Genomic DNA, 136,813 nt, shown 5'->3' on the forward strand with positions numbered 1-136,813 from the left:
TATAAACATGTCTTAGGCTTTGTTGTACACATGGGACTGAGTTAAGTTCATCAGAAAACTTTTTTTTTACAGAATTGTACTGTGCTTAAATATGGCTAAAATATAAATGACTTGGTTTCAGACTCCAGAAGTTTGAACCAATGATGGCTAAGTCAAGCTGAACTAAATTTCATTGTTTTTTCTTCTTCTTTGTTTTTCAAGACAGGGTTTCTACATGTAGATTTAGAACCTGTCCTAGAACTTACTCTGTGATGTGGGATGTCCTTTTGTATATGTGTTGCTTTTATTGGTTATTAAATAAAAACTGTTCTGGCCTGGCTTGGCAGAGAAAAGCCAGGTGGAAAATCTGAACAGAGATAGAGAGAGTAGACAGAGTTACGGAGATACCATGTAGCTGCCTAAAGAGAAGGATGCTGGAACCTTACCCGGTAAGCCTTGTGGCAATGCACAGATTAATAGAAATGGGCTAATTTAAGATATAAGAGCTAGATAGAAATATGCCTAAGCTACTGGCCAAACAATGTAATTAATATGGTTTCTGTGTGATTATTTGAATCTGCGTGGCTGGGAAACTAAAACAGAGCCTCCATCTACAAAATAGCACCCAACGTGGGGCAAGAATATCCACATAAAAACTAGCTAGAAATTCGCCCGAGCCATCGGCCAAACAGTGTTGTAATTAATATATTTTTGTGTATCATTTTTTGGGTCTGGGTATCCGGGAAACTAAAGCACACTCTCCATCTACAGCTATGTAGAACTTGAGTTTACAGAGATCCATCTGTCTCTGCCTTCCAAATGCTGGGATTTAAGGTGTGTGCCACCACCACCTGACCCAGAGTTTCTTTCTTACTTCACTGATTATGTCCATGCCAACCTGACATGTATTTATTTTTAAAATGTGTGTGTTTCTGTGTGTTTCTGTGTATGGGTTTGTCCATGCAAGTACAGTGCCTGTGGAGGTGTGGATCTGAAGCTGCAGGCGGCTGTGAACTGCTCAGTGTGGGTGCAGCTGTGAACTGCTCAGTGTAGGAACCAGGAACTGAACTTGGGTCTTTGGAGAGAAGAGCATACACTCTTAACTCATGAGTTCTCTCTCCAGCCTCAATCAAAATTTCTTAAATGTAAATTTTCTATTACCATTTGTTGAAATTTCATAAGAAATTTAGTCTTATTGCTGCCAGAGACTTTTTAATTCTTCTCCTAACTTCCTTCTTATGGTATAGTCATTGCATTGATAATACCATTAGGCTGATCTCCTAAATTTCCCTTATATCATTTGTAATAATCACCTAATAATCACCTAGTAATACACCTCTTCCTGTGTCCATGCTAGTATAATCTCCTCCAACACTGATCCTGGGCGTCTTCTGTGTCTGTGCTTGTACGTGTGTTTTAACTTTTGTTTTAACCATATGACTCACTCTGGCCATTGGAACCTTGGAAATTGTTAAACAAAGTAATTAATTGACTTTTGGTGATTACTTTTTTTGCCCCTTACCAAGAGGTGTTCTGGCTTAGTGCATTCATGTACACGGTCCAGCTGATAGGTAGACCAGCTGTTGGTCATTGTGTAGGGACATTGTAGATTACCTAGCCTCAGCAGCAGTGTTGACTGAGCTCAGGAAAGAGCCGTAGAAGATTCATCCTGAACGGGAAGTGAATTAAATGGTTGTTGTTTCATATTAAAAGTTTGGGGAAGGTTTTTAATGGAGACGTAACAGATAATTGGTCACTCCAGGCCTTTTACTTTGTGTTTTCTCTGACTAATGAGGCAAAGTCAATTCATTGCATCACCTCTTGAGTATGCTTGTAGAACTGATTTAAGGGAGACAGCAAAGTCAGGATTGGACAATCCAGGCAATAATCGGTCCTGATAGGAGCAGCAGGATGCTGGCATATTCTGTGGAAGGAGAGGCTTGAAGATGCATGCCTGGCTTTTTTTTTTTTGGTTGTTGTTACTTTTGCTGCTCTGACTTTGCAGTGAGAAAGGTTAGCTTGCTGCAGCAAAGACGAAGCTCTGAGTGGCTCTGGTTCCAGCTGAGGCCATCCAAGGTCTGCTGACTTGCAGTTGATTGTCAGACACATGACTGAGCTCAGTTTAGACCAAAATTGCCAAGTCAACAATTTGCATGCTAGCCCACAGACTTGCACCCTAACTAAGCATCCTATTTAGCTGTAAGTTTTGGAGTGAACGCTTTCATATGGTTGCCATGGAAATAGATAAGCAACACCACACATCTCTGCTACCTAAATGGAATGCACTTGCAGTAGCTGCTAAAACATTCTCACCCACCCAGAGCATCTCACAGGACTTGCCCTGCTACATCTTTCTCTGTGTGGACATCGACCACTTTGGTGACTCCAGGTTTAAACATTATTAGGTTTTGTTCCCAAAGGACGCTACCATTATGTCCATTCTTAGGGACTTCTTAAGTTCTATATCTATGCTGACTTCCATTGTTATGATGACACCGGGGATATCTGAATAATTGACAGGTAAGGATCTCTTGTTGGGACTGACCCAATCAATTCTAATGCTCCTGACTGGATGGCTCACTGTATCATTCCCTCTAACATGTGTTCCTATTGCAACTGTTGTACCTGAATTCCTTATGCAAACTTTCACCAACAAGCTGATACATTGGGTTTTCAGGGTAAAGAAACTATCTATCAGGGACTTTAAGAGTAAATCTGATGATTTTGATTTTGGAAATAAACCCAATAAAAGGGCCTTTGCTCCTAATTAAATTGCTTCTACAATCAGATATTAATATTTACCACCTTTTAGCATTTCCATGGGGTGCACCAACATGGCTCAAGTCACTCCTGCTTCTGGTCTATCTAGAAATTTCTCCCTAGTGTTGAGGCTATTTGAACCTAATGAATGTAGCAGATACCCAGTTTCCAATTGGTAAAACCTAAATGTGAATCCCACTAAGCTGGTCACAGGTCTGATCTTTGTCTTGTTAAAAATAATTCAAAGTTCTGAAAATAGCAACACATTGAGGCTGGATTAAAAATAAATATTCACAGCTGGGAGATGGTGGCACAAACCTTTAATGCCAGCACTGGGGAGGCAGAGGCAGGAGGATTCTGAGTTTGAGGCAAGCCTGGTTTACAGAGTGAGTTTGAGGAGAGCCAAGGCTACACAGAGAAAACATGTTTTGAAAAATCAAAAAATAATCCACAGTGCAGGTTTGAGAGACTGATCTCTCCTTACTTTAGTAGGCTCACGTGTTGCATGAGTTTGCTTTCTGCTTGAGTCATCCACTCTCACAGGGTTCGCCCTTTAGTCATGCTTCCAACTCAGTGCTATTCTAAGAACTTACATGAAGTCACCCTGTAAGCGGATCAGCGACATGAAAGAAAAAGGGTCCATTTCAGAAACATCTCCTTCCCTGAAATTCAGGATATAGTATGTTCATGTGCTAGGTGTACTGTTTAACTATTTATGTTTGTATGCTTTTCTAATACATATTGTTACCCTGTTGTTTATAAGCAGAGCTTCGTTCTCTGTGATAAACAATACATTTTAAAACTCTGTTATAGTTATCATTTACTTTGTGGAGCAATATTCTAGGACAGTTGTTTCAGTAGATCCTGAGGTATGCTGGACAATTAGCAATACCAAAAGAACTACAGCGCTTGGCGAGATGGATCATTAGGAAAACACACTTATGTGATAAACTGAATTCCAATTCTCTGAATCCACCTTGTGGAAAGAGAACCGACTCCCCCACATTGTCCCTTATATTCCCAAGCACACTGTGGCATGGGTACACACTGCATTCACATGCGCGCGCGCACACACACGCACACACACACCACACCACACCACACAACTAGAAATAATTTTAAAAAGTAAGAAAATCTACATGCTTAATGCATAAAAAGCACACTGTAGTGTCCTATAGTGTTTTAAAAATATTTGTTTGCCTGCGTAGTGTGCACGTCTGAGTGTGAGTACGTTCAAATGTGTATGTGTGTGTGCATGTGTGGATGCCAGAACAGGCTGTTGGGTATCCACATGTCTCTATGGCTTTGAGGCAGGGTGTCTCTCTGAACCTGCGCTTTACATTTCTGGCTGGACTGGACACCACCAAGCCTCAGAGAGCTAACTGGTGTGCATGGGAGCTGCGGAGATCTGAACTCTAGTCCTCACAACTTCACTGTGAGCGCTCTTAACTGATGAGCCCGTTGTTTAGCTCCTCCCAAAGCTGTTTAATGGCTCTTTGTCTGATTCTTCCTTAATTTCGAAAGATTCTTTGACAATTTCATACATGCATATGTATGCATTTTGGTCATTTTCAGCCCTGTCCTCCTCATTTCTCTCCCACTCTTTGCTGAACTTCTTTCTATTAAGTCCCCTCCCTATTTCTGTGTCCTTTTGGTTAGTATTTTTGTTGGTAATATTTTTTTCACCCATTGAGTTTAATTAAAGTTGTTTTTTCTAATTCTTTGCAACAATTAAATTGTATTTTAATGGATATTGCTTAATTAATCATAAATAGGAGGCTTACTTTATAACTGTAACTGGTGGGGCCTTCGTCAGTTCCAATGCTCCTGCCTCTGCTATCTCTTTGCAAGGATGTTTTGCTTTGTCTAGATTACGAGGTGAACACTAATGGCAATGTAATGGCATTTTCCTGATGATTACCCTGATTGTCCTGGTGGGCATTTCTCTGAGGACTGACCTTTATTTCTCAGTGGCTGCTCATCCACTTTTCTTATAAGAGGCCCGGGAGTCGAGTAAATAGACACTTAAACACACCAAGGGAGTCACTTTTAAAGAAGTCTTTTGTAGCTCAAATAATCACCCCCTGATGTTTGCTAAGCTTGCTGTTAGACAGCAGACTGTTCCATGAGAAGCTGATCACTTTTCTGAAAAGATAATGTGCACATGTGTTATTAAGTACATGGCATGGCTTGAAGAAAGGAGTATGAACCGGGGTGAAGCTAGGGGAGAAAGTCCGAATAACCAAACACATGAACCTCAATAGTTATGAAAGGACTCTAAGGAGCTTGATTGGGGAAGGGTTTTGTAGCAGGGTTTAGCAGAAGGAAGCATAAATCTAGGAGGAAATAATTAAAGTGATATCAATAAAACAGGACAAGGGGGTTTCTAGCTAGAACGAGTTAAATAACAAGAAATGAAAGAAAAAGTGAGGAAATAGAGCTTTCTGTCTGCCTTCTCAATAATTCCTCTCCCAGGAGGCCCGCGTCTCTCCCAGCCACACCAAATGTCAAGAGCCACACCAAAGACGGAAGGCGTTGCCCCTCTCCGCGCTGTTTATGCGACACACGTGGGAAGGCGTCTTTGATTACGACTCCTCCACACAGACACTCAGCATGGTTCCTTCTGCACGCTCCTAAGTAGTGGGAGACTCAAAGTATACATAAAATTCAAATTCCTCGTTGTTTCCAAGCAGAGAAAATGTCGTCTTCTGGAAGATAAAAATATACTTGGCTAGATGTGTAAATATACCAGACATCCAGATCTTGAGCAATCAGACCAAACTCTCTTTTACTTAATACTTCATTTAATCTGCAAGAACATTGAATTAGATTCTCAGGGCACTAAATGTCCTCTCCCATTCTCTGGAGATTTCATTGCTTTCAGGCTATTTGGGAAAGACCACATCATTATTAGACATCTCACAACTGGAAGAGGTTTAGTTCGGTTGCTTTGTCTAAGGTAGCAGCCACACACCTACTACCAGGCCTTGCTGCTGGCTAGTAATTCCACACATTTTTTCCTTGTAAATCACTCCCTTGTACATAAGGACAATTTGAATACAAGTATCCTCCAATAGAGACTGTTATTTACTACCATTGAAATTAAAAAATTAAAATATTTTTGTTACTGTTCACTTTGAGACAGGGTCTTATGTGTCCTACGGTGGCCTCAGACTCACTACACAGTTGAGAATGATATTGAATTTATAATCTGTAGTAGGTGCAGCGGGGCTGAGTCCCTCCACCTGGCTAGCTTTACACCTGAAATAATTACATGGAAACTGTATTCATTTAAACACTGCTTGGCCCATTAGTTTCAGCCTCTTATTGGCTAATTTCTCACATCTTGCTTTAACCCATATTTAGTAATCTGTGTAGCACCACAAAGTGGTGGTTTAACAGGAGAGATCTTAACCTGCATCCGACTCAGAGAGGAGAGGCATGGAGACTGCCTATGGCAACTGCCTGAAGTGTCTGCCTGACTCAGCTTTTTTTCTCCCACAATTCTGTTCTGTCTACTCCGCCTACCTAATTTTCTGTCCTATTAAAGGGCCAAGGCAGTTTTTTTTTATTAACCAGTGAAAGTAACACATAGATAGATGACTCTCCTCCATCAATAATCCCCCTGCCTCCACTTCAGGAGTGCTTCCATTGCACGTTCACACAACCATGCTTAGGTTACAGGTACTGGGGATTGAACCCAAAACTTAATTTCTGCTAGGCACTCTACTAGCTGAAATATGGGCGTGGCTAATTGTTTCCCCCTCCCACCTCCCTTTGGGGACAGGATTTCACGTTGTAGTTTAGGCTGGCCTTGAACTTGCAACAATTTTTCTGCCTTAGTTTACCAAGTGCTGAAATCACAGGCATGAGCCACTACTCCTGGCTCATTATTTTCTAAATAGACATCAGATTTGAGTCTTTAGAGATGTTAAAAATTTTTTATTAGTATTTTCTTACAGCTGTGGAAATCAATCAAGTTACTAAGTTTCTCTAGGGTTCAAACATTCCTAGCTGGGCATAAAATCAAGCATACCCACCCAAACTGGCATTAACTAAGTCTATAAATAGTCTCTCTCTGCTATAGGTCACATTTTGCAACCAAATGACTCAGGTTAGTTCTGTTTTGTTGCAAAAACCTTTTGGGCATGAGGTCTTTTGGGTTACTGGGGCTTAGCATTTAAGAACTCGGCGTGTGCTTGTCATGCCCATCTAGTGGGTGAGTTTTGAGAGGGCCTTGGCCGGAATTCTCTCACTGCTGTGGAGAAAACCCAGCAAGAAGTAAGTTAAGGGACAGAGGACTCATATTTGGCTCATAATTTGAGGGATACATGAGGGCCATCCCATCAGTCCATCATGGCCCAGATTCTGGTGGCAGGAGCCTGCAGCTGGGATTCCTCACCACCTCTCATAGTTGTGGGGAGGACATGGACCCAGCTGGGGTATAAACTTCAAGGTGATGGACTTCCTCCAGGAAGCCTCTACCTTCTGAAAGTTCCACAGTCTTTCAAAACAGGTCCACCCACTGGGGTTGGCAGTGGTGGGTTCAAACACATGCATACTGAGATATTTGGTATACAAACCAAAACAGGCCTGGAGGTGCTGAAGCTGCCTCTTATGACTCAAGGAGCTGTCTCTCTCTCGGGTCTCTCCCCTGCTATCCGGGCACTTTCCTAACTGGTGCAGAACTTCCATTCTGAAGCTCCTGCTCAAGCTGATGGCAGAACAAGCCACAGGGGTTTCTATCCAAATGGAGGTGGGGATGCCCTGTGGTCCAGCCAACCCTTCCTCTCTTACCTCTTGTGCCAAAAGTTTATGGAGAGAACTTTTCAGTGTTATCACTTTTTCTATTATATTTGAGAAGTCACTGAAAAAAATATAGAACTCAGTCTGTATAAATTCACGGTGCGGCCAAACTCAATGAAGCATATCTAATTTGAAAAGTGATGGATATCTATAGTTAATGAGCTAAAGCTGTGTTATGCTAAGGTTATTTGAAAATACAGAGAGATTAGAAGTGGAAATGACAGTGTATTTTTCCCCACAGATCAGGCTACTGACACAGGGAGAAATTACTGTGTTCTTAAAATATACTAAAATCTAATGTTTAATCTTTTTCTTTCATATAGTATTTAAAATGTCACCAAGTGATGTCCTTTTGTACTGTTGCATGGCTCCTGTTGGTTCTGCATATTAGCCCAGTATAAGCATGGACACTCAACTGTCACTGAATATAAACTTACTTCTATGGGGGAGTTGTTTCCAAAATAAACTTGACCTTGGTGCTTCACGTGAATTAATTACTTTGTCTTAGGCATCATTGCAGAACACCAATGGGGTATGAATAATGGTTGCAAATTTTTATATTAATTTTGGGCTCTTTACTCATCGTATGAACACTGGAAGAGGTTAAATTAGTATCCTGCCTCTGTATCAGGTGTCCAAATTGTCAGATGTTTGTAATTTCATTGGCTTAGAGGTTTTTCTCCAGCACTAGCTAAAATGATTGTACAATAAACATAAGGGTGGAAGGACTTACACAGTAGTATCCTGTGGGGTTGTCGAGTTTCTCTTATCCCTATGGTTTAATTCGTATCTGTCATCCGGACCTCAGCAAAGCACAAAAGATAAAACAGTAAAATCTGAAAGACAAGTGACAGTAAATCACAGAAGTAAGAATCATCAAAGACATAGCTGAAGATGGAATTTATCTGATTACAGCATTTTAACATAAAATAAGATTAATTCTATACCACTTGCAGATAAAGACCAGGCCTTTGTGCCCCAGGATTTAGGCATGAATTTGAGTTTAATTTCTTTGATGTGGTTGATTAAGATTACTAGATTTGTTTTGCCTAATAAACTGTCTCAAAAACTGGATCTAAGACTCCTTCACTTTGTGGGACGATGTAGAGTGTTGTCATTCACTGCTTTGTTTCTTTGTAGAATGATGGAAACATAGATGAATCACACACACACACACACACACACACACACACACACACACACACCCCAAATGACTTTCTATAACAGAAAAATAGCATTTTGTATTTGGAGCAACAATGTCTATCTGTATCAGAGCATTAATTTTCCAGTTAAAGACAAATTTGGCATTACAGATATGTATGTGATTGGGGAAAGGGAAAGAGAGAGAGATTGAGAGAAAGAGATAGATAGATAGGTAGAGAGAGAGAGAGAGAGAGAGAGAGAGAGAGAGAGAGAGAGAGAGATCTATGCAGCATAGGCTGGCCTTGAACTCAGTTCTGTGTGGTTCTGAGGATGGAACCAAGAACGCTAGGTGAATGCTAGGTAAACACTCTATCACTGAACTGTATCTGCATCCCTAGACTTTGTAGATATTTATAACAAATGTGTATTTATGAGTTATATTCCCCCTTTTATTGCCAAGGCATCTATTTTCAAACATAAGGTTCTCTCTGGCTATGCTTTCATTCCTTTTGAGGATTATTTCTGTTAAATTCACATGAGATAACTCTTCAACCATACGTGAGTTAGTGTGTGTTAGGGAGTGAGAACTACCAACTCGATAAAGTCTAGAATTACCTGGGAGACTGGCCTCTGATCACGCTAATGGCTGATTGATTATCTTGATTGCTTTTTAACTGGGGTGGGAGGAACTGTCCCCTGAGGGTGAAACCATTCCCTGGATGTGTGTGTCCGGGGTTTGGGGGGTTGGTATTTTGAAGTGTATGATGAAGAAAGTGAGCTGAGATTTGGTGTGTATTCACCAATTGCTCCCTGCTTCTTTACTTTGAGTGTGGCATGACCAGCTCCTGCCTCGGGGCTCCTGCTCCCTCATCTTCCCTGCCGTAAAGGACTGTGCACTGAACTATGAGATGGAATGGATCTTTTCTCTCGTAAGTTTCTTTTTTTTTTTTTTTTGGAACTGTCTCTCTACTTTCATATAGCAGCTTTACAGTTTGAGGTTTCACATTTTAAGTTTGGATTAATTTTGAATTGACTGTATACTATGTAAAATAGTGGTCTGTTTTCATTTTTTATTCTTTCATTTTTATTTATTTATTTTTTATTAAAAATTTCCGCCTTCTCCCCCCTCCCATTTACCCCCCTCCCCCCTCCATTCCCCCTCCCTCTTCTGTCCAGAGAGCAGTAAGGGTTCCCTGCCCTGTGGGAAGTCCAAGTTCCTCCCCCTTCCATCCAGGTCTAGGAAGGTGAGCATCCAAACAGGCCAGGCCCCCCCCAAAGCCAGTATGCATAGTAGGATCCAAATCCAGTGTCATTGTCCTTGGCTTCTCAGCAGCCCTCATTGTCTGCCATGTTCAGGGAGACCGGTTTGTCAGAGTATTTTATTAGAATATTAGGAAAGGAAACTTATGACTGTGACTGACTAAATTGGAATTTTGTATTAAAATTGGGTGTAGGGCTAGCAGAGGACAGTGTGGTGATGAGGTGAGTTTTCTCAAAGTCCCTTCTTCCTGAAGGGAGGCTAGAAATGACCCCATTAGGATGGTTTTGGTTGTCTGCCTGCTTTTACTGCTTACAGTAGATGTCTCAATAGAAACCTTTTTGTATATCTCTGTGGGATGAGGGTGGCATTCACTGTTGATTTCAGTTTAGGACCAAATGTTCTGACTATCAAGACATATTGAATTATACACAGCCAATTAAACACTAATCTTTCCTAATCCAACTGCAAAATAACACAAGCAACCATGTAGTACATGCCATGGTTTCTGGTGAACACATAACCTTCCTGGAAGTGAGCAGTCATGACTTAGGATGCATTTGATTGATGTCATCAGTATATGAGATAAAAGGCACAATCCTTTCTGCGGGATGATGTACCATGTTCCCTGAAAAAGTGAATCCAGGCTCAGGGGCTGCCAATCAAAGTCAATTAGTAAATGAATGTTTAAAAGAAAGTTGCTTCTTTGTTTGCTTTGGTTTGAAACAGGTTTTCATATATAGCTCAGGCTATCTTTAAATTTATGATTCTTCTGTCCCCACCTCCTGCATGCAGAGGTCATAGGTGTGAAGGACCATGTCTGGTTCATATAAAATTCCAAGTGAGAATATGTAGTATAATTTCAACAAATGCAGTGATTATTAAATTTTGTTTGAAGAATTGGCTTTAAAAACCACTGGAACTTAACCCTACTAATATGTAGAGATGAGACGAGCAGGCCTGTTTTTCATCCCACCTGGATTCTACATGGCTAGCTTTACACCCGAAATAACAACACACAAACTGTATTCATTCAAACACTGCTTGGCCCATTAGCTCCAGCCTCTCACTAGCCAACTCTCACATCCTGATTAACCCATATTTAGTAATCTGTAGTACCACGAGGTGGTGGCTTACCAGGAAGATTCTAGCCTACGTCCATCTTGGGTCGGAGCTTCATTGCATCTGACTCACTTCCCTTCTTCCCAGCATTCTGTTCTGTCTATTCCACCCACCTATGTTCTAATCTATCAGGCCAAGCAGTTTTCTTTATTAATTAACCAATGAAATCAACAGATTGATAGAAGACCCTCCTCCATCATTTCCCCCTTTTCTGTTTAAACACAAAAGAAAGGCTTTCACTTTAACATAGTAAAATTACATATAACAAAACAGTTATAAAGAAAGAATTACAGTTACAATATTTATATCTATTTTATCTTTTATCATATCTAAGGAAAACCATAACTATCTATTTATCCTTCAACTCCATCAAAGACTCCAGAAGGATATAATGTTACTTAAGTAAACAAGAAATAAGCAACTTCCAAACTCTAGAAATGACAGAGACATCTCCTTGTCTGGACAGTCACCCAAAGTTCTTTTGTACTGTTGGTGCATCACTAGTATTAGAAGCATAACCATGGATTCCTGTAGGTAACTTTCTAATGGAAATAACTCATCATTTCAATTTATTTAAATGACTCTGCATCTTGGCAGCATGTCATATTTCTTCAAGCTCCTGAGATTTACTATAAATTTGCATGTATTGAAATAAAAATAGATGCCCTGTTTTCTGAGGTTTTGTTCAGAATATTCCACTTACTGCATGTTATGTTGTGTGAACACTAACTCTCAAGATGTGGCTTTGATAGTAAGATCCTGTAAATGATGTTTTTTCTTGCCAGGAAAAAAGGAGGAAGGGCAATTTTATCAAAGGAAAAGGCTGCTTTAATTTTCTGGTTAGTTAATCTCTTTTGCATGTCATTGTAATAATCAGAAAGTGTTAGTAACTTGCATTCAATGTTTAAATTCTGTCAGTGTAAGAACGCTTTGCACATTCATTCCCACAATGAATTTATATCACATGTAATTTCAGAACAATAAAGACAGACCCAGTGTCTAAGATAGAGGTCCCTCCCGCACCGGGTGTGGTGCTCTCTGTCCTCGTTGTCTAGAACGGTCGCTTTTCTATTGCTGTGGCAACACCATGACTAAGGAAGCTCACGGAAGATGGCGCTCATCTGCGCTTATGGTTCCTCAGGATCAGAGATCTGATGCAGAGTGAAGAAGTGGCAGGAGCAGGGAGCTGAGGGCTCATGTCTTGAATGGCAAACACAGAATAGAAAAAGAAAACTAGAAACGTGTGAGTTTTTAAAGTCTCAAAGCCTGCCTCCAGTGACATGCTTCCTCCAGCAAAGCCATACTTACAAAGCCTTCCCAAGCAGCCTTGGCAACTGGGGCTGAGCATTCAAGTGCCAGAGACTATGGGGGTTGGGCACCTCACGCACACCACCCCTTCCTCTTTGCTTCCATAGAAGACAGATTCCACTTTAATACACACAGATCTTTCTAAGTCTAATATTATGTCTTCTGTTTCCAGGGCTTTGTATTATGCATATATGTATTCCAAGACTTTGTATATGTCAGACAGTCACCTTTCTGTCCCTTTGACCAAACCCCTGAGATAATTTAAAATGAAGGGAAGTGTTTGCTTTTGTGAACAGTTTCAAATGTTTCATCCCATGGTCAGTTGACCCTGTTGCCTCCGGGTCTGTGCTGAGGCACAATGCCATGGTAGAAAGCTCATGGTGGAGGCAGGAAAAGTGCTCACCTCATGGCAGTGAGGAAACAAAAGTCAAGAAAAAGGGGATTGAATCTACGACACACTCCCAGAGCCTACCCTGTCCCACCACTAGCCTCCTAACAATGCTGCCGGCTTGGGCGAGCCTTGCACATAGGTCCTTGGGGTGCATTAAGATCCAGAGCACAGCATCTTGTCAAACTCTCTACAAACCAGACACAGCTCACAAGTCTCCCAACCAAGTAACAACCCAGGACTGTTATAGCAATACCTGATATTTTCTCAAGTTTTTGTTTTTATTTGTGTGTGTGTGTGTGTGTGTGTGTGTGTGTGTGTGTGTGTGTGTGTGTGTGTGTGTGTGTGTGTGTGTGTGTGGTCACATGCGTTAGTATGTTCAGGTCAGAGGTCAATTTCAGGAGTTTTCCTCTATCACATGCCGCCTTATTTTTGAGACAGAGATTTCCCATGGACCTGCAGCTCACCAGTTTGGCTAGACTGACTGGCCAGTAAGTCCCTGGGTTCTACTTCCATGGTGCTAGGATTACAAGTGGGAGCCCCCACACTTTGTTGCAGCCAGGTGTCCCCATAGTTGGTAGGCATTCAAACTCAGGTCCTCATGCCTGCATGGCAGACACTAACTACTAAGCCATTTTCCTAGCCCTGCAGGCAAAAGCCTTTAGTAGAAACTTTTCAATCAGCTTTGCTTGAATTAAAAAACAGTCACTGTCAGCGGCCAACTAGAAAAAGATCTACGGCTGACAAACTGCACATCAGTATTTCTCGAGTTTCTAGAGAAAAATGCTTTTCAAGATGACTTCCTTGGGTGTAGTGCTAATAATCATAGTAATTATATTCATCCCAGAATCAGGTGTTATCTCAAATTTTAATTGCCAACCCCAGATCTTTGGACTAGGATTTTAGGCAGGTTGTGATATAATGTAAGTCACCCAACATTTCTAAAGTGTCTGCCTTCGAGAATCTTAGATAATTGCAGGACATTTGAATGTCTAAGGAACAGGGCCAAACAGATGGCTCAGCAGTTCAGACCACTTGCTGCTCTTCAGTTCCCTGAGCCTGAGTTCAGTTCCCGGAACCCATGTTAGGTAACACACAATTACCTGTAACTCCAGTTACAGGACACCCTCTCTGGCTTCTGCAGGTAGCTGCCCACATATGGCAAGGCATAGAAACACCACCACCATCACCACACACACACACACACACACACACACACAGAGAGAGAGAGAGAGAGAGAGAGAGAGAGAGAGAGAGAGAGAGAGAGAGAGAAATAGACAGACAGACAGAGAGAATAATAAAAGATGTGTATACCATTTTAGATGATCATAAGTCAAAGAAAAGTCAGGCAGGAGAAAGGAGCAGAGAGCAATTAAGTGAGGGAGGGGCGTTTCTTTTCTCTAAGGGGCCAGAAAAGGCCTCTCAGTCCTACGGTGAAATTTAAGCAAAGACCAGAGAAGGGGGCCTTCTTGCTCTGGCATGGCACTCCAGGCCGTAGAGACAAATACAAATGTGTGCATGCTGAGGTCAGGGAATTACTGTCATTTCTGAACTCCAAACACCAGCACAGCCTTCTGATGATGGGGAGGAGCCATGTCAACCCGGAGTGACAGCAGAAGCCAGGCAGTGCAGACCACGTTTAGAATCATATGTTCAGCGTTTTAGTGCTAAGCAGAGATGTGTCTCGTTAACTGGGTATGGACAGGCACAGTAAACATCATCTGTAACTGTGAAGGACTGGGCGCCTCCCTAATAGGACCAGGAGCAAGGCAGGGATGTCTGCTCGGTTATTTATACTCCGCACTGTGCTGCAAGGCCTCTCAAAGCAATAAGGCAAGGTGAAGCACTAGGAGGGTAAGGCTGGAAAGAATCAAAGTTATTTACTCTCAGATGACTTTATTTTTAACATAGAAACCCCTAAGTGGTGCCTAGAGGGACTAATACAGCGAAGAAGGAAATGAGTGAAGCTCTAGTTTATCAGGCTGGTATGTCTGCGTGCTAGCAAAAATAACTGGAAGGTGAAATAAAGAAACATACTTCACAATAACACCAAAAGCCATAAAATTCTTAGGGACAAGGTTATCAAGAAATTTGCAAAATACACACAGAGAACACTACAAAACAATGCTGAGGGAAAATTTAAAATATCTGAAGCTAGAAATGTTTATAGACTAGTATGCTCCTATACAAAACACACTGTGCATACTAAATGCATAAAATTTTAAGGTGTTAAATTATTTGTATGTGTGTGTGTGTGTAGCATATGCATGTATGCATGTGGAGGTCAGAGGTCAACATGGCAGTCTTCTATCAGTTCTCCACCTTATTTTTGGAGACAGGGTCCCTCGCTGACCTGGAACACACTGATTAGACCCCAGGCCAGTGGGGTCTGCTAGTTTTGCCCTGAAGTATTGGGGTTACAGGCCTGTGCTGACACATGTGGCGTTTATGTGGGTGCTGGGAATTCAAACTCAAATCCTCAGGTTTGCGGGTTTGCCCTTTGCCTTGGTGACACTTCTCCACACAGTCTTTTGGTCAATCCACACGTGAACAAAAAAAAAATTGAAGGAGACTATTAGCAGGACAGGTCTCCAAAGAGAGACAGTCAACCACTCAGGGAAAGGAAGCTGGACTCCTTTGTATGTTTAGGAGGAAGTATACAACCTCCAGGAAGCCACATACTTGGGGAGCTTTTCTTGAAGTTTGTAGATTATCTGCAGGATGATTCCTTAAATGAAAGAAGTTTTCTTCATGGAAAGGAAACTTTTATAAAGCTTACAGTGGTTTATACAGATGATGAGGTTCAGAGAATTATAGTCTTTAGCGTACATGCAGCAGTTAGCCCACACCAAATGCCAGTGTCAGGAGGACTAATTGTCAGGTCTCAAGTTAGAAAAGTTGCCCTTTCCGAAGCTCCATATTTTATATCTTTGGTTGTGAGCCTAGCTTTTAATGACTGAGCCATCTCCCCAGCCCCAAAGTCCCATATTTTAAAAGGCTTACTTTATTAGCTTCTCAAAAGGAACACATGAATTTATAGTGTTTTACATTCAAAGTGGCTACTTGGTTACAGTGTGTCCCTCACTCGCAGGGTTTTATACAAGAAACATTCAGGTTTTGCATGTGGCTACTCCACACCTGCTAAACAATTGCGGGTTATATGTTCAGAAGCACGTAGCTTCTGTGGGGTTTGTAATGATTAATATGTTCTAGATAAAGGAGTTAGGAATTGCCCATACTTGGTTAGATTCTGCTTGTCACTCATTCTTCACAGTCTCCTTTTCCTTCTCCTCCTCACCATCATCTCCTCCTCCTCTTCTTTTTCTTCCTCTTCTTCCTCCTTCCCCTTTCTTTTCGTTCTCCTTTTTTCTTTTTTTTTTTCGCCAGGGAGATGGCTTGGCAGGTAAAGGGGCTTATTGTTAGGTGTGAATTCGATATCTGGATTCTTATGCTGGGAGGAGAGAATGGACCCTTGCAGGTGTTCTCTGACCTCCACACATGCAGTGTGGCATATGTATGCCCTTCCCAGCCTTAGTTAAAAATAAACAAAATAAAGATGAAAAGTGAAAAAAAATTACCTTCACTGAAAGGTCTTGGATATGGTTAAGACACGTTGCTAGGAGAAGGAGTCTATTAGAAACATTACCAACACCATGGATAACAGAAAACTGCATGGTGGGGGCTCTGAGACCAGGCCACAGCAACACACACTGACAGTGTTGGCAGCTGTGTGAAGGGGGATCGTGCCGAAGAGGGATCAGGCCCATGCCACTGAGCTGAGTCCCTCCTGTAGGTCTCTGAGAAAATGTAAGATTTCAGTAAAGTCTGCATTCAGACTTTTTTGTTTCCCAGGATGCAGCAGGGAAGTGGGTGGGTGAGGGGAGGTGCCGCGATCAGTAACCACATGTGGCCCTTTGATGTGGCTTGAACCTTCAGGCTCACAGAGTCTGTTGGCTAAAGATTCACAGGTAGGGCTTTCAGTGCGGCTCCTGCCAGAGTCTCTGGGGCAGAGGAGAGGGGAGAAGCTGCTGCTGGCACTGTGACCGAAGCATAGTCTGCTCTGGACTGAAACATTCAGAGAGCTAGCAGCTTCAGTGTAGGCTAGAGGCACACAGTTGGGATCGAAGACAAAAGACTCAGACTTTGAATGTGCACACAGCACAGCCTTGCTAGTTCAGTTTTTGGGGAAAAAAGTAATCCACTCCTTTAGTCTGAAACTAGAGGTGTTTTAAAGCATATTTCCTAATTTTTATTGGGGCAATGAACAGCCACCACATGGAAAATGACTTATGAATCTGTTGACTGCTTTATCCTGGAGAAATGCTGGGCAATGGGGTGCGCCTGGTTGAGAGAGATTTTGCCCCCAAGGCGGGATTTTTGCTTATCTGCCTTCAAAGTTTTTAAAGGGCTAAAACTATTTTCATCATGCTCTTAGACAAGAACTTTTAAACTTCTCCTGTTCATTTATCTTTGTCCTGGAGGAGATTAAAAACAAATTTCTGGGCAGAATCCTGGTTCTTGTGGGGTGTCCCTCTGCTCAGAGCTCAGGCAGTGAAAGTCGGAAGCTTGCATTCCTGTTATGATTGCTTTTCAGGGAACCCACTTAGATGAGCTCGCATGGACGTGGGGTTAGATTAGCTTCCAAGACTGCTGTCACAGGCCGAGCAGCATAAACAGCAAGAATTGATTACCTCAGTGTTCTGGAGGATTCAGGGTTGGTCTGTCTGAAGTCTGAGTGGAAGAGGTCTCTCACCCAGTTCTGATGGTTCTCTGGTTTGCTGTAGCATTTGTTGGTTGCAGACACATCACACTGTTTCTGCCTTGGCATAGCTTCCTCACAGGTTGCGTATCTGTCCCCACACTCTCCAAGAACACCAATGTATTGAACCAGGAGTCCACTCTATTTTTGTATTACCTCATTTGCATGGATTACATCCACAAAGGCCTCATTTCCAATTGTGATCACATTCTGAGGTCCTTGAAGCTAAGATTTCAATGTTTACAAAGGGGGCGGGCAGAATTTAAGCTGTGTAACACCTTGCACATCACGGTTGAACCTCTAGAGACAGGAATCTGGCAGCTCTGGAACATGTATCACTTTGCCCCTAGGCTTGCGTCACTCTTTGTCACTGCCCTTTTCTTCTCTCCAATTCCATCTTTTCTTGTCCCCAATAACTCTGGTTTGTTGTGATGTTGGTTCCTATTTCTGGGGCTGTTTTGGCAGTACTGCTTTATATAGCTCGTTTCCCAGGGTTTCTGTCTTTGAATTAAGAGTAAAAGACATCATAGAGTTGGAGATATATATGACTCAGTGGTTAAGAGGTTTGCTTTTGTAGAGGACCCAAGTTCAGTTCTCAGCACCACCTAAACCAAGGGGTTCACAACCTCCTCATCTCCAGGGAATCTGATACCTATGGATTCCACAGACATCTGTACTTGCATGCACACACTTCCTCCACATACACACATGCATGCCCACATACGTACCTACATACATATAATAAGAGGCATCATGATTTTTCCACCCTGCTTGTGGGCTACTTGAATTTGAGTATTCACTTATCTTTAGCTGCAAGGGAGGCAGAGATACTGCAGGTAAAGTTAGCTACTTAGGGGAGGCTCAATGGCAGGGCATAGAATAAGCAAAACAAGATAAAAATAGCCACACACCCTTCGACTCTCCTTGAAATGACAGAAATTTTATATTCATGTGAGTTCTTTGCAAACTAGATGGCTCAATAGAATCAAATATGCAGTTTTTGTTAGAGGCAATGCCTCTGTGGAAACAAAGAATCCAAAAAGCCTGGAAATCAGACAGATAGCAAAGCCTGGCTGATCCAGAGTGAAGGATAGTGGGCAGGATGATTCTTCTCAAACTGTTGTGTATCTCAGGAAGGTTGGGAAAGAATGCTGTGGTGTCCTTGGGTGAAAGTAGCTGAAAGAGTTCTATGTTTTCTATAGTGGGTCCCCAATACAGTCAGTTACCTGTAGGACAAGATGGAGTTTGAGTTGTAGTACCTGGGCCCTGTTGTAGAAGCCCATTCATTTGTTCCTGGCTTCCCAGACTGGAAATAATCACTCAGAAACTATATTATTTAAATCACTGCTTGGCCTATTAGCTCTAGCTTCTTATTGGTTAGCTCTTTTTATTATTTTTTTATACATTTTTATTGATATTTATTAAGCTCTCCATTTTTCTCTGCTCCCCCCATCTCTCCTCTCCGCCTTCGGCCCTCCGCCGAGGTCCCCATGCTCCCAATTTACTCAGGAGATCTTGTCTTTTTCTACTTTCTACTTCCCATGTAGATTAGATCTATATAAGTCTCTCTTAATGTCCTCAATGTTGTCTGAGTTCTCTGAGACTGTGTTTTGTAGGCTGGCTTTCCTTGCTTTATGTTTAAAAACCACCTATGAGTGAGTACATGTGATAATTGTCTTTCTCTGTCTGGGTTACATCACTCAAAATAATGTTTTCTAACTCCATCCATTGGTTAGCTCTTACATCTTAATTTAACCCATTTCTATTAATCTGTGTATTGCCACATGACTATAATTTACCAGGTAAAGTTCTGTCTAACATCCATTTCTGGTGGGGCTACATGGCTTTTCCTGACTCCACTTTCTTTCTCCTGAATTCAGTTTAGTTTTCCCCACCTAGCTCTGTTCCCCTATAGCTATGCTATAGGCCCAAAGCAGTTCCTTTATTAACTAATGATATTCACTTTATCATTAAAAAAAGAGGGGAATCCCACATCATCTACCATTTTTTGTTTAAATCAAAAGGAAGGTTTTAACTTTAACATAGTAATCACATAAAACAAAACAGGTATCAAACAAGAATTACAGTTACATTATTTATATCTACTTTATCTTTTATCATAACTAAGGAAACCTATAACTATTTATTATTCAACTCCATCAAAGACTCCAGAAGGATATAATATTACCTAAGTTAACTGGAAGTACATTGTAAACAACTTCCTAAACTCTAGAATTGACAGAGACATTTTGCTGCCTGGACAGTCATCCAAAGTTCTTTTGTACATTACGGGCATCCATCTTCAGCCTATAGGTGCATAGTATCCAGCAGACTTTTCTAAGAAGCAGGAAATTTGAAGATATGTTCTGTCTTGTAATGGCTAAGTCAATCAGTTGCTTTTTTATGTATCCTGTAGAAAGCCTGGCAGACCTTTTTCATGAAGCAGGATCCCCGAAGGACCATCTCACCTTTAAGCAAATTCAGCAGTCATTTCTCTGTGAGGTCTGCATGTCCAGTTCATACAGCATAAAATCAAGCAGTCTAGGCAAGAGCAGTCTCTTACCCAAGTGGCAAACAAACTCCATAAGTAGCCTCTTCATCAGCAGGTCTGTGTTGCCATTAAGCAAGTTGTAGCACTCTGCTCACAAACCCCATTTAAATGCTCCTGCTGAATCGGGAAAACATCTCTTAAAGGAGCCGCAGCTTTAAGCTATGCTTCACTTTTTTCCCCCTAAGGTTCAGGATCCTTGATTGGCTGACATATGCCTAGGAGTGTCTTGTTGAAAAGCAATGGTTGTGTGCTGGCAGGTGATCCTGTCAACATTGGATGGAATGTTAGGAATTTCCTTTGGAAGGTCTGTTCATGGGTGGTGCCTGGGTGGTCTCAGTTTGTAGTCTTTCTTGGAACCAGGTATTGCCTTAGGGTAAACTATTGAGACTTGGGCCTCTATTGAGCTTGTCATAGCTGGGTTCTACACTGACAAAGCAACTTAATAATCTTTGCTGTGATAAAATTCCCTGACAAAGGCAACTTAAGGGAGAGAGGTTTGTCTTTGCCTTATAGTTATAGAGGGAAAGACATACAACTGGCATAGAAGGTATAGAGGCAGAAAATAGGAGGTTGGCTGGTCTCATTGCAAACATACTCAGAATTTGAGAAACTAACAGGAAGTGGGTAAGGTTATAAAGCCCCAAAGTGACCCACTTCCTCCAAATAGTGACAAACTTCCTGTCAGTTCTGCAAACTTCTCCAAACAGTGCCATCACTAGGGATAAAGTGCTCAAACACGTGAGCCTACGAGGAACATTTTATTCCCAAGCCGCAACAGTGTTTCCTCTTTCTCATCCTCAATTTCCTTGTTTATAAAGTGGGATTTAGAATTGAATTTGCCTCCTAAGATTAATGATTAAGCAGAAAACAGAGTTAAAGTACATTCTGTAAAAATGTCACATACTTAGTCATAAATACAATTCATTATTACCATAACTTATTTATAGAATCACTATGGATATTGATGTTCTCTACACTTCATATTACCAACCAGGATTACATTATGTAGGGACAACTTCTGAAGTACTTTTTTGTTTTAAAATAAAGTATTTTAAAACAAAATAACAAAAACCTTAAACCCAATGACCTAAATTAAACAAACATTTTATCATTCTAATATGTTGACATCTATTATCAGTGGAATTCATTCTGTGTTCCAGTTATGCTAATCAGGTATCACTTCATAAAGAGATGCAATTGAATTTGTGACTCGGAATTTGTGGGTTATTGCCTCTGGTAATAGTTTCATCACTTGAATTTTGCTTATGTCCTTCAAAGTACTTATCACTCTAGCTAAAGATCTCATTCATTTATTTCTTCATATTTTGTTTGTTTTTAGAGATAGGGTTTCTTTGTGCAATCCTGGCTGTCTTGGAACTCTCTCTAATACCATGCTGTTCTCTATCTCAGAGATCCACCTAACTTTGCCCCGTAAGGGCTGGGATTAAAGGCATGTGCTCCTATATCTTCATTATTATGGTTGTTCCCCTATTTTCCCCTGTTTAAGTAATATAGTCAATATTAGTAGAGGGGGACTGGAGAGATTGCTTGATGGTTAGGAGCATTTCTATTCTTATAGAGAACCTAGGCTTGGTTCCTAGCATCCACATGGCAGTCCATAACCATTTGTAACACCAGCACCAGGGGTTCTGATGCCCTGTTCTGGCCTCTGTGGGCACTGTATGCCTGTGGTGCATATACATACATACAAACACTCATATACATAAAATAAAAATAAAAATGATACAGTCATAAAATATTAATACATGATATGTCAATAATTCCTAATATATAAGTAGAAAGGTTAAATGGTCTCTATCCATTGATAGTTTTAAAGGAATGACTCACATAGATCTGTATTGAGTGCATAAAACTTGAACTGTGTGTGTGTGTGTGTGTGTTTGTGGGGTGGGGGGTGGTATGTGTTACTGAGATTAAATCCATAGCCTTGTGTGTGTTAAGCTATCAACATATAACTTGAAATAGCAATGCCCTTTGAAGGTCAGTTAAAAATTATTCCTGAAAGTTTTCATTTAGACAGCATTGGAACTGGATTTTGTCAGCTCTGTCCTGTGTTAATATGATGAGTCATGCTGATTAATTTCCTTGTGATACATCGATTTGAAGTCCCTGCAGGACCACTGCAATTTTTATACTGAGATTAGTCTAAGAAACTTTTCTCTGACATTTCCTTTTTAGATTTAGCAATCAAAGCAGTTCTTGCTTCCCATGATAGCTTGTGCTTTTTTGTTTTGAATAATTCTAGAATGTTATTATCGTGGATCTATTATTTTTGAAAAATTAGCAAAGCTTAGCAATGAATCTGCGGCCATGCTGTACTCTGTAGCAACTACTTACATTCCGTCTCATTAATTTCATTTATGTGGTCATTTCTGTAACTTTGTTAGAAATTTCTGTTTTTGTAAATAGTTACCAATGCTACTTGGTCCTCCAGTTTGAATCAGTGTTATAGTTGAGAATATTTGGCACTATTTACATGACTTTTAAAATGTATTATATTATTTATTTATAGTATATGTGTACGCATGTATGAACACACATGTGGGTAACTGTAGAGGTCAGAAGAGGGACTCTGATCCCCTGAACTTATAAGTGGTTATGAGCAGCCAGATGTAGCTGTTGGGAATTGAACTTGAGCCCTCTGGAAGGGCAGTAAGGGCTCTTAACCACTCAGTTGTTTTCCAGTCCCACTTCTATTATTATTATTGTTATTATTTGAGACAAGTTCTCACTGTGTAGTCCAGGTTAAGATTGGATTCACTATGTAGTCCAGGCTAGTCTTGAATTCACTATGTAGCCTAGGTTGGTTTCAAGCTCGTGGTCCTCCTGCCTTGGCCTCTTATCTATTGAGGTTGCCATGTACTGCTCTGAATGACCTTTTAAATGATGACTTATTTCATTTGACCTAGGATTTTTCAATGGTATGAGGGGTTTCCTCTGGGAAATAGATACCAATGCTTAAGACTGAACTGGGAAAGCACACCTACACTGACCAGAGCCTTGTCTAGCCTCTAGCTTTACTAAAGAAGGTCCCAGCCATATGCCGTCAGCATGGTCAGAGACAGCAAAGAGTAGCCCTTCCTTCTTGTGCTGTATGCATACCCTTCCCCCTGGCTCAGGAGAGAGGTCAGCTGGTGAGGTGGTAGGGGTGCAGGTGGTGAGTACTACAACTGTAAACAGACCCCACATCCCTTTTAAAAATTAAAAATAAATTCTTTTCTCATACAATACATCCTAACCATATTTTTTCTTCCTTCTACTCCTCCCAGTTCCACACTACCTCCACTTCCCCTCAGATCCACTCCCTCTCTGTTTCCTCTTCAGAAAAGATTAGGCCTCCAAGAGCCAAACAGGACAAAACAAGATATAATAAGACAAGGCAAAAGCCCCTCCTTTCAAGGCTGGATAAGGCAAACCAGTAGGAAAAAAAGAGTCTTAAGAGCAAGTAAGAGTCAGAGAAATACCTATTCTCACTAAACTGAAAAACTTCTGTAAGGCAAAGGATACCATCAATTGGACAAAAAGGCAGCCTCCAGAATGTGAAAAGATTATTTTTTTTAACCAGCTTCACATATGATAGACGTCTAATATTCAAAATATACAAAGACCTCAAGAAATTAGATATCATTAATAATAATGACAACAACAACAACAACAAAAACAACAAACAGTCCTATTAAAAACGAGCTAAAAATCTAAATAGAGAATTCTCCATAGAGGAATCTCAAATGGTTGAGAAATACTTAAAGAAATGTTCGACATCCTTGGCTGTTAGGGAAATGCAAATGAAAACTACTTTGAGATTTTATATTACACCTCTCAGAATGGGGATGGCTAATACTAATACTAATACAAGAGACAGCTCATGCTGGCAAGGATGTAAAACAAGGGGAACGAACACTCCCCCACTGCTGGTGGGAGTGCAAACTTGTGGAGTCACTATGCAAATCAATATGATGGTTCCTCAGAAAATTGGAAATTGATTTATCTTGGGACCCAGGTATACCGCACTTGATCCAGGTATGCCACACTTGATCCAGGTATGCCAGACTTGGACATATACCCGAAGGATATTCCATCCTATCACAAAGACACTTGCTCAGCCATGTTTATTGTGACTTTATTCATAACAGAAACTGGGAGCAAGCTAAACAATTATTCTCTTTGAACATTCCTGAGAATTCAGTGTTGACAATTCCATTCTTCCAGAAGTCATGTTCCATTGACCCAGTTGCTATTTACTGTAGAAGTCCATAGCCAGAGACTTTCTGCTAAAGGCTGTCTAGAAGACTCATCTTTTCTGATGCAGAGGTTCAACTGACAAGGAAGAAGTCCCTGCCTTCTGCGGGTGAGAACTGAGGTTTGATCCTCTCACCCCAGGACTGGAGTGAATGAACTGAGCTTGTGTGCTCTGAGCCATCCTCTCAGTGTATTTATGCTGATCAATTCCTACTGGAGTTTTCTTTTCTCCACGTGTGCTTTTGTCTTTTCTTCACTGTGTTATTTCCTCCAACTTGATTTGATTTCATTCTTTAGTTCTAAGCTGGTGTCATACTCAAAAAGGTATTTTTTAAATATTACTTTTGGCAATATCTTATGAATTTTAGTGTCTTTAGATTTTTGCCATTCTGAGATTGAACCCCCCTCCTATCTAAATTTCGTTAAAAAGTCATATCTTTATGTAGCCCAGGTTGGCCTTAAAGTCACTGTGAACTGAGGATCACCATGGATTCTCATTGTAGGAGGCTGCTTATTCATTTCCCAGCCACCCAGACTTCCATCATAACCACACAGAAACTATTAATTAAATCACTGCTTGGCCCATTAGCTCTAGCTTCTTATTGGCTGACTCTTACATCATAAATTAACCCATTTCTATTAATCTGTATATTGTCACAAGGCTGTGGCTTACCAGCTAAAGTTTCAGCATCTGTCTCCAGTGGAGCTATATGGCCTCTCATTGATTCCGCCTTCTTTCTCCCAGCATTCAGTTTTCCCTGCCTAGCTCTCCTCTGTTCTATCAACAGCCAAGGCAGTGTCTTTGTTCACCAATGCTATTCACAGCATACAGAGGGGAATCCCACATCAGATTGTTTTAAAAAATTTTATGTGTATGAGCATTGTGCCTGTATGTATATCTGTGTACCACATTGTGTGTCTGGTGCCTATAGTGGCCAGAAGACAGCATTATCCCCTGGAGCTGGAGATACAGAAGTTTGTGAGCTTCACTGTAGGTGTTGGGAACCACATCCAGGTCCTGTGGCAGAACAGTCAGTGCCCTCAATCATCAAGCCATCACTTCAGCCTCGAATCTGTGATCCTCTTGTCTTTGCTTCATACGTGCCTACATTGTGGTGTGCAGTCCTTCTTTTTCTCTTAAATACTATGTCATAGCAATAGTTTCAAATCATTATAATTGCATAACTTCATTACCATCTAACTTTAGTGAGGGTGAGGCAAATAAAACAACGAAGGTTTGGTTTCTTGATATTGTCTCAGTAAATGCTTGTCCTTCTGAATATTGGCGGTGTTTTCAGATACTTGTCTAGTCCCTAAAATGAGCATGTGCTTGCCCAGGAAGGAGTTACAGAGCTGTGGAAGCTCCTCCAGCTCCTTCAGCCAGTAACCTTTAAGTTACCTGCCCACTTGGGCGTGGTCTCTTATAATATAAAGGCAGCTGGAAAGTGTGCATGCTCCCTCTCTTGCTTCCAGTATGCTTCCACTGGGTCACTCTGCTCCTGTTCCCCATTTGTGCAGAGGACTGTGATCTAGGACAGTGATCTGTGAGTCTTCCCTAAATAAATAACCCTTTATTATATGTAATTCTAAACTAATGTGGGATTATTTTGTATCTTCTGCCCTCAGTACAGCTTTGGATCTCCTTCTCCTTAAGAATTTGCTGTTATATCATCTCCAGTCCCTCCCCCTTTAAGAAAAAACACCCTTTCTGCTCTAATGAATTATTAGTGTTAACATGCTCCTGTCCTTTCCGTAATATATAGGACAGTAGGAATTTGGGGAAATTGTATATCCTAATACCCCACGCCTGTAGATCTGACAGCTTACATGCCAATGGGGGACATTACAGATGTGATTCAATTAAGGGTCTTTTCATGTGTGTGCCTGTGTGTTTTTTGAGGATCCATGTTTGTATGCAGATTGTCCACAGGCCATCTCTGCCTTTGTTTGTTTGTTTTGAGACAGGTTCTCTTACTGGCCTGTAGTTCATGCAGCCATCTAAGCTGAGTAGCTAAGGAGCCCCAGGGACCACTGTGCCTCTTTCTCCAAAGAGCTGGTGTTACATGTGTATTCCATGCCTGTTTTTTTAATATGGTTTCTGGGGATTGAACTAAAGACTTAATGCTTGTTTAGCACACACTTTACTGAGCTGCTTCTCCAGTCCTTGAACTGCAGATTTCAAAAGAGAGAAATTATTATGGATTATCCTGCTCGAACTGATGACTCATAAGTCTCCTGATAGGGGTAGGTGAGGGTACTCAGTCTGAGAAGGAGATTGAATCATAGAATCAGTCAGAGGTGAGATGCCAAGGAAATCAGGTCACATTTACAAGGATATATATTCTTCCTGATTCTTTATAAAAAACACAGCCCTGCCAACCCTTAGACAGTCTGACCTTCAGAAGTAAAAGGCAATACATGTATGTTATTGTAAGATCTGGGCTGATAGAATTTTGCTTGCACAGCGACGGTCATCTCAGCAACCAGGCCTCCTCTCAGTTCTACTTTTAGCCATCTCTGTGCAGTTAAAGTTCAATATCTTTGCCTCTGTAGGTACCTGGTATGACGTTACCTGTGTCTTTTGGTGTCTTCTTGTCAAACACTGGTCCACTGTAACATTCATGCTAATAAAATGGTAACAGCTTCGACTGTGCAGACACCTACAGACAACAAACCCTGTCTTGTAGTTGCTAATGTTTTTAATGTTAAGGAAATGGTGACAAGTAATTGCATCTTAAAATTATTCTTAAGTATTTAAGGACAATTTCTTTTTATAGAAAAATTTAGCCTCTTATTTTAGTTACTTTTTTGGCTTAATTGGTTGACATTTTTATTTGTTTATAAATCAAGATTTAACATTTTATTTTTGCTTTCTTATATCATTTTCATGATATCTCAGTGGATGAACCTTTCAAACAGCACTTGGTTTTACATCGTGGTGGGAGATCCTGAGGTAGCATATATATTCCTTTTTCAAAAATCCTTTTCTACTAAAATGACTTTTAAAATTACATATAAGGAGATAAAAATGGAATTATCCAGGGAATTAGGTTCTGTGTCAGGAACTATTATAAGATAATGGCTAAAAGACACATAGTTCCAAGGGAAAGTAAAAAGTATTGTTATAAGTAGACATTTTCATCATGGACTCGAAGTCCTTTGCTATGAAATAAGGAAGGAAAAGTGAATCAAAGACACAAGCTCAGGAATGATGAAGTTAGCAGCTCAAAGGCCTTGAGGTGGTCACAGTCATTACTCTGTTTGCTCCATCACTTGGTGTTTGTGTGTGAGCACTGTGTCTTGGGCACTGTTTGAGGTGCTTGAGATGTGGCTGTGAGCACACTTCCCCATGAGGCTTGCATTCTAGTAGGGAAGGTGAAGAGGGAAGATGAATAAGGGAAATTTATGCAGGGGCTGGTGATGATAACTTTGACAGAATGAATTAAGTCTGAAAGGGGAAGATGGGGTACACGAAGCATCATATTTTATTTTATATTATAAATACATACAATTATCTGTTGTTTTAGATGTGAAAGTAAAGGGTGAGAAGGTGGTGGTAGCATTTGACTAGGAACATGAATGAGGTGTTTGACTAAGGTAGTTTTAATAGCTATTTAAATAAATTAAATTAAATGCAGAATTTTCTCCAACCATCTAGACAATAAAATAGAACAATAGGTTATCAACTCACAAGGACTCATTTCTATATAGTATAAACGTGTGTGGGGTCCGATTCCAAAGTTACTGCTTCCTAGGCCGGCTCTGAGATGCAGCAGCTTTTAGAGCAAGGCAAATTAGCTCTCTGCAGAACAGCTTCCCCAGTTTATTTGGGAACAAGAATGATACTTATTCACAGGACTGTAATATAGGTAAAATGAGCCAATGTATAAAGTACTTCACAGTGAGTGGAACGAGTTAGGTATTCAATAAACAATGACCATTTTATTGGTATTATTATTGTCTCAGTAATTTGTAGAGGTATTAGAAAGACAGGCACTCAGAGTCTGAGTTCCTACTTTTCAAAAGGGAAAGTAAAATTATTTTCTATGTTGATGAGTATGGATGTTAATTTAATACAGGTCATCACAAATGTTTTATCAGACTCACGAGTAGGAACAAACCTAAATTTTAAAATAATTTCTGCAGAGAATAATAAGGGGAACCAAGGAAAGAATGCATAGAATAACCTTGTTGCAGCCTAAGCACAGGAAGCAATTATGATATTTAATATAAATGGACTAAATCTCCATATTAATAAGGCTCCATCTAATGGAGAGTTTTTTTTTCTTTAGCTAAGAGATCTGCTTCATGCGGGAGTACATCATTATGAAATTAAACAGAGGCAAGGAGATCCAGCAGGTAAATTAAAACAGAATTTGAAGGATGATAAGTTGGTAACAATAAAGCCCATAACAAAATGGTTGGTTCCCAATGTCAATAAACACATGCAAGTTGAAACAAAATGCCTTAATGTAACACAATATACCTTGTAACTGCAGATTTTGTTAGAAGCATAAAGTAGAACGCACAAAAATAGTAGCAGGGACCCTGGGCAAGCAAGATGGCTGAATTGGTAAAGCACTTGCTGCCCAGCCTGAAGGCCTGGGATCCGCATGGTGGAAGGGGAGAGCCATATCCCACAAGTTGCTTTCCATGTGTGTATCGTGCCATATATATATACAAACACACACATACACACACACACACACACACACACACACACACACACACGCACCTCACTACTACTGCTTCTACTACTAAAAGAATATAGTAAGGAACCTAACACTCTCCCAAACTTCCATGTTAGAGTAAGACATAAACCATACATCATTTTGAATAACCTGATCAATAATCTTGAGTTCATAGTTTGGTATATGATTTTGTCGCTCATGAAGAGAAAGTACTATTTTCAGAGGAGTACTTGCTCAAATCAAATCTAGATGTGGTCAAACGCCAAGAAAACCTTGAGTATATTTTAAAAGCAGAGGGCCTGCAGATTGTAATAGTCAGTTTGGAATGCAATTTGTTGTTATGTTAATGTGAGGATGTACTTTGCCTGTCATTGTTCAGCCATAGGTGTCTTATGGCCACTCTTCCTCTCCTGCAGAAAGGGAGGCACCCCTGAGTGCTACGGCATCATGTGGGTACCTAGTATCCTCCTGTCTGTAGAATGACTGCTGCATGGCTGGTGGATTATACAAGACCACTCCAAAAATGTTTAAATAAATTGCCTCTGATTATAAGCAGCCGTGGATGGATCTTAAAATGTGATTTAGCCAAAACTCAAACTTGTAAAATAAAGAATATGGTATTCATACAAATCTCAAAGCACATGGCAGTATGTTTTGTTAATAGAATAATAATAAAATATAAAAATTAGGGACTGGATTTTGTGGGCATGAAGGGGTACCTTGGCTGATACAAGATCTCTGTAACACTTATTGGCTATGGCCTAGTGGAAAACTGAATATATGCATGTAACAGAAGGTGAGAATGAAACATGAAACATCAACAGGAGACCATGACAAGGTATTGCTGCTCACAGTTACAGTCCAGTTTCCAGGGCATGTGGCTTTGCTTCTACAAGGACCCAGTGTCTCAGTATATGAAAAGCATTTGACTGATAGAAGGACTTCTGTATGCCTGTGATGCTGGCTGAGGGAATCTGGCCCGTGCTGTCTACTAGTCTGCAGATGCTATCTACTAGTCTGAACACAAGAAAAATGGGTAAGGGCTATACATTCTCAGCAAACCTGGAAAGAATATTCCAGAAACATCTGATCTTATAGTATTGGCTCACCCAGGGAAAGCAACTAAGTAAGACCATACAGACAATGTCAGCACTTTTGGAGATGGTCCTATGGTGATCTTAAAACCAGAAGGCTTTGGCTTTGTTCCATTTATGGGATATTAATCCCAAGTCAAAGTAATATCATAACATCATGTGGTAGATAGCCAATGGTGTGACTGTAAGCTTCTGATTCTTAGCCCAGCCCCGATGAGCCTCTGAGAAGCAGGCAGTTCATTGGGTGTCATACTGAGGACAAGACTGCTGAAGAACTTGAGCAGTTTTCCTGTCAGCATGGGGAAGTGGTGGGTGTCTCATTCACAGACCAGTTTGGCCTTTTGCCTTTGTTGCTTTACAATGATAAGGTTGTATAATCTTTGTGGAAGGGATTTGACCGTTAAAGGAATCAGTGGCATGTATCCAATGCTGAACCTAAGCACAATAGTGTTAGATAGCTAGAAAACGGCAGTGGATTTGGTGGTATTCCAGGTGACTTCTGGAATCAGGGTGAGTTTGGCAACAGTAGAGGTGTTGGATCTGGCTTAGTAAATAACCAGAGTGATAATATAGGTGGAGTGATACACTTTGGAGCTTTCAGCCTTAATCCAGTGAAGACAGCTACAGCAGAGACTCCTGCAGGGAAACTGAGGTATGATGGGGATGCTGGCCAGCCAGCAGAGCCAGTCAAGTCCATCTGGTAATAGCAAAGCCAGGGCAGCATGCAGTGGGAGCCGCATCAGGCTTTTGGTTCCGGAAGCAGCTCCTACAGTGAATAATTTTGATGCCCCTCATGGTTTGGGCCAGGATCAAATACAGGGTCAGACAGTGGTCATAATGTAGGCTTTGGCATGAATTCTAAATCCTCTGGCTGAGGAATGTATAAGCAGTGGGTTTTGGTTGACTGGTTGGTATAGAAAGGTGGGAATTCAAAAATTTCAAAACTCATAGTAAGTATATTATAAAATACCTGTGTATTAAAATTTTCAATTTGTTTTGTTCAGATTGAAATACTTTCGTGGTATTTTTTGATATTTTTATTCAGAAAAAAGAAGAAAAGCCAAATGAATTGGATGTTTTGTTACATAAAGAATTAAAATATTGGGTGCCTGAAAGTGAGCTTGTTTGTTCTACTGGTAAACCAGCCCATGGCAGTTCATCTCAGAAGGTGTCTTTGTAGAATTTTGTCATTGGACTTCTCAAGTTAATGTCTTGCATGCTCAAAGTAGAAACCATTGGTTAGGATTATACTCTTTTCTCTTTATTTTAATTTGGATCATACCATACAGATTTTTTTCCCATAGGAACAACTCCCATTGGGAGATCATAATATCATGGTGTTTGGTTCTTTTGGTTTTGTTTTTAATACTTGTTTTCGTTCATAGATGAAAGCATAATATGAATTCTTCTTTTAGTCTCTGCAGCTCATCTCATTGCAAATGTGCATGGAAGAAGCACATCACTGCAAGAGCTGCTACAAACAGAAATGCTTCTGTCTACGTGTTTTCTCATCCGGGAGCTCATCATCACATCACACAGGCTGGCTCTTTGATGGTAGGTTTCTATTTTTATTTGTTACCCATTATTTGATGGAGTTGCATCAATGCTATGAAAGGAAGGTTATGATATGGAACCGGAAGACTTTGAACTTTTGAAGCCTTGCATGGGATTGATGGTGGTAGAGAAGCATGCAAGGCTGATATGAGTGAGAAAGAGGGAGGGGATGTGGAGAGTTGATGGGAAAATGGATATATTTAACGTGGTGAGATGTGTCACTCAATCCTGTGGCTTTGGTAAAAGATTATGCAGAGAGAAATGTAGCAAGGAATGCATGAATGTTTTTGCATCAATGGACATCATCCATTGAAAGAATTTATACTTTGTTCTTTGAAAATCCACTCTAGTTAAATGTGCTTAGTGAAATGATGCTTGTATTTCCCTCTTCATCTGTCATCTGCTGTGAATGCTGTATGCTATGTGTTCTCCTCTATTGCTGATCTGGAAGTGTGGGCACATGAACTGAAGCTGATGGACTGCCAAGCACGGACTGAGCTTGTCCTATGCTTTGCGGGAGGACTTGGAAGCCGAATTCACCAAAGAGCTCAGGTATCTATCTCAAAGAAGGGTGGATGTTCTCATGGATGTTAGCGGCTGTAGGAATGCTGCTTGCAAACAAAGCTGCTATGAACATAGTTGAGCACATGTCCTTGTGGCACGATTGAGCATCTTTTGGATATATGCCCAAAAGTGGTATTGCTGGGTCTTGAGGTAGCTTGTTTCCTAATTTTCTGAGAAATCTCCACAGACATTCAAAGGGGCTGTACCAGCTTGCATTCCCACCAGCAATTCAGAAGTGTTCCCTTTTCCCCACAACCTCTCCAGCATAAGTTGTCATCAGTGTTTTTGATCTTAGCCATTCTTACAGGTGTAAGATGGAATCTCAGAATTGTTTTGATTTTCACTTCTGTGAAGGCTAAGGATGTTGATCATTTCCTTAAGTGTCATTCAGCCATTTTAGATTCCTCTGTTGAAAGTTCTCTGTTTAGGTCTGTACTCAATTTTTTGTATTGGATTATTTGTTCTTTTGATGACCATTTTTTTGAATTCTTTGTATATTTTGTAGATCAGCCCTCGGTCCAATGTGGGGTTGGTGAAGATGTTTTCCCACTCTGTAGGTTGTTGTTTTGTCTTGTTGACCATGTCCTTTGCTTTACAGAAGCTTTTCAGTTTCAGGAGGTCCCATTTATTAATTGTTTCTCTCAGTGTCTGTGCTGCTGGGGTTATATTTAGGAAGTGGTCTCCTAAGGCAATGCATTCAAGTGTGCATCCCACATTCTCTTCTATGAGGTTCAGTGTGGCTAGCTTTATGTTGAGGTCTTTGATCCCACTGGACTTGGTGATAGATATGGATCTATTTCCATTCTTCTACATGTTGATATCTATTTATGCCAGCACCATTTATTGAATATGCTTTCTTTTTTCCATTTTATATTTTTTGCATTTTTGACAAAAATCATGTGCATGTAGGTGTGTCAATTGATATCCGGTCTTTGATTCAGTTGTGCCAATACCAGGCTGTTCTCAGCACTGTAGCTCTGTAGTAGAGTTTGACGTCAGGGACTGTTTATGCCTGTTATTGTAAAGGATTGTTTTGACTATTTTTTTTGTCATAGCCAGAACTTGGAGACAACCTAAATGCCCTTCAACTGAAGAACAGACAAGGAAAATGTGGTACATTTACACAACGGAGTACTACACAGCAGAAAAAAATGACATCTTTAAATTTGCGGGCAAATGGATGGATCTAGAAAACATCATATTGAGTGAGGTAACTCAGACCTAGAAAGACAAATATAATATGTGCTCACTCATAAGTGGCTTTTAGACGCAAAGCAAAGAAAAACCAGCCTATAATTCACAATTTCAGAGAACCTAGAGAACAAAGAGGACACTAAGAGAGACATGCATGGATCTAATCTACATGGGAAGTAGAAAAAGACAAGATTTCCTGAGTAAATTGGTAGCATGGAGATCATGGGAGAGGGAAGAAGGAAAGGGGAGAGGAAGGGAGGGGAGCATAGAAAAATATACTGCTCAATAAAAACACTTAAAAAAAGAATGCTGCTTGCTGCAGTTCTCTGTCCTGTGCTTGGATGCTTTTTAAAGCACTTGTCATTGTTGAAAATTCTTAAATAAAACCTATTTAAATAACAAAAAGAAAGAGGGACTGGAGAAATAGCTCAGTGGCTAAAAGTTTGTGCTGCTCTTGCAGGGAGACCCAGCTGGGTTCCTAGCAGCCATAACAGGTAACTCGCAGCTGTATGTTACTCCAGCTTCAGGACTTCCGGCTTCATCTTCCTTCATTCATGGACACTGTACTTATGTGCACATACCCTTGGTCAGACATGCACAGACTTAAAAGTAAAAATAATAAAAATGAGAAAATCATTGCTACTAAATGCAGGATAACAATTGTCTCCAGAAAGACAGAGACCGTAGAGGAGAAACTCTTTGGTTCTTGAAAGCAAAATTGATATTAATATTATGATTTTAATAAGACTTCTTCAATCACTTAAATATATTAAAGAAAAAACACAGTGTCACACACATCTATGTTATTTGACCCAAGGTAGTCTTATCCAAGGGCATATGTGTGGACATGGTAAATATTTAACCAAGAGAAATGAAATGAATAAAATGCTCAGATGGGAGTAAAACAGACAACAACAACAATAACAAAAGCCTTAAAAAATACCAGGGGAAGGAGGCATATATACACGACTCTATAAATTAAAAATAAGAAAATTGAGAAATGGAATCCTGATCAAAGTGATAAATGTTCAGAAGAACTGGTCTGTAAAATAAATGAAAGAGAAACGTGAGAAAAGGGTGTGCAAGCCCTTGGAGATAAGAAAGAGAAACGAACAATAAATGGATAGGAGAGAGAAATCCCACGAGATTCCAACACATTGAAGTAGACAACATGAATGTTTCAATGACACAGATAACTTTCTGAAGGCAAAAGTATTAAAATTCACTCAAGATGTAGAAAACCTCTCTCACGCAATCATTAAGAAAGAAATTAAAAAAGATGTCAGTTATCTAAAAATACAGGCTCCAAAGTCATGGAGTCTTTGAAAGTTGTTCATTTAAATGTTCTAGGAGCAGTACGGCACACCCTCTGCTGGGAGCTGGAAACCTGTGTGCGTGTGTGTGTGTGTGTGTGTGTGTGTGTCCTCTTCTGTGGTCGCCTTCTACACATAGACGCATCTGTGGACGGATGCTGCACCTTGGGTTCACATGTGGGGAAATCCAGCCAGGGAGGGCAGGACAGGAAGAAAGGGATCACACATGTTTTACTCTCGGCTTCCACGCTGAGTGGTGATGGGGTGGGAGTGGGGGTCGGGTCAGTGAGAGAGAGCAGGATGAAGATCAGGTTTTCCTAAAGTGACTCTTTCCCTGTTGCTAAGTCTTTAGTGTTTCTGGTGCTTTCTCCTCTCTTCACTCTCTTAGGTCTTGTGAAAGCAGAGTTGGGACTGCAGGGGACCTTTCCATCCTCATCTGAACCTGCAGCTTCGCTAACTTTTTCAGAAGCACCTTAACTTGATGACAGCGTTTGCTTCTTGCCCTTATTGTCATGGATGCAGGTGGCAAGCATGGAACACACCATCAAATATGACACACAAACCTGTAAAGGTTGGAGCACCAAGGAAACACAAGCAAAGCTTACCTTGCTTTAGGAAGAAAATGCTAAACAAAATGCTTATAAGTGAATATCCTCTGCAGTAAAATCAACTTCAGAAATGTAAAGAAACACAAACATAATGTTTTACGCTTGTACAGTTGATGGAAGGTAATACTAAGGTTTAGATCATTTAACAAGTTTCACGCTATAGCCCAGCTGACCTCAAACACACAATTCTGCCCATTATCTCTCTCCCTACCTCTTATCACCATCCTTACTACCTCTCCAGTGCTTGGATCACAGGTATGAGTCACCACACCCATGCTGTGCCTCAAAGGCCATGTGCTAAAGTGCTGGTTCTCAGTCTGTGGTGCTGTTAGGAGTTGGTGGGACCTTTGGAAGGTGGCCTGATGGAAGGAAGTGAGGTCATTGGAGGTATGTCTGTGAAAAGGATGTGGAGACTCCAAGCCTTCCTCTTGCTCTTTGTACCCTGGTGAGCTTGAACTGAGTAGTTTTGTTTCAGGGCACAATCCTATCCTAAAGTACTGCAACATCTCCTTCCTTCCTTCCTTCCTTCCTTCCTTCCTTCCTTCCTTCCTTCCTTCCTTCCTTCTTTCCTTCCTCCCTCCCTCCCTCCCTCCCTCCCTCCCTCCCTCCCTCCCTCCCTCTCTCCCTCTCTCCCTCCCTCCCTCCCTCTCTCCGTTCTTTCCTTCCTTCCTTTTTTATCCCACAATGAGTTAAAATCATGAATTAGCACCTATCAGACTCAGGCTGAGTTTCTAGTTCTTCCACTGACTAGCTCTTAAGAATGACCAAAACTCAACAGTGAGCACATAGCTCAGCTCGTAGAGTTTGTGCCTATCATACATGAAGCCTCAGTGCAATCCCTGCACACCTGTAGTTCTAGTGCTTGAGAGGGGGAGGTAGGGCAATCAAATGTTTGGGGATGTGTTCCACTACATAACAAGTTCAAACCTGACCTGGGCTACATGAGCAGCTTTCTAAAAATTTGTAAAATGAAAAATAAATATAAGTAAAATAAGAAAGAGAAAACATTCCTTAAACTGACTTTTACTATTTATGCTAGTGACAACAATGACCCTTCCTAGGGTTTCTGTGAATAAATTGAGTTACAGAAGTTTTTAATAATTTTAACACAGTGTTTTGAAAACCTCAATAATTAAAAAATTCTGGAAAGGCTGTCAATTTCCCCAAACTTGATGATAATCTAACATAACCCCAGCTGAACTTAAAAAAATAATTTTGACAAAGTTCTGAAGTTAATTGAGTAGAAAATAGCAACATTGAGACAGTCAAAACCTTTTCTTAAGGGACAGTGACAAAATCCTAACGCTACATTTGTGAAAGTGTGTGAGGACGACTTCAGGGAAGGGACAGGACTTGAAGGATATCAGGAAGAGGATAAAAACAGACGCAAACATTTGTGTGTCACAAAGGGGGCTGTACACGCCAGCATTGGAGGTGAGGATTTTAACCTCGTTAGCATGGCTGCTATAGGTTGACAAAAAAAAAAAAAAATGATTCCATTTTCACAGAGACTAACAAGGTGAAGTCGAGATGAAACTTTAAACATACCGGCACAGAGATCTCAGAAAAAAAGTGCATTTTATTTTAGATTCTGTATGTCCCTTGATCTTACTGATAAATTGGTCTCTGGGCCTCTATACATCTCTCTATGATGTTTTTTTATTTTTCATATTTTGCTTGCCTGAACACTTGTGATTGCTGTGTTATTGTTGCTGTTTTAGATTTTGGTACGTGCTGCTCCTACGTGCAATGCCCACACGGCAAGGTGTAACGGCATGAATTTTGCATTTTTGAACATCCCCCTCTGTTCTTGGTGGGTGAAAAAACCACACCCTTGGGGTTGCCATTCAAAACTCTCTCAGGAGGATTCACACAGCATGGTCTCAAGGAAGAGGCAAGCTTCACAGGCAGAGGTGGTCGCTATCATCCCTCTGAGGCACAGGCTTTACCCTGGATTCTCTCACCGCCCTCTTTGAGAGCGGTCTACTTAGGAAAAGATGGGGCTTTATTTCCACCAAGATGCCCTTGCAAGTGCTATGTGAGAGAGGTTTGCGTCTATTAGGGGAATGAGCTGCAGTTTCCATCTTTCAAGCCCTTGGATTAGCTCTGCTTTGAGGGAGGTTGGCTGTGATTTTCTTGGTGATGACTACGCAGTCCATTTCTGTACCCAGAATGCTCCACTTCACTCTCATTATGGAAAACGCTCCAATTCCTTTTTCGTTTCCTCTGATTCTGAAGTGACGTTTTTGTAGATTTGATCCTATTTGGAAACTGGCAGACTTATGGAGGCAGCCCTGAAAAATGACAGCTGATGTTTGTACTTCTTCTGGTAGGCTGAGACTAAAATACCAGTGTGGAGAAGAAACGGAAATAAGAACTCTCTCCGCCCCTCCCTCTTCTGTCTCTCTCAGCACTCTTGCTTCGCCATACCTCTGACAACAAAGGAGGAAACGTGGGAATATTGACTGTTTAGAGAAGAAGTCTCTAGAGACCACAGAACATGGGCATGCGTGAAGAGTCCTGAGGCGTGGCTTAGCAAGTGGACAGCTTGGGTCTTATATTTGTGAAGCAATAATACTATTTAATGGTAAGGTGAAGGGAGGTTGGGGCCCGAACCCATCAGGCTGAGTTGTATTATGGCTTTCCTGAAAAGGTGGCTGCTTCCCTGGAGACAGCATTTCTCTTCTCTTGGGTCCTCAGCAACTGCTCTGATGTCAGGCTACTGGTTGAAGTCATTGCATTTTGTTATACTGTGATTTCAGTATCTTTTTGTGACATTGTGATGTATCTCTGAGTTTGGGATGAATTTTACATTTTTCTTTTGTGGGTGAATGTGCACATATGTGTGGGTGGGTGTTGTACATATATGTGCATGCAGAGGCTAGCAGTTGATATTTGGGTGTCTTGCTCAATTATTTTCCACCTTATGTTTTTCAGACAGGGTCTCTCGCTGAACTCACTAATTTGACTAAGCAGGCTGTTCAGAGATATCCAGGGGGTCCCCTATCTCTACCTTACCAGTGCTCTGTTTAGAGGCATGCACCCTCACAACAAGCTTTTTATGTGGGTGCTGGGATTTGAACTCAAGTCCTCATGCTTGAGCAGCGATCACATCAGATGAGTGTCATATACTTGTCATATATTCACTGTGCATGTTTCATGTATGTACTCTGAACATATTTACCTCATAGTCTGCTTTCTCCTTCCCATGTATCTATGATTTTTCAAAAGTTACTCTTGAAAGACTAATTCTCCTTTTTAAAAAAGTGTTTTACTAGGTGCAGATATTGTTAAAGAGAGCAAGACAGAGATCATCCGATCAGACAGTGACAGATTCCTAGAGCCCTCCACAAGATCCTCTCACGTGACATCACTTCCTGCCACTCACTCCTCAGGAGCAGTGCTCCAAAACCAGGCAGGAAATAGATGAAAATGGAACGACGTGCCTGGGATTATAGTTCAACGGAAGAGCCTGATCCTAGCACATTCAAGGCAATGAGTTCAATTTCAGCCCAAAACAGAAATGAAAAGAAACCCACACCAACCTTGCAGGCTGAACCATAAGAAACTTCCAGTCTTGCAGTTCGGTTAACAATCAAATATCAGCAATTTCCTGGGAGTCAGTCTCAAGACAGGAAGAGGAGGGCTGTAGCTGCCATCTTCCCCCACCCATATTGCTCTTAAAGGAATCTAAGATTTGAGGTTCTAGTGTGTGTGTGTGTGTCTATGCATCTCTATGTCTGCGTGTAAATAGAGTAGTCCAAAAGCTACCTATGCCCTCACTACAATGTCTAGCTTCCACTTCAGGTGGGAAAAAATTTGCTTCCTATATTTAGCTTAGTAAGCCTGCTCTAATGCTCATAATTACAACAGTTTTTTCAAATTGACTTTTAATAGCAGTGAGATGTGTTCACAACAGGAAATGTTTTAAGCCCTTAAGGAATGTTTCCCATGGTTTTCTGAATAGAGACAGACCTGAATAAAACTCACCACTAATATAAGCATTAGCATCTCTCCCTTACCTGCTCTTGCTTTGTAGTTGATTGAATTCATTTTTAATAGGGCAAGTGTTATTAAGAAATATATGAAATAATACATTAGTCAGTTTTTTTTTGTCACTTGAAGAAATACTCTAGAGAATCAACAGAAAAGAGAAGTTTCTTTCTTTGGCTTGTGTTTCAGTCCATGGTCCCTTAGTTCTGTGGTTTCTGGGAACTGTGAGGAGGAGGAACTGTGTGATAGAGTAAAAGTGATGAGAGAGATAGGGGAAGGAGAGAGAGATAGGCAGACTCAGACAGAGAAAGAAGGAAGGAAGGGAGAGAGAGGGGGGGGGGGGGGGGGGGGGGGGGGGGGGGGGGGGGGGGGGAGAGGGAGAGGGGGAGAGAGAGAGAGAGAGAGAGAGAGTCAGTCTGTTAAGGACCTATCCTCAGTGGCCTGCTGACCCAGCTAAGACCACCAAACTCCAAAAGTTGCTGCCACCTCCCAATAATCCATTAAAAATGTCCCTGCTGATGGACCAACAATGACTTCAGAACCTTATGATCTGAGCACCCCTAGCCCTCACCTCAGCATACTGCTGCATGGGGAGCCAAAGCTTCGGTGTAGGGCCTCTGGGGATATGTGTGTGTGTGTGGGGGCATCTCAGACCCAAACTATTATGCTAAGTGTCCTCAGCAGTACAGAGGTTTCTACTGATGATGGGTCTTTAGAAACGTTTTAAAGCAGATGATGGCATGCAACCCAAACTCCAGACACAGACCGAGCACCCCATTCCATGGAGAACCTAAAGCCAAAAAAGTTGATGCCGCTGATCCAAATTCACATAGGCCTTTGGGCAAGGAAGAAAATGTTGACAGAAGCTTTAATATGCTTAAATGAAAATGAAATTCAAATAGAATCTTAATCACCGAAGTGACTGGAGTGGAGCGAATGATGGTAGCAGAAGTAGTAGTTAATTTTTCAGACGGTACCACGGAATTAATTTGCATTTTTAATTTGGTTATGAAAAACAATACTACCAAATATATGGGACCTTTTTGGCTTTAACTTATTACTCTCTGGGAGTAGATGAATGAGTAGGGTGGCTACTTTCAAACAGAGGCACTTGAGGCTTTAATTCATTAGCCATCCAAGAAAAAATAATAAATACTTCAAATAAGCAATGCTTTTCATATCTGCTCACTAATGAAATTTTAATTAACTATAGAACCAATTATAAGATTCAGTAGGAAATGTTGCAAGATTAATTTTTCAAAATGGAAATTAAAGCACTCACATAATTTTTCTGCTTGGTTTTCTGTAGAAGGCCTTCTTGTTCTTTCTCTTTAATGTTTTATCATCATCAGTGTGAAGTATACACAGTCTCCTGCAATAGTTTTCACAGTTGAATTCCTTTTTATTACTTGTTTCATGGAACCAAAGTTTCATACACATGTGCAGGAGAGCTTGGGAAGTACAAAATTACGTATTACCCAACTTAGATGAATTGTTAGCCCCCAAAGAGGCCCTTTTCTATTTTACATACACTAAAAGTCTTCTGGGAGTCTCTTTATATGCCTGTTACTTGAACAGGTAGGACTCTGAAACACAGGCATTTGCCTGAAAATTTTCCATTATAATCTCTTTTATCTTCTTGTCATAAAGGTTAGGGAATAAACAAGCATTACTTATAATGCTTTAAAAATTAATTGTTAAGGTCAGCCTGCAGTTTCATTGTGACATTTCCATACATATGTGTCAGTATACTCTGTTCTAATGTGTTCCCAGCCTCTCTCTTGCTGGTGTCAACTGTCCTGCCTTCAATTTTTATGCTGTGTGTGTGTGTGTGTGTGTGTGTGTGTGTTTCCGCATACGCACGTATGAGTATGAGGAGACCCGATGACAATCCTGAGTGTTGTTTCTCATGTACCGTCCCCTCTGCTTCTTTTTTGAGATAGGCTCTCTCACTAACCTTTAACTCACCAAGTAGGGCAGTGAACGCCAGGGATTCACCCTCTGCCTCCTCAGTGCTGGGGTTACAAGCATGCTGCTACTACAACACTTTTGCTGTTCAATAGGAGGGATGCATTCTTTCCTGCAGTTACTTCATGTGCTTGGACAGTGGCGTCCCTGCTGCTGTCACTAGTAAACTTCTTCCACACTCTCCCTTCCTATCACACCCCATCCCACTCCATCTATCCTTCCACTCCTCCTCTGCTTTCCTCTCCCCTTCTGTTTTCTCTCTTCTCCATCCCTCCCCTCCCATCCCACCCTTTTCTATCCTCACATCCCTGTATTAGAAGACTAGCTTTGGGGGACAGCTTGCTCACTGGTAACTTGGAGAGATGCAGAAGGGATCAGTGTTCAGATGGGATGAGAATTACGATTGGGTTTTTACAAGGAAAAGTAAGAGATGCATTCTAGAGGCCTAATTTCCATACACTGTATTTTTCCTATAGTGCATCTGAAGAGAACAGCTCATACTGTTCAAGAAAATCCATAGAATTCAAGGAAAGTTCATAGTTTTTCCTTCCACCACCTCATCTTACTAAGGTGCATTTCCCCAGGGTATGAAAAGTTTTAGATCCTAAGAGGAGGACATCTGATGCTCTGAACTTGGCTAGTGCAGTCCAGTAGTGAGCCTCTTCCACTACTTAGAGTATTGTTGAAGATTGCCACCTTCTAAAGAGAGTGTGCTGGGTGTGGTGGCACACGCTTTTAATCCCAGAATTGGGGAGGCAGAGGCAAGTGGATCTCTGGGAATTCAAAATCAGGCTGGTGTCTACATAGTAAGTCCCAGGACAGTCAAAGCTCCACAATGAGACCCTGTCTCAACAACAATAACAACAAAGACAAACAAAAGAAGGTGTTAGAAAGAAAGCCTTAAGGACAAAGATTTCCAGTAAAGGCTAGGACTTCTTCCCACTAATTTCTGACCCATCACAAGTGTGTTCAAAGCTCAAGATGAAATGTCAGCAATAGTGAAGCCCACAGCCAGGGCCTCACTAGCTGTGCATTAAATGCTTCTTTTCCATGGCACTGAAAATGAGGACTATTAAACTTTTGAAGGTTGCTGTATGTAAATTGTAAGTGAACATTTTGTTTCTTTCAGACGGTAATTCATCATTTGCTCAAGTAAACTTATTTCTAAGGCATATCATAAGGTACTTATTCCTTTTGTTTGTTTTGAGACAAAATCTCACTCTGCACCCTGGGGACTCATGGTGATCCTCCTGCTTCAGCCTCTCCAGTACTGGGATTATAGGCTGTACATTCCATGTCATGGGATTATAGACTGTAGATTCCATGTCCTGGGATGATAGACTGTACATTCCATGTCCTGGGATTATAGACTGTAGATTCCATTCCTGGGTTTATGGACTATAGATTCCATGTCATGGGATTATAGACTGCAGATTCCATGTCCTGGGATTATAGACTGTACATTCCATGTCCTGGGATTATAGACTGCAGATTCCAGTCCTGGGATTATAGACTGTAGATTCCATGTCCAGCCTCAGAAAATATTTGCTCTGTTTTCATTCATTTATAAAATATTTAATATCTTCTACTTTCTGCTAGCAAAAATATGCTGATGGATGAAGTAATTTTTAGCAGTACATATAATTTCTGTAATATGTACAAGGGAACTTTGGTTCTGGGTTTATTATATATATATATATATATATATAAATATATATATATATATATAAATATATATATATATATCTTGTTGAATTATACAAGAAAACAGAACTCTTGAGTTGAATGTATACAAACATTCACACACACCACACACCAAAGGACTATAACCCAACTGAGACCTCTATTTCCACTTCATCAATTGCTCTTAAACCTAGCTGTCTACCAAAATGCATACATGGCATTTTATCACATTTCTAATTTGCAGGACTGAGGATAAATTATGTTTTATTAGATATGAAAATGTTTTGTCTTAATGGCTTTTAGTAAATATGAAAGAATCTGACTGTTTTGTAGTGATTTTTATATCTCTTGTCTTATTGAGACAGTCTCATGTATCTCAGGCTATCCCTGTATTCACTCTGTATTGAAAAAATGACCTTGGGCTTTTAATTCTCCTGTAAAATTTTAATTCTTCTATAAAACTTAAATGGAACTTTTATATTGCACCCACAGGGAGTTGTGCATGCTCAGCAAGCACTCTAGTGCCTGAGCCATGATCCCAGCCCTGGATTTTACATTTCTAAAAATATGTGTAAACAAGCACTTACTGGATGAAAACTTAAGCCTTGCCAACCTATTTAGCTAATGGTTTAACAACATGGTTTGCCTTTGCACGGCTAAGGTACATAGTATATTTTCCCCACTCATTGAACAATTTGACCCTGATGTACCTGAATTTTTGACCTGTTTCAAAGACGCATTAAATGTAATATTACATTTAATGATTGTATTGGACTAAATAAGACAAAGTGAGTGAGTTCCAGGCATGAAGCAGGGTTTGGAAGGGTCCTGGTCCTCTTCCTACTCTAAACTGATAATATTGACTTTAGGGATGGGATAACCGCACCTTGTACAGTGATACAGCTTCAAATTATCTGTGGTCAGCACAATAGAATAACCTTAACACATTGCCATTTAACATTATTTTAGAAATAATTTTTGGTGCATGTGTGTATAAAATTCAAAAGGGGGCTGGAAAGATGGCTCGATGGGTAAAAAGGTGCTTGCTGCTGACCCTGGCAACCACATTTGACTCCTGGATCTGCACAGTGAAGGAAAGAATCAGCTCCTCCAAGTTGTCCTTTGACGTCCGCTCATCCGCGGCTGCTTGGTATGAATGTACCCCTCACACACACTAAATGACTATAATGAATTTTTAAAAAGTTTAATAGGATTTAAAGAGCTGAGTGATGTTATCACACACAAAACGTCCTCATTTCCATTCCCTTAAGTGTGTGCTTTCTTTAATATTCAGTGTCCTCGTTCTGGCCATCTTCAAAATCCACCAATTCTACAGAACTCTTTAAGCTTTGACAGACACATCATGTAGGCAGGCACAGTGCTCCATGTCTGTAATCCCAGCAACCCAGAAAAAGAAACTTCAGTATCAATATTGAGTTAAAAATGTGCTAGTGGACACACAGTTTTCCTTTTTTTTTTTTTTTTTTTTGAGGATTTTAAGGATTTGTCAGTCAAAGGTTTCCACTGCAGGGTACAGTGTTCTTTTTGGTGACAGCTTTAATATCCATTTTTCTTTCTCCCTTGTAGGACCTGTTCTCTGCTAGTGGTCAAGTCACCTTGTCTTCAAGAGGAGCCAGTACAAAGGCAGGAACACCACAGCTTTAAAGATCAAAAGCTTGCTTTAATATACCGCATCCTCAGTTTGCTATCCACTGAATGTCCCTTGAGCTCTGCTCTCAACCAGAGCTCCGTGTACCCAACATCAAACCGCTCAGTGTTTTTGACCAAACAGGCCATGTATTTGTGGTGTCTTGGTACACTATGTTTCTCCCCTTATGTCTTCATTATCAAAGGAACAAGCCAGAACAAGCTACTAATGGGAAATTTCCAGAATATTGTAATAGAGAGAGCTGCCCAGAGTTGAGGGTCAGAGTGTCCTGGCATGGTGGGAAGGACAGACAAGCAACAACTAGGATGGTTTGCCAGCTGTAATTGTTTATGTCATCAGAAGGGCTTCTTAGAAAGATGACTAAGTAAAGTTCATTCCTGTGTCATGCTGGTTTTCTTTGGGGTATGGGGATACACAATTCAGTTTGTCATGTAGGAGATAAAGAATGGAAATTCTAGGGTCAGTGTCTGGTCTTGTGACCCATAAAGGAAGGAGTCAACTGTGTCTTATGAGAGTGAGGAGAAAAAGCTGAACTGTGCTGTGCATCTCAGTAAACTGAAAGCATCTATAACTGTGGGTTATGACCCCATCTGGGGTTGTGCGACTGGACGTGGTAGCTATAAAAATTTGGCAGATGTGAAAGTTTTCTGGATGCACAAAGCCCCCAGATTAATTCAAAATAAAACATGCAATGAATTAAGGAGTCTTTGGTAGCTATCATCTATATTGTATGATCGGAAATTATTGCAGCCTCAGGTCTGAACACACACACACACACACACACACACACTTTGATACTTCACACCATCACACTGTGTAGATGGAACGGTGGAGGGTCGCTTCCTGCCACCTGGCTAGCTTTACCCAAAATAATTACATGGAAACTGTATTCATTTAAACACTGCCTGGCCCATTAGTTTCAGCCTCTTATTGGTTAATTCTCACATCTTGCTTTAACCCATATTTGGTCATTTGTGTAGCATCATGAGGGGTGGTTTACCAGGAGAGATCTTAACCTGTGTCTGTCTCGGAGAGGAGAGGCCTGACTCTTCTTTTTTTCTCCCAGAATTCTGTTTGGTCTACTCCACCTCCCTAATTTTCTGTTCTATTAAAGGGCTAAGGCAATTTCTTTATTAACCAATGAAAGTAACACATAGACAGATGACCCTGCTCCATCAACACTGCACACCATCATACTATACAGCACCAATAAAAGCTGCCTGAAATGCAGCTCAGAATAGAGTCTGTCATATGTTTGGGATTTCAGGGCATTTACTGTACACACAAAGCTCTCTGTACTTACATAAAATGGTTTACTTATAGAAGACCAAGATTTTTTTAAATATTTTGCTACTAGTCCTTGGCATGCAAATATCAAATTAACATATCTTTGTATTGTTCTGTGTTTGCCAAACAATCACATTCATCTCATCAATATGTAAATTTGTTTTAATCTTTAATAAGTGGTAGAATCATAAAAATACTGAAGAATTGCTTTAAAATAAATTTGCGATTGACTACCAGTAAGTGTTTTATATGTTATGTACCTATCTGCCTAGGGTCATGTACAAGTTTCTCAGGTGAGGAGAAGCCATGAATGGATAAATTTTATGAAGCATTTGTTGATGTTACCTGGGGAAGGTTTCATTTCAGGAAGAAGGGTTTTGGGAAACAATGGGTAAAGACACTAACTTTTTTCCTAGGGTGGCAGGGTTCAGGTCAAGTTTAACATTATCCCCACTACTGCTGGCTAACATCATACTGGCATTAAGATTGCCTGTCTCCACAACTAGCCTTTCTCACAGTCGAGCTCCCAGAAGCGGCCTCCAGACTGAGCAGCTTACAGCGTTTATTGGCTGTTTCTAAGATGAGCAGCTGGAGGATATTTGGAGCAGCCTGCAGCAGGCCAGTTCTGGTCTCTGGCTTGTTTGTGTGCGATTTTGAACTAAGAGAGAACCATTTTTTTGCACTTTTTTTTTAAAAAGAAGAAAATTGAGAAAAGAAAAAGATATTGCTGAGGTTTACTTTTTGTGGTTTTGCAAAGGCTGAATTTATTACCTAGCTCCTTTAGAAAGGTTTGTCTATTCCTGGGTTAGAAGTGGGTGGAGGAATGTCGAGATGGTCATAGCAAAGGCCCAGCCAGTCCTGCAGATGCTTGGGAGCTGAAGTGTGTTACACATATACACAGGGGTGTGTATATGTGCATGTGTGTGTGTCCCCATTTATGTACCCCATTGTGTCCCTGTCTGTTCGTCCTTGCATCTGTCTGTCTTTCTCTCTTTGTGTGTTTGTGTATGTGTGAGAAGACATCATGGGTTTTCCCAGTGTGGTTCAGACTGCGACTGTGAAGGGACAGTGATCATGTGTTTGACCCTAGTGGGACAGCAAGAGAAATGACCACTCTAGTACTGAAGGCAGGGTAGAGGTTCTGGCAGCAGCCACTGCACCAGCCTTCCCTGACATCCTCAGAGAGAGTTTGGCATCCTCTTCTGCTCTCCCACAGGGCAAGGTTTGTTGCTACTTATTATGTGATTAGCTTTTCACCTGCCACTGTCCCCTGCTTAGCGGAGGCATACAAACAGGAATTACATCTTATTTCTTTTTGTGTTCCTGGTGCTGGATACAGGGGCTGGCACACAGAATGGGCTCAGTAAATATTAACTGAATACATAACTGTCCTTGCTTATGTGAGAAATAGGTCGGAAGCTATCTGGGAGCTCACTGTATAAGGCACTAGAAGCATGCCTTACAAGTCAGAACTTGGTTTATTTCCATGAAATGTTTATGACTGAATTTGACATTTGAATACAAGAAGAGCAGAATGTGCAAGGACAATCCCACACTGGAGTTGGAAATGATGCTGTATGTGGTGGGGGCAGTAAGATGGCTCAGTGGGTAGTGTCACTTGTCACAAAGCCTGACAGGCTGAGACCAGTCCCTGAGAAATACACAGTGGAAGGAAGACTGATGCCTGCAGCTTGCCCTTTGGTCTCACACGTGCACCGTAGCACACATGCATGAAACCACACACACACACACACACACACACACACACACACACATACAATTAAAACGATCATTGAAAAATGAGGTGGCGGAGAATGATGGAGGAAGAATGACAGAGGAAGAAACTTGACATTGACCTTTGGCCTCCAAACACACATGCACACCTGACATACATGTGCATATACACATACTCCATACACACACACGCACACACGCATGCACACATACACACATGCACACACAGATTATAACAGGAATTACTCTCTGTGAAGACATCCATCTATCATATAAATGTCTCTTCAGTGTGTTAGCACTGAACTATCAAGATACAAACACGGACCATTGCCTGGATTACTTTCCAAGACCTACAATTCCTGGTACAGGAGCATTTTCCAGACCATAACTTATAGGAAAATTGATAGAAAACAAATTCTATATTCTCTTAGTCCAGCGATGTAGAATATTGTGGGCCAGGATTTTATACTCTGCTCTACTGATGGTAGATGAACTCAGCTTCAGATGTCCACAGGAAATGTAGACCTTTGGGAAGTGTTTATTGTAAGCATTATTTTAGGATTTCCATCACTGCATTCCCAATAAGATGGATGGAATTTTCTACTGTGCTTTTTCTTTGGTCAAATTTGACTCTAACTAGGATTATCTGGGAAGAGAGAATCTCAGTGGACAAAATGTCCCCACTAGATTAGTCTATGTGTAAGACAGTGGAATATTTGATTGATTAATAACTAGTGTGCAATAACCCAGTCTACTACAGGTGGTGCCACTGTTGTGCATGTGGTCCTGAGTTGTTTAAGAAAGTAGATTGAGTGAGCTATGGGGAGCACACAACATTCCTCCATGGCCTTTGCTTCAGTTACTGCCTCAACCTCCTGCTTGACTCAACCTTTCTGCCCTGACTCCACTCAGTGAAAGATTGTGGCCTATAAGATGAAATGAACCCTCTCTTCCTCAAGCTTGCTGTTGGTCATGGCATTTGCCACAACCATAGAACCATAACTAGGTCACCAGCTAGTTTTCTAAGTCTGGATTTAGGAATTAACTTTAGACTCTGGAAGGGAATCTCTTATGCTTTGCCGACTTCCAAAAATCTCTTCTCTGCTTTGTGATTCCAAATGCCCTTTGGCTCAGTGCAGCACGACTGCATTTTAGTTATACCCTTAAAATATTCATGTATGTTTTGTGTTTGGCTATTGTAATGCCTGTAGTATTTTCCTGCTGCTATGAAATGGACTGCAGAGGAGTGTGATATTCCGAAGAATCACATTCTTGGGTTGGATGTAAACTGGTTATCTAATACTCATTCTCACATGTCTGCTCTTTGTGCCAGAAACATCCAGGGAGTGCGTGTGGTTTTTAGTCAAGGGCACCACATCATCTCCCATACCCATGTGAAAAACGCCAACTCTTTTTCCCTTCACTGCAATCCCCCCCCCAAAGAAATCTAATAATTTTACAGCTAATTTCTTCCAGTGCAGCACTCGGTTGAAACAAGAAATGGATTTTATCTTTGTAACTCCACTGCTCCTGACATAGTCATTGAACTATCCTAAATAGAAATTAAAAAAAAAAGAATCGTTCAGCCACTTCTTTCAGTTAATTTTCTTTGTCATTTAGGAGGGAGGAGCAGCGTGCGGATAGGCATGAATGGAGATGAAGGTGATGGGGTGGGAAACTGGACATGTAGGAAATGGATGTGTGCCTCTGAGAAGGAGTTCTGAAAGAAGGAAGCTTGTTATAACTTTGAGTGAGCCTTTGATGAAGCTTTGCTGGATCTTCATGACCAGGCTTTCAGAAACTCTGGGCCTGCTGTGAGATACCTGAGTTTGGAAGTTTACCTGTTAGAACTCCAACTCCTTACAGGCCTGGTTTCTATTAGTATCTCCTAATCAGTGGACTGGAACAGTGCTAGTACCGTAAACCAAATCCACTTCATGCCGGAACAGTGGTAGGCCAATTCCTTCTTTCAGTTTGTCCTTATTTTGGAGACTTCAGTGTCAGACATATTAGTGGAGCTTTGTCAAAGCCCCAGGTGACCTCACCTTGCCCACATTCTCAGCTCTGTTGTTGCAGCCCTGTCACTTACAGTGTGGGGTGACTTGAGAGGGAAGAGCAGGAACAATGTGTGTGGTAGGAAGGGCAGTTCAGGTCATCTTGAGTTCCTGTTGCTTCTGAATAGGCAAAACTGTTTTCACTTCTTAGTTTTCCCTCCATGTTCATTCTGGTGTGTGTGTGTGTGTGTGTGTGTGTGTGTGTGTGTGTGTGTGTGGTGTGTATTCTGGGGATCTACCTCAGGTTTTTCCCATTGGACCATCTTGCAAGCCCTCTACCTCATTATTTTTATTTTTATTTGAGACTTGCTGAACTACTGAACCAGTAGTTTGCTGATTTGGGTAGACCAGCAGGCCAGCAGATTTAGGTAGACCAGCAAGCCAGCAATGCCCAGTGATCCTCCTATCTCTGCTTTGTCAGGATTGAGATTATTAGAAACTATCACATGCAGCTTTTACTCAGGATTAGGGATGGAAGGTCTTGCTTGTGGACTCTCACAGACTTAGCTATTTCCTACCTCTATTTCCCTTCCTATGGTTTCAGGATCTTAGTTTTGGGTTGTCTCCTTGTTTCTCTTCTTTTGGCTATTAATTTACCCACTTATTTATGATTGGGATTCCCCTTTGTATGCTGTGAATATGTTTTATGCCATTGGTTAATAAAGATGCCGTTTTTGGCCAATGAATTAACAGAGTTAAGCCAGGTGGAAAATCTGAACAGAGATGTACAGAGAGAACAGGTGGAGTCAAGGAGTCACCATGTAGTTGCCTAAAGAGACAGATGCCCCAGAACCTTACTGGTAATATTCTAATATGAAGTCTTAGTCTTTAAGTTATATGGGCATTAAAGATTATAGATCAATAGTCATTTGTGTTTGTCATATTTATAGTTAGACTAATCAGGTTCTTTAGATATATAGATTATATCTATATATCTTAATATATATATTAAGATATATATATATTAATATATATATATATATATATATTAATACCACTTCAAAGAGCTGTAGAAATGGCATTTAAATAACTCTGAGTTCTGTTGAAGTGAGACACAATTGCTCCTGACAGCACTGATCTATTTCTGAGAGAATGCTGAGCACCAAAGACACTCCACATGGAGCTTGTTTTCTTCTTGACAAAACTGGACTTTGAGCAAAGAACTGCCCATGCCTCAACCACTGACAAGATACATGATATCTGGAAATGGATAAGCAGGACTGTCAAATCTTTCCAGTACAGGATAAGACGGTTTTGAAAAATTTTTCCTGCCTCTGAAAATGGTACATCAGTTATTCTAGACTTTAGCCAAAGTTGGTTATTTCAACATTGCAAATGAGACTTTGGGTGATTGCCCAGGTAGCCAGTTCTCTCTGTCATTTGTTGAACATTTTGAAAGTTACTTGATTGCACTTCCTGTTTATGCAAGTAATATTATTTCCTTTCAATGGGGTTGAAGACTAGATAGTTGTAGTTACTTTCCTCCCATGACTTGACCAAGTTATTTATTATACAAGACTTAAACTAGTTAGGATAGGAAAATTTTTAATATATTTGTTCTTATTGCATATAATTTTGTATTAGGCTTAGAACTCTCTTATTTAAACAAAAAGGGGAGGTGCTGTAGGAAGTCTTACAGCTAGTGGTTACCCACCCACTGGGGCGTTGCCTCATACTATATATGCCGATGTAGAGCATGCATCCAGCCTCTTTTCAGGCCTCTCTGTTCTGGTTGTGGTATTTGTTTTCTGATCTCCATTCAAACAGAGGATACTGATTTGTGAGTCTACCCCTAAATAAATATGCATCTATTTCTCAATTCTGATCTAGTGTAGGATTTTTTAGCATCCATCCACATTGAGCCTTGTGGTAAAATACAAAATAATAGGGAATGGGTAAATTTAAAATGTAAGAGCTAGTTAATAAGAAGTCTGAGCTAATAGGCTGAGTAGTATTTTAATTAATTTAGTTTCTGGGTGATTATTTCAGGTCTGGGTGACTGGGGACGAACAAGCAGCTTCCACCTGCATATCTATTTCCTTCCCAGTGTCCATAGCTCATTTATTTTTTCCTCACTTGCAGTATACTTAAAAAATTAAGGATAAGATGTGAAAACAATAGGTGAAGTGAATGTGGAAAATATTTACTAAGAAATATAGGGGACTGGAGATGGGGCTTGGGCATTTAGGGGACTTGTTGCCTTTAGAGAGGACTGGAGTTCAGTTCCCAGCACCCATAACTGCCTGGAACTCCAAATCTGGTATCCTCTTCTGGCTCTTATGGAGGCATCTGCACACATCGATGGACATGAACACATATACACACATTCACAGATACACACACACAAAAGAAATAAATATTTTAAAAATAGAAGTGCTGGGATACTGTTTGAGAGTGTTTGCTAAGAGCAGATAATGGCTGCAGTATTATCCTCAGCAATATTTCCCGACCTTCTACACTCACCATGGCTCGCCACTTGCAGTGCTCACATATGTCTTCTGGTTGAGGGGTTCAGGTCCCAGGTCCTCCCACTCTGATTACAACACAATTACCAACCAACCAGTAACGACACTCTCTGCCACCATTGTCCCTGAAGGGTGGGGCACCTGAGTGCTGCTGGAGTTGTAGATCACCTTTCAGTGTGGAAAACACCAATTTGTCCAACTAGCAGATTCTGTCCACACTATAAATTCTTTCTTCAAAAGGTGAAAGTGCTTTACAGCTTCTAAAATAAGTCTGAAAAGTGGCTATGAAGATAAGAAGAGTATGCTAAAAGTTGAATTTATGTAACAAAATTAATTCAGGGAAAGCAAGAAGAGAAGATAGTCTTTTTGAGTTGAGATAAAATGACCATAATGTATTAAAAATTACTCAAAAAGCTTCCAGTGTATATGCCTGTGTGTTTCTAATGACTTTATTAAATGAACTGAGATAAAATATACTGAGTGAATGTCAGATACTCAGGTAAGTTCTTTAAAGTATCAAAACCCACTTTTGGGTAAAAGATGTTCTATCCTTCATTTGTTCCTAAAGTACTCTCCTGCATTCCTCTGCCAGCATGGGTGGGCTTGTGTGGATGGCTTCCCCTGCCCTCTGTGTTCTGATTGGGTTTGCTATTGAGGAATCTGACAGAGTGAATGAGGAAGAAGGACCATATTGATTCTTCCACAATGACCAATGTTCTTCCTTGGGAACTTAATACATTTTTTTTTTTGTAACAGTTCTTAAAACAAAAGTAGGCAGACCTCACAGCCTGAAGAGATCAGGCCACACCTCCCTGCAGCTCTTTCTGCTGCAGCACAATAAGGGCTCCTAATTTAAGGTCCTAGCTAGTATTTGGTTCCTCCATGTTCTTTGACACATAATACGTTGAAACAAATCACGTGATATGTAACTTCCAGCCAGCTTCCCCAAAATTTTAATAGAAAGAAGTCTGTCATTTTCTTTGCTCTTGAGATTACTCAGGGGATCAGAGCATCTTTAGGGAAAAGGCTCTTCTGCCTCTCTCCTGCATTCCCTCCAATGGCAACATTCTCTCTCCCTGTCTGTCTGGTCTCTCATGCTATCCCTCCCATGGAGGCTTTCTTTCTCCCTGTACCTCTTTATCTCACTGTCAATGCAGCCCTTTAACATCCTGTTTTGTGCTTTTTAATATATTATACATCTCTCTCAATGACCTTTTCTCTCAACAAGCATCATTTCTGAAGGAGTTATTTGTCAGCTTCCTTTTCCAGGCTCACTGCTGCTGAGTTTGCCATTGTTTCTTTGTTGTTATATTTAGCACCTTCACGGTGACCTCTGTAGAGACTTGGCTCATTAGTGTCTGGTAGCCACCCCTTCATCCAGACCTGAGACCTGAATTTTTCATGTTGCCTCTCCTCTTTTCATGATCCCACATGATTTTTCCTAAGCTGATTTTAAATTAAAATTTCCAATTTGCCATATTTGTGTTGAGGTCCATAGTTATTAGAGAGACCTCTTGTCATTGGAATCTTCTTAAGGAATCAAAGTCATCTTGATGTTAATAAAGGTTCCAGGAGTGCACTGTCAGGAGAATATCCTAGGCATAAAAGGCCTTAAAATCCTAGGCTATGCTTGGAATAAGGATGTCTGTAAGTTAGAATCCTGAAATGTGAGTAAAGTCTGAGAAGTTTTTTGTTTTGTTTTGTTTTTGACATTTATTCAGTCATCACACATTTACTGCTCACACAAAACAGGTAAAATATCACCTAGGTGCTACGAGCTTACAACTGGAGAAGTGTCTCATTTTAGTGTTGAAACAGAAGGAAAAACTGGGAATCAGTGAGTCGTGCATTTTCACTTCTGCCAATCTTGTAGAAGTAGTAATAGTTAGAATAAGGACTTAAGCTCAGGTGTCCTAACATAAAGCCTTGTAATCAGAGATTGCTAACTCATTTCCCAGCTACCCAGACCTGAATAATCACACAGAAACTATATTAACTACAATACTACTTGTCTAATAGCTTAGTCACCTTTCTAGCTAGGTTTTAGTCTTAAACTAGCCCATTTCTATTATTCTGTGTATCACCACGAGGCTGTGGCTTACTAGGTAATGTTACAGTGTGTGTCTCCTTCAGCAGCTACATGGCATCTCTCTGACTCCACTTACTCTCTCTTTCTCTCTCTATCTCTGTTCTGATTTCCCACCTGGCTTTACTCTGCTATGCCATTGGCCCAAACAGTTTTATTCATCAATTAATAAAAACAACACATATACAGAGGGACATCCCACATTATCTACCCTTTTCCATCTAAATAAAAAGGAAGGTTTTACATTTAGCACAATGAAATTACATATGCAAAACAGTTATCAAGCAAGAATTATAGGCACAATATTCAGTCCATTTCCATTTGGCAAATTAAGGAAAATACTCTATTATCTATCCTATCTTTGTGAATCTAAAGTTTTATATCTAATTAATCCTTTATCATAACTAATTAAAATTATAACTATAAATTCTTCAACTTCTTCAAAGACTCCAGAAGGATATAATATTCCCTAAATTGACAGGAAGTACATTGTAGGCAAGTTCCAAAACTCTAGAATTGACAGAGATATCTTACTGCCTGGACAGTCACCCAAAATTCTTCTATAACATTGGGGCATTCATCTTCAGGCTACAGGCCCATAGTATCTGGAAGACTTTTCCATGAAGCCGGAAATTTGAAAGACTGTTTTACCTATATTGGCAGTTTGCCAGTCACATTCTTCTGTGTCCTGCAGAATGTCTGGTAGACTCTTTCATGAAGCAGGAACCCTGAAGGACCATTTTACCATTAGGCAAGTTCAGCAGTCATTTCTGTGGATCCTGTATGTCTAGTATATACAGCATAGCATCAAGCAGTCCAGGTAAAAGCAGTTTCTTGCCCAAATGACTAGCAAGTTCCATAAGGAGCCTCTTCAATGCCCACCTTCCTCTTGAAGTAATTGGTGCCACAAAGAGCAGACATATCTCACTGTTGAGCAAAGTCAAAGTTCTTAAAACATTTTAAATGCCATATTGATGTGGGATTCCTCTCTATATGCTGTGAATACTATTGGTTAATAAATAAACTGTCTTGAGCCTGTGCAGGAAATAGAGGTGTGTGGGGGGAACCAAACTGAATGCTGGGAGAAAGGAGGAGGAGTTAGGGAGAAGCCATGTAGCCCCACCAGAGACAGATGCAGGACAGAACTTTACCCAGTAAACCACAGCCACATGGTGATACACAGATTAATACAAATGGGTTAGTTTAGAATATGAGTTAGCCAGAAATATGGTTAAGCTATTGACCAAACAGTATTGAAAAGAATATAATTTCTGTGTGATTATTTTGGGTCTGAGCTGCCAGGCAGCCAGGAAAAAAACAAGCAGCCTCCTCACAACACCATATTCTGTAGATTGTTGAAGTATTGAAGATTATCTAACTGAAAGATATCTCTGTATATCTGGAAAACCTAACTAACATGACTATAAGTTTGATGATAATAAATGACTATTAATCTGTAATTTTAAATTATATATTACATGTTAAAATGAACTGTATAAACACAATACCTTAAACAAGAGTAGAAATATACATATAACAAATTAACCTTGACCTTAAATTTTTATCAATAAAACAAAGTTCATACCAATACAAAATATTCATTTCTGTATCATATCTCACCCACTTTTTAAAGAAAGAGATTGACAGTGACCATTTAACCAGCTATAATCAATACCCATTAAATGAAAACAAACATAAACAATCATTTTGGGAATTTGGGTATAGTTTTCTATAACCTACTTCCTGCTGTTTTTTGGGCAAAGTATTTTTAGGGTTCATGGAGACCTTTCAGGGAGCATTGTTCCCTCAAACCACATTAGCCTGGAAGGAATTTACAGGTTCTTATCCTCTGTGAAAACAAAATCAGAACTTCTTTTCCAGAGTAACACATCCTTAGACCCATATTTTGAAGTCAAGATACATTTATGCTGGTTTAACTTAGCAGCCACCAGAATCAACTGTCTCTCTGTAGTCAAAACATTAAAAAAACACTATAATATACATAATCCAGACTTTCTTTGTAGATTCCATTTTTATGTGACTTATTTTTTTACTCTATTACTTTTTGATATATATATTATTATTTTTACTCCTTTAATCTGTGGCTGTCTGTGTGCTTGTCTATACTCTTTTGCTTCTCTTCCCCAAGCCTACATACATTTTTTTGAAGACACTATCATTTAGAGATTTATTTCTGTCTGAATCTGTCTTTATTGCATATCTGTAATCATTTTCTGACCAGGAGTGCCTTTTAAAATGCTAAACTGTGTGGCTAAAACTAAGGCTGCTTTGCCTTTTGGATCTACCCAATCAAACATGGCAGAGGTATGTTCACCTCCTCTGCTAGGTATGCTTACCACCCAAGCTCCAGGGATTCAGTGGGCCTTTGTCACCATTAATTAACTAGTAGCATGCTGCTCACAAACCCCACTTAAGTGCAAGACCTCCCGAAAGAGCCAGAGCAGTTCATATTGCCAGCACAAACTAGGAATCTGTATCTCAAAGAACCTGCACAGTTTCTGCTGCTAATGCTGAGTCAAGAAACCTTCTCTTAAAGAAGCTGTGTCTCTGCTCACAACCAGTAAACAAAGCCTATCTGAAAAAAATATGGCTATCAAAAAATTGCACTTGGCTCTCATTTTTGTGGGTCTAGAGGCCCTCTTTTTTCTTACATTTAAAAAAAATGTTATATGGATCCATGCCCCAGACCATGGGTGCCATTTTGTAAATGAAGGCTGCTTGTTCATTTCCTGGCCACCCAGACCTGAATATAATCACACAGAAATTATATAAATTACAGCTTATGTATCTTTCTAGTTAGCTCTTGTATTTTAAATTAACCCATTTCTCTTATTCTGTGTATCACCATGAGACTGTGATTTACCAGGTAAGGTTCCAATGAGTGTTTCCTTTGACAGCTACATGTTGTCTCTCTGACTCCACCAACTTTCTCTCTCTCCATCTCTGTTCTGATTTTCTGCCTGGCTTTACCTTGCTAAGCCATTGGTCCAAAAGCTTTATTCATCAGCCAATAAAAGTAACACATATATAGAAGGACATCCTACATTAAAGTCTCATAGATTTCTGCTCCATTGCTGATAAATGAAAGAGACTTTCTTCTTTCTTAAGGGAAGCAGAAAAATATGTACGCCTACATTAAGGTGAACAAGTTCCATTCTTAATCAGAAATACATTTTGCTCTAATCTAGGGGTAGAGAAAGTATATTTGGAATGGTGATCAGTCCTGCCTTTGGGAAAAGATGCTGAAAACCCAGAGGTACCAGAGTGGTCCATAATGAGTAATAAATTTGCTCATTTCTCAGCCTCTGGAAGGTTAGGGAATTTGAAATATACTCTCTAGTCAGTTGGTGATACCGAGAGGTGTTTGATCAAGATTGTGAGTGACATCAGCAGGTAATCAGTAAAGGGTTATGAAAGTTAATTGAAAAGAGCTTCATAGAATAAGAAATGAAGGTAGGCCAATTAGAAAATGTTACGTGGGGAGTAGCGAAGTTTATTAGTGCATTGGGAAAGAAAAGAAACAAGAAAAAGCACTTGCAGAGATAGAAATACAAAAGCTAATGGTTTTTAGGAAAGGGGAGATAAATGTACCTATAGTTTTCACCTTGAGTGACTGACAAGACAATGCTTCCAAGAGGTGCTTGAAGGAGAGAGAGGGAGGGAATGAGAGAGGAGAAAAGTTAGTAACCACATTTTCCTGGCTATGCCAATCAGCATATAGGGAAAATTTCCTTCAGGAAATACACTTGGTATTGATACTGCTCAACTAACAAAAATGCATTTCAAGGATTTATATCATATTGTTTTAAATACTAAATTGATATTGGTTTTCAAGACCTCTGTGGTTGTTTAGACCCTCTCTCCCTCCCTTCCTCTTGTGTTTTTGTGAGATAGAAGTCCTGTAGCCCAGGCTGGTCTCAAACTCATATAGTTGAAAATGGCCTTGAACACCTGATTCTCTTGCTTCCAGCTCCCCAGAGCTAGGAATAGCTGTGTGCCATCATGCCCAGCTAAATACTTTCCCAGTGTTACTGAGGGATTATAATTTTGTTAAAAGTATGTCTGCAGAGCACTTGGAAATACTCAGTATTAGCATTAATGTCTTTGTGTCTTTTTAGTATGAAACTTTGGGTAATTTGTCTTGAGGGAAATAACCCAAATTGTTGGAAAATATATGCTCATTGTGGAACAACTCGTAGCAGGAGAAATCCTAAAAACTTAAATTATATATGAAGAAAGAAATGACTGCCTTGTTATGGTACATTTATAGAATGAATACCATGTAAATAATTAAATTTATATGCTCAAAAATGTTTGAATGATATGGGGCAATGTTTTTGATATATGCATTACGTAAAAGATTATCAAATATACATTTTTATTATGCATCCCTAATGTTGAGAACTCCACAAAGTTAGATGGAGAAAAATAGGTAAATTCCTTGCATTTTAAGAATGTTTCATAATTTGCAAATGTGACAGATATCCAGAAATATCAACAGTATTTTTATATTGAATAGTTTTTTTTCTCTTAGAAACATGACATCTTTTAGGCCAGTCTCGACTTGAATTTATGATCCTCCTGTCTTTGCCTTCTGAACACTGGGATTACAAGCACAACTAGTGATATTATTGTCAAGGCTGAATGTTGAGTGTGTGATGAATGTTACTGATCACCAACTTGACAAAGTCTAGGCTCAACAAGGAAAGAAGCCCTTGCTCTTACCAGTAAGGAATAATCTAGGCTGGGTTAACGTCTGGGAATGCCCGTGAGAGATTTGCATGACTGAGTTACTAGAAATGTGGAGACACACCCTGAATGTGGGTGGTATCATTCTTTGGGAGTAGGTCCTGGATGGTGTGTAAAGAGAAAAATGAGCTAAGCATCAGGCTTCACTGCTCTCTACTTTCTGACTGTTGATGAAGTGTGACCTTGCTCCCACCACCAGCAGTTCCCTGCCAAGGTGGATCATATTCTAAAATCGTTAGACAAAATAAACCCTCCATGCCTTTAACTTGCTTTTGTCAGGTATTTTATTATAGTAGCATGGAAAGCAATAATATAGATGGGGAGCTAAATATTTCCATAATTTTCCCCAGAAACTCTTGGGATCATTCCTGTTCTGGAATGATCTAGAAAATCACTTACACCTGTGACCACAAACTATTTCATGTTTTTGTTAAAAAGTTTATCTGATTGTTTCATTTTAGTTCAGGAGAGCCATTTTCTTTTCTGCTTTATTTTAGGACTTTGTTTTTCTTTTCTTTTCTTTTTTTACACAACAGACGAAATCCTGGCTTTGTTCCATATACAGTGAGTAGTTGAAATGGCTTCCATTGGACCATACATTTCTGGAAAATGATTTCAAGTAAACAGAAATCGGGCATGCTGTTTTAAGTCACAGCACTATTCCTGAAGTGTGGTCCTACCTCATAGCTTTTGTACCAGAGACAACACCTCCGATGCTTGTTATAAGATGTAAATATCCTAGGGGGAGTTGTAGTTCATTAATAGAGGGCAAGTGGTCTTAGGTTCAATCTGGAGAAAGAGAGAGAGAGAAAGAGAGAGAGAGAGAGAGAGAGAGAGAGAGAGAGAGAGAGAGAGAAATGTTTCAGAATAGGCCTCCCAAGAATTTGTATTTTTGAAGACATACCCAGAGAATTCACTAATAAAACTAAAGATCCAGGGGTGAGAAGATGGCTTGGCAGGTAGGGTGCTTGCTGTGTAAGCATGAGGACCAGAGTTCTTATCCTCAACACCCGAGTAAAAGAGGCTGTCGTGGTCACCCATCTGTAAGTGCAGTAAGGAGATAGGAGGATTGCAGAGATTGATTGGCCAACCAGTCTATCCATAATGGTAGACCTAAGGTTCAATGAGAGGCAGAAAATAAGATGATCTAAGAAGACACCCAACACAGACATGCAGCTTTCATAGGCATGTGCACACACACCCTGATATAGATATGAATAATTTGCATTGGTATGGATTTTAAGGTCAATTTTGTTATATGTATATGTATTTCTAATCTTGATTAAGGTATTGTGATTGTGTAGTTCATTTTAAGAATATAATGTATAATTAGGAAATATAGGTTGCTAATGGATAATCATTGATAATAGTAAAGCTTATAGTCATGTTAGATTTTCTAGATATATAGAGATATATTTAAGTTAAAAAGGCATTCTTCATATCATTCAAAGACTACAGAATATTGCATTTTAAATGTTTTAATAAGTTAGGACTGTTCATGACAATGAGACATGTCTGCTCCTGGCAGCACCAATCTACTTCAAGAGGAAGATGGGCATCAAAGAGGCTCCTTATGGAGTTTGATAGCCATTTGGGCAAGAAACTGCTCTTGCCTGGACTGTTGCAGAAACTGGACACAAAGAACCCAACGAGAGAGGACTGCTGAACTTGCCTAAATGTGAGATGATTCTTTGGGGTTCCTAATTCAAGAAAGAGTCTGCGAGACATTCTGAAGGACACAGCAGATAGTGACTGAACTACCTTTGAAATTTCCTGATCATGGAAATGTCTGCTGGAAACTATGGGCCTGTAGGCTGAAGATGGATGCCCCAACAGTACAAAAGAACTTTGGGTGACTGTCCAGGCAGTGAGATGTCTCTGTCATTTCTAGAGTTTTGGAAGTAGCTTACTTTTTGTTCACCTAGGTAATATTGTGTCCTTCTGGAGTCTCTGATGGAGTTGAAGAATAGATAGATAGTTATAGCTGTTTTCCTTTGTTATGATAAAAGATATAGATATAAATATTGTAACTGTAGTGAGGAGCTGCAGGTTGCGTTCCTGTGGCCCAGTTCCCGGCCTCCTGACTAGCTTATGCCCCAAAATAACAACACACAAATTGTATTCTTTTAAATACTGCCTGGCCCATTATTTTCTGCCTCTTACTCACATCTTGATTAACCCATATCTAATAATCTGTGTAGCACCACAAAGTGGTGCCTTACTGGGAAGTTTCTAGCGTACATCCATCTTGGGCTGGAGCTTCATTGCGTCTGGCATCTCTCTCAGGAGAGGCACGGCGGTCTGTCTAACTTAGGAGAGGCATAGCATCTTACTGATCCTTCTACCTCACTTCCTCTTCCTGTTCTGTCTACTCCACCAACCTAAGGGGCGGTCTATCAAATGGGCCAGGCAGTTTCTTTATTAGCTAATGAAATCAACTCAAACAGAAGACTCTCCCACATCAACACCCCACCCCCACAAGCACAAGCACGCAAACACCATGTCCACACAAAAGTCTATAGATTAATAGTAAGTAACCATTAGTTGGGGGGAAGATTTGATGTTTAAAAATCCCTGCCCAGGCTCTTGTCTGCCTAATGTTTCCAGACAGAAGAGTAGAGCAGTTTTCAGTTGCATGAATTCAAGATCCAAAACACCTTTTCTCTATCAGATAAATCAGGATTGGAGCATGAGGTCTACCGACTGTTTCCCAGCCGTCCTTAGTGATTTCAGCTGGGCTTTCATGGAAAGGACAGTTGGCAGACTTAAGATCCCTGGGAAGCATGGCCAGGGTGATGGCATTCAAGGCTGGGTTGAGTTGGACATCTCTGTGTGCTGTGCTCGCCCTGATGACTGTTCAGCAGAGCACACCTCTCCTGTGTGCAACCTGGTTTTCTCATCGCTGTGACCAAATGTCCTGCAGAAACAACATAGTAGAGAAAGGGTTTCCCTTGTCCGTGGCTTCAAAGAGTTCCGTATACGGTTGTGGGGCTGACTCAGTGTGGGCAGACATCATGATGGGTGTGACAGCATGTGGCAGACACAACTGCTCACCCATGTTGGTGTCAAGCAGAGAAGGATGCAGAGAGCAGCCATTTAAAAGCATGTCCCCAGTGACTTGCTTTTGCCAATCAGGCTCAGGCTCTAAACGTGACATTACCCGGAGACTAAGTATTCAAAGCTAGGGATTTTGCCGTGGGAGGGGAGCATTTCATGTCCACATCATCACACGATGATCCAACAGGCCTCTCCAGATAGCTGATCCCACAGAGGATGGTCTGTAGTCATTTGTGCCAGCTACTTAAGCATGCTAATCTGAATGATGATGTAATTTTGGGGGGGGCGTGGCCTCAGGGGCCTCCAGGAGGTCCTGAGTCTGTAGCTTTTATGAGCAGGGTGAATATCCTTATAAAACACGTTCTGGAGAGCTATATGCTCCTTCCAAGTTATGCTGTACAACAAGGAGGATCATCCAGTGATGAATAAGGTCTTCCCTAAGCATTAACTCAGCCTACATCTCAATCCGGCACCAGCCTCAGACTAGTGAGCACTAGTTTAGTCAGCTTCTCATTTTCTGGTAATTATTTTGAATTATTTTGAATTATTATTTCATTTTGTGTGTGTGGAGTTGGGAACAGGGGCTCCTGTGGAGGTTGGAGGTGTTGATGCTTTCCAGCATGTGTGTCCTGGGGATGGAGCTCAGGTTCAGACATGGTAGCAGGTACCTTTCAGGCTTAGTAGCAGGCATCTTCCTATGCAAGCCATTTCACGGGCCCACACTTCACAGACTTTTGCTGTAGCTGTCTGAACAGACTAGACTAAGATGTTACATGTCTTGATAATGTGAGAACTCTAAACCTTAGTTTTTTAAAATATAAAATGGGGCTAATACTAGAACCAGGCAGATATGAAGTATTGTATGTAAAACATTTAGTACAAAGCTTGCTATGAAGTATTAGGTTTATAGAGCCTGCTATTCTAGAAGCCCAGAGATTTACAGCAATTCTACATCTTCCTTAGGGGGACAGGGAGGGAGCAGGAAGGAGGTGGAAGCAGCTTTACTAATTCCCTTCATTTTTATTTTATGTGTCTGAGTGTTTTTCTTGTGTGTATGCAGTGTTGTGCACCATCGGTATGCAGCACCCCAGAATGTAGGTGGAGTTTTCTTGTGCCAGCCAACCACCTGCTTCCAAATAACTGAGTCGAGACTTAGTATAAATTATAAATGCTCATCCAATAGCTTAGGCTTATTTCTAACTAGCTCTTTTGGCTTAACTAATTTCTATTAATCTATGTGCTGTCCTGAGGCTTGCAGCTTTTGCTTCTGTCCCATTTTGTGTGTGTTTCTGACTCATTCTCCATTTGGCTCATGACTCCTCTGACTCTGCCCTTCTTCATCCCAGAATTCTCTCTGTCTCAGGCTGTCTCACCCAATTTCTCCCTGCCCAGCTATCGGCCAGTCAGCTTTTTATTAACAGAATATTACAGTGTATTTTTATTAACACATATTTACAGTGTAAATACATATTCGCAGTGTATAGAAGGATTATTTCATAGCACCAGAAGAAACCTGGGACTGGAGTTACAGGCAATTGTGAGTCATCATATGGATGCTGAGAATTGAATCCAGCTCCTATGGAAGAACAGCCAATGCTCTTAACCATTTCTCTAGCCCCATAACTGAGAGATTTGAGATTAGTTTATTTCATAGGATATCCAAACCCAATGTTATTTATTAATGTCCACCCATTTCTTGCTGTTCTCAGACTGAATGGAATAATGTGAAGAGCATTTTCAGAGTGAGGTGTGCGAGTAAACCTACTCAGTTCCAAAATAGGCTGAATTTACAAACATCTAGGCACATAGGCACACAGGTACACAAACACACACATACACGCAGACACAGACACAGAGAGAGACACACACACAGATGCACAGAGATACAGATACACCAAGACACACACACAGACACAGACACACAGAGAGAGCGAGAGCAAGACACAGACATACACAGACACACAGAGAGAGCGAGACACAGACATACACACAGAGAGACACAGACACAGAGAGAGACACGCACACACACAGATGCACACAGATACAGATACACCAAGACACACACACACACAGAGACACACACAGAGAGACACACACACAGATGCACACAGATACAGATACACCAAGACACACACACACAGAGACACAGACACACAGAGAGACACACACAGATGCACACAGATACAGATACACCAAGACACACACACATACACAGACACACAGACACACAGAAAGGGTGAAACACAGACACACACACACAAGCATCACCCCACAGACACACAAACTCATGCACACAGATACAGATACACAAAGACATACACACAGACACACACACAGAGACAGGCACATACACACACACACAAACACCAGACACAAACACCCCCCCCCCCCACAAGCATATGCACAGATATACATAGACACACACACACACACACACACTCACACACACACACACACACACAGGAATCACAGTCTTAAGCATGGCGGCCTTCACATTATCAAGTTACTTTAGACTCTAATAGGAATTTCTGAATTTGTGACATGACTGTCACATTATGAAATGTATCTACCTCCTCCCCTACAATGTCATGTTTGTGAATACTGTCCCTAAAAGATTTTTCTTATTCTTTCCCCTCTTTAGGATTGTGTGGGACTCATGACAGGCTAATTACCAGTCCAAGAACCTCTCAGCTATATGCAAGTACCCACTCCCCAAAAAACAAACATTTATCTTGAGACAAAGGCCAGGAGCAAGCCTTTATATGATCCAGTTGCACAACACACTTCTGGAGTAAATGACGTATCCTAACTTGGGGTACATCACCAGATTCAAGTCAGAGAGGATCCTCTGCCAGTCAATCAAAGTGCGAGTCACTGGAAGATCCCTCCGGAGAATTTTCCGCAAGGCTTCATTAGACAGCTCTTGTAGTTCTTCTAAGACAGCAGCTTGAAACTTATTCTCTTGTTCTTCCACAAGCCTTGCAAAGCTGAGAGCCAACTGGGCTTGATTGACCACCTCCAGGCTTTCCTTCAGATCCTTGGAGATTTCGACATGAAGGTTGACACACCTGAAGTAGTGAGCTTGCACAAAAATCCGTCCTGTTACTTGGGTTAGAAATGGGTTTACCTGGAAGATCCATTTAGACTTCCAAAGACCATTCCAACAGTTTCCATTGTCATAGTTGTGGTCTTCGATGCAAGCAATTAAGAATTCTTTGCATTTGACTGTTTTTCTCAGCACATTGCAATTTCCATTTGGGTAGTGATCGTTGACGTAGAGTTTTAAGGCACACAGAACAACAGATCTCAAGTACTCAGTCTCATTCCGAATGATTCCGTGGCTTTGAATATCTCTCAGCTGATTCTGAAGCAGATCAAACCTGAAAGAAAGTTTGCTCTGATAATCAAAGAACCGGAAGTCACCCATCACATTGTGGTGAGACAGGAGCACTGGGTTGCCATCGATGCAGAGTGGCACACAGTATTTTTGGCAGTGCTGATGGCCAGCGCACTCACCCTGATGGTGCATGAGCTTCTCATCGCGGATAAGCAGACAGAGATCATCAAAGGCGTTCACAAACTCCCCAGGAGGAGCCTGGACTAAGAGTCTGCGGATGGCTTTTTCTTTCTCTTTCCTACTCAAGACACTGAGTGACATGTCTAGTTGCAGCAGAAGCAGAGCTTCTGAAACAAATGGTGTTCACAGGGTGGGAAAGCGATCCATGGGACACCTTGCCCCTTCAAGGTGTTAATCATTTAAGCTTAAGATCAGTATGTGTGAACAAGAAGATGGGCAGTCCGTCAAGCTCTGTGTCTCCTGGTGAAGTCACAGAGAGGCATGAAACTTCAAATGATGTCACAATGCGTGCTCAGAACCAAAGAAGAAAATGACAGCCACCTGACACCGTGTTGCCCAGCCCACCAGCTAAACCAACTGTGAAGGTTTTAAAAACTTGCTTCTGGAAGAGTCTTCTTTGCAAGTGGTGTGTCTTTTTCTACATCCATGATATGTTGTGGGCGGTCTGGAGAAGTTGCCTGGGGTTTGTAGTTGATACTGGACAGTCTCTTCAGCTGTCCTAGGGCACTGATTTCCCCTCAGGTCCTTAACAGAGCTGCTCCACCCCTCTGGGTGAACATTGTGACGAAAGGTTTGAGAGATTAGAAACAAACCAGGAGAAATCAAATGAGATACAACGAGGGTTGAGAGACGACTCAGCCAGTGAAGCTGCTTGTTACCAAGTTTGACAGCCAGGGTTTGAACCCCACACCCACCCTGGTGGAAGGAGAGAAAAGAGTCCTGCAAGTTGTCCTCTGATCTCAACACATGCGCTATGGAAAGTGCACACACACACACACACACACACACACACACACACACACACACACACTAAAATAGAAACAAATGGAATTTGTTGAAAATGCCAGTGGGATTGAAAGTTCTCAGAACATAAGAAGCCAGACATTTTACGCAGGGACCACATCTTTCATGTTTTATTTTTTTCTGTTTGTCCCCTTGTGTGTGTGTCTCTGTGTGTGTTCTCTGTCTTTTCCCTAGAAAAGCTGCAGCACTGAGAACAGTTGATGACGATCATAAAGAGGAAGAACTACTTCTCAGATCAACTGACAACACCTTAGGCGGAGAGACCTCTATGGGAGGACACGTGACATAGATCATGAAAACATGGAAACACGACATCACGAATACGCAGAAGCAAAATATCCATCCGGATCTCTCTGACCCATCCCCGCTCTTGCTCTCCATTCTGTGTGCTCATGTGGCCTTCAGTCTTTTCAGAGTTCTGAATTCAAGCAGCTGCTATTTGAATATGAACTTTCGGCTTATTTCTACAGTTCAGAGCTTTTCTGAGTTTCCATAGATTCTTGTATTATTGTTACTGCTATAAGAAAATGCACTTTTTCATATTGAGTCAGAGCCATTAAGTTTGAGAGTTGTTAGTTTTAACAGTTTAAAATTGAGCAGAAAATGGAGCAACTCTCTCCTATAGCTTCCATGACTTTATAGCTCACACTATTACTTCATCTTAATCTTCAAGTTGGGGTATCCTAATTTTTGAACTTTATCTGTATATAGTAAGTAGACTTGATTATTTATTTGACTTTCTCTTTTCAAGTCAAATATAAACTCATTGTAGCTTCATTTTCTTTTACTGTTTTGTAGTTTTGAGATGAGATTTCACGTAGCCCAGATCTCAAATTGGTCACGTAGCCAAAGAGAACCTTGTGTTTCTGATTCCTCTGCCTTCACCTTCGGGGTGTTGGAATTACTGGCATGCACCACCACTTCTGGTTTATGTGGCCCTGGGGATTAAACTCAGGGCCTGAAATATGATTAAGAGAACATTTCTACTACCTCAGGTGTGCCCCCAGCCCACATTATGATGTTTGTAACCCTTTCTGAAGGTACTTGAACTCATTTTGAGGCAAGCCTGTACCAGGACATTTGGCTAGTGCCGTAATTAAATAGTCATAGTCACTATTGAGCACTCCAGCCTATGTTTAATAATGTCTTATGAACTGATTTAATGCTCTGTCTTCTATAAGATTAAGTGTCATTTTGCTCATATTTCTGGATGAGGGCAGTCAGGTGGGTGGGAGAATATTGGAGTCCAGGAGATTTCAGGATCAGACTTCCAGGCAAATAGGATGTAATAACTGTATAGTGAATTTCCCAAGTGCTAGCTTTATGTCTTGGGTTTTTATACATTGTCCTGCATTTTAACTGGGATCTGTCTTTTTATATCTTTTATACCTGTACTGTAATTGGTAACAATACTATTTGGTTCTGAATAGTATTTATTTGCCGCTGTCTGAGCACAGGACAGATGATTCATTAAAACTGAATGCAGATTATTTCTTAAAGAGTTTTAAAGCCTCAGTAAGTGACTTTCTTTGAGAATTTCCTTAACTTCCTCTGTTTCATACATGGTTTTTGTCCAAGATTCAGGAAGAATTTAGAGGTGGAAAAATCGGTGTTGAAAATACTCACAAGTTGCTTGAAAAATTTGATATTCCTTGCAACTTTGCTCACGTGAAACAAATTTTTAAGGTGAGATGATACCCTCTCCCTGCTTGCTCCAATCTAGGAAGGATTTGCTACAGCGTAAGTAGACATTAGTAGATACTTGGGTGCTTCTTTAAGAAATACACACTGGGCTGGAGAGCTGGCTCACTGGTTAAATACACTTACTGTTCTTGTAGAGGACCTGTGTTCAGGTCCCAGCATGCACACGGTGCCTCACTCTAGTTCCAGGCAGCCCAAGGCCACCTTCTGACATATTCAGGTGCCTTTAAGTTTGTGGCACACATACACACACTCAGGTACATAAATAAGTGTTTAAATATACATGTGGAAAATAAGTATCTTAAGAACAGAATACAGCAATGGCTACTAAGTTTTGAAATGATACCAGGACCTTGGCTTGAAATTCACTGCGTGCATAGAAATTGTCACACTAGATTCAGGAAAAAGATCAACATTAGGATGACTGAACTAGGATTAAATATAAAAAGTGAATGGTAGTGGCTTTTTGCTTGTTTGTTTGTTTGTTTTTGTTTTGTTTTGTTTTTGACATAGAAGAAAAAAAGCTAGGAGGAACACAATACTGAAGATTGGCAAAAATGCTGCTTGTGGGAGTGTCTCTAATCTTATTTGGGAGCCTGAGGAAGGAAGATCAAGAGTTCAGTTATTTAGTGAGTTTGGTCCTGGTCTGAAATATATAAGATCTGCTTTAAGAAAAGAAAAAAAAAACTAGACAATAATCACAGTAATTAATTAAATAGTTGGCAAATCCTTAGCAAGAAAGGAAGAAAAAGAGAGAAGACAGAAATGAGTACATTTTTTTTAAATAAAAGAGGAGACATTACAACTGGCCCCACAGAAATAAAGAGCACCACGAGGAAACCACCACATAGCCGCAGATTGACTAGATTATTAAAAAATGGAAAAATACCTAAATTCACACAGCTAACAAAATCTGAATCAAAAGGAATTAAAAAACTTGAATAGATCAACAGTAAGAAACAAAACAAAACAAGACCCCTAGTCATTAGTAACGTGAAATAGTCAACAAAGAAAAGCCCAGCCAAATGACTTGGTAGGTGAAGAGTTCAAAGGGATCAAGACACCTCCTTTTTAAACAATGAAGAGGAAATGATTATAATGCTGTTTTATAAAAACAGCAAAATCATGGTATGGAAGCTGAACATGAATATTACAAGCCATGTCTGATGAACACAAATTCAAAATTCCTCAGCAAAATATTAGCAAGCCAAATTTAATAACCCTCAAGAAGGAGTCTATGCCATGACCAGATGGTATTTTCTGCTTACATGCAAGGATGGTTCAATATACAGAATCTATTCTCATTAACAAAATGAAGGATAAAATAAAATTACCTGATCGCCTTATAAAAATGAACACTTTTTTTCCAATCTAAAAATAACTCTTAGAGCTGGGGAGATAATTTAGCAGGAAAGGCACTTGACCTGAGGACCTGATTTTGGATCTTTAACACTCTTGCAAAAATCCAGAAATGGTAGCACAAGCTTGAAATCCCAACACTGGGGATGTAGGGACAGGAAGATCCCTGAGGCTACCCGACTAGTCAGTCAGTGAGCTCCCATTTTCATGACAAGTTCCTATCTAAAAACAATGTGGAGAAGTGACTGAGAAAGATACCTATTTCTGAACTTGGCCTACATGTACACATGTGTATATGGCTACTCACATGTGTACCTACACACATCCATAGGACCATGTACACATTCATGCGCACACACAACTGTCAAGGAAAGAAATGATCTCAAGACAGCAAAGTCCATAAATGAAAAACCAACATACTCAGTGATAAAAACAGAAAACCAGAAACAAAAGACACAAAAATGAAACCAAAACAAAAATATAAACAAACAAAGAAGAAAGCACTCAAACTGATTTTTTTTTGTGAGCTGGAACAAACAAAGGTTCCCATCTCAACTCTTCTACTTTAAAAACCTAAGAGTAAGACATGCCAGCCACGGAAGCTAGTTAAGACAAAGAAAGAAAGCATGTTTAAGTTGGAATGGCAGAAGTAAAATGGTCTCTAGTCCTCACTGATGATCTTATGTGGAAAAAACATGAAGGACTCTGTCAAAAAAAATCTATCAGCATGAATGAATTCAGCCAATGGCAGGACACAGCATCAAAATCATTGCAAAAATCATTGCCTTTCTCCTCACCAGCAGTGAATCAAGCCAGAATAAACCAAGAAAACAGTTTCATTTCTACTAATATCAAAATGAATAATGTACCTAAGAATTAGTTTATCTCAGGAGATAAAACACTTGTTCAAGACTATGAAACACAAACAAAAGAAAATTTAAAATATAGAAATAAATTGAAACATTTTATGTTGATGTGTTCATTTTGACAAAGGCAATCTGCAGATTCAGTGCAGTTTCTGTCTCTCACCCCCGCTCCAAATAGTAAGAAAAAAGCTTCCAGTTCTAATTCTTATTAGACTAAAGAAGATCTTCCTGTATAATCAACATATCTTGAGAAAGACCAAAGCTGCAGCGTAGGTGTGTAAGGAAATGAAACAAAAGGGAGATCCTGGAGATAAACTGTTCTTACACTGTCTGTGGTCTTTGGGGAGGTGCTAAGCACACTCAATGGCATAAGGAGAGGGAAGACTGGATAGCCATACACAAAATCTTAGACCTGACTCTCAGGCTGCACACCAAGTCCATCAGAAACACATCATAGGTGTAAATGCCAGACTACAATCTAGACAACTCCTGGAAGACACCCTAGGGCAAAATCTGCTTGACATCAGTCTTTATACTGGTTTCTCGAACAAACAGGGAATGAAGACAAAGAGGAAGATGAAAATACACTCAGTTAATGGCTTTGAAATAACAAAGGGAGTGGAAAACCAAGAAAGCAGCCTTCAGAGCGAGAGGAAGTAGGTGTGGACTACATGTTTGATAAGGGGTTAATATCTAAAACACATAGAATTTACAAAACGCCGGAGAGGACAAAGGCAGTGGCACTTAAAAATAAACAAAAGGGGCATATGGCCATAAAAATATGAAAATAGTCAGCAGGTATCTGAAAAGTGCATAACACCACTAGTCCTGTGGAAGTGCAGAGCAAACCACCCACAGCTGGTGGAATGGAATGTGCATGTGTGAAACAAGTGCTTGTACAGACATGGAGAAAAAGACATCCTGCACACTCTTCATGGGTAGGCAAATCAGCAGCCATTATGGAGATATGGAGAGGACCCCAAAACTGAAACATAAAACCACGGTGTGACACACCTCCATTCCCGAGAAGACCTTAGACAAACTCCAGTGTTTTCCCTGAATGCCCATACTTACTGCAGTGTATCTTTATAGCCAAGACACTGGAAGCAGCTGAAGTGTTCACCAATGTAATAATGGGTAAGGAAAACACGGCATATCCATAACGAGGGATGATTCTCCCCAGGGAAACAGAGCTTTCTTCCCACCCACAATAACATGAATAAACCCTGAAGTGGAACTAGGTGTGAGAAGTGAGACAAAGGGATAAAATATTTCATGGTAGCACTGATGTGAGGGATCTGAGATTCTCAAATTCCTAGGAGGAAAGGACAGAGTAGTGGTTGGGAGGGACCAATGTGGTAGGCAGCCGGCTAGTATTAGTCAAAGGGTACAGACAGCTTCAGTCTACAATGGGCAAAGATCCTTGTGGTGTACTTATGGAAGAGTCCTGTGGTATGTGAAATTGAATTGTAGCCATAGAATTTTATGAGTAGATCTTATGTTGACTGTTCTTATTACTCTCTTTCTCTGTCTGCCTGTCTGTCTATCTCTCTCTCAAACACACACGCAGCATAAGAACACCTTTGAATGGGATGGACATGCATATGACGTTCAGTATACTCTATTAGTTTTATAGGTATCTCCTATTTAAGTTGATATTTTAAATGTGTCAACTTTTTAAAATGTTTACACTTATATGTATGTGTGCATGCAAATATGTGTGCACACATTTGCCACAATGTGCATGTAGAGATCACAACACAGCCTTGAGGGTCAGTTTTGTTCTACTATAGGGTTCTGGGGGTTGAACTTATTAGGTTGTGAGACTTGGTGGCAAGCTCCTTTACCTGCTCAGCCACCTCACTGGCTCTAAGTATAGGAAAGTAAAACTTTCCTTTGTCATTTATGGTCCAAAACTATAATTTAAAGAATGAGTAACCTGAAGAAATATTCTTAGTTCACTTATTCCAAGGGAGAAATTCTACTGAGATTTTGTTTAAAGAACTAGCAAGAAGGATTCCGACTTGATTTCATCAGTCAGCAGCAGAGGGCAGAGGGGATGATCCCCAATAGAACAAGACCAAGCTTCAGTTGAACTTTGTCCTAGAAAGCTGACTTCTATTTATTTATTTGAGAATTAGGCAAAAAAGAAAAACAAAAGCTGGCTTGGCTAATCTAGATAAATAGGGTTACTGAACTTCCAGACACTATTTTGTTTTGAAGGTGAGGAACCAGTTCATGTCTAAATCCACATCTGAGGAACACGAAAAGTTTTCCCCACACAAGATTACACACAGGGTTTTCTAGATAATAGATCTCCTAAGAGGGAGAAAATCATGTTCTTCCTGGTTTAATGGACTTCACATGCAATACATGTGGAGGCAGCATTGTGTTAAAATGTATCAAATGTGCGCTGATGTAAATACTATCCATGCATCCTTACATTGCTTTGGAATCTCTTTCAGACACAGAGGATTGGTACCAGGACTGGGTAAAGCACATGCTACATCCAATGCACTTTGTAGAATGTTTAAAAGTTGTCAAAGTATGGAAATGGGTCTCTGGAAAATTTTATTGCTCAGACATGGACAGGTCTACATGTTTATTTTGTTAGGCAAAATATTTTTGGTGTGACTATGACAACAATGTTCACAAAAACTAGAGCAGAAGGAACCAGTAGAGATGTCTCATTGGGTGAAGGCACTTACTGTCAAGTCTGTTGACTTGAGATCTCCTCCCAAAACCCTCATGGTGGGAGGCGAGAACTGACACCTGCAAGTGTCCTCTGACCTTCACATGCTGTGATACACACCCACCCATGTAAATATATAAATTCAACTAGAGACAGAATATGCTTACTTTTATTGGTTAATGAATAAAGCTGTTTTGGTCAGTGGCTTAGCAGAATAGAACAAGGTGGGAATTTCAAGCAAATAGAGGGGTAAAGAAGGTGGAGTCAGGGAAAAGCCATGCTGCCGCTGGAGGAGACAGATGCCAGAACTTTGCCTGGTAAGACACAGTCACGTGGCAATACACAGATTAATAGAAATGGGTTAATTTAAGATAAAAGAACTATCTAGAAAGACACTTAGGCTATTGGCCAAACAGTATTGCAAACAATATAGTTTCAGTGTGATTATTTCGGGTCTGGGCAGCAGAAATGGATGAGCAGCCTCCACCAACAGAATCTGCTTAGAATACATTTTAAAAACCGTTAAAAATGATCCTACGATCTTGAGAACTTTAGAAACATTAGTGATGACTGTGGTAAACCCGCTGTGAAAGCAGTTCTCGGCCTTTTGCTTCTTTATCATGTTAGGCTAAACTGCTAATCAAAGGTTGATTGAATAAAAAGGTAAGGAATGTGTATTGGCTGAATAAATTTTGTGTATGTCTTCAGCATTAGAGTCTTTTAGGCATATGCATGTATGTATTATATGCATGCATACGTGTATGTGTGTTTGCTTGTGGGGGCATCTATGTGACAGTCAGAGGTTGACATTATTATAATTGAATTATTATTATTCACTAATTTATTTACCAAGGCTACATCCCTCACTGAACCTGAGCTTGAGATTCTACGAAGTTAACTAATCAGCCTGTTTTAGCCTCTTGAGGATTGGGATTACAAGTAGGCTGCCATGTCATCCCAGGTTGGTCGGTGGGTGATGGCCCTCTGATTCCCTGTTCTTATACTTTCCTGGCAAGTGCTTTGTCTATTGAGCCATCTATCCAGTCCAGAGCATCCAACTCTCCTTGAAATCTTATTATTAAATTTTCCTTTCCACTTACACTTTCTGTTGAATTCAATTCAATGAAACAAAGATGACTTGGGTGACTGAAATATGGCAGTGTCTCCAAGTATAGAGATTTTAGGGTTAGCTACTATTTTTGCAAGCCAAAACCTTTCTAAACAAATTTCCTAGCCTGTGAAATGGTGATATTAATTCCATCAGATTGTTCTAGTCATAAATAAAATGTTATTTATGAATATACCCTGTACATGAACAAAATATGCCCTCACTAAGCAGTGAATGAGGTTGCATTAGGAATTACTCAAAATACATTGATTTCCTAAGGAGCTGACATAGATTATGGCATAAATTTACTTTCTTACAAAGTGACTTTTTATTATAAATTTGGGTAAAAAAAACATAAGTTTATGATCTTGGCAACATATTCCAAAGTTCTTTCTACAGAATGAATTATTGAGTTATGGCTTGAACAGCAATCCATTAGACTTTTTTAAAATTATGCCTTTACAAGAAGATTTACTGCTTTGTCTTGTAATGGTCTTTAATTTATAGCATTATAATATTTTATAAGCAATATTACATGTGACTTCAATACACGTACCTAGTCTTTGATCATACCTTTGTTTGCCAGTCAAGTATGGAATTGTATGCTTTTGAGTTTCAAGATTTTGTTCTTACAGGACTTAGGTCTTGGAGTCTCTAGGCAGTTACTAAGGACTGATGAATATATTGCTGTCTTACAAAGTCTGAGCAGTGGGGAAGGAGGGAGGTGTGTTCTCTCAGGAGAGAAAGGAATACTGAACTTCTTCTGAGCAGACTATGATGAATGTCCCTGAGAACCTGAACTGTGAGATGAAAAAAACTCTGGAAGGTGTGCAGGTGGCATTGTTTAAAGAGAAAAGAAGGAGTGAGAAGCCCTGTATACAGAATGCACAGTAGGAGAGTTTATGAATAAAATTGTAATCAAATGTGGCTGGAGAAGGATGCCTGGAGAGGGCTGGGGGAAAAGTGGCTTAGGACCAGAAGATGGAAAGTGGCTTTATTTTTTCTTTTCCCCCGTCCCTTTATTTCTCCCCCTTTCTTTCCTTTCCTCCAATCCCCCTCCTCTTCTTTCCTTTAGATCCTCTCATCTCCTTTCCCTTTCTCTCCTCTTCTCATCCCTCTTTCTTTTTTCTTTTCCTTTTTTCTTTTTCTTTTTCTTTTCTTCTTCTTTTTTTCTTTTGTTTTTCGAGACAAGGTTTCTCTGTGTTACAGCACTAGCTGTCCTGGAACTCACTCTGTAGACCAGGCTGGTCTTGAACTCACAGAGATCCACCTGCCTCTGTCCCCCGAGGAGTGCTGGAATTAAAGGCATGCACCACCACCATCCGGCTTCCTCTTTCTTTTCAAGCTTTCATTTCCTTCTCCCTTTCCCTCCTGTTCTATTTTCTGCTATCTCATGTGGCTCACAGAAGACTCAGATTCTTTGTGCAGCAGAGGATGACCTTGAGCTCTTGATCTGCCTGTGTCTTCATCCCAAATGCTAAGATTATAGGCATGAGACAGCACACCTGACTTGATAGTGGAGTTCTTAAAGGGTAGACCTCAGAATTTAAATTTCCTTTTGTAGACAATGGATATTCATAAAGTTTTTGGCTAGAAAAGTGTCAAGTATTTCTTGATAAATGATATAGTAGCAGTATAGAATTGACTAGAAGTTAGAAGCAGGATAGAGATAGCCCACTCCTCCGCCACCTCCACCCGCAAATTACAGCCACTTTCATCCTGCCCAGCTGAATTCCTAATTCTGCCTTCTGACCTTGCTGTTCCTTTGCCCACATTCTCTTCAGCTGGATTCTCTAGTAGACAACAGAAGAATCCTTTATATCCCTTCACTTGTTACATGATCCATTGTAACAAGGTTTATAGGTGTGTCTGTATGAGAACGTTATGTGGGAGATGCTCAATCCACTAGTTAGCTGCTCAAGATTTTATTTTTCCCTCTTTGTAATGAGTCTGTCTGTTGACAGATGGCCTGCGGGATGGCTCATTGGGTAAGGGAGCTTGCTGCCGAGACTGATAATCTAATCTCAGGACCCACGAGGTGGAGGATAAGAGCCTACTCTTGAAGGTTGTCTTTTGACTTCCATATGTATGCAGTGGCATATATGTACCCAGATGCACACCCAAATAAATGTACTAAAATATTTTTAATTCAGAGAAATTCTTGGTAAATCTAAAACTTTTACATGAATGATAATTCTGAATACCCTCAGTGAAGTCCTCTTTAAAATAGCAAGAATGTAAGAAACAAACTCATTGACTGAGGCAAATCTAGAAGATGGATGTCTAATGCAGTCCGGGGAAGAGATACGGAATATAGCAATGATTTCTACGGTGTTGTACAGATTAGGAGATGCTAGCAGGTTAATAAGACAAAGGACAGCATCAAACACTAGGAGAAGAGCTTCTACCACACAGGGGCTGGCATAGTGCCCATGCTGTGTAAACAGTGACCAACTCAGGATGCCAGCTGTGTGAGGCACAAGGATGACAAAGCAGAGGCTGCCACTGCCATCTTCAGGGACCGATGACAACACATTCATAGTACATGTCAGGTGTCTTGAAGACAAGGGAAACAGCGCTCATTTAGGAGATGGGCGAAATGACCAGATTTTCATTTTAAGGGATTTATTTGTGCATATGTGTGATTAATTTGTGCAATGGAATGTGTTCGTTCAACTCAAGTCTGTATGATTTCAGGATTAGTCTTGTATATTGACAGGACTGGAGACAGTTTTTACGCAGCTTTTAACACAGCAGTATCCAAAGTTCTAGAAGTTCTGTGTCTCGGCATCAGGCTTAAACCATTTTGCTCACTGTCTTTCTTCTGTTTTCCCCTGATTGTTGCTAACAAACTGCTTCTTCTTTCATTTCCCCCATTTATTAGAGCTGCCTCTCAGTCAATGGTATAATCCTAATTATCTTTTGTAGCTTTTATTTTTGATTTTTTTGGTTAATTTGTGGCCCACCATTATCTTTTGGTATTGATCAATGGAAACAATGTGTGGATTTGTGAGGTTTTGTTTGGTCTTCCCTCCAGCTTTTTATTGTACCAAAAGGCAGCTTTTATTTATTTCGAAAATACACACTTAAAAAGTCAGCAGAGAACTTTCAAGATGAGCACGTTTGTGTCTTGGTTGAATGTAACAAAACTTGTGTTTACTCAGCAGGTAACACACATTCTGTTTCATGTCACTATGCAGGAGGTTGAGGAGTTTTGATTTATATTATCAAGTGTAACAAGAACTTTTCTGAGTTACAGGCCCACTTTGAATTTTACTGATTTTCAATTAAGATTTTTAATGAATAATTGGGTGGGATGGAGCAACAACAAAATTATTTTAATTCTACAACAAGCCACTGTTTAAGAACCTCAAATTCCGATATTTGGAGTTGTGTTACTCAGTGGCAAAACGTGTAATTTTGAGGTCGTTTAATTTTAAGGTGCGGTTCTTGTTTCCAGTACTCTTGAGACCCAGGGCCTAAGCACAGATAGTGGTTCTGCTCCAAAGCTTGTCCCTTCTCCTTTCCCCTCGCCAGGGTAGCTGGACCCTATCTCTCCAAGCTGCTGCTTGTGTGGGGCAGCTCTCCTCTCTGAACTGACAGGATGCTCTTCGTGTTTGAGTCCCAGCTCAGAGGGCTTCTTCGACCCTTTTGTGGCAGATTCTCTGATAATCACCCCTGAACTCTTCCCAGTGAGATGAAGAGGTGATTTCCAGTGTGCCTGTCTCCTGTTGTACCCCAGGGGTTCTACGATGCTGTGCAGTTCACAGGAGAAGCTTCAAAAGATGAGACACAGCTTGCCTGAAGGACATGAGGGAACAGACATAGCTAATATGTGACAAGTCCCCCCTATTCAGTTCTACCATCTGGGGTGTGTTTCCCATTCCCACAGCAGGCTGATGGCATTGGTGGGACTATCTTTTCCTCTTTCTCAGATAGAAATGAGACACTCAGAGAGTCCAAACAAGCACTACACTCTGGGGATTGAAAGACAATGTCATCCCTGTAAACATTTTACCTCAACCCGACGGCCCGCCAAGCTGGGGCTTCCTTGTATTCCAGGTGTTTACATTGTGATGAGAGAGTCAGTATGCTTTCTAAGTCCTCTTCAGAATCGTAACTCCTCAGGTGAATTTTCTGTGGCCCCGTGAATCTCTGTTCGTTTGCAGCCTGATAACTTCTGTTACTGTGATTATAATCTCTGCAAAGTTGTCTTTCTGAATTCTTTCATTCTTTCACGGATGACTGTTTTTCATCGTGGATTCACTATTTCCTACTTGAATTGCATTTTCTTCCATTTTCCACGTCTTCGAACAGCCAATAAATAATTACACCACTTCTATTTTTAAATTTATTTTTAAAAATTTTAATTACTATTTTCAGGTAGAATCTCAAGTCACCTAGCTTGGCCTTGAACTTGCTCTGAGCAGGGGATGACCTTGAACTTCTAACCCTCCTGCTCTCACAGGCCAGTGCTGCCATTGTGAGCAGCACCTTACACCAGATTGTTGTGGTCCTGGGAATCAAATTTGTAGCATCATAGATGATGGTATGCAAACACCCTCAAGCCGAGCTGAATTCCTAACTCTGTTTTTTGCTTTTCCTGCTTTGGTCAGGCATTTTTATGATTCAGGACCTCCTGGTGCTTTTGTTACTTTTAAAACCTGAGCCCAACCTATGTCCTTGTACCAAATCTTATAACTGTTGAGACTTCTTTTCAAGGTGCTTCTTAATGACTGCAGCCTCTACAGTCTACCATGATCTTGACTGTATCCGACATTTATCGTCCAGACTATGAATTGGCAGTGCACGAACACGACCTGGCCTGGCCTGGCCTGGCCTTAGAAAGGAATTTAAGGGGAATGGAGTACACAAAGGAAATATGTAATTGAAAAACATCTTTCAATTCTTACTGCCCCTGCACTAAATTCTTTTTTCTCTCTGACTTGACCAGTTACTAATCTTTCCCTGACTTTGGCATCACTCCCCACAGGGTGATGCATTTTATCTTCAATAAGGATCCAGCATGTTTTAAGTTTTATGGATTAGCATACAATATATGAATATGGGTATGTTTACTTTGTATCTTTGATTTTTCCATGGTGAGCCCACCAGTCCCTTTCTTTAGTAGGAAAATGACAGACAGAAACAAGGAAAAATCACCATAGAAGAATTTAGAGCCATTTATCGGTGTATTACCCACAGAGAAGAAATTATTGAGATTTTCAACACGTATTCTAAAAACCGGAAGTTTCTTTCAGAAAACAATCTGACTGAGTTTTTAACCCAAGAGCAGTATGAACTGGAGATAAATTACTCTGCTTCAACAGAGATCATCAAAAAGTATGAGCCTATTGATGAAAGTAAGTTCTGTTTCCAGTTAAAACCTAACGGCATATTCATATGTAAAGTGCTCTTGTATATTAAGATCATCAAATTAAAATATTGGGGGTGGATGAGCTTCTAGGAAGTAGAAATTATGTCTTTGTATTTCATAGGAGGTATACATATGTATTTTTCTTAAGCTATCATGTACAACAATGATACCCATCCCCACTCTGTTGACTAGATTCCCTTCTGAAATCTTCAGATCCACTACTGTTAAAGCAAGACAACAACTCTATTACGTGTGCCTATAAAGAAAAGTACCTTGAAGGGACAGTAAGGTGGCTCAGCTGTTAAAAGTACTCGCTTCCAAGCCTGATGGCCTGTGCTTGATCCCAGAACCCACGTAGTGGAAGGAGAGAATGAGCTTCTGCAAGGTGGTCTTGAACTTCCACATTTGTACCATGACATGAGTGATCACATGCATACACATGTGTACAAACATGCATACACACATACTCCAAAGTAATATGCACATGGAAACACACATGTTTTAAAAATGTCTTAATCTTGTGGATATGATGATATCTTGTGGATATTTTGTTTTATTTAAAAAAAACAATTATAGGCAGCCTGCCATTTTATGCATTGTGCTCTTTGGATATGTTTAAGAAGAAACTCTGGGCATGTGAAATTGGTCTGTGAGAATTAAATAAAAACAGATGCACAAAATCACGGTCTCCCTTTTGATCAACTCTGTTGTATACATACCCAGACATTCTGGCTTCCCATCACTGCACCTCACCCCCGAGATGATCAGCTGATAACAAGAAAAGGCTGACATTGGCCCAAGTTTTTAGAGGTCTCAGCCCATGACTGTCCCTGTTGCTTCACACTTGTGGCACGGCAGTGTGTCACAAAGAGAGTGTGGGTCAGAGGAATGGGGATGTGTGGCAGTGTGCCTACTACATATCAGTCTGACCATAGTAGTGCCCTTTAGGGCTGAGCAAGGCCACAATCTCTTTGTCTTTGCATTTTGACCTGTTGAGGGTCCCTGTGTAAACCGGATCTTACTTCAAGGAGAATGTTTCCTGATGAGGGTGCTTAGAAGTTGAGGCACGAGGGGAAGGTAATGGGTAAATCACAGAGTACCTTCTAAGCCAGAATTAGGGCTGGGGCTGCAGGACAGCATCATGCATATTGAGAAGACCGTGTATGCTTTGCTGACATGATGAAGTGTAGGGCTAGTCACAGCTCGGCTCAAACACTGTTGACCTTTGTTGGCTTTGCAAAAACATAAAGAACTTGCACCAGTAGGTAAAGCAGCTAACAGCTGTGTTGCCAACACTAGCTGGAAAGTTCAGCTGACCTTTTCTTCCTTTAATAGCAAGCTCTCCCTAAGGATACTGTGAGTTGATGGATGGTCTGGCTAAAGCTCTTTATGTAGCTGTTGTTCGGAAACAGTCATTTGCAGATGAGTTCTTTCAGAAGCATTGACTTAGTGACTTAGTGTTATAAAAACAGTCACACTGGCATGCTTATCTCTGGGTGGCAAATTAAATATACAAAGGATAGTGATCGACACTGTCACCGGGGAGTTGTGTCTTCATTTTCACTTGGGTATTACGTTTTTCTGCCTTCCATCTTTTGAACACCTACCCATCATAGACACTGTCATATGAAGTTAAGATGTCTATATTATCAATATAATTACTGATCAATTTAGTCTTAAAAGCCAATGTTATGTATGATCTTATCGTCCTCAGTGATGCTGAGCTCCCTGATTTCATCTCATGTCAGCCTGTCAAGTGTCTCAAAATTCTTGAGATTGTCATCACAATCTGATAGTTTTAGAAAGTATTTGCAAAATATCTAATTGGTGTGTGTGTGTGAGAGAGAGAGAGAGAGAGGGGGGAGAGAGAGAGAGAGAAGGAGAGAGAGAGAGGGAGGGAGGGAGGGAGGGAGGAGGAGGAGTATGAGGAGTAGGTATCTAGAGAGAGATATATGCATATGATACTCTCGATAGAGATCGAGAGATAAGATAGCTGCCATGTTGTGTGGAGGAAGACAGCTTTCAGTGTTGGTTTTCTCCTTTTATGATGGGCTCCAGGTATGGGACCCAAGCTTGCCCATCAAGTAATTTGCCTACTAAGCCATTTTGTGAACTCTCCATCTTGTGGTTTTAAGTAACACAAAGTGATTTTGTTTTCTGTTCCTTACTGCGTGTGTATGTGTTCATGTGGGCAGATGTGTGTGCAGAGGTTGATTTTGGGTGTCTTCCTCAATTGCTTTGGTAGGGTCTCTCACACAATCTGGAGGTCATGAGTTTGCATGGGCTGTGACCACCATGCCCCAGGCATCCTCAAGTTTTTGCCTCCACAGTGCTGGGACTAAAGACATGTCTTTTATTTCTACCATGAATGTTGGAGTTTGAACTCAGGTCTTGATGCTTGAACAGCAAACACTTTACCAACTGAGCCATCTCCTTAGTCCCTCATTTTCTATTCTATTATTAAATACATTTATTTAATTATTCAGTAGCTCAAAAGGATTACAAGCCAAATTCCATGAATAAATTAATACAAACTGTTATTGTTATGCTGCATGATGCTTTTGTTCTGAAACATCCCCATATTCTTGAATTTATATGGCTTTGAAGCAGTTTATATGTCTATAAAATTTTATGTGTTTTCTTCTAGATTTTTATATTTTGGCTAAAATAGGAGCAGTACAATTTTTTTTGGTTTGCTTTTCTTTTAGGGACAGTGTTTTGAAGCCATCTTTTGACTTCCATTCTGTCATACACGTTGCCTGACTTATATCACTATGTGTTCTTAAGATATACCATTTTTAACGGCTGCTTGGCACTGTTCAAATTTTGAGCTTTCATGTTCTTCCTTCCCACTATTTGTTCTGCTTTTGTAAACAGTGCTAATGCTGGTATGTGAGCACACCATTCTTTTTGTCTAAATTTTGTCCTCTTCAGAACTCATTCCTAGAAATTCACTTGGTTTCTAAGACCAAGAAGCCCCAGGCTTGAGCACACTTGATAAGTGTTTCAAATTATGGTATTTGAGAAAATTGCTCAGCACTTCTATGTCCATGATGCTCCTAGAACACAAGTAAAATAATGTCTGCATGCTAAATCTGGGGAAAGACCTCTCCGGTCGCCTTTAACAACACATTCAGAAATCTTGACAAGACTGGGTAAATTCCTTTGCAGAGTTCACAGTCCTCAGAGTCAATTGGAGAATGTGAAAGAAAGTACAACCTTGGATACAATTAAAATCTATTTCAGTTCTTGAAAAAAAAATAAAGTAAAAGGAGTAGTCAAAGTGAATGACCCGGGCTGTAAGTTAAGGCTTAGGCTCTGAAGTGTAAGCCCATGCTCTGAGGTGAATAACCCAGGCTTTAAAGTGAATGGCCCAGGCTCTAAGGAGAAAGGCCCAACTCTCATCTAAAGTAGATCTGCATTTCCACTTTCCTTTTGAGCTGAACAGAAATCAACAGACACACTAGCAATGGGCATTTGTATAACTAAAACCTCTACATGGGGTAGCTTTTCTGTTAGCTATTTAACAGCTTAACCAGCGTCCTCCAGATCACATGACAAGCAAATACATTCAGCGCCTGACTTTCTGGATCAAGAGCCCAGTCTTATGATTTCAGTGCACATTATAGTGATGAAAATGTTGAGAGATAATTAGCTGTAGGTGGTCGCAGTCTGCTTCTGCACAGAGCAGAAATGTATGTCCACACACCAGGACGTGGACTAGTGGTTTACAGGAGAACTTTTGGGGGGCAGGTCCTCATGGGAAATCACATGCTCATGAAGGACAGAAAGCATGAATGAAGCCTAGCTCGTTGCACAGTGGAATTCCATAGGAAGCAGTGGAAATGACCATGTGTGACTGTAACTGCAGGAATAACCTCCCAAAGAAAGTAAACAAGCATGCAAACAAAACAGTCAGACAGAAAACCACGTACTGGCCTGGAGAGAAGGCTCAGTGGTTTAAAGCAGTTGCTGCTCTTGCAGAGGACGGGCGTTCAGTTCCAGCACCCACACTGCCTGTAACTCCAGTTACAGAGGACCTGACCCTCTCTTTTGGCATCCACAGGCACGTACGTATATGTAGGCACACACACACACACACACACACACACACACACTCACACACGAGTAAAAAAGCATATACTCATGTACACGGATGCACTCTTAGACACATGTATATACACATAAATTAATTTTTTTTTGGTTTTTCGAGACAGGGTTTCTTCTGTAGCTTTTTGGAGACTGTTCCAGAACTAGCTCTTGTAGCCCAGGTTGGCCTCGAACTCACAGAGATCCGCTTGCCTCTGCCTCCCGAGTGCTGGGATTAAAGGCGTGCACCACCACAGCCCGGCTAAATTAAAATTTTAAAAATCTTAAAAACAATGCAAAGTAACAAAAAGTACACTGTGTGAATCCATCCATACAAAGTACAAGAAAGAAAGCTAACCTTTTATGTCTCCATACATTGAGTTGGGGCAGTGATTGGAGAGTTAGCAGGGGGTTGTTTCTGGGTATCACAATGGTCTGCTTTTGAACAGCTATCCAAACACAGAAGTTCATTAATCTATAACAGATGTACTTGCATATATTTACAAGATAAAATGAAAATCAAAGGTAATAATATAATACATGTTTGGCTGTTGATATGGTAGCACTAAAGGAACTAGAAAAATTTGTTCCTTGAGGCTGAAGAGATGGTTCAGCAGTTAAGAGCACCTACTATTCTTCCAGAGGACCTGAGTTTGATTCCCAGCACCTATGTACTAGTTCACAACCATCTGTAACTACAGTTGCAAGGGATCCAGTGCTCTCTTCTGTTTCTGCAGGCATCTGCATATATGTGGTGTCAGACACAGACACATACATAGTATAGATAAAAAGAATTTATTTCCCAAGATATATTAGAAATAGGTTAATATTAATTCTAAATATCTATTTTATAAATGCACTCTATCATTAGATTTATAAATGAGCTATAAAAGTCGTAAATTACTAATGGTATATCTACATCTTTTTTACTTATTTTTATAGTGAAGAATGAAGGACAGATGTCATTTGAAGGTTTTGCAAGATACATATTTTCACCAGAATGTCTGCTATTTAAAGACAAGTGTAAAAGAGTGTACCAAGATATGAATCAGCCATTAAAAGATTATTTTATTTCATCTTCTCACAACACGTATTTGGTATCTGATCAATTAATCGGACCAAGTGACATTTGGGGATATGTAAGGTACTTATTTTGATTCTTTCAAAAAGTTTATTGTCATTTTTAATGAAGTTTACGTGTGTTTGTGTATGGTTCTGTGCCTATGAGTTTCCACAAAGGCTAAAAGGGAATGCTGGCTCTCCAAGGAGCTGGAGTGAGCCACCAGAGGTAAGTAAACTCAGGTACCCTGCAAGAATCATATGTACTCTTAACCTCTGGGCCATCTTGTCAGCCACTAGACTGTGCAGCCCAGGCTGTCCTTGAACCCATGATCCTCGTGCCTCTGCTTCCTCAGCACATCCTACCTGGATGCACCACGCAATCAGCTGTTTGGAGTTTGAAGTTTCCTCCATCCATATATAGCTCCTGTTGTACTAACTCAGTAGGAGAGCTGAGCCATAAGGAAACTGTGCACAAAAACAGAACTCATAGGGAAGATAAGCATTACCCCATCCTTCCAAATGTCTTTGCTTTCATCAAATGATGAAAGCAGTATTATAGAGTCAGTGTGTGAGTTTCTGGTCCTCCTCTCCCCTCTCTCGCCCCTCTTCATCATGTGATGCTTACAACCTTCACACGTCTCTACTTCATTTTTAAAATAGAAAACCAGTAACTACATATTTAATATTAAACATTTTAATCCACCAAAAGCTCTCCAAATGTGAGGGCTGTTTTTTTGCGACATGGTCTCAAGCATCCTAAGCTGACCTTGAACTTATGATAGAGGTGAGGATAACCTTGATCCTCTGGCCTCCACTCCTTAACTGCTGGGATTTTAAATGTTTCCTGGCATGCGTGGTTGATATTGTGCAGGAGATAGGATCCAGGGCCTCCTGTGTGCAAGGTGTTTGAGCACCTTACCAACCAAGCTACATCCGCCAAACCCAACCCAAGCCTTTTTATTTACAGTTAAAATTTAATTACAAATAGAAAAATACTGTTCACACGATAGAAAGTGATTTCCCATACATGAAAACCATAATATTTTATACTTTTTTCTAGGCAGTATCTAAGGGAGATTTTAAAGATCAAAAGGTGAAATACAGCTACAAATAGGAGCTTCATGCCACAAAGGCTTGTACACATGCTAGGGTATCTACTTAAAGGGCCTCGTCAGTTGAGACTAAAGGAGAACAAGACTATCTATAAGAATTATAGTGACCCAAAGATAACATGGCTGCTCAGAGTTTCCTTTGTGAATGAGAAACGGTATCCCTTCATTCTCAACAAAAGAACCAGAGTGAAACAGATCACATGCACCAGGGAAAAAGTGACTAGCACCAGATAGCACAGCCCACTTAAAGCCTTCTAGGTAGGAATGTGCTGTTTTTGTGAAGGTTGATTCAATTCTTGCTAAAATTGGGATAGTTGAGAGAAGCAGCAAGACTCAGGATTGTTGACAAATCTTTGTTCAAGGTTTTCTTCCACACCAAGTCGTAGACAGTTCTTTGTGCTGGTGCAGAGGTCAAGTTTACTGTCCAGCAGAACTCTAAAGAGTGAATATTCTTTATAGAAGAAAAATAGAGCATGGTTTAGTTTGATAACTCTTAAAAGGTGCCCAAGGCAAATGTCCTTTCATGAAAATTAGGAAACAGTACAAGTAAAGGTTCCAGTTTCTTCTGACTTAAAAGTCTAAGTACTTGTAAAACATGTAAAAGCCAAGAAATGTGTTCTCTTATAATTCTACAAACTTATCCCACTTTAAAGGCTCCTAAAATTAGATGGTGCCTTAGTTGCATCTGCAAGGATTGATGGCGGTTAACCAGTTCCCTTCTCAGAGTCCTCCAGACAGGTTTCCTCATTCAAGAGTTCTGCAGCTTTCCCTTATGGTCCATCACCACACAACCACATAAAGGATGCACTGAGAAACTGCACAGTCCCCCAAACCCACAGAACGTCCAAGAAAGGTGGTCTTGATGATGCCTCCAAGGTACAGAAAATCTACCCATTTTCTTTGGCTCAGCTGCCCTGGGTCTCAACTTCCTCTCATCTTTTGTCTGTTATTTCCCAGGGAACATATAGTCTCATTGTTTCCGTGAATGCAGTGTACTGACGTTATCACAATAGTTTAGTCTCTGCTCACTGCACTCTCAAGTATTGTTCAACTCAGTTCCTCAGAAAGGGACTAATACAAGTATTAGTCCCAAAGAAATATTCATTCTGGAAGGTACACTTTCTCATACAGTCTGGTGTACTGGCTGGGAAGACTACTGAATGATACAGGCATGTGATGCTGGGACCACAGTTTCCCTTCCTGGCTATTACAATGTTGAGCCAGCCTTTCTCACACTCATGTTTGAATCAAATGACCCTTGGTGGGAGAGGTCCATACTGTGCATGTCAGGGTGTTTACCAACATTCCTCTATGTACCCTCAAGATATCTGCTTAAATCTCATCACCAGCCACAGTTGTGCCACCAAAACCTCCTGTGGACATTGCTAGAAATCTTGTGGGATGCAATACACCTCCTCCTGAGAGATGACCACCTAGATGTATTTAGCTCTAAGCAACTGTGTTTACATGCAGAATAAAAATCCTATTTCTATTGTGCACATTTGAATGACTCCCTAAATGTACCCTTTTTAATCCTGAGGATTGAGCTAAGGCTTTGCTCAGTTTAGAAAAGCAGCCTGTCACTGACCTGTATCCCAATCACAGTAAAACAACTTTTGCAATTAAATCAAGAAATTATAGTAAGCTCTGGTAAAAGCCCAGCCTATTTCACACTGACATAAAATGACTGCCCAAGGTGGTCCCTGAAGATCTTAGCAACAGCTCTTTTTGTGCACATTCGCCATTCTCAACTCGGTGAAAAATCTGAATGCAACCTGCTTCAGTTGCCACGGTTTCAATACAGGTATATGTTTATTAAAGTGCCAGTTACTCTCTGAGTCAGAAGGATGAAAATCCATTTAAACCCAGTGGATACAACTGACTTCAAAACCCAAGATAGAATTTATGTGTAGATCAAGAAGCCGATTTATTTGATAGATGGAAAATCAAATTAGTTTTAGATCTGAGTAGAAATGGGACTGTATTTTCCTCAGTTTGGAGAAAGCTGCAGAATTGGTGCATCCCGAAACAGTCACTCAAAATTTTCTCCTAAGAAACTGTGAGTCAAAGCAACACAGGTGAGCAGCTATGCCGGCTTCTTGTTGTGTAGCTGGAATAGGGTTCAGGCAATCCTTGCACGAGGAGCTGTAAGAAGGTCAAACATGATTACTGGAATGTCAAGATCACTCTTTTTATTTGCTGTGGCCATGATTTCTCTTTTCTCCTTCCCTGTTTCACCTGTTGTTCACTCCCCCAAACTTAGTGTGATGAAAAGAATCAGACTACTGCATTTTATTATTTCTAGATGCCTTTGTATACTGCAAAGAAGACTAAGCCAACCCAGTAGGAACACCATCAGCAAGGCTGTTTGCGATGGGGGCAAAGGGCTCCAAAACTATAATGTCAGGTGGCCATCACATCCTCCCTCGTACAAACAAGCTTCATAGAGAGATAATACAGAGTGGCATGGTTGACTAGGGAGGAGCAGTCTGTTTGTATGACACAAAGAGAGGGTTTCTGCTTTCTAAGTTTGCAGTTTTCTAAGGTGCAAAACTTTCCTCTATTACAGGTTGGCTTATATGTTTGTTTTAAAAGTCTGAGTATTTGATCTTATTCTATCCATAGTTCATGGTCTGGGCATAACACTATTTTGCTTAACCTTTGTTAGTGCCCTTGTGAAAGGCTGCCGCTGTCTGGAAATTGACTGCTGGGATGGGGCAGAGAATGAGCCTGTTGTTTATCACGGTTACACCCTCACCAGCAAGCTTCTCTTCAAAACTGTCATCCAAGCAATAAACAAGTACGCCTTCATGGTATGTGCACATCTCTGTCGTATTCATTTAGAGACCACTGCTCCCGAATTCTTTAGGACGTGGCCTTCCTTTCAAACCTGCAACACTTTAAATTGTGAGCTGTGACAGGCATCAAAATCCACGTGGTGGTTAGTGGTACGTTTATCCGAGTGCAAGGTAATGCGAGTTCATGGGACTTCCTGTTTAGTCTTGTGTATGTTGTGTTATGTTAAGAAATATACTTATTTTCATTATATGTCATAAAACCAAAATTTGAGATGCACCAATCTAGACAGTAATGAGCATTTTACCCGTGCCCAAATATTTTACTTTTAAGCTAAAAATAAAATGTGTCAACTATCCATCATCTCAATTACTGACCTTATTTACAAATATACTGGTATAACAAATAATGTTCCAAAGTACACGTTGTAGCTTAAATTGACTACCCAATTCATTGGTTACAGACATAAAGATTTAAATTCCATAGAAAGAAGTTCCTTTTACAAGTCTGACCTGATTTGGGCTGATTTTAGCAATCTCTCATAAAATTTTTAAAGGAGTTTTGAGAAATAGTTGGCTCCATTTTCCAAGCTGGCTAATTGCATACCTTCCGAGTGTCTGTTTGGAAATTTTAGTATAGCTGATTTGTTCTCTTTCAAGTTGCAGTTGGGCATGGTAGTGCATGCCTTTAATCGGGAGGCAGAGACGGGTGGATCTCTGTGAGTTCAACGCCAGTCAGGTCTGTAGAGAGAAACGGAGCTGCAACCGTTGTGCCATCAAAGGATTTAACTAAAGCCACCTCAGTAATTACTTAATAAACATGTACATAAAATAAGAAGCCTGTACGTTCAATAAACTCAATGTTCCCCTATGAACATATCACCTAATCTATAAACATAAACTAGAAATCACAGCGTTATATTTATTTCTCAGCCATCATGTACAGCAGAGTGACTTAAGAGGCAAGCCACAACATTCCCAGTTCAAAAGGTTTTCAGAAAAAAGCTGGACTCCACCCTTAACTCACCAGGTCCCTGTGACCAGTTTTCTATGCCCCCTGAGCTCCCCTGATGTCCATCCTTTGTTCACTTGGTTTGTTTTTCAGGTACGTCTAAAATCTTTTGTACATAATGCTCCATTTGCCTGAAATGTTCTTCCTAAACGTTTGCATGACAACTCTCACTTAGTTAAGGATAACTAGATTCTACCAGGCAATAGAGACAGTCTTAAAACTCAAAATCCTCACAGGGATGTAAAAATCTACATTTTCCAAGACTCAAAAGAACAGAGATGAGCAATTGGACAAGAAAAATAACGGGATGGACTGGTGAGGTGGCTCAGGGTGCAAAAGTGCAGGTCACCAAGCCTGACAAACGGAGTTAGATCCTGGAACCCACACGGTGGAAGGAGAGTACAGGCTCTTCAAGTTGTCCTCTGACCTTCACACATGTGCCATGGTAAGGGTATGCACATACATGTATGTGTGCACACACACACTGAATAAGTGTAAAAATTAGAAATAGATGAATTAAAGACATTATAATTATTAATTATGAAGGAGAGAATAAGATTTTCTCTACTTTCAGGAGAAATGATAATGAAATAAGTATATATGTATGTGTATATATATATTTATATATAAAATCCCAAATGTCCCACAAACAATTGTGAGAGATAGCAAATAAATTCACTAGATTTATACAATAAAAATAGTAAAAATTAATAACTTTTTTTTTAGTAAAAAATGACCTAACTGAAAATGAAATTTAAAAAGAAACCCCATTTATGGAAAATAGCATATACTATGTGTGACTATAGATGAAATACAATGACACACATCTATGAGAATGCTGTAATGAAACCCATTATCTTTTTTAATTAAGCATGCCTCCCGCACCTTTGGGGACTTTCAACAATGCAAGGTTTTCTAGGCAAGTTTTTTTTTTTTTTCGAATACATTAAGATTACATTACAGCAGTTTCTATTGCATTGTATACAGCTTCACAGATCTTTTGGGGCCAGGGTTGAGCACTGAGAATTGAAGTCAGGGTTTTGTGCATGCTAGGCAAATGCTCTACCAATGAGCTATATGCCCACCTCTAGTTTTTACTTTTTATTTTAAGACAAGGTCTGGTTGCTAAGACTGTCCTCAGACTCTTTAGCGCAGGTTAGCCTTGACTGTGGGTTCTTTCCCCCAGTCTCCTGATTAACTGGGATTAGAGGCATAAGCCTTTAAGTTTTTAATTTCTTTTAATTTCTTGGTAATGGATCTATGTCATTTCTTTCTGTGAACGTGATATCACTTACTGAAACGAAGTCCCACTAGTGGGCGATTCGGGCTTTGCTCCTGTTTCCAAGGCAAGCAAGAGTACTCCTCTTTACACGAAAGTCCTGACTTTGCCAGATGCAAAGGTAATTTTCAGTTTAAAGCATGCTGATTTTGCAAAGAGTGTCAAAGATGTTAGAGATAAGATGTTTAGATGATTTGCATTAGGGAAATGTAACAGCGCATAACCATAGCAATGGTTTATATTCTAGTCATCTGAGTACCCGGTAGTGCTGTCCTTGGAGAACCACTGTTCCCCTAGCCAGCAGGAAGTAATGGCTGACATTCTGCAGAGTACCTTTGGAGACTTCCTGCTCTCTGACATGCTTGATGAGTTTCCAGATACACTGCCATCTCCAGAGGTAATTCTTTGTCTGAGATGTCCAGATGAAGGAAAAATACGAATAAAAAAACCAAAAAACACATCGTGGTCACCTTCTCATGTAGGTTAGAGATAGTGGGTTTTGATGATTTCAGAGACAGGTCTCTATGCAATGCTTAAGGAATGTTCTGTTAAGTTTAAGTTATATCGGTGAAGAAAGAGAACATGCAAACAGGACTTTCATTGAAACTGGCTACTTTTGCTAGTTGTCAACTTGACATAACCGAGAACCACATGGAGGCTAAGCTCTAGGCCTGCCTGCTGGGATTTTGCCTTGTTTGCATTGACTGGCATGGGAAGACCCATCTTGAAGGGAACCTGGGCTGTCTAACTGACAAAGCTGAACACTGGCATGCCTGCATTCACTGCTCTCTGTCCTGACTATGGATGCGACTCCCTCCCCGAACCTTCTGCTGCTTCTGTCCCTTCCCTGCTATGATGGATTGTACTGTGGAACTATGACCTGAAATACACCCTTCCTCCATTGAGTGGCTTTTGTCAAGATGTTTTAGAATAGTAACAGGAAAGGAACCAAAGCAGAAATAGAAGTCAAACCCACTTCTGACAATGTTCTTTACGTCACCCATGAGTCCAAACTATGAAGGCATTTTAATAAAAAGCCTCAGGAATCTGATATATTTTATTCGCAAAAGGTTAAAAAAGAGGTGAGATGTCCAGATTGTAAACAGAATCCATGCTCCAAATATCAACAAACAGGGAGTAAACTCCTGCCTTCAAGTCAGCCCCAGGACGCCCATCTGCCTGTCTCCTCTTCACCTACCCCAGAGCACACTCATGTCACCACAGCCTCCCCACTGATGGATCCCACTAGGTCTATGTCGGAGCACACGTGACCTGTTTCCCAGCAGCACACAGGACCCAGGGCTTCTCTGTTCTTTGCTTTCCTTAAAATGCCTCCTTCTGTTCCCACATTGGCTCAGCCATGACTGCAGCGTGACTCGCTCTCTCAGTCACTTTTCTTAGATTTCCTTGTCTGACCCATAACCCCCAAATGTCATAGAACGATAAGTGAACTTTCTTTTTTCCTCAGTAGCATTATCTAACAATCAATATTTGAGTTTTGATGTGTCTACAGTTTTGGTAATATAGTGTTATTTTGGTGATATTTGAATATTTTTCCTCACATCATTTAAAGATGTGAGGAATTTAGAGAAATGAAGACAGACAACAAAAACTTAATTGGTGAGTGTAAAAATCTTTAACCTCTGAAGAATGCTCGGAGACTAAGTATGCTCAGTTGATAAAAGCTATAAGAATTATTGCAAAATGCTGGACATAAGTCACCAAAGATGCAACTCAGAGCCATGATCCAATTCTGAAAAATTTTGAGCAATTCTCTCTAAATGTTGTATCCTGTTAGCATGTCTTCTTTCTTGCATTCCACCACATGGCTTTCATTGAGATTTCGGCTTCCACACTACAGTAAGGAGAGGGTTTCTGAGAAATCAATGAGTAATTAAGGTCCCTTTTCTACACTGTGTTCAGTCTTCAATGTGAGAGATAATTACCTGGGAACATGGTGATTTAGCCTTATTTCAGCCCCACAATATGAGATTTAAAAAGCTTTTCTTAAAACATTAACCCAAATTTCATAGAGCTCAACACACACCTCTACAGCTAGGCAAGCCATTCTGAAACTGTAGAGACTTGCACGGATTTTACACGTTCACTAAGAAATACATTTTGACGAATTTATCTGCCACTGAAATGAATGGAAAAATCTGCAACAGAGTTCAAACTAGAAAAGCAGTCGGCTTTCTATCCTCATTTATGATTCAGGGGTCCAGTGGAGACCCTAAAGGGGGAAATAAGATATGGTGAGGAAGTATTGAATGCCAGGAATGGACACATGAGTCGTGAAAGATGATTTAAGATTTTGACTTCTTAATTGTGAAGTACATCTTAAAGTGTGTTCCTTTAGCAAGCATCATTCACAGTGCCTTTGGCACGTGGGCACAGCATACATTTTGGTAAATTCCATATTAGAGAGTAATGGAAGAGCCGTCACAAAAGAGAAGACTCAAGGAGTGAGGCTGTTGGAAGGAAGGAAGACGAAGGTCTCCTTAGGGGGAGACGTTAGGCCACAACATGTATTTCAGTATTGTATGTGATATAGCAGACACTCGTGTATATTAATGAATTTTTTGGAAAGGGTGGAAATAGTTGAGAAATACATCCAAAGGCTTCGATGTCAGAGTGACTGACCCTCCCTGAGGGAGGTAAAATTTTGTCACATCTGTGATTCTATGGACTGGACATACTAAGTCATTGATACTCGTATGGGTTTCAACTGAAGAAGCTTTATACGTTTTGAATGCAATCCATATTAGATGTCACACAGGCTGATGGGCATTTTTATAGGCCTGCTCCCAATGGATGCTTTTATTGTTGGATGAGAGTATTGCATCTACTGCCAGAAGCTGTATCCTTTTAACTTCAGCAATGTGACAAACATTTCAACGTACATGCATGCATTTTCTGACCTATTTCAAACTTATCACATAGTAGCAACTTGTGGAATATAGAAAAGTCATTTATAGTAAGTCTCCACAGGCTTCTTTTAGGGTAAATTGTGTCCAGGACTGCAATCCCACTGGTTTCTAATAAGCATGAATAATCTTCTTAATCACAATGTGGTCCCTGGCATACCTTGCTATTGTAGGTTATTTTCCAGACTCAGCCTTGCTTTCTTTTTAAATATTGTACACATGTTGGAGTATTTTCCAAGATTGCAGCAATGACTTGCTTGTAAATATGTCTTGTTTCCAACTGTTTTTATAGGCACTAAAATTCAAAATATTAGTGAAAAATAAGAAAATTGGAACCTTACAGGAAACCCGTGAGAGGAAAGGGGCTGACAAACAGGGCCAGGTGATAGAGTACGAGGAAGATGTCTATGATGAGGACAATGAAGAGCCACTAAAAGAAGGAGAAACACGAAACATCTTTTTGTCAATGGTCCAGCAGGAAATGGAGAGAGATTCCTTAATGCTGACCAGAGGAGCATTTGCCAAGAGGAGGGTGAGGACATGTTTCTTGAGAATTTTACAAACTATCAAAGCTTTCTAAAGTTCTTGGTGAGGAGTTGAAATAATTTTATTTAAGAGAGTCAGTTTCCTCTTAATGAAAGCTGGAGTCCAATTTAAAATCTTGCTTGAAAGAAGTTGCCATTGGATAAGAACATATAAAATCTATCTCTCTTTCCGGGGTAGTTTTTTCTACAAAACTTGCTGGAGTAGACAGTTGTATACGCTCATATGTAATAAGCTCTGTACAAGAGTAGAAAGGATGCAGAGGGAAATAACACAATTTCTCTCCCCTGTAGCAGATGCAGCAATATAATCAATGCGAATGCTGCACAATATTATATGTATTTGTATTATTATGTTAAAAGGCATGCATTCTGTTCTGTGCTACTCTCCAGCTGGGCTAATGGAGATGAGAACTGATTCCCGCCTTGCATGAATGCTTCATGGAAAGGAATCTTTTTTTTTTTGAAGATTTTATTGAGCTCTACATTTTTCTCTGCTCCCCGCCATGCCTCTCCCCTCCCCTTCAACCCTTCCCCAAAGTCCCCATGCTCCTAATTTACTCAGGAGATCTTGTCTTTTTCTACTACCCATGTAGATTGTATCTATGTAAGTTTCTCTTAGTGCCCTCATTGTTGTCTAAGTTCACTGGGATTGTGATTTGTGGGCTTGTTTGCTTTATGTTTAAAAACCACTTATGTAAAAAAAAACTACTTATATGTGAGTACATGTGATAACTGTCTTTCTGGGTATGGGTTACCTCACTCAAAATGATGTTTTCTAGCTCCATCCATTTGCCAGCAAAATTCAAGATGTCATTTTTTTCTGCTGTGTAGTACTCCATTGTGTAAATGTACCACATTTTCCATATCCATTTTTGATCAAGGGGCATTTAGGTTTTTTCCAGGTTCTTTCTATGACAGACAATGCTGCTATGAACATAATTGAGCACATGTCCTTGTGGCATGGTTGAGCATCCACAATATATACCCAAAAGTGGTATTACTGGGTCTTGAGGAAGGTTGTTTTCTAATTTTCTAAGAAATTGCTACACTGACATCCAAAGGGACTGTACCAGCTTGCATTCCCACCAGCAATGCAGGAGTGTTCCCTTTACCTCACAACCTCAGTGGAAAGGAATCTTAACTGTGAGATAGTTTGGTGTAGTATTTCACATCAGGCAGCTGGAACTTCTTGGTGCTTCTTTGGGTCTACTTTCTCTATGTTTGGATAATTACTGCAAAAGAAATCAGCTTTGTACAATTTATAGGATCAAACACAATGTGTGCCTGTCTGGGAGAGAAGTCTTTGTTTTGAATGACTGCCATGGTATGTCCATTTGCACCAATTTTTGGTGCTGAGGTGGTCAGCTCTGATTGGGGAGACCTCCTGGGATTATTTGTATTTAGGAATCTGTCCATTTCATTTAGGTTTTTCCTTTGGATATAATGTTTCAAAGTATTCCTACTAATCCTTTGTACCTCCCCAGAATCTGTTGTAGCACCCTTTTTTTGTCTTTAACTTTAGTCCTGGAATTTCTCTTTTGAATAGTTGGTTAGAGGTTTATTTACCTTGTTTATTTTTTTCAAAGAGCCAACTTTTTGTTTGACGGGTTCTATGTGTTGATTTTTAGTTTACACTTTATCAGATTCTGTCTTGTCTTTTAAATTAGCTGAATTGTCACTTTTTTCAGTTGCAGGTCTTTTATAAACATTTTTACTTTTAATCTTCTTAAGTTTTTACTTTTTTGTAATTTCATCTGCAAACACAATGTGTTTAGATTATATCCACTCTATGTCTCCTGTACCCTTGTCATTTCCCCTACATACACTCCTTTCTCTCAGTTAATTCTTTTTCCTCTTCCTCCCCCTCCTCCCTTCCCCTTCCTCTTCCTTCTTTCCTTCCTTCCCTCTCCCCCTCTTAGTCCAATTTATGTTGCCTGCATGTTCATCTTGTATGTTCATCTGTATGCTCGTGGGTGTAGGGCAACCTATTACAGCCACACTACTGGAGAAAATTGACTTTGTTTCCTCAGTGACCCTCAACTGCTAATAGATCCCCAGGCACCTATTCCCACTCCTTGGTAGAGGTCTGGCTGACTTGAGCTTGTGTGGGTCTTGTGCAGGCCACTACATCTCCTGTGAGTTCATCAGTGTGATGGCTATGCTGTGTCTAGAAAACACTATTTCTCAGCAATGTTCCCTGACGTCTGGTTTCTGCTTCCCTTCTGCACTGTCCCCTGAAGCTTGCAGGAGTATGATATAGATATCCTATATTGCTTTGGTCTTCATTAGTCCTTGTCATATTATCTTTGAGCTGGGTATCATTATACTAAGAGAGACCAGCCAGACACAGGCAAACACTGCACAGTCTTTCTGATATGGGAATTAACATATAAATTTATGCATATACATATATATATATATGCACAAACATGCATATATATGACACAAATGTAGGAAGAGGATGACTAGAGGGAATGAAGAAATATAAAGGACTGAGATGGAACTAAGAGAAAACAGTGGGACCCACGTGACATAAAAATTGAGAAGGGGATGAGCAGGAGGCTGCTGGAGGGATCACAGGGGAGGGCAGCACAGGAGAGAGACAATCTAGAGGAGTGTATGATGATACATACTTGTGAGGATGTCATGAAGAAATGTAGCATTTATATACTAACTTAAATATTAATGTGTCGCATGAGCAGGAGTCAGGGATGTTGATCACAAACCTGGGAAGAGACGAAGGGGACTGCAGTGGAAGAGCAAATATCTACTAAAGAGAAAAACTGTCCTAAAATGTCAGAATGAACTGGAAATATATTCATGACTACAGTTCTTAAATTTATAAAGTTTATGAGAATAAGCTGAGATCTTTGGGGGATGAGAAAATAGTAAAAATTTTTATTCTCAAATCTTAAAACATTAACTAATTAAAATATGTTCAGTCTAGTTCAAATCTTTATTAAATATTGTGGGCATAAAAATGATTACATTGGCTTAGTCCAGAGAATTCTGGAGGAGATAAGCTTAAGGAAAAAGAAACCAAAATAATCTCTTTAAAAGCATATTTTTATTATTAGAAAAGTAAAATTACAAATAATTAGTGTAAAAAATGTGAAATCACTGCATTTTATTTTTAGACCAGGAAGCTAAAAATAGCTCTGGCCTTATCTGATCTTGTCATTTATACTAAAGCTGAGAAGTTCCGAAGCTTACGATATTCAAGACGTTATCAGCAATTTAATGAGAATAATTCTATTGGGGAATCTCAAGCTCGAAAACTTTCAAAATTAAGAGGTAAATGCTTAAAACTTCAAAGGACAGAGTATTTAAGTCAGTTCTATTCACTGCTGAAGGGTTAACATGGGCTGGGTATATTTATGAATGTATATTCTTATTAAATTTTAATTCACTTAATATAATTTCGAAAGGGTTTATGTTTCATTAAGTCTTCTATCATAAAACTTTTTTATTAACTGTCTTAATTTTTTTAGACAAGGTATAACTATGTAGTCCTGGTTGACCTGGCACACACTGTGTTTGCCAAAATGGCCTTGAACTAAATCATGGAGACCTACCTGCCTCTGCCTACAGAGCGCTGAGACTAAAGGTGTGCCAACACCATGCTTTAATTGCCTTCTTTAAAGTTATGACATTTTGATTGAGTGTGTGAGGTGTGGACTCTTGTGTGGGCAGATCTGAGTTGGGCAGGTGGTACTACACAGTGCTGAGGTTTTTCTGGGAGAAAGTGTAAGCAGAAGCAGGCTGCAATCTGAGAATAGCACAAGCCACTGTGTGCTCTGGTGCATTGCACAGCAGCCAGAGAGTCAGATAGATAAAGGGGTAAGATAGAGTACTATTGAGTGGGATGGGATGGAAAAACAGAGCAGAATGGAAGACTGTAGGCAACAAGGAGGAGTGCTTTATGAAACCACCAAGAAGGGAGAGAGAGAGAGAAAGAGAGAGAGAGAGAGAAGGAAGGGAGAGGGAGGAAGGGAGGGAGAGAGGGAGGAGAGGGAGGGAGGGAGAGAGAGAGAGAGAGAGAAAGAGAGAGAGAGAGAGAGAGAGAGAGAGAGAAAGAGAGAGAGAGAGGAGAGAGAGGAGAAGATGAGAGAAGAGAGGAGACAGATGTGTGTATGTGAATGCATGTACTTGTGATCAAGCAGAATCCAGTTGAAAATACCAAGGTTCTATTCTGTCACCCTCTGCCTTGTTCCCTCCAGACAGGATCTCTCACTGAACCTGGAGTTAGGCTGGTAGTCAGCAAGTCTCAATGACACACCCTCTGGGTGCATTCCTGCCACAGTGCTGAGGCTATAGGTGTTCATGCAGCCATGCTGGGTTTTTATTTGGGTGATGGGGATGTAAACGCAGGTCTGCATGTTTGCTTAATGTTAACTCTTATCTGCTGGACCACCTTCCCAACTTGGGTTGCATAGATTTCTTACTGCATAATCTGGTCAAGAGTGTTTCAATGACCCACTTTACTAGCTGACGACTGACACCTCAATGTGTGTGTAGTTTTTAAAACATTTAAGAATAGGAGGTCTAGGCATAATGGGAGTAGTCACAATTCTCTCACTTCTAGTAGATTAAACACACACAAGCAATTTTGAAAAGGGATTGGCGCAGGTGAGCCTAGATATAGTGCATAGTGCCATAAAGAGAGTAGAATATTCTTCTTGTACCAAAAGTTAGTAATTAAATAATTAATGATAGCAGCAAAGGTTTTACTACACAGATACCTAGACTTACTGCACTTATCATTATAAACATCACAAAAATAAAATATAGGGATGTTATCAAAATGGAATGATTCTCACATTATTCCAGTTAAGTTTTAAAAAGACAACTAGTAAGAGGGAATACATAATATAAATCCATTTGAAAAATTAGCATATAGATTGAAAAGAATGGAAAGAAATCCACCACCCAGATATTGGTAATTCTTAATTGAGTAGTGAGATTGTACGAAGTTTTATTTCCTCTTTTTATTTGATTTCCATATGATTCTAGGAAGGGCATGAAGTGCATTTGTAATAAATTGCGTGCAATTCCTAGTGGCAAATTTCAGAAGTAACACACTGATATCATGTTACAAGGCCTTCATAGCTATTTTTCTTATTGCCACGACCAAATGCCTACCAAGCAGCAACTTCAGGAAGGAAGCCGAGGTGACTCACAGTTTGAGGGGACACAGTCCATCCTGGCCCAGGAAGCAAGAGGGCTATAGCTCCATGGTGATGGGAGTACAAGGCAGCTACTTGTCCACATCTCATTAGATAAAAAAGCAAGAGAGATGGATACATGTGATCAACTGGGTTTCCTCACTCCCCCCCCCCCCCTTTTTTAAAACAAGGACCTAACCATGTCTTTTTTTTTTTTTTTTTTTTTTTTTTTTTTTTTTTTTTTTTTTTTTTTTTTTTTCGAGACAGGGTTTCCCTGTAGTTTCTAGAGCCTGTCCTGGAGCTAGCTCTTGTAGACCAGGCTGGCCTCGAACTCAGAGATCCGCCTGCCTCTGCCTCCCGAGTGCTGGGATTAAAGGCGTGCGCCACCACCGCCCGGCCTAACCATGTCTTGATACCACACATAATGAGGGTGTTTTTCTCAGTAATCCTCTGTATAAATACCTTCACAGACGTACATGTAGGTATGCCTTGTTGATGTGTGGATGTTTCTTAACCCAACCAGGTTGACACTTGGAATTTATCATCACCATTAATGCAACACTATGTAGATGGCCAGCCCTAGGTTCCAAGTGTGCTTGTTGTGCTTGTGGATAGACTTCCTTTAGAGTACAGAAGGGGTCATGATTTCAAAACAAAATTTGGCTTTTAAATTCAAAATGCTTCTAAAATAACAGCATTTAGGTCAAGGAGGAAAGGGTTCTGTCCCACTAACAAATACCAAAGACTATACATGGCAATAATTTCTCTCAATATTGATTGTCATATTCTCAGAAATGGTTGTGGTAATGAGATCTGTTCAGTGAAAGATGAAAAATCTTGGAGAAAATTGACATCTGTGTTCAACTAACGAACACGAGTCAAATGATGAAGGATGCAAATTAGTTTTTAATCCCAAGTCACTTATAGCCAAGCAGAAATATACTGTGTACAGATATGTACATGTTAGAAGCAAGTAGATAGCTTAGCAAAAGACATATTAGAGATGAAAATGTTGGGAAGTCCATGAGATTGCCAATGGAAGGTTGAAAACAGAGTTGGATGCATTTGAGAAAAAAAATGCGGGACCAGAGGACTGGGAGCTAAGCCAGATAATTTGAGGGCCCCTCTAAACTCTTTAAATATGTGAAAAGATCACTAAATTAATTGAACTAGAAATACATAGTTTTATATGACTTACATTTGAGTCCATCTTAATGTGAAAATGAAAATGTAAAAAAAATCAAACTGATAAAATATATTTTATTTTGGAATCGTGTGTATTTTTTTTACTAATATGAAATTAATTTGGATGTGTAAAAGCAAAATAGTTCTTCAAGTACATAATCAATGTATGTAAGTTGTTCCATGAAATATTATGAAATTTTATGAATTATTTTGTAAGCATAAATGCCTAGAATTTTTTATCTTGTAATTGATAAATGGTTTTGCCCAGGTCATGCAAAGAATTATTTTTATATATGAGTAATATAAAAATAGCTTTTTTATTACAAATGCTTCACACAATTGTATTACTTTTCTTTTTTTAGCCCATGAATTAATCTTCCATACCAAGTCATTCATCACCAGAGTTTACCCCAAAATGATCAGAGCAGACTCTTCTAATTTTAACCCTCAAGAGTTTTGGAATGTAGGCTGTCAGATGGGTATGTATGTAGGATAATGGGTTACCTGCAAATGTAAGTGGAAATGAATTCCTTGGGTGAGTTAATGGAAATTTCTGGAAAAGTTCTGACCATGGAAGTGGGATATTGATAAATCACTGGTTTCTAGAGCTAAAGTTTTCCCCCAATGACTGGAGAGGGTTAGAAGATTAAGTCACAAGGACTTGATATTGGAAAGTTTGTGTTTGAGGAACAGGGTGACCAGATGGACAGAAGGGGAATCAAAGATCAAGTTCCTTGCTTGAGTTAGGCTCAAGCCTTCTTTTTAGTCAAGTGTCCTCCATCATTTTGACTTCTCATGAGCTTTGACACTCTCAGTCTCAGAAGACGAGTAAGGTCACAGGACTGGTCATTTCTCTGTGCCAGATTCTTCTTGCTCCTAACTGAAGAGCACATATGACACCAGCCCCAGCCACTCAATGTCAATGCTTGTCATTGCTCATTCTTCATTTCCTGGACCGTGAAGAGGCTTGTGTGTAGGTCTGAGAATATGGAGAGTAGAGTCAGATGGAATAAGTAAGTTTTGAGGAAGGACTGTATACCCGGACCACTTATCAGTCACTGTGTATACCAGTTTCTCACTATCTTAGGGAACATAGCCACCTCTTGGACCTGGATATTTATATTATAGTTGATGCTTTCTTTTCCTTAACAGTAGATATCAGTACTGATGATTAAATATAAGGCCCTACACAGGTTAAGGAAACATGCTACCCTGAGGTAGAGTCCCAGCCCTATTTTCTTTATTTTTGTATTTATTAAATATTATTTGACACATGCATTGCTTTTGGGAATCCATACTGAATGCCACTTTCCTTGCATTATTCAAAGCTGTATAGTAGATGGATATCATGAGGCATGCCTGTAATCTCAGTATGAGGGAAAGGAGAGACAAGAGCTTTGGGAGTTCAAAGTCTTCCTCTTTTACATGGAGATCCTGAGGTCAGACTGTGCTATATGATTTGCTGTCCCCAAACCTAACCCAACAACCAACAACTATATAATAATTTATTTTGCAATGTTACAATTCACAGACACATATTGACATAGGCAAGTGTTAGGATTTCCATTGCCGTGAAGAGACATCATGGCCACTGCAACTCTTATAAAAGAAAACATTTAACTGAGACTGGACTACAGTTCAGAGGTTTAGTCCCTTATCATAATGGCATGAAACAAGACAGCATGCAGGCAGACATGGTCTTGGAGAGGTAGCTGAGAGTTCTACATCTGAATCTTCAGACAGTAGAAAGAGAGAGAGAAAGAGAAAGAGAAAGAGAAACTGGGCCTGGCTTGAATATTTGAAGCCTTAAAGCCCACCCTAAGTGGCACACTTCCTTCACCAAGGCCACACCCACTTCCTATGTTCCTATGGAGACCGTCTTCATTTCATTTCATTCAAACCACCACATCAAGACAGCAAAAACAAAAGTGTAAAAATCATGAATTATTAGATGAATGATCCATAGTCTTAGAATAAATGAAGGTATGCAGTGTGTGATGGTTTTGACACACCACTGAACTGAATGTCTTTAAATACACTCTCTGTTCCCAGACAATGTCAACATACTTGTTTTCACAGTGGCCTTGAATTTCCAAACCCCTGGACTGCCTATGGACTTGCAGAATGGGAAATTTTTGGATAACGGAGGCTCTGGGTATCTTTTGAAGCCAGACTTCCTAAGAGATGCAACCTTGAGCTTTAACCCAAGAGAAGCAATAGGAGATGGCCACCCGATTACCCTCACAATACGAGTAAGATTAATGACTTGTTCTTTGCTGGTTTTTAAGTAAACCAGGTAGTGTATATTAATATTTCAATTCTACTGATCTGCTCTAATGCCTCTTAAATTCCTGTTAATCTTTTTAGACACAATTAATGGGTACCATTTTAGCATCTTTTTCTGTGTCTGAAAAATGTCTTTCTGTGCATTTTCACATGAATGATTTTCTGCCAGGGACTAGAAATATTGAGGCTAAGACCTTTTTTTTTCTGAGAGACCTGTTTATATTATTCCATTGTATTTTGCCATTTAGCACTGTGATGGAGTGGTTTGATTTCAGCCTGCTGATGACCTCATGGACATGCTGCTGTTTGTCCCTTCATTTTAAAGAATTTCATCCGCAAATTCCAGGAGCGATTTCCTTCTCATTAATCTCTTACTTTTGTAATACAGTATTTTTCCCTGATAAGTCTCTGAACTCTGTTCAATTGCAAATACAGGAAGCTATGTACATATCTTTTCTGTATCTATCTTCCACATCTACTAATGTGTTACAAGATTAGAATGTTCTCATTTTTCCCCTGTAGTTTGAGAGAACTTTTAACATTTACTCCCTACATTGACGAATCAAAATATATGTTTCAATTTTTAGATTAATTTAGTTAGTTGTGTGCATGTGTGTGTGTGTGAGTGTGTGCACGTGCACACGCGCGCGCGCGTGTGTGTGTGTGTGTGTTTAGAGTACATTCCTGTGGAGTCCAGAAGAGGGCATCAGACCCTGGAGCTGGAGGTGCAGCTGATTGGGAGCTGCCCCTCATGAGTGCTAGAAACTGAACCCTGATCCTCAGCAGTGTCTACTCTTAACTGCTGAGCCTTCCTCTCAGAATTTTTTGTGTTTTTATTTTTATTTTAATATAGATGTGCATTTTTCTCCTGCACTTCTAGTCTCCAATTGATGGTTTCCTCATGTTACTTCTTCTTTATTTGTATCTGCATTCTGCCCCTTCTCAGTTCTCCTGCCTCATTATTTCATCTTTTGTTTATTATTTTCCATACAGTTTTGTTGAGAGCAAAGCAGCTGTCTCCATTATCACCAACTTTTCTTCATTCTCTATGACCTAAGTGCAATGTTTATTTGCTTTGTAAAATGTCACTGAACCTTTACAAAGGTCTGGTTGCATTTTTCTCCCACTTAATTACAAGCCACTCCTTAAGGCTGTACCCCCACAGCCTTATATAAAGTCTGAAACTGGAGGGTTTGTTTGCTAATGAATTAGATAGGTATGACCTCTTTGGAGTGTGCCTCCTTCTGTTTATCTGGTTGCCCCTACAACCATAGGCATCATCTCAGATGCCCTTCTGGAATTTAGGTCAGTGATCTTGCTATAGTTTCCAGCTATGTGTTTCATACTGGAACTCTGCCAGCTGTTGAGTGGCCTCTTGATCTTTGCTCTTGGCTGTAGTGCCTGAAACCCTGGAGTCCCCAGAATATGCTTAGCCTACAGTCTCTGTCTCGTCTCTGCTCAGGACTGTCATCACACTGCAGGGCTTGGGAGTATACTCTCACCTGCTTCTGGTCCTAGCCATTTAACTCAAGGGAAGAACAGGAGGTTTTGCTTCTGCTTTCTAAAATAAATCTGAAAGGAGAAAAGATGGCCAGGAGGAAATGCCTTGGTGAGGGACACAGCTGGCTTTGCTCCTGCTGTTAGGATGCTGTGACACTATAATCCAGTCAAAGTAGACACCTAGAAATCACCTACAATAGGTGCAGCAAATATTGATTAGCTGACACTTTTTTTGGCATCTGGAGAAGTACTATTAACCACTGGGCTTCTTTTACAAGGGAATTGTCACGTTGGCTTCCTTTTTGCATCTTTTAAGTAGTTGATGCAGTGGAAAAAGGTGGATTAGCCACTCTTTTTTTTGAGACAGGGTTTCTCTGTAGCTTTGGAACCTGTCCTGAAACTTGCTCTTGTAGACCAGGCTGGCCTTGAATTTGCAGAGATCCACCTGCCTCTGCCTCCCAAATGCTGGGATTAAAGGCATGCACCACCACTGCCTGGCTTGGATTGGCCACTCTTAAGAATCCTGCATAAAATACTCAAGTCTCTTTGAGCCCTGATTTCTTTATCTGCCATGAGAATCTTTTGCTTTCATTGATGGATTCCTCTTCCTATACCTTCTCCTAAATTATTTATATTGAATAAAGCTTTTATCCTCAGCTTGTTCCACACTAATGATTCTTCTCAAATTCTCTTACACAATGGTTCATGATTTTAACCATGAATAAGGCTCAAATCTTTAACCTGACCTCATTTTTTAGAACCTAAGTATGTTTTAAACAATATAACAAGCATCCACACCTATTAAATCAGTATACTGTCAAACTTGAAAAATTTAAAACTGAACATCTCTTCCTAGTCAATCCACCTTTAAATATTTTATTGACATTTCAATGAACAGCACCATTCATCTGACCAGCTCACACCAGACACCAGGATGATGTTATACATCTCCTTCACTTCCTATATCATCCATCTTTAAATTCTACCCAGCCCACTTCATGTCTTCATTATCCATTCTCTTGGTCTAGCTACCTTTGCTGCTGTTCTGTTTCAGGAATTTATTATCTATCATTAGGTCTCTTCTTTTGACTTTTTAACATGTCCAATCAGTCTACTTGATGGTTAATTTTTTTTGGTATTTTTCAAGACAGGGTTTCTCTGAAGCTTTGGTGCTTGTCCTAGAACTAGCTCTTGTAGACCAGGCTGGCCTCGAACTCAGAGATCTGCCTGCCTCTGCCTCCCGAGTGCTGGGATTAAAGGCGTGTGCCACCACCGCCCGGCTTTGATGGTTAATTTTAACTGTCAGTTTGACCTAGTCTGTAATCACCAGGGAAGACAGTCTCAGGGAGAGATTATTTTGGTTAGGTTGCTTTGTGGGCATGTCTACGAGAGATTTTCTTTTAAAATAGCATTTTATTCCTTTATGTGTATGGGTATTTTGTCTGTGTGTATATCTATGTACCTAGTGCATGCTTGGTGCCCATGGAGGCTTGAAGAGGGTCTTGGATTCTTTAGAACTGGAGTGATAAAGTTGTAAGCAGCCAAGCAAGAATTGGGAAACAAACTCTGTTTCTCTGGGAGAACAGCAAGCACTCTTAACCACTGACCCATCTCTCCAGCCCCAAGAGATTTTCTCATTGGTAAGACCCAGGATGAAAGAGGGTGGTCCCATCCCCTTGTTTTGGGTCCTGGGATTTATACAAGAAGCAGGTAAGCTGAGCAGCAAGCTTACATGCATGGATTCTCTTTGCTCTTGACTGTGGATGTGGTAAGCTGCTTCAAGTTCCTGCTTTGACTCCCACACAATGTAAGCTGAACAAGCATTTCTTCAAGGTTGTTCTTGTCATCATAATACAGAATCTGAACTAAAATAGCCTGTCTATGTCCTTCTGGATACTCTTCTCTATATAGAAAGCTTTAGGTTTTGCTACAATGATGATCTCATTAGTACTTAAAATTCATTTCTGCCTACCAGTTACTGTGCTAGTCAAGGCATGGCTTACTTCTCTATACCCATGTCTCACTATGTCTAGCCTTAACTTATTCCATGGCCATGACCAGGATTTCCTTCCTTGAGTTGCAGTCTTCTTCCTTCTTACCATTCACTTTCCTGCTGAATTCTCCATGTCTCTCTCCATGTCTCTATCTCTCTGTCTGTCTCTGTCTCTCTCTGGACTCCCCCCTCTCCTTTAGACAAGATTTTATTGTGCAATCATAGCTATCTTGGAACTTGCTACTAGGCCAACAGGCTGTCTGTGAACTCACAGAGATCTGTCAGCTTCTGCATTGAATGCTGGGATTAAATTTATATGGCATGACCCAACTGACTCATGACTTAAAATAAATTATTACTTTTTGGAAGCCTTTTTTTCCCCTCAGTTGTCCTCCTCTTTTTTTCTTTCCTATTTTACAGTCTCCTATTTTTCTGTCACAACCTACACAAGTACATATTATAGCAGTTATCACACTGCATTATATTCATTTTCTTGTCCTTATTCCCCAGTTTTCTGAGGATTCTTTAAGAATGGGAACTGTGTTCTGTTCAAGCCTAGTTGACAGGATCTGACATAAAACACATGCTTTGTATGTGGAAGCTAATCGAATGAGTGACAGCATCTGTTGCATGCTGAGAATAGCTCAGAGCATCTGTGCTTTCTTGCTGGAAATGGAGTTTCAAGGTAGTTTGTGCACTGAGATGCTTGTGAGTGTTCTGGGTGTGTATTACGAGACTCTCATGTTGAGGTGTTAAGTGGTTGGACTCAGATAGGTTAGTGAGTCTTCAGGGAAGCAGTCTCTATAGCCACACACCACAGTCATGGGTTGAGTCCTCCTCTCGTGCACTCAGGGGCTTTGTAGTTTCTCATTTTGATCTTATAGGTTATGGAGCACAACTTGGAAACCCAAAGGCATGGATTTGCCATAAACTTCCTGAAGTCCTTGATGAAGACCATCAACACATCCAGTTTATTCTGTCTCCTGTGAAATGAGAGTGTAGCCCATTCTTTTCTTTGGCATAGAGAGTACTAACATGAAACATCCCCATCTTGCTAAGGCCCTTTCTCTGAATAGCTGATCATTAGCTGGCAAGCCCTCAGATTTGGGAGTAGTGTAGGAAAGGTCTATAAACAATGTTCTTCCTAAGCAGGCAGATGTCTAACTCTGCTGAAGAATTTCTGCCACTTGAATCCAGACTGCTCACTTTTTTTTAGTCATCTTAGTGTATAGTTGATATCATAATGTATGGGTTTAAGACAGCAGATGTTACAAGCCAGCGGGTTTTATTTTCCTTTCACCTCCCATTCGCTATTCCGCCCCGCTCCTTTTCTCTTTCTTTATATGAGTAATTAATATACAAACATATACTCATCCTTAGAGACTGAAACTGTCCTTCAGTTTTTATAACTGCATCTTTAGGTTTATAACTTTTTTGTTTGAGAATTGAATACACATATATAATATAATTCTCCCTATTTAGTTCCATGCCACATCTTTTAACTGGTTGTTTGTTTTTGTGATATTTAATTGTTTTTTTGTTTGTTTGTCTGATTGTTTTTCAGCTTTTGTAGATACTAACTCTCTGTCAGATATATAGCTGATATTTTTTCCCATTCTGTTGACTGGCTCTTCAGTTTAATGATGATACCTTTTGCTCTATGGGAGCCTTTTGGTTTCATGAGGTCTCATAATTGAGTTGTCTGTCTTGTCAGGATCCTGCTTAGAAAGTTGTCTTTTTCTGCCTATAGGCTGAAGTACATCCTCAACTTACTTCCCTAACATACCCAGGAGATCAGGTCTTACATCCAGGGAAGAAAGTATACAAGATATTTTTTCAATTTTCTCACATTTTTTTACATTAAAACACATGAACTATATTTGCATTCTCATCTGCACAAATTAAAAACCACAGGAGACAATTGCAAATATTTAAACATTGAACACTGATTGGACAATTTGGAACATTAAAAGGATACTATTAGCTTTTGCAAATGTGATAGAAGAATCATAACTATGCTTACAAAGTTTTCATTCCTTAAAGGTACATGATAAAATACTGTGAAAGGAATCATGATTTGGTTCAAAGTGGAATTTAGATGTGAAATGTCCCACACAGACTCTCGCGTCAAAGGCTTGAACCTCAGACACTGGTAATGTTGAGAGAGGAGTGGATCAAGAGGGCATTCATTACCCACTGACAGATTAATTCATTGATGAGGAATAAACACCTGCGTAGCTAAATGGGCTGTTAGAAAATGGGATGTGCCTTTGAAGGGTCTGTCTCTTCCCAGGCATCTTTCTGCCGTGATGTTTGCTCACTTTCTCAAGTGAGCTTCTTTCTTCTGCTGTGGTAAGTCCTAATATATCAACAATTTTGGAGAAAGTTTCAGGAACAGTTAAGAAGAAAGTGTATTCTTTAGTTTTGAGTACAACAGTGTAGATTGTTTTTTTTTTTTTTTTAAATTCTTTACTCTTTTGGTTCTTTGCTCTTTTGAGGGGCATCCAGCTTCCAAATAAATACATAAAGCCTTATTCTTACTTATGAATTGCTTTCTTCTTGCCAGAGTTTCCCCCCCATCTCTCTCTCTCCCCTGCCATTACTTTATTTATTTTTTAAAAAACAATCTTTTTTTTTTCATTTTATATGCCAATCCCAGTTCCCACTCCTTCCCCTCATCCCTTTCCTTCCACCTAACCCGCTGCCCCATTGTCCCCCCATCCACTCCTCAGAGAGGGTAAGGCACATTGCTTTGGGGAAGGTCTAAGGCCATTTCTACTATATCTAGTCTGAGCAAGGTATCCATTCAAAGAGAATAGGTTTCAAACAAGGCAGTACAAAATAGGGATAAATCCTGGTGCCACTGCCAGTGGCCTTGCAGTCTGCCCAGCCATACAATTGTCACCCACATTCAGAGGGACTAGTTTGGACCTATACTGTTTCCTTCTCTATACATCTAGAGTTGGTGAGCTCTCATTAGCTCAGATAAACTGTTGCAGTGGGTGTACCCATCATGGTCTTGACCTCTTTGCTCATATTCTTATTTCTCCCACTCTTCAACTGAATTTTGGGAGCCCAGTCCAGTGCTCTGATGCATGTCTTCATTCTGTTTCCATCAGTTGCTGGATGAAGGTTCTATGGTGATATTTAAGATATTCATCAGTTTGACTACAGGGAAAAGCCAGTTCGGGTACCTTCTCTTCTATTGTTTAGGGTCTTTGCTGGGGTCATCCTTGTGAATTCCAGAAAATTTCCCTAGTTCCAGTTTTTTGGTAGTCCCATAATGGCTCCCTCAATCCAAATATCTCTTTCCTTCCTCCATCTCAATGATCCCATTCCCTCCAGTTCTCTTCCCCTCTCCCCTTCTTCCTTTGTCTTCCCCTTCTATCCCTCCTACTCTCCCACCCCCATGCTCTTAATTTTGTCAGGTGATCTTGTCTGTTCCGCTTTCCAGGTGGATCTATGTATGTCTTTCTTAGGGTTTACCTGTTCTGTCTACAACACCCACCCAAGGGTCGGCCCATTAAATGGGCCAAGGCAGTTTCTTTATTAACGAATGAAATCAACACAAACAGAAGACTCTCCCACATCACTCATCTTTCTGGATCTGGGTTACCTCACTCAGGATTTTTTTTTCTAGTTCCATCCATTTGCATGCAAATTTCAAGATGTCATTTTTTAAAAACCACTGAGTAGTACTCTAATGTGTAAATGTGCCACATTTTCTTTATTCATTCTTTGGTTGAGGGGCATCTAGGCTATTTTCAGGTTCTTGCTATTACAAATAATGCTACTATGAACATAGTTGAACAAGTGTCCTTGTAGTATGATTGAGCGTCTTTTGGATATATGACCAAGAGTGGTATTGCTGTGTCCTCAGGTAGGTTGATTCACAATTTTCTGAGAAACTGCCATACTGATTTCCAAAGTGGTTGTACAAGTTTGCATTCCCACCAGCAATGGAGGAGCGTTCCCCTACTCTGCATCCTCACCAGCACAAGCTATTGTTGGTGTTTTTGATCTTAACCATTGTGACTTGTGTAGGATGGTATCTCAGAGTTGTTTTGATTTGCATTTACCTGATAGCTAAGGATGTTGAACATTTCCTTAAATGTCTTTCATGCCAGCTTTTCTTAACTTAAATTATCCCCTGTATCTTTTGCCTCTGACTTTTTCCTTTTCTTACTTCTGTAATCTTACTTTTCCCTTTTCTCTATAGCTGGCTGTGCAGCTGGGTACCTAGCCCCTTCTTTTCTTGCTTTTTCATCTCTCTTGCTCTTCCCAGATTTCTCCTATTTATTGTCTCTGCCTGCCAGCCCCACCTATTATTTATAGTGCCTTTCTAATGATTGTTCAGCTCTTTATTAGACTAATCAGGTGTTTTAGACAGGCAAAGTAGCATAGCTTCACAAAATTAAACAACTGTCACATACCTTTGCATCATTAAACAAATTTTCCACAACATAAACAAATGTAACACACCTTAAAATACTATTCCACAACAGTAGATGTGTTAGGTCCATTTGATTTATATATAGAGTTTCTCTGTTTAGTTTTCACTAAGGTAACTTGTCTAATAGCTAGAGTTGGAATTAAATCCACTCATAATCAGTGTGTTGGGTTTATCTGTGGTTTTAAATATAGTAGCATGTCTTCGTTAGGTTGGGTGCACCTGTGTTTTGTGTAGACATTCAGTTTTGAATGTCTTCTTGGTGGGTTGTTCCTTTAATGATCATGAAGGGACCTTCATTATACTCTTTGACTAATTTGTTTTAATTTTAAATTTACTGTCAGATATTAGAATAGTTATGCCTATACCTGCTTATTTCCTAGTTCTGTTTGTTTGGAATAATACTTTTCCATCCTTTTATTGTAAGGAGTTGTCTTTTTTGATGATAAGGTAAATTTCTTGGAGACAGGAAAAAGATGGATCCTATTTTCTCTTGTGATTTCTCCCCCCCCCCCCAAGACAGGGTTTCTCTGTAGCTTTGGAGCCTGTCCTGGAACTAGGTCTTGTAGACCAGGCTGGCCTCAAACTCAGAGATCCAACAGCCTCTGTCTCCCAAGTTCTATGATTAAAGGTGTGTGCCACCACCGCTTGGCCTAGGGTCCTGTTTTCTCATTCGTTTTGCTAGAATGCATGTTTCTATTAGGGAATTGAGTACATTAGTATTGAGAGCTATACTATTGAAAGATGTGTATTAATTCCTGTCATTTTGTACATTTTGTAGGTTTTTTAAAGACCTTTGATGTAATTGAGAGATTGGTTTTTGGTCTTTTTGGGGGGGTTGTGTAGGTCTCTTTACATGGATAGGTATCCTTTTCTCTAGGTTTGGGCAATCTCTGATTTTATTGAAGGTATTCTTGGTGCCTTTTCTATGGTTTTCTTCTTTTAGGTCTATAATTGATAACTTATGTTTTTCATGATGTCTTGTCCCCAAACTTCCATACATATATTTACATTCACTTTTACTAAGTAATGTATTTCCTCTACTTTGTTTTCTAGCTCTGATTCATTGTTTTCCAGCTGATCTATTTATTTTATTGGTGAGGTTTTCTGTTTTTTTTTTTACTTACTGAGTTTTTCATTTTTAGAATTATCTTTTTTCTATTCTATCTGTATTGAATTTAATTTTTATACCATTGGTTGACTTCAACATTTCATTCAGTACTTTGCTTTTGTCTTCTTTGAGATGTTTGAACACTTTTAATTGTTCTATTGAACTCTGTCTGGAGGCTTTCCCTTGCTGTTTTCACTGGGATTCATTACTACAGGAGCAGTCATTTTACATCCCCCCACAACGTTTTTTTTAGTTCTGATCTGGGACTTGTGAATCTCAAACAGTTTGCTAGTTGCATCTTTGTGTTTTTTTTTTCTTGCCAAGTTTCCTGTTTCAGTGTAGACACGTACAATGCTCAAGAAAGGATTAAGGTGTAAGAGGGTTGATCCAACTGTTTTATGGAATTTGTGTGGAGGCTTGTGGGCTCTATCTCTAGTTTTTTAAAAGTGTGCTAGTGACTGTGTAAAAAGATATTACCCAAGAGTCAGCACATGTCTAGCTGGCCCTCTCCTCTCCTGCCTCCTCAAGTCTAGCTGCTATACTTTGAGTGAGCTTTGGTCAACAGATGGCTGTGGAGAGGAGATCTTTGAAAGTTTGGTGTGTATCCAGGAGATAATGGGAAGTATATTACTCTTAACAGTAGTTATGGCCAGAACTGGGGTTTTAGGTTTGGAAATTTATATCTTACCTTAAATCATCACATTTTAAACGTTCTATGTTCAGCTTGTTCTTAAAACAAAAACACAATTTTGCTTCAATAATTAGCTGGGACAATAAAAAATACTAATACAAATATAATCAGTAATTTTTTTCTAACCCTAACCCTAACCCCTAACCCCTAACCCCTAACCCTAACCCTAACCCTAACCCTAAGCCCTAAGCCCTAACCCCTAACCCTAACCCTAACCCTAACCCCTAACCCTAACCCTAACCCTAACTCTAACCCTAAGCCCTAAGCCCTAAGCCCTAACCCCTAACCCTAACCCTAACCCCTAACCCCTAACCCTAACCCTAACCATAATCAGTAATTTTTGAAAGTATGTTTGTGATTCCTGACTTTAACTTACATATGAGATAGTTGATCTTATCAATCTCCAGTTCTTTGTTAAGGTAATGTTGAAACAGCAGATAATATCAAGTTTTATAAATGATTCAAATGTAAATTCTTTAGAAAATGCTATCATGAAGATATGGTGCAATATTTTATATTTTAAAATAGTCACATTTCTTTGAAATATTTCAGTATATGTAGAATGAATTGAAACACAGTGCAAATTATCAAAAAATAGTAACACCGAACTAACAAAACATGATCATGTTTTAAAAATGAAAATACATACAAATGAATTACAATCCTTGGACACTGCAGATTCCACTCTAAATGCACTTGAAGGACATGAGATTCTTCGTTAATATCTAATGATATTTGACAGTAGAAGGCTTAAAATGTAAGATTACCATGATTTGCCAGTTTCAGTTTTTTTTTTTTTTTTAGCAAGTGGTTTAGTGCCTTTGTTTTGGGGGCTATGTCATCAGATTGGGGTAAAATGGTGATGCAGCCTCCCGCTCAGCTAAGGCCATCTGCTCTTCTGTGTTTGAACAGCTCATCAGTGGAATCCAATTGCCCATTAGCTTGTCCTCTAGCAAGACCGATGCATTAGTGATCATAGAGGTCCATGGCGTTCCAAATGACCACACGAAGCAGCAGACTCGTGTTGTTAAGAATAATGGTGAGCTCTTCCACTACTTAGAAAAATTTTAATTTTTAAGAAAAAAATTCTTAGAAAAAATGTGTAAAAATAATTTAGTCAGAGAGAATGTTTGTTACACCTCTGGATTTTGTGGGAATCTCTCTGAGGAAATCCAGTTTGGTACAGCAGACTTGAACTCCTGTTTCACTAAAGTATTGCAATTTTAGAACACCAAAAGATGTCCATAGGAAAAAGGATAGAATTTTTTTCACAGTTGGACGCAAGGATACTTAAGGAAGAAAAAAACATGACTCTCAAACATGAAGAAGACTCAATTATGAGATGCTAGAAAGAAGTCAAGAAACTCAAGGTAGATGAATATGGGATGCTTAATAAAGAACAGTGAACAACAAAGTGAGCAAGTTGTACTGAGATTTCACTTGGGCAGTTTTGGAAGCCAGGCTTGCTCTTAGGGAGTTCTCTATAGGAATGGATAAAATTAAGACATCTACAGAAGAATAAGGCACCGAGATTAAAGGGCATTGTTTTTGTAGGTAACGATGGGGGGAGATATGATAGAGAAATGAGAAATACAGTGTCAGGATTGGAATCCAGTGCTTAAAAGATATAGAAGTCAAGTTACAAGGAAGATGGTGCCATCCAGGAAGGATTGGAGGGTGCATGTTTGAGTCACCCTGGAAAAGTAAAGATCTAGGATGGTGGACAGGAAAAACTATAAGACTACTAGAAAAATGGTAATATAGTTATAGATGTGAATATCTGGGAAAAATGTCATATCTGGATAAGGCATAGCTAATTCATCAGTTTGGTCACACATGCAAAGTACACTCCACAATCAAATTTCATATTTTGCATGCTCTATAAAAGTTACAAGTTACTTTTGCATAGATGTGTTTATGAAGGAGTCACAGAGATCAGATAAAGATGATGGGAGGGAGGGAGGTAGAACACAGGATAAAATGGTGTTATAGGAGGACCAATGACTTGGAATATAAATTTTCTTTAGAGGTTTCCAAGTGTCTGTAAAGAATCAACTCTAAATCTACCCCTGTACCCTATGGAATTATTTCCATTCTTAGGGCAATGTCATTATTCCAGGATAAGATAATTAATTTACTGTTTCCAAAGGCAAAAATCGCACTCAGGGCTGCCATCTATAACAACAATACTGTTTTTTTTTTTTTTAAACTTCATATGGATTGAAATCCATCAGGGTTAACAAGTGAGAAAACTGCCTCAGAGATGTCACACCACTTCCTAGGGATTTATGTGACAAGTTGTAGAGCAGAGATGCAAGCAGGGACTGGATCCCTATGCAATATGATTGTAGTTAAGACACGCTCTTCATAAAGAAATGGGGACGTGAGGATATTAGACGTGAGGTTTTTCTGTACCAGGTTGTTATGTGAATAACTTCATATACAGTTAGATCAGGAAGGTGAGGTAAAGGTGACCAAGTGACTGTACTATAGATGTCATAGGTATCTCTTATCACTATAACTAGTCACAGATTTATCAGTGGTCCTAAAAATAACAAAAATATTGACATGACTTGGAAACTTTGTCATTGTATCTGGACAGGTGTCATTTCTCTTTCAACTTTTGGACCTATAAGCACAGATTTTATCTCTGTGTGATTATCTTGACTCCATGAACTCAGGTTCTAAGTTTTGAGTGAGTTGGATCAAGTTGGAGAAAAAAACCATAGATTTCTTGCTGTGGCAATGTATTTGGTTGATTGGGAAGGTTTATTTTACTGGAGTCCCAAATTATTTATCAGCTCAAGACTCTGAAATCATCATTAGTGAAAAGTAAGACAGGGAGCTTGCCTCATGGCCTTCCTTGTCCAGCTTTTGTGGATTTCTTTATATCACAGCCAGGTACAGAAAAACCTCTCGTCCAACTTCCTCACGTCCCCTTTTCCTTATGAGCGGAGTGTCTTAGCTTCAGTCATGCTGTGTAAGGATCCAGTCCCTGTTTGCGTCTCTGCTCTGCACTTTGTCATATGAAACACTAAGCAGCGGAGTGACATTTTTGAGACAGTTCTCCCACCTATTAACCCCTGATCGGATTTCAATCTATGTAAAGTTTTCAAATCACGGTGTCATTGTTGTTAGAAGATTTTCTACCCTCTGACTACATTAAATATTTAAGTACTCTGAAATACAGATTAGTATTGTTGTTAATTATTGCCCAAGTGTCAGAAAGAAAAATTGTGGAGACCTATTGTTTTTTTTTTTTATTTTTCCTTAAAGTATTTGTGATATTCTTGTACCTCTTTCTTTATATTTCAGCTTTCAGTCCACGGTGGAATGAAACGTTTACATTTACTGTTCAAGTGCCAGAACTGGCGTTGATACGTTTTGTTGTTGAAAATCAAGGCTTTATAACAGGAAATGAATTTCTCGGGCAGTACACTTTACCACTTCTTTGCATGAACAAAGGTAATGTTCTCAAATGTAAGATGATTTTATTATCATTTATAGGTACCTCTATCGAAGCCACACTTGATCATATCAAATGTCTCCATCTCTTCATCTACATCAGTGGGTTATGACGGCATTTTTAAATGGTTCTGTGTACTTTCTTTTGCGGAACTGCAGAGACCTGTTCTTAGCTTTTGGAATGCTGCATGCTAGGATGCTAGGGGAAGCTGGTGTGTGTGCTTCTTCACCAGGATCATAATTCTTCTCTTTCAGTGAAAGGTAGTCATGGCGACAAGAAGATGAAGGACAGGCATGAGACAAGGGGTGGGGGTGGGGACCACTGGATCACTTTTCTGCCTGAGCACAGCCCTGGGAGCCTGGGAGCCTGGGAGCCAGACCTTTTTGGATCATTTCTTTGGGGGGGCTGCCAGCATGGTGCTGTCAGCTTCCCTAAGTGGTTTCCTTAGTGCTACCAATGGCTTTCTCTCAGGATGCTCACTTTTATATCACCAGCCAAAGCATTTCGGGAAGCAGGCAGGATCTTTTGTAAGCAGAAGGGTGATGGTTAGCTTTTGAACATGATGTCCTTGTAAGAGGAGACACATGAGGTAAGTGGGATCATCACAGGGGCATTCAGAATTCTGGAAGTTAGAACAGAAACTAGGAATGTTTCATGTTTATGGAAAAGTAACATTCTAGGTTGAAAAAAAATGCCCTAAAACTGTGCACTCACAGTGTTAACTATGTAAAGACGCTTAGTGGACAACACCACCTTTCTCACCAGCAAGGTTGAGGCCATAGCTCTTAGTTTGTTATTGCTAATTTGACGCAATTCCTCTTCCACAGGTTATCGTCGTGTTCCTCTATTTTCCAAAGCGGGTGAGAACCTTGAGCCTTCTTCACTCTTTGTTTACGTTTGGTACATCGAGAGTGACTAAGTGTACCTGGCATGTTAGATACATATACAATAAACAGTCCAAAGGAATGTTGGTACCTTTTCTTATAGTAAGCATAATATTAAAAAGTTCATTAAGTCAGAAATACACAGCTCATTCACTATTCAGCGGGCAAAACAGAAAGAGGAAAAACAAAACATCAGAGGGTGCACATATGTCGTTCCTTGGCTGCTGATTTTTCCTACGCTTCTTCTTCCAGGGCTGCACTTCCAGTCGCTTATATCACTTTTAATGAGTAGAATTTACAGCTCCTTAAAGTATGCCTGTTCATAGAAGACATGTTGGCAAATATTTAATGGCATAGAAGATGTGAAATTGAAGCGTGTTTAAACTTCTCAACACCAACCACCACCTATGACAGTGGGAAGGAATTAGATTGCCAGGCCCTTTGTACCCTCATATCCTAGAGAGTAATTAGCCCCAGAATTCTCAGTCTAGTTCTTGGATGCCGTGGGCTTGATTTGGTACCCTGTAATTATACAGACATTTTTATAAGTGTGTATGAAATTGATTTGCATTCCCACTATAGTCAAGACTCCAAATATATAAAAGAAATCTATTATGCGGACTTACATGCCTGGGTCTTGAATTAATTTGCAGTATTTTTGAATCTGTCCTTAATGCACTTTTGTACTTAATGTACTTAAGGTACTTAAAATGTACTTTTAAGACTGTCTCTTGGTCAAAGATGAGAGGCCTCATTTTTTTTTCACCAACAGGGAGATTTTACTTGGCTAGAAGTGGTGGAGAATATGGTTCCTTACTAACTACTCTTTTTTAAAAAATCCAAACCATTTGGATCTTGGGAGCTCAGTCTAATGCTCCAATGTGGTTCTCTGTCTCTAGCTTCATCCATCGCCAGATGAAGGTTCTATGGTAATATGCAAGATATTCATCAGTATGGCTATAGGAATAGGGCCATTTCAGGCTCCCTCTCCTCAGCTGCCCAAGAATCTAGCTGGGGGCATCTCCATGGACAGCTGGGAACTCGTCTAGAGTCAAGACTCTTGGCAACTGTCAAATGGCTCGCTTAATTAAGATATATACTTCCCTGCTCCCATATCCCCCCTTCCTCCATCCCAACCATCCCATTCCCCCAAGCTCTCCCCACTCTCCCCTTCTGAGAAGGAGGGAGAACATGAGCAAGGAAGTCAGAACCGTGAGGGGTGTGCCCACCCACTGAGATAGTGGGGCTGATCTACTGGGAGCTCACCAAGGTCAGCTAAACTGGGACTGATATAGCATGTGATCAAATGGGACTCCCTGAACATGGCAGACAAGGAGGATTGACTGAGAAGCCAAGGACAATGGCACTGGGTTTTGATCCTACTGCATGTTCTGGCTTTGTGGGAGCCTAGTATGTTTGGATGCTCACCTTCCTAGACCTGGATGGAGGGGGGAGGACCTTGGACTTCTTACAGGGCAGGGAACCTTGGCTGCTCTTCGGACTGGAGAGGGAGGAGGAGGGGAATGGAGGGAGGGGGAGGGAAATGGGAGGAGGGGAGGAGGTAGAAATTTTTAATTAAAAATAAATAAATTTAAATAAAAAAACCCAAACCAAACAAAGAGGCAAAGAAGAAAACAAACAAATGAAAAATTAATGATCAGTCCCACAATGCTGACACATTTAGTATGTCTAGCAAATTAGCACCCCAATAGATATTTATTGTTACTGAATCCAACTCTAGATGTGCTATAGAGATGAATACTTTGCATTCGTATGGATCTTGGTTTATTGATACAAATTTAAGGTAAATTTTGTTATATGTATATTTCTGCTCTTGATTAAGGTATTGTGTTTGTGTAGCTCATTTAAAATGTAATGTATAATTAAAAATACATGTTAATAGATAGTCATCTATAATAGTCAAGCTTGTAGCCATGTTAGTTAGGTTTTCTAGATGTACAGAGATATGTTTCAGATGGATAGGTATTCTTCAAACCTTTCAAAAATGTACAGAATATGGCATTTAGAATGTTTTAAAAACTTAGGACTTATCACGGCAATGAAACTCATCTGCTCCTGGCAGCACCAATCTGCTTCAAGAGGATGATGTGTATTAAAGAGGTTACTTATGGAGTTTGCTAACCATTTGGGCAAGAAACTGCTCTTGCCTGGACTGCTTGATGTTATGCTGTACATGTAGAACCCACAGAACCCACAGAAAAGTGACTACTGAAGTTCCTAAAGAAGGTGAGACAGTTCTTCATGGTTCCTGCTTCATGAAAGAGTCTTCCACACATTCTGCAGGACATAGAAGAAAGTGACTGACAAACTGCCAATAGAGGTAGAACTGTCTTTGAAATTTCCTACTTCATGAAAGAGCCTGCTGGATACTATGGGCCTGTAAGCTGAAGATGGATGCTCCAATGGTACAGAAGAACTTTGGGTGACTGTCCAGGCAACAAGATGTCTCTATCAATTCTAGAGTTTACTTAGGTAATATTCTTGTTTACTTAGGCAATATTATTTCCTTCTGAAGTCTTTGATGGAGTTGAAGAAAAATAGTTATAATTATAAAAGATAGATTAGATATAAAACTTTAAACCCACAAAATAGGATAGATGATAGAGTATTTTCCTTAATTTTTCAAATGTAAAAGAACTAAATATTATAACTATAATTCTTGCTTGATAATTGTATTTTTGTTTGTAATTTTACTATGTTAAAATTAAAACTTTCCTTTTTAATTAGACAGAAAAGGGGAGGTGATGTGGGATTCCCCTCTGTATACTGTCAATATGTTTTATTGCCATTGATGAATAAAGAAACTGCTTTTGACCAATGGCTTAACAGAGTAAAGGCAGGTGGAAAATCTGAAAAGAGATGTACAGAGAGAATAGGCAGAGCTGAGGAGATGTGTCGTAGCCACTAAAGAGGACAGACACCTGGGAACTTTACTGGTAAACCACGAGCCTTGTGGTAAAATACAAAACAATATAAATGGGTTAATTTAATATGTAAGAGGTAGTTATTAAGAAATCTGAGCTAATAGTCTGAGCAGAGTTTTAATTAATACAGTTTCTATGTTATTATTTTGGGTCTGGCTGGCTGGGAAACAGAAAAGCAGCCTCTGTCTATACAGATGTAACTAAAAACCAAGAATAATTGTTTATTTAAGGTGTAGTCCAAGCTCATTATCTTTTGATAGCTCATCTAGAAATCTTTTACAAGACTTCACCTTCAAGACTAAATATTAAAAATGTAAATACACCTTGAATTGATATTTCCAAGCATAAGGTACAGATGTCCTATCACGTTCAAGGCATGGTCTTATGCTCTTTTAAGGGCTGTATGGGTTATTTTGGAAAATCTGCCTCTGACGATGTTGTTGAAGTTTCTCAGAAGAAATGCATAGCTTCTATTTAGCAGACAATCAGTGGATATTGCTGAGCTCTCAATTGTAAATGTAGCAGCAGGGTATGTTCAGCCACTGATCCAAGGCCCTAATCTCTAATCTCCAAGGTCTTTTGGAGATCTGGAATTCTGTCGACTTTTAAAGGCTTCCTAACCAGTGTATTAATTCTTTAGTGGAACAAATGTCTTCTTTTGATTTGCACCATTAGACTTTGAAATAGAAGAGACAGTGGTTGTCTTCACTTCACCTTTCCCACAGGTGCCAATTAAACTCACTTGCTGACTTTGAAAACTAATTTTTTATTTGTATGTGTTTGTGAAGCCGTTTTTGTGTGTGTTTTTGTGCTTGTACATGCATGTATGTGTATTCACAAGTATGTGTGTGCATATGGAAGCCATAGGCGTCAAGGGTCATTCCAAAGGAGTTGTCAACCTAATCTTGTAAGAGGGTCTCTCACTTGGACTATGATTCATTAGGCTGGCAATCCAGCATACTTCAGGGATTGACTCTATGTCTCTCTCTGTCTTTATGTGTGATACTATTGCACTATGAACTGTGTGGTTTTTTAAATGTGGGTATTGGGAATCAAACTCAGCTCCTCCTACTTGCAAAGCAATCACTTTACTTACTGAACTATCATCCCATCCCTGACTACTAATTCTTTAAATATTCTACTCCGTATATGATTTTTGAAGAAGTGTTAATTTTTTTTACTTCCCACCCAACAATCATGTGCTGTCTTTAAACATTTTGATTCTACTTTAAAAATGTGCATAGTTTAGCATTTACTGTTTGAAGTGGTGTCTTTTTTTGTATTTTCTCAGGAATTTTTATTTGACATTACCCACAGAAGCTCCACAGCCATGGAATGTTTTCACATCTCAGGAAGATTGGGAAGAGTGTAGGACGTCAGCTTCAGCCCTTGCCTCTTAAGCATAGCTCATTTGTAAGGAATAATCATGTACTGAAGGGAAGAAGATAAAAGGCTAAATGGACTCCTGGGACTGCGGTGAAGAAAGACCTCTGCATTTCCGACTCTTAGTAAAAATGTCAGTTCCTCGGGGAAGCTGTGCATGCTCGCTCGCTCACTCTAATTAGGTTATATTTCCTGGTTTTGCTTGCTTACTACTGGTAAAACTGACAGCTGGGTACAGGCTTTGCACCACAAGCTGGGCATTGGGGGTGGCTAGAAGCTGGTGTGGAATTTGCCATTGGCATTGGTTTCCTTGCAAAACATAAACCTCAGTTCCAGACTCACTCATTCTACAGTGATGAAGCAAATGTGTGAACATTGCTCATTGTGTGTCAGAGGCATGAGCATTTTCCAAACGCTGAAGTGTCCAGTACTTACTACTCTGGCTAATGTGAATGGCCTGACTCATCTCCAGTTACAGTTTTATCTTCAGATTATTTCTGTGTGTAGATAAGATGGTTTTTCCAATCATGGACTCATTTTTTTGTCAATTTTCCTTTTGTAGTGTGTGTGTGTGTGTGTGTGTGTGTGTGTGTGTGTGTGTGAGAGAGAGAGAGAGAGAGAGAGAGAGAGAGAGCATGCACACACATGTGTGTTTGATGTCATGTGTTGTCTTCTATCTCATCTTGTTTTTTGAGACAGATTCTCTCACTGAATCTGGACTGATTGGCACAAGAGCTTTTCTCCCATCTCTTTCTCTCCAGTGCTAGGATTAGGTGAATGCTGCCACTCTTGGATTTTTTTTATGTGGGTGTAGGGTCTCCAACATTGAGAACTTACTCTTGTTCAGCAGGCACTTTACTAAGAGGGCCAACTCTTCAGCTCTTTCAGTTCTTATTCCTGACCTGTCCAATACAGAGGAGACCTTTACTTCTTTGGATTAAATCACCTAACACAAGCCCACATCCAGTAGAGACTTTTTATAGTTGCTTTCAATGCTGTGACCCTTTAGCACAGTTCCTCATGTTGTGGTGACCTCCAACCATAATACTATTTTGTTCCTACTTCATTATTATAATTTTGCTATTATTATGAATTGCAATGTGAATATCTGATATGTAACCCCTGTGAAAACATTGTTTAACCTAAAGGGGTCACCACCCACAAGTTGAGAACCCCTGCTCTACAGAGAGACCCAGTAATTCCCCATGTGGATCCTCTCATTGCTAAGAGGAATGGACCCAACTGTGTTTGACCCTGGGGGAATCTATGACTGGAGGGAATGGGCACAAGCTTAGATATCTCCCATTATTTTACATGGATCAGAGTGACAGGGAAGTTAAATTGTGTCAACTCTGAGCTTTTTTATTTATTTAGTTTTAATTTAAAATAGATACTCTCATACACTATACTTTGACCATATTTTGTTTCTGTTGGTTCAGAGTCTTCAGTTATGCAAAACTCAAATCAAAATCTCTCAACCTCAGTGAACCTGACTTTAGAGTAGGAAGTAATGGGCACTACAGGACAAATGGCAGGGTGGTTGCTAAATGGAGAAACTGGTCTGTCTCTGAAATGAAAGCAGCTTCCATTCTGTGGTGATATCTTGTTTGCACAAACAAAGCTTGCCTGAAGATCAGAGGGCAGAGCAAGCCACTAGCCAACCATAGAGATCTGGAGATCTGTACAGACAGACAGGAAGTGATACGGCTGGTGGAGGGAGGAAGTGCTAAGGTGGATGGAGACAACAATGCAGTCTCTTTAAAGCTGGGAAGTTGAGAGGTAAGGTAGCTATGGTTTTGCTCCTTTATTTCTCTGATCTCTCAGCATTTCCCCCAACATCTGACTCAGGGTTTTTATTACTAAGACCTCCTCACAGCAACAGAAAAACAACTTAGATATTACAAATAATCATATGATTAACTATTACAGATAATATGTTATATATGGGGTATGTTAGTATATATGAAAAATATATATATGGTATTGCCCTACATGCTTATGATATGAATGTGATTTATATATAACTCAACAATAATAAAAAATGAGGCAAATATTTGAATAGTTACTTCCCAAGAGAAAATATGTGCATGATCAAGAAGCACTTGAAAACATCAACTGAATATCATTTGCAGGAGAACGCAAATTAAAATTAATTATCTCTCTTACCTAGAATAAGAGTCCTGCAGCAATTTCGAGGGGCAGTAGAATCCTGGAGCTCTTACACACCTGTCATATTGGGCACTCAATTGTAATTGATTGGACAGTTTCTAATAAAGTTGCATGTGATGGGTTGACTGAAAATCCCTTATGGGCACTTAGTGTCTAGTAGTAACACCATTTGGGAAGACTATGAGATGCTTAGGATGTGGAACCACACAGAAGGAATTGCATCACTGGGGGCAGGCATTGAGAGTTTACAGCTTTGCCCCACTTTCTTTCTGCCTTCTCTGCTTTCTTCCTGTGGTCAGCATTGTGATCTGCCAGCTCCGACTCCAGTTGCCTGCTGCCAGGCCTCCCCACTGTTATAGACTCTCCCTCTGGTACTGTAAGCCAAAATAAACACTTCCATAAGTGACTTTTGGTTGTGGTGTTTTATTACAGCAACAGAACATAATGAATACATTCACCATCTGCCTAGTCAGTTATTCAGCTTTTCACTCCCAGATATTACCACAAGAGGAACAAAACATGTGTCCTCGCAAGGATTTCACACAATGGAGTGAAGAGGAAAATACCCCATTACAGATATGTTTCCTTGATGTCTTCCCTGTTATGAAGAGAAACTGCAGGGCTCTGCAGAACCAGGCTGCCCTCCTATAAAATACAGCTGTCAGTACAACTAGAAAGGAAAACTACATCAATGAGGTAAACAGCCAGCCAGTAGATATAAGTAAGCTTTTCCACCCATAGTCTTCTGCCTGACTAGGAATGATCTCACAGGAAGAGGTTGGGGAAGCAGTCTTTTGTTTCTCACAGAGTTGACCACAGGTACCTGTTACCTGGGAGACATGGTTTGTTGCCTGTACAGTGAATGGGTCAGTTTTCCTCTCATATGCCTCCTTAGCCAACCTTCCATCCATGTTGTTTCTTCTTTCCCCACAGAATCTCAAGTCCATAACCCATTTGTTTAGCTATATATATGTTATGAGCTTCAGTTCCTTGCCCTTTTATGTATGTTTGTGGCTCTCATGTTAGATATATTAATAAATTTGTTGTTTTCCTTTAAGCTGACTGATGCCAGGTTATTGATAGAATGAAATCATAAAGCTTCAGAAAGAACACAATACATTTAAAACCTCCTTATCCTCTCAACAGTTTTTCTTTTAGTTTAGTTCTTCAAGACAGGGTTTTCCTGTAGCTTTGAAGCCTGTCCTTGAACTAGTTCTTGTAGATCAGGCTGTCCTTGAACTCGCAGGCTTCTTCCTGTCTCTGCCTCTCAAGTGCTGGCATTAAAGGTATGCACCACCACAGTCTGGCTTAGTTTAAAATAATCACAAACTGGAAACAACTCAAATATATTGATAGGGAATGAACAATAAACTGTGTTATAATAATGTGTGTACATTATTAAATGAAATTTAAATTACTATTGAAACATGTAGCAGTGTTGCCAGGAGGGGCCACTTTTTTTGTCCTGGCTGTCCAAACAACTTACACCCGAAACAACCAAACAGAAACTATATTAATTAAAACACTGCTCAGCCCATTAGCTCTAGTTTCTTATTGGCTAACCCCTACATCTTTATTTAACCCATTTCTATTAATCTGTACATTAGCACTTAGCAGTGGGAAAGATTCAGCATGTCTGACTCTGGCAGCTCCATGGCTCTCTCTGATTCTGCTTTCTTCCTCCTAGCATTCAGTTCTGTTTTCCATGCCTACCTAAGTTCTGGCCTATCAAAAGGCCAAGGCAGTTTCTTTATTTGTTAACCAATGAAAGCAACACATAAGCAGAAGGACCTCCTATACCATATCAGTGTCAATGAAACAAAATCTAAATTAATACAAAACTGTAGCAGAAAAAATTAGCAACTGGATGTAATGTCACAATGTCCTCTGCAATAAAGCTATTGGAGGGAAGCGCCTCAAGCCAGGGATATTCTAAGAGGAAGTCAAACTGGATGTTCTGTGGGGAGGTAAAGCATTCCAGTTAGCAGGGAAATTCCTTAAGCTCAGGAAGTAAATAACTCAAAAGCTCCAGGAAGTGCCTGAATTTGACAAGATTTACTAGGTCCCTTCTTATCTAAACTTACAGAAGCAGTCAAGACTCTTTTAGATAAGCCTCACTGCCTGGAAAAGGCAGAGACTAACTCTTCCTGAAAGAGACTCAGAGCAATTGAGATGCCTGGAAAGGATACTCAGTTAAGCTGCCTGCAGGTTATACAACACATTGATGGAAGAGTGTCTATGTGTTACTTTCATTATTAATAAAGATACTGCCTTGGCCCTTTAAGAGACAGAAAATTAGGTAGGCGGAGTAGACAGAACAGAATTGTGGGAAAAAGGAAGCAGAGTTGGGGAGACGCTTCAGGCAGTCGCCATAGTGAGTCTCCATGCTTCTCCTCTCCAAGATGGACGCAGGTTAAGATCTCTCCTGGTAAGCCACACCTCGTGGTGCTATACAGATTACTAAAAATGGGTTAAAGGAAGATGTGAGAATTAGCCAATAAGAGGCTGAAACTATGGGCCAGGCAGTGTTTTAAAAGAATACAGTTTCTGTGTAATTATTTCGGGTGTAAAGCTAGCAGGCGGCCAGGTGGCGGGATGCAGCCCCGCCGCTTCCTTCTACAACACATGCCAGACTTCCAGCTAGCTGTCACTCATGTTGGGTGTACTTTCCATGATAGACTCATCTTTGAGTCATTTCTGCTCCTGTAAGTTACCTGTCACTCATATTCCTGTGAGTAAGCCTGGTAAAACTAATTAGTTGACCAGATTGGACTTTGATGACATTTCTGCTTTGGTATGTCTTTAGTTTCTTATCTGAGGTGAGGAGACTAGACCTTTGTTGATATCTTCCCAGGAATAGAGTCACACAATGTTGGGGTTGGGCCTAGAAAAGCAGTATGTTGAAGGGAGCCACCATGAAACTGTTGGCATAAATGGAAATGGTATGTTGACAATAACCACAACTTAATCTCAAAACTAAACACGCTGTGCCATTTAGACACTTGAAGTAAAATGACCTGTCATCATCATATCTGAAGGCGTAGAAGAAATATAAATCCTGATTATAAAATGACAAACAGCGTTGTCGGAGTTCTCTTGGGCCTTCTGACAAATAACGGTTGTCACTGGTCCACAAAAGGAATAGTTGCCTCAGGACTGACAGCACATGCTCTGAGAGCAGGACTAGTCAGCACTTTAATTCAGTTAGATGAGGGGAACTTGCCTGTCTGAGAAGCAAAAGACTGAATGGATGATAGGCATGCCATGCTAGTCTAGACTGGGGAACATGGGGTTTCCCAGGAGCTGGTAGAGACCTGCTCATAAAGTACTTGGATACAACCCACAGGCTCCTTAAACACTATTTAACCACTGAAGCTATATTTCTAATAACTATTTCATTAACTTTTGCTTTGAGAAATACTTGAAGCACTATGCTGAAGTTCTTTATGAAATCCATATCTGGAACATGGATCACTTGTTCAGAGAGCCTGTCATAGACCTCAGATGCTCTCGGAAAACATCTAAGTCCCATTTTTGGTTAGGACCTAGTACTCTATGTTCCAAAGGCTTGACCTAATGGTCACAAGGATGTGGGGTCAGGAACAGAGGAGGGCAATAAATGACTGACGCCATCTGTTTTTGGACTTGGAACATTCTGAACTCTCCAATCATTTAAGTTCTACCCAGCTAATGAGCCCTATAGAAAGTCAAATGGAAGAAGCTGTTCTGATTAGAAAGGTTTATGAAGATTCCTGGGAACACTTAGTGTTCTTAGACTAGACCAGTGGTTTCAGTCTCATCTGCACATTGAAGTCACATAGAGCATCTTAAAACAGCCAGATGCCCTCCTCCCATTCTCAGAGATTGCGATGAAATATGCTGCCTGCCTGGGTATGGTGATTTCATTGAGTACTTCAGGCCATGCCTGTGCAGTGTCTCAAACATGACCCTCAGATCAGGGAAAAAGATTATCTCAGAAGATATTTCAGAAACGCAAACCCCTAGACTCCACCTCAAAATTCTTTTTATTTATTCATAGACAGGATCCCACACAAACCAGGCTCATCTTGAACTTGTTATATAGAACAGAATGACCTTGAACTCCCAGCCTCCCTTCCTCTATTTCCCAAGTGAAGGGATTATAGGCTTATGCTACCCAGCCTGGTCACTCCAAGACCCTTGAATTAGAAACTCAGGATCTAAAATATCTTCTTGGGTGATCCAGATTCATGCTTACGTTTGAGGCTATTGGTGTTTGAATGGTGTAAGTGGAGACTGCTTATTTGTTTCCTAGCTGCCCAGACCCAAATAATCATACAGAAACTATATTAGTTATAATATTGTTTGGCTCATTAGCTCAGGCTTCTTGTTAACTAACTCTTACATCTTAACTCATTTCTATTAATCTGTGTATCACCACAAGGCTGTGACCTATTGGTTCTGACATTCTGGTGTCTTTCTACTTTGGTAGCTACATGGTACCTCCTTGACTCTTCCTATTCTATCTCTATATCTCTGTTCAGATTTCCTACCGGGCTTTACTCTGCTAAGCCATTGACCAAAACAGCTTTATTCATCAACCAATAAAGTAACACATATATAAAAGGACACCTCACATCAGAATGGAGTACTGTCGGTTTGACTTCTACTCATTGCCACTTGATACACTGCAGATTCACTGTGGGTTATATGCCTGCCTTAGCTTTCTAGAAACTAAATTTTGATCACCAGCCTGTCTTCCATTTATACATTGTTACCAGAACTCCTGTCAATAAATCCTTATGCTGAGCCTGAGTGCTCACCCATAGTAAGAAAAAACAATAGATGCACGTGAGAATAGAAATATAGCTTTGGGAATGGTGATGGATGGAAGATGTAAGCACTCATTGTTTGCAGGTTCCTGAAGGTTACAAAAGCAAAACTTCCTTTTTTGTTCCTCAAAACATCTTCCCCGAAAGCTGTTATCCTGGTTTCTCTGATACTGACTCATCTTTCAGCACCTTGCTGAGAAGAGAAAGGTGACATAGGAATGGTGTGTGAGGAGGTTGATCTAAGAATCAACCCATTGGCCCACATGCACACAACTATTTTGCTTAGCTTTCTATTTCAGCCTGGCTAGCAGGTCTATTTCAAAGGAGAACAATAGTTGCTGACTGAAGTTCACTCTGTTTCTCTTAATTTTTGTCATTTAAAGGTGTATTTCACCTGCATCGTCCCTTTCTTGAGTTACACGGGATTCCATGAATTGCAGAATTTAGAATTGTCTTTATGACAAAGTGTAGGGCACATGGGCAGCTAAAATGGCACTGAAAGGAAGGCAGATGGGCAGACCTTGAATTGTTTAAACCAAAACCTGATTGGACACCAGAATCAAGCAAGATGATGTCAGTATATGGGCACTCGCATAAATGCAGAGTGTCTGAGCACGTGATAGGGTGACCTTTTCAATGATTGGCTGGATCCTTTTCCACTCCCTGACCCTGCAGTTCTTTGCTTTAAAAGATGTTTACTGTGCTTGATTCGACTCTTCCCCCCCTCCCCCCGCCCTGTGTCTGACTGTCTCTGGGATCCAGAGAGGCTAGGAAACCCATGAGGAACGTCACACTTAACCTTTCCTCAAACCCAGCTCATCCTCATCCAGGTGAGCTAAGACCCTGCACAAAGAAGTAAAATTGCCCCCAAACAAAAATGCACCTAAAAGGAAGCTCACCTCCCACATGAGGACAACTACCCAGAATTGTGAGGCTGTATTCTGAAACTGGAGTCATCATCTCATGAAATTTGATTGTTCCTCTAAGTGATGACAGTGATTTTGACATTCCCAGAATCCTTTGTCAAGCTAGGCTGGAGATATTGGCGCACCAGCTCACCAGCCAGTCAAGACCATCTGGTCAGACAGCTATTCACAGCCCAGTCCCCCTGCCTATTTTCTCTTTTTCTAAATAAGATAAAAATAAAATAAGCTCATGAAGTTCTTGTTAGGCTCATGAAAATGGCTTTGACATTTCAGGACCTCTGGATTTGTTATTCTAAGAATGACCATGCTGGTTAGGTCTCCTCCCTTCCTTTTAACACTGCTTGTCTCTCTGCTGCCATTATTGACTGAGCTGACACTCTGAAAGCTGAGGCTTTTGTCCACATGCTTTGGCAATATCTCTTTTTGCAATCTGCATCAGAATCACTATAGCATCAGGGATATATTTTTAATCAAACACCTTACTGTAAAAGTAATCTAGGTACCACAAATCAGTCAAAATAGTATTCTTCAGTTGGAAGATGCTCAGTGTGATACCTCAAGGGCATTTCCACACGATTTCACTGCACTCCAGATTGCTGAAAGGACATTTAGAAAAACATTAAAGATGGGATATGGGTTACACATTATCCTTTCTGTTAAAGTCTTAAATTGACTTAAGCAGACAACAAGGCTTATTGGCCCTTACTATTAAATCTAAAGGGTGAGTTTTGCTTCATAAGAGATTGAAACGGCCAAATAACTGAGTAGGATCTTGCTTCTTCTCTTTTCAGTTCTCGAGGTACAGTTTTGTCTGTATTTCCCAGCTATCTCCCGACTCATGGGTCCAAGATGACTGTCAGAAATTTTTGGAGAAATCTATGTAAAGCTGGAAGAATGATACAAGCAGAGATAAACTGATTTACATGGATTTTGTAACTTTATTATATTTAGATTTCTATAATGGACACAGAAATACCCCCACTCCAAATGATATTTGGAATAGCTATTTCTCTGCTCCCAAACTTGTAATGTGACCAGATTACCTGAGGTTACTCTTTACTATCATTATCAAGCACGAATCTGTTCAATTTATTGTTATTTTTAAATCAATTTCAACTGAAATTCAAAAACCATAGCTACAATTTCCAGTACTCAGAAGCTTGTGTCAGTGACTCTCATATTGGATAGGGGAGAACATTGCTGCCACTGTAGGAAATGATGTTGGGAATCTCTGATCTAGAGTTGGGCTGAGTGTTCCAAAATGGTTTCCTTTAAGCGATGAGATCCTCATTTGTGATGGTCGATACAGCCAACCCCAGATTATTTTTTCCTCCTGGACTTCTTCAAAGGCTGGTGGAAGTATTGCAAGTGTGCAAGAAAGGAGACTCATTGTACCATGCTCACTGTATCATGTTGATCAAAGTAAACTAAGAGCCATTAGCAGATCATGGTATGTCATCTGTTCATGACAGTAATCAAGAAAAAATAGAGGGCAGATTTCATGTGGTGGATGACAGCAATAGAATCTAAAATGTTTACACTATCAATAATAAGAAAATTATCAGCATAGATATGGATGGGAGGGAATTAAAAGTCAAAGTTAGGAAGAAATTACTGCTTTGCTTACTTTATAGTTTTATATTGTACACCATATTAGATATGCCAAATATGTCCTATGGAAATTGATAAACAAGGAGGCTCACTAAGAAAGGGTAAGATAAAAAGAAAAATAATCTTTTTTTTCTTTTTCTCATTTTTTTATTCAAGATTTCCATCTCCCTCCCCTTCTCCTCCCTCTTCCCTCCCCTCCCTTCCACCCATACCCCCACTCCACCCCTCTCCAAAGACAAAGAGCCATCAGGGTTCCCTTCACTATGTTAAGTCCAAGGTCCTCCCAGCTCCCCCTAAGTCCAGGAAGGTGAGCAACCAAACTGACAAGGCTCACAGTGAGCCCGTCCATGCTGCAGAGTTCATGTTCATTGCCATTGTCCTTGGTTTCTCAGTCCTCCTCCACCGTCAGCCACATTCAGAGAGTCTGGTTTGTTCCCCTGTTCCATCAGTCCCATTCCGACTGGACTTGGTGGTCTCCCGTTAGATCTGTCCCACCGTCTATAATCTACACCAAAAACTAGTTTATTTTAGTAAAATTTAAGTTTCCACAGAGCATCACAAGGAGTAAGAATGTGGGACTGAGAGTGAATGAGCATGCCCACCTGGGTTTCAGCTCTGAGAAGTGGCCATCATGCTATATGAGCTGAAGATTTATGGTTCGTGATCACCACTCCTTGGAGGGAGGTTTCTCTATGCATCAATCTAAGATACAGTGCAGTCACATGCTGTAGGGCAATGGTCCTATACTTTGTAAAGATTTGTCACTTGTATTATAATAAAACACTGATTGGCCAGTAGTAAGGCAGGAAGTATAGATGTGATAAACAGGTAGGAAATAGAGGCAGGGCGATGAGAACAGGAAAATTCTGGGAAGAGGAAAGGTCAGTCTGCAGTTGTAATCCAGATCCAGAGGAAGCAAGATGAGAGTACCTCACTGCTAAAGGTACCAAGCCTCCTGGCTAACACACAAAAGAATTATGGGTTAAGATGTAGGATAGAAGAGTTAATAAGAAGCCTGAGATACTAGGCCAACCAGTTTATAATTTATGTAGATCTCTGTGTATTTCTTTGGGACTGCATGACTGCAGAACAAGGCAGGACAGAAATCTTAGTCAGCAAATGGCACAAACATGGACAACTGAATCCATTTAAAGCCTGAAAGAGCTTGGGAAATAATTCTAGACACAAAAGAACAGAGTTAAGCATGGCTTCTTGGTAGTAGCATTTTCTTGGGTGGGCTCAGTTTGCTAGAGACAATCATGTCACATTTAAGAAAGGCTTCCCGATTCAGCTCTAGCTGCAAAAACCTTGCAACTCTTAGAATTTAAAATGTTTACACTATCAATAATAAGAAAAATATCAGCATAGATATGGATGGGAGGGAATTAAAAGTCAAAGTTAGAAAGAAATTACTGCATTGCTTACTTTATAGTTTTATATTGTACACCATATTAGATATGCCAAATATGTCCTCACCACCAAACATTTAAATGGTGTTTATGAGTAGCTGACAGCATGTTTCTTGGTGGTGGCAGGGATCTTAAAACTCCATAGAGTTGTGGCAATAAACATGACTCTGGCCGGTACTGCCACCATGAAGCTAGACACTCAGAAAATTAAGGAATGAGGTAGATCCAGCTGTCAAAGCCATGGCTTTAATTCTAGCCATATCACTTAGCAAATTAAAGACTCTTGTGGTCAGAAAAGGAAAAATATACAGTAAAGATAGATTTGGGTGAAGAAAACCTCTAAATGATTTACAGTGTGCTTAAAAATATATGTAGGCTTGGGAGAGAAAAGAAAAGGATAAAGTCTTTAAAATAAAAAGAAAGAAAGTAGTTGGGTGTGGTGGCACACACATTTAATCTCAACACTTGGGAGGCAGAGGCAGGCAGATCTCTGTGAGTTCAAGGTGTGATGGCACACACCTTTAATTCCAATACTTGGGAGGCAAAGGCAGGCAGATTTCTGTGAGTTCAAGAACATCCTGGTCTACAGAGTAAGTGCCAGGATAGCCAAAGATACACAGAGAGACCACGTCTCAAAAAAACCCCAAAATTTAAAAATAAAAAGAGAAAAATAGAGTTTAAACTAAAGCCACATAAAATTGGAAAATACCCAGAGAGTCTGGATACTGTGTTGTCATCATATTGTTTGATGGCAGAGGAAGGAGCAACAGTTCCTAAAAGGCATTTGATTAGAAATGTTTCTGGATTAATCCAACATATGCATTTTGAAAATACTTTGATTTTAAAATTTAAGGCAAAAGATAGGTTATTTGTTTCCACAAAAAGATAGGCTTTTGTTTCCACAGGAAATGAGGAACTGTGGATTTATTCTATGTTAAAAAAATTAGGTTTGACCAAGGAAAGCTCCCTGAGAAATTTCTGATAGGAGTGGATGGCCCAGCTGTCTGAGTTCTATATCCAGAATGATTTCAAAACTGCTGGCTGAAATGATCAAGCCTCACAGAATAGTCCAGTCAGGACTTGATCATAATTCTAAATTTCCTTTAGGTCCCCATAAGATTATCGGTACCCCCAATCAGTAGGAAGTAGCCTGGAAAACTATGTCTGCATTCCCACAAAATGCATTATGGATGTTTTTCTTTGTTTAGAGTATTGGTTACAAATTATATGGATAATGGTCAGGAAGAAAGCTAAACAAAGGAGATGAGATTCTGAGTTCTTGTTCTGAAAAAAATGGGGGGGAGTGCTGTGGGATAATGGTTTTGTATTTTGTAAAGATTTGTCACTTGTATTTTAGTAAAACACTGTTTAGCCAGTAGCCAGGAAGGAAGTAGAGGCAGGGTGATAGAACAGGAAAATGCCTCACTGATAAAGGTACCAAGCCACCTGGTTAACACAGAAAAGAATTATGGGTTAGTATGTAGGATGTAAGAGTTAGTAAGAAGCCTGAGCTACTAGGCCAACCAGTTTATAATTAATGTAGACATCTGTGTATTTTGTTGGGATTGAATGACTGCTGAACTGGGCAGGACAGAAATCTCAGTTAACAGTCACATCTCTAAGCATTATTCACAAACTAATTAAGAATTATGTGGTAGTAAAGTGAATAATTCTTGCACTCTTTTAAAGTTTTAACTTTGTAATGGAGGCAGCCTTTGTCGTGAGTATTTATTTAGTTCCTCAGTATGGAAAAATCTCTCTCAGGAGCTGGAAAGATGGCTCAGCAGCTAAGAGAACTTACTGCTCTTGCAAAGGACCTGAGTTTGGTTTCTAGCATCCATACCTGGAAGCTCATGATCACCAGTAACTACAGGTGCAGGGGATCTAACACCTTATCTTTGCATCTGTGGGCTCCTGCCTTCATCTGTATATGTGCAAAAATAGAGAAGCATGTCCATAGACACAGGATTAAAAATGAGTTTAAAATTAAATAAATGAATACATGTTTATCATTCTTAAACTGAGGCCATTTTGGGGGTGGGGTGGGGGATCTCCTAGCCCTGTCATGAATAAAGGATGGACTTTATGTAATAATGGAAGTTACAGCATTATGTAAATCAGGCCCTTCAGCTGTGTACTGAACTTACAAATTTTCATCCTGTTGTTTAGGAGCCATGCTTAAGACACCTGTCTTTTAGGGGAATATTTCTTTAAATAAACTTTCAGTTTTTATAATAGTTTTATAGTCACAGAAAAATGAAATATGATACTTAGATTTCAATACATTGAAGTTTAGAATGTCACTTGTGACCTAGTCAATTATCTGAAGTTGAGAATGGTCCCTGCTGGTTTGAGAATATATTATACTCTATTATTATTGTTGGCTAAATTGTTCTTTATACCCACAGGTTCAGATTGTATAATATACATTGTTGTTTATAGTGATACATCAAAATAACCTTCAAAGGTTGATGAGATGTTTATTTCTTCCTTCAATTTTGTTCATTTTTGTTTTGTGTTTGTTAAAACTTTTTTTTCTTTCTTTCTTTCTTTTTTTTTTTTGGTTTTTCGAGACAGGGTTTCTCTGCAGCTTTTTTAGAGCCTCTCCTGGAACTAGCTCTTGTAGACCAGGCTGGCCTCGAACTCACAGAGATCCGCCTGCCTCTGCCTCCCGAGCGCTGGGATTAAAGGCGTGCGCCACCACCGCCCGGCTTGTTAAAACTTTTTAATGGATTTATCCTTATATATTATTATATGTTAAATTGTTACATGTATTATTCTATATTACTAAGCTAGACATGGCTGTATAATATTTAGTTCTATATAAACTATATATAACAAGTTATATATAATGATTTCTTTTTCTCTTGGAGTACTTTTCTCAATTTCAATACTATTTTCTCTATTTCAAATATTAACATGTACTCAGCTCATTTGATTACTATTTGCATAAAACTTATTTTTTTCTTCCTTTGAGTCTATTTACATCATTGTATACAGGCTCTGTAGATTGTTTATAATTAAATATTGCTTTACTAAGTGCATTATTCCAACCCTGCCTTTAATTGGGGAGATTAATCCATTTATATGTAATATAATTACAGAGACACAAGTGCTTAACCCTACCAATTTTTCTCTATTTTCTGATGATGACATCCTTTTGGTTCCTTGGGGCCTCTATGATTTCATTCTTTTGTCTTAGACATATTAAATAACCTTTTTATTCCTGTTTCTCTTAGCATAGTTATTTTCTTAATGCTATTCCTGTGCATCCTAATTAACGTCCTAGAGTATAATAATGTAGTTCAAATTCTCATTAATGCAGTATCAAATATTATGAAAGCTGTGGTCCTATGTAACTTTATCTCTCTGTTTTTATTGTCACAAAATACAACTTCATATGATGTGTTCATTGACATATTCTAAGAAATATTATTTTATCAAATAATTTTTAAAATGTAGGCAAAAGTATTTTAAACCTAAAACACTTGAATACTGATCTTTTTCTCTTTATTGTTGTAAAGTACACATAACAGATCCTTATACTTATTTTAAGTGAACAGTTTGGTTGCATTAAACACATTCATTTTGTGCAATTTTCCCTACTATGCATCCTATAACTTCTTTGATCCTGAAAACTGAAATAAAATGTTTATTAGGTAGTATCTTGGTCCCCCATTCAGTACTTTCTAGTAATAACTATTCTGTGTTTTCTGTTTTTTTTTCTTCCCATAATAAATGTAACCAGACTGTATTTATCTTTTTGGTGATTGGTTTATTTCACTTAGCAAAATGTTTTCAATGGTTTATCTTTGTTGGTGTGACTGACAAGATGACTTAGAAAGTAAAAGTGCTTGCCACAAACCTGATGATCTGAGCGAAGTCACTCATATGGGTCCATAATGGTGGGAGAAGAGAACTGACTCCTACAATTTGTTCTTTGTCCTCCACATGTGCACTATGGCATGAATGCATGCACACACACACACACACATGTGCATACATATACACACATGTGCATGCACACAGTTTATGTGGTAACATATATTAAAATTTTCTTTATTTTCCCTCTAGAGTCATACCTTACTGTCAGTTATCAGTGCATTCATTTGATGATTGACATTTTATAACTTTTACAATTTAGCTATGAACAGTGCTGCTGTGAACAGAGATGCACACAGATGCACCTAGATCTCTTTGAGTTTCTGCTTTCAGTGTTTTTTTTTGGGGGGGGCGGGTTAAATCCAGAAGTAGAATTACAGGATCACATAGCAAGTTTGTTTTTAAAATCATTTATTTATTTATTTCATATAAGTATGGCCCTTGTGTATGTGGGTACATGTTTATATGTATGGGTGTGGGTGCACATCTGTGTGTGTAGAGCAGAAAAAAACTGGGGTGTTAT

At 39.9% G+C, this 136,813-nt stretch overlaps 2 protein-coding genes and 1 pseudogene across 2 annotated transcripts; 2 read left to right on the forward strand and 1 right to left on the reverse strand.

The window, feature by feature from the left end:
• Positions 1-30,194: 30,194 nt before the first annotated feature.
• Positions 30,195-31,671, forward strand: LOC119806502 (annotated as a pseudogene).
• A 33,205-nt stretch (positions 31,672-64,876) lies between these two features.
• On the reverse strand, positions 64,877-65,776 carry Capza3 (capping actin protein of muscle Z-line subunit alpha 3). The gene has a single exon (XM_038321050.1). It carries the CDS (start codon positions 65,774-65,776, stop codon positions 64,877-64,879), a length of 900 nt encoding a protein of 299 aa, XP_038176978.1.
• A 1,023-nt stretch (positions 65,777-66,799) lies between these two features.
• Plcz1 (phospholipase C zeta 1) lies at positions 66,800-117,189 on the forward strand. The gene is made up of 13 exons (XM_038318278.1): positions 66,800-66,834; positions 68,062-68,185; positions 79,357-79,588; positions 84,634-84,835; positions 88,534-88,678; positions 91,199-91,348; positions 94,171-94,410; positions 97,561-97,717; positions 101,136-101,252; positions 102,853-103,025; positions 113,717-113,843; positions 116,120-116,269; positions 117,098-117,189. The coding sequence occupies exons 1-13, from the start codon at positions 66,800-66,802 to the stop codon at positions 117,187-117,189; spliced, it is 1,944 nt and encodes a 647-aa protein (XP_038174206.1).
• Positions 117,190-136,813: the final 19,624 nt, after the last annotated feature.

This window comes from Arvicola amphibius, chromosome 2 (genome assembly GCF_903992535.2).
Source record: "Arvicola amphibius chromosome 2, mArvAmp1.2, whole genome shotgun sequence".
Taxonomy (NCBI): Eukaryota; Metazoa; Chordata; class Mammalia; order Rodentia; family Cricetidae; genus Arvicola; species Arvicola amphibius.

Excerpts from the sequence above, each read along its gene's own strand:
- Capza3 (XM_038321050.1), bottom strand. The coding sequence starts at position 65,776 with ATGTCACTCAGTGTCTTGAGTAGGAAAGAGAAAGAAAAAGCCATCCGC.
- Plcz1 (XM_038318278.1), top strand. The coding sequence starts at position 66,800 with ATGGAAACACGACATCACGAATACGCAGAAGCAAA. Across the intron at positions 66,835-68,061 it reads CACGAATACGCAGAAGCAAA|ATGGTTTTTGTCCAAGATTC; the intron begins ATATCCATCCGG and ends TCTGTTTCATAC. Across the intron at positions 116,270-117,097 it reads ACTTCTTTGCATGAACAAAG|GTTATCGTCGTGTTCCTCTA; the intron begins GTAATGTTCTCA and ends CCTCTTCCACAG.